Genomic DNA, 140712 nt, shown 5'->3' on the forward strand with positions numbered 1-140712 from the left:
TGGCTGCTGGCCACTGAGACCCAGGGTTAGAAACTTCGGGAGCCCAGGCCAAGGCCTTAGGAGTCATTACTCTCTACTACATTTTTAATTGTATTAATTCATGTGATTTCTCTTTAATAGTTTCCCCTCTTCACTGTCTTTGGGGTTATTTTACAATTCATTGCTAATATTTTCAGTTAAAGTATTAGTTTCATTTATTTTCACCCCTTCTTCCCTGTAACATAAGCTTTTGGGATCACAAATTTCCTGCTAAATTTCTTTTACTGAGCCCTATAAATTTTTAGATGTAATATTTTATTACCATTGTTTTTCCTATTTTAATTTCAGTGATTTCTTCTTTGATTTATAATTATTTATAGGTATAACTTAAAATAATCATTTTTTTTTAAATCGCTGACTTCCAAGCTACATGGTGATAGGAGAACATGGTTGATAGGGATTTTATTTTTGAGGGGTTGGGGTATAGCTCACTGGCAGAGCACTTGTCTGACCACGTTGGGTTTCCAGCATTGGCAAAAATATTTTTAAAAAGTAACAATATTCCTTTGGGGTTTATTGTGATTTGTTCTAATGCATGATTTGAGGGATAATTGTTTACAAGCCCATTCAACCAACTTTAGTAATTAAGTTGTCATTGAATCTAAATTTTTAGAAGAATTTTAGCTACTTGACACACACATGTAATTTCTTGATGTAATAGAGAATGTAGCCATTCCTCCTTGCAGTTAACTGCTTTCATTAGGAGCATGCCTCTCTAGAATTTTGCTTTGTGAGAATGAAGCCTTATCACTAAGAACTTAATCTTTACCCCTGGGAGCATGCTCCTACATGGTGACACCAGCTTTCTTTTGGTGGCTCAACATCCTTGCTATAGCACCCCCGCTCTTTTCTGTTAACTTTTTCACACCTATATGTTAAGTGCATCTTTTAAAAAGAGCATTTAGCTGGCTTTTTTGTTTAACTGACAAACTCTTTTACCTGGTAAGTTAGGCCCCTTTGCAACGTGGGCACCATTGAGAACTGGGGTGCTCTCTGGGTATCCACCCCCATGCCCACACTCCACCAACACACTCCCACCAGACAATGCCCTCCTAGGCTGCTTCTGGCATGGCTGATCCTAGCAGGACCTCCAACCCCTAAACTGTCAGCTCCTTTTTAGTCCTTTCACTGACAGCCTATAGTGGCCCCCTTGGATTTTGCATGTCTGGAAATATCTTCACTGTCACTCCTGAAAAGCAGTGCAGTGAGACACAAAACTGCAAACAGACACATTATTTTCGAGGCACCACCAAGACACCACATGCTTGTGTTCAGGAGAACTCTATTGTTGGTTTCACTGTTACTTCTTTCTGAGTCATCTGTGTTTTGGGCTTGGTGACTTTTACAGTTTCTCTGTCCTTGCCTGAAATCCCAGCCCTCTAGGGGGAAGCTGAGGTAGGAGGATCACAAGTCCCAGTCCAACCTGGGCAAGTTAGTAATTTAGCAAGGCTCTGTCTCAAAATAAAAAAATACAAGAAAGGGCTGGGAATGTAGGTCAGTGTGAGAGCCCAGGGTTTGATCCCTAGTATAGAAGTAAATAAATAAATGACATTTCTCTGACCTTGATGTTTTCAATGTCACTGTGCCCTGTGTGAGCATGCACACCTGGCATTAGATGGCCATCAGTGGGTTGTCTTCCAAAAAAGAAAAGTTCTGTTTGTGACTGCTCCCCCTACCTCAGGTTTGATGGAAGTCTGAATGTAGCTTCCCCTCCCCGGACTTAATTTTGTCTTTTATTGCCTTATTTTTGTAACCAACCCCTCAAAACCTTGGGAGAAGTTCTTATCTTCGTTGCAGTATCTCTGTGCACCATCCTCCCATCGGATCATTTATTATGGGGACGGATGATCAAATAGACAAGCGGAGGTATGGTCGGAGGGTAGGATGAATGGATGCCTGGATGGACAAAAGGACGGATTGACATGAAAGGAGAGGCTGGGAACCCAGGATGGTTTCCTTTCAGGTCCTCAAGTACTCTCCCCATTCAGAGGCTCACACACGGGGCCACAGCACTGGCTGTTCCTGGAACCTACCCGGTTTCCACTCGTCCTACGACAGGGAAACTGGAGTCACTCAAGCCCTGGCGCATGGGCCTCACTCACAGCCATTCCCTCCAGTGCGCATCACTCCAGGGGATGGTCGCAAGTCCTCTACACTTCCAGATTCTGGGTCACGGACCTGGCCACAGTTGGGCACAGTGCTGCCATTGGGGGAGAGAAGCAGGACCGCCGAGGAAGAGCCAGGACGCTGTTCAGGGCGGTGTCCACCCGCCCGCAGCGTCGCTGTTGCCTAGGGTTAGGGCGCACAGGGCGAGAGGGCAGCGGCCCGCACGAGGGTCGCCCCCAAACCTGGAGCCGCCCAGCTGTCCCGCGGACGCCGGATCTCCGCGTCACCAGCGAGGGGCTGGGGAAGCAAGGGCGCTTCCCGGGTCGCGTCTCCAGCTCACCGTGCCTTCCCGCCAGGCCCCGCCCTCCCGAGGCCCGCCAGAGGGCCGCCCGAGGGCCTGGGGGCGGGGACCCTGGGGTGGGGACACCGAGGTCCCACCTCGGAGGCGGGAGCAGCCCGGAAGGCGGGGCCTGACTCCAGGGCTCCCGGGGGCGTTCGGAGCTGCTGCTCGCACCCTGCACCTTTCCCCGACGCCGCGGAGCAGGTGAGACGCTTGCCCCTGTCCCGCGCCGCGCCGCAGCCCGGCCTTTCCCGGGGCGGAGTCCCGAGTCCTGTGGGCTCTGCCCTTCCCTGTCTCCAGCCTCCCCCGCGCTCTCCAGGGCCCTCCTCCGCTCTCCTCTCTTCCAGGTGTCTCTTCTCTCCCGCTTTTTGCCTGTCTCGTCCCTCTTCCCGGTTCCCCCTGCCCTCCTGCTCGCTTTTCTCATCCCTCCCCCTCTCTCCCCATTTCTTTTCTGCGCAGGAAAATTCTGTCTTGATTTTTCCCCTAGGCTGAATTTTTGCACTCCCCCCCCCCCGCCCCGTATGTCTCTCCGCGCCTCCACGCCTCGCTCCGTCCATCCTTGCCCTCATCCCTCTGTCCCTTCATCTCCAATCCTCCGTGTGCTCAGCCGGTCTCGACCAGGGCCCTGCTAGGCACTGGGGTAAAAGCCACGCATCAGCCCCAGATCCTTCCTTCAACAGATTATTTCCAAAGATCTGCACGTGTAACGTGTTCAGTGCCCGTTGTGGGGAAAATGCTTAAAGGATCAAATGATATATCTCTGTAACACAAGGAAAATACCTGGTTTTGGAGGCAAGGCATTCATGGGATCCTTCTCTTGACGTGTTTCCTCACTAATAGGCAGGACAGCACACCAGGAAGCGAATCCTTGCAGCTGCCTGTCGGGGAGCGTGCCACCCACTCCAGCCCAGGCTGTGCAGTGCCAGGTTGGGGGACCCGGGGGTGGGGTGGGGCGGGGATGAGAGCTGGGTTGGGGAAGACAATGGGAGGCCAGGGCTGAGCACTTGATGCCTCTGGGTGTGAGTGGGAACAAGAAAGAAACGGTAAATTTCTAAAATAAATGCTTGTCAATGTCACTAATGGACAGACGGTGACACAAATCATTGTTGGGTGAAACAGACATTTTAGGATGATGATTGTGGGAATTTGAAATTAATGTTTGTGTGCACGTTAGGTAAGAGGGCCAGTGTGAAAATATTTTATGTTAATAAGGAGATTATCTTAGACCCTTACTGAGTTAAAAATTTAGGAAAGCAAGTGTCATTAAATTTTGAGGAATAAAGTATATTGAGGTGGTTTTTTTGTTTCCATTTAAAAGTTAATCATGTCAGAGAGACATAATGTCATTTTAAGTGATGCTTTCATGGTTTGTATACCTATATATCAGAAATGCACATAAAATATGTAAGCTAAGTTTTTTTATTTTTAAAGATGTTCATTACCAACTTAAAACTTTGGTTGTATGGAAATAATTTAACCTGATCTTGTAGTTTACTGTGATCTCGATAATTCAGCCAATTTAACTTTTCATTTGATGCAGAATAGGAAATTTGGCACTAGGTAAATCTCACAGAAGTGAAGAGAAATGAAATATGTTGGAGGAGGATGGCCATGTGTTTAATGAAAGAATTTCCCCACGTTAGGTTAAGGACTGTTGGACAAACCCAGAAGTGTGTGTGTGTTCATGGAAGTTAGGTTTGGGAGACTTTTCTAGATGTGGAGTTCAGGTCTCTTTTGAATCAGGTAAGCACTGACCTCTAATAGATTAGAATTTGGAAGGTAAGTGGTGAAAGGGATGCTTTTCAAGCGGTTTAGATTCATATATCTGCTTTACTTAGCAGATTTCTTTCTCAGAAATCCAAGAGGTGGCAACTAGTGTTTAAAACAGTTGCACTAATTAAAAAAAAAAAAAAAGGAACAAAGCTGAGTCTTCAGTGTCAGTGCTTTAACATTTATTTTCCTTCACTGCATAGCCTGTATCTCTGCAAGAATGTCCTTGTGCTCCTGTTCTTAGATGATGTTCTTGCTGGCCTGTAAGTGGGACTGACCAAGTAGTCTGGTGTATAAACCGTGGACCACTGTCTGCAGGCTGCCACAGGAGTCATGACCACTGGCTAGAGGACCTGGTTTTATTCTCTAACTGTCTAATGAATGAGAGCTGCCATTTACTGGGGTCTTGCTATTGCTCATGCACAGAGCCTTCTTTAAATCAGGCAGTGAAGATCGACAGCCCAATCTTACTTACAAGGAAACCGAGGCTAAGAGTGGTTGTGCCAAGCTGTGCAGTTAGTGAGTGGCTGGGCTTAGGTTGGACCCCACATTGTCCCTCGGACCCTAAGTACTTAGAGCTGACTCCTTCCTGTAATGTGACTGTGAGGCAGCAGCCCTGGCAAGGTTCTATTTGAAATATTGTTGTAGACAGCGTAGCTCTTTGCCAGTTGGTGCTGGTGTTGGAACTCCACTTCCTGTTCTAGTGTCCTGGCCATCCCCCGGGATGGCCAGCCTAAATCTGCATGGCAGAGCCCCTTTGAGGAGCAGGCGATGAGACAGCGTCTGCCTCCACATGAGCTCCCATGGCCAACCTCTCTGTGGACCCGGGACTGGCTGTGCCAAGAGCCCTGGACTTGGCTTTGCTTGCACAGCAGGCATCGCTGCTAGAGGGGAACAGTCGTAGCTGGCATGGAATCCTAAGTTGGCCAGGGAGCCTTCCTCTCTCCAGCTCCATAGCATCAATCAGCCAGCCTCCAGTGGAGCCTGAACTACTCTTCAGGGTTAACTTTCAGGAGAGAAGGCTGCCCAGACCTAAGCATATTCCCCTTCTTGGGAAAAGCCAGCAGCTCACACTCCCTGTGTAGAAGAAGTTAATATGTGACCATACTCTGGAATCTTCCAGAGTATCTGGGAAACCTCTGCAGGGACAAGGGGCTCCACAAAGATGGGAAGAACAAGCAATGTCTTCCACTGTTGTTTGTTTCAGCTGAAGAGAAGAAGACACAGCAAGGAACAGCCTGGCAGTGCACGTGTGTTCCTGAATAGAACCTGGTTTCAGAGCTGTGGCTCAGAGCAAGAGGGACTGGCCAGTTGCTATGGTGGACAGTGCCTTCAGACATCTCACATGAATGGCACTGTCTGGGCGTTCACCAAGAGTTCTTTTTGTCTGTAAGTGGAATAGAAAGGAGAAAGATGCCCATGTCATTTCATCATTCATTGAACACTGTTGTGTGTTGGCCTTTGAGAGCCAGCAGGAAGGTTGGCCCTTCCTTTGTGCTAATAATTTATCTCTAAAACATTTATTGAGCCATACTTCTTAGCATTATCAAGTGAGATGTGTACCCAGGTGACCCTTTTTACAGATGGGAAGACAGGTTTATAAAGAGAAGCTTGCCAAGGTCACAGGATGGGTAAGGGCAGAGTCTGATTGGCGTCTGGACCTTCTGTCCCTGGAGCCCAAGCCTCTCTGTGGATGTAGGATGGTTAGCTGGGACAACCTGGCTAAGGCATAGACTTACAGAAAGGTAATGTGGGAGAATGTAGCCAGAGCTTCCCAGCTGTTGGAATGCTTGGCTTGCAGTGAGTGCCCATGGGCGGGAAATAGGCAAAGATACATGTGCTTTCCACACCCTGGGCTGGAGAGGCTTCATCTCCTAGGACATGACATTGCCTTGTGGGTCAGTAGTGCACGCACCATGGTTGGTGGGCCAAGAGGGCTGGGAACTTTAGCAAGAATTATCCCTTATGGTAGGAAAGACCAGGTATGTTAGGTTATAAACTCTGGGAACTCCATGTCAGAATGTATCCAAGACTGTCACTTTATGATCCCATGATCATAAATGTGACCCAGGACACACTGAAAACAGTTGGAGAGTCTTGGAATTCAGTCAGCCTCTTCCAGACAGAAAGAGCATGGGCTGGTTCTGAGTGATGTCTGTGTGACTCGGGTGATGTCTTCCTGAGGCCAGAGTGAAGAGAACTGAGGGTGACAAGAAGAGTCCTTCTCAGCACACACACAGTGATGGAGCGACAAGGACCAATGGAGGGTGTCAGAGCGAGAGCCCAGGATGAACTGAGGCCACCAAGGACAGCTGAGGACAACAAAGCATCTTTTTATATTCGGTCTGGAGCAAGATGAACAAGGACAGCACAGATCCCTTGCTGCCTAGGGCAGCTGGTGTCTGGGAGGACAAAGAGGAAGGACAAGCTCCATTCTGCCCAGAGAATGTCTGGACAGAGGGTGACCATGCAGGTGTCTAGGGTGGTGGCAGTCCCCAGAGGAAGTCTCACCCCAGAGGAGTGAGACAGCACTGAGAGCTGTGTGTGTCATCAGGCTCCTGACCCAGGGACTCCCTGACCATATGATGGAATGACCTAGAGCTGAGGCTTCAGGTCGTCTGAGAGGCACCGGGGGTCATGTGTGACCCGGGGGAAGCCAGGAGATGGATGAGATATGAAGTAAGGTGTCCACCCTGGGAAAGTCTTGGGATAGAAATGATGGCTATGCAAGGAAAAAATGACCACCGAGTGGTGGCAGGCCTCCCTAGGAACATGCCATGGCAGAGCCACCTAACTTTCCACCTGAAAGAGCTTCCCTCTGGCAGCTGTCAGGGTGGGTGGGGGTTGGAGTGGGGCTGCAGATGGAGCTTAGGAGATACCTTCATACTTGCCAGAGTGACCTGTCCCAAGCAGTGATGATTCATGAGACAGAGGTGGCCCTTTGGGGACTCCCAGGTGGCAGGCAAAAGTCCCCAGCCAGGTCGTATCTTCTGCTCCTCCTTTTTTCCTCTTTCTCTTTCTTTTCATTATTATGATTGTCTTCTCCTTTTCTTCCTCCTCCTCTGTAAGATGAGGAGGGTGTCATTAATGGGGCATGAAGTTGGATGGGATCAAGCTCAGCAGTTGGTGCTGTCCAGACCCACCGTGGTCTCAGAAAGCTGGAAAGCAGTGCCGAGCTTAGCAAGATGGCTTGCAGCACATCGGGGGTCAATGCGCTTGGCCTAAGACACATAGTCTCCCTCGGGTGCTGGTTGTGAAAATTAAATGAAATCAAGCGCATTAAACCATAGAGTGAAATTAAGTGCAAGCAGACAGTATGGAGTTGATGAAGGGTTCCCTTTTATTTTTCCATCAGGAAGCATCCTGATAGCTTGAATTCTTTCTGCTGTAAACCACGTTTCCATTTTTGTGTGAGAAGATGGGGTTCACGTCCCTGGCCCAAGCACCCTGTACAGTTTGGGCACCAATTACCAAAGGCCACCTGAGCCCCCAGGGCAGCTTCTTGGCCTGTCTACAAAGGTGGAGGTGGGAACAGAGGGTGCTGTGGGGCCGGGGGACAAGGAAATGGGCTCCTGTGTGGGCTTAGGGCCAACACTGTGTGGAAAGGCAAGGAGGGAGAGACTGAAAGAGGGACCAGAAATGGAGAGAGATTAAAAGAGTAAAAGAGAAAGAGGCTTAGGAGGTTGTGAGGTTTGTCAAGATGTGTATTTGTGTATGAGTGTGTGTGCACACGTGCATGTGCATGTGCAAGTGTGCGCTTGTACTTGCACTAAATCTTCTAGCAAAAGAGGGAATGTTGAGGTCTGTTTGCTGTGCAACTTCACTGGTTCCCTCTGTCTAAGAGCTGATTTGTGTCTCCTCCTTGGAGCCCCAGAGGAAAAGCAGGCCTGGATGCTGCGCTCTGTTTTCTTCAGGGCTGGAGGATGAGCCAGGGAGAGGACAGAAAGATGGAGCCCAAGTGATGTTTGTGCATTTTGTCCCTGTAGGTCACCCAGGGTGAGAGCTCAGTCACTCTTTCCAAGACTCACCTCAGGCTTTGGGGAAATGTTTCTAATGGTGAAGACTTTGGAATGCTCCAGGGCAGTGATGGAGAACCTTTGAGAGCTTTCAATGATACAAACAGCTGGCTGCAGCATAAGTTCCCACCAGGGCTCCATGGAGTCTGGTTGCACCTCTACTGCTCACCAGCTGAAAGGGACACTGGGGGATAGGTTTCCAGGACAGTACGGTGGCCAGACGGCAGGGCAGCTAGAGCCACCGCAGCAGGGCTGAGGCACACCCCTCCTGGGTGCCTTCATTGATGGTCATGGAGTGCCATCTCCACCAAACTGTGACACTTCCAGGACACAGGTGCAGGCTAGTTCTCCTGTGGGTGCCCAGCAGCATGGCACAAGCAGGCCCTGACAGAGGTTTGCCCAGTGAACAGAGAAGCTAGTAGATCCTTGCTTGAGGGATCAAGAGTGAGTGCTTCTGGCCTGTAGAGACTGGCCAACCTGGGTGTGTCCCCCTCCAGTCTCACCGCTGGCCACCTGTCTCTGCAGAAGACCCTGTCCCCAGGTCCCTGCTGTAGCCTGGCACTCCTGAGGGGCCAGAGAATTAGCATGCCAACCAGCAAGGAAAGGGGATAGACGTGACATAACTGTCAGCCAAGCCGAGCTGACAGGTGAGGCCTGTGGGCTGTTACATGGCAGCTGTGGCCTGGGTGTGGACAGGTGCTGGCCAACGAGGACTCACTGGCCCCTGGTGGGTGTGTGTGGGTGTGTGTGTTTGTATGCGTGTGTGCATGTGACATTCATTCCGCTCCAATGGAATCCTGGCAGCCTTGGGTCCCCAGTAGGGATGAGTTGTCTCGTCAAGGACCAATCAGAGTTCTTTGGACAAATGGAGCAGAGACCTGCTCTGGCCAACTCAGCCTAGAAGGAATGAGTTAGAAGGTTATGGCAGTGGTTGGGTGGGATGGGAATGATCACGGCATTGGGGTCGACTGGAGAATTGAGCTGGAAAGAATAGGGCATGGGCTGCATCTGAGAGCCCCAGTGGCAGGAACAAAAGGTGGGTTTGGTTAGGAGGGATGCAGCGTAGCATCAAACCAAGCCAGACCCTCCGGTGGCTGCTTTACATCATGAGGAGCAAGATCCTTCCCTTCCCTTTGGCTGGTTTGAGAACCTGGGGCAGGAGGGAGCCTTTTAGATTGGCCAGCAGGTCCTGAGGGTTTTGTACACCATACTTGGATGCCATGGGGGGGGGCACAGACCTAGACCAGACACCAGTTGGGGTCTCCATCCAGGGTCCAGTGCTGACATTGAGCATGATCAGGGCTGCCCGTGCCTTGAGCTGGTCTGTGGTGGGCAGGTTGCAGATGAAGGCCATTCCTTGGGTTTGTGGGCAGCCTCAGAAGGTCACCCAGAAGTCCAGCCAGAAAGAGAGAGTCACACGCTCTGGCAGAACATGCACTTGGTTATGATTTCCACTGGGAGGAAAACATAGTCTTTGAGCATGATTTGTTCCCTGGCCCCCAAATGTGTGGGTGGAACTTCTGTGAGTGTCTGCCCTGGGTCCTTCAGGACCCTCAGGCTTGAGTCCCTGTTCCCCTGGGTCTGGCTTTCCAGAAGGCCAGGCATAGCATGATGGGCTCAGCCTCTCCATGTTTACCACGGCTGGGGTAAGACAAGGAAGGGAAGTGGGTTCCTATGCCAACCTCACAGGGCACCCAGAGGAGTTAATGGCTGTCAAGGAGTACAAGGGTCTTCAGAGAAAGGATTCCTGGATCTCCCTCCTCTGTCTCCCTGGATTTCACAGTGGGTCTGGCCTGGCCAAGTGTGAATAGAAAGTCATCTTTAGGGTGCATGGGGCCCTTTGTCCTGTGGGCACATGGGCCTGTGAAGGACACTTAGGACCCAAACCGTGACAGTCTTTCCCATGGTGCTTAGTGTTTCATCCTGGGCATGCAACCTGACTTCCTTACTGTGTCTCTGAATTAAGCATTTACCTGTAGTTTTTTGCCACTGTAAACAATACTGTGATGAACATGTTTGTCTTTTTTCATTAGGGAGCTCTGACCCTCACTCTGCTTCCTTCAGCCTCCATCAGATTGAGCCCAGTCCAGCCCTGAGGGAAGAGTGCTTTTAGAGTCCACGTGTGACCCCCTCACTCCCATGGTGACTCTCAGCACCCTGGGCCATTCTTGCATTCTCCCCAGGCAGCACAAAGGACTGAAGCTGGAAGCTGCTATGGCCCTAAGGAGAAATGGGGCTGGTTCCCAGTGGAGCAGGAGAACCAGGGCAAGTGGGCATGAGGGATGTGAGGAGCCCAGCCCACTTCGTCGGGCCTCTCCTTTGATCTTAGGTTGGAGCTGGACAGCAGTGGCTGTCATTCGCTGCTGATGGGCCTCCCAGTCACCGGGGATGTGGGCTGGGCAGAGATGAAGGACCCCAAGGAGCGCAGACCCCCAGCTTTCTCATGATGGAGCTCTCTCCTCCCTTGGGGTTGCATGAACATGGCCCACGCACATTCTCCTGGATGGGCCACACCCTTGGGAGGACAAAGTGGACTTCTGACAATTAGTTGCTTGGCCCACATCCTGCTGCCTTGTTATTCATCCACAAAGGTTTCCTGGGTGTCTGTCCTGTTGTGGGCACAGTGAAATGCTGCAAACTTGCAGGGAAATTGACATGTTCAGGGTTTTAGAGAGTGCCTTCCCATAAGCACAAGTAGGTACAGAGGTGGTATGCCCCAAATATGCAGTGAATTTTTAAATTAAAAACTATTACAGTCAAGTGAAAGACACATTGCCATGAATCCCCCTCAACATATTCCCCCATCCTTCAGACACACTTATCTCATTATTCTTCCCAGTTTTGAAAGCAGTCCTGGAAGTCCTCCTTCATGAGGGTCTAGTTGTGCAGTCATGTGCCTCAGTGTCCCAAATGGATTAAAAATGCTTTCCTTTCATGGTCATTCTGACTTTGAGGAAGAGCCAGAGGTCACATGGTGCCAGATATGGTGAGTAAGGTGGGGAAGGACACTGTGTAATGCTTTTACAAGCTCCATTGTGTGGCACTCAGTAACAGCATTTTTTTTACCACCCCTTATAAAGACACTCACAAAAGCGCACTTCCAGAACTGCTTCTGTCTCAGTTTCTGCCTGGCGTCTCTGCCTTGCCCTGCCAGGGTGTCTTCCTCTGCTGGCTTCTGCTCCTTGAATGTTTCCCTCTGCTGCCACCCAGCTGTGCACTCTGGGTGCAAAGCCCTCTGAGCTCCTCCAATCCTCTTCTCTCTTCTCCCCAGAGGCAGCGTGGCCACGCCTCCCACTTCACAGACAGCAGAGGAAGCCTGCAGATCTGGGGTTTGTCTGACTTCAGCCTGCAGGATGGTTCCTGGGTGGCTGGTGCTGTCATCTCACTCCCTGTTGCTTCCTCTCTTCAGACTGTGGTGGCCCTGCAGCGTCACAGGCAGCTCTCTGATCGCACGGCTCCCCTGGGGCGAGCCAGGCCTTTGGAGCCCGTACCCTGCAGACAGATGGCTGCCGCACTAGGCCCTTTGCTCCGCCCACCTGGACCCTGCTGATGGCCATGGCTGCTGGGAAGGGGGCTCCCTTGAGCCCTTCAGCTGAAAACAGATGGCAGCTGAGTGAACCCGAGCAGGGTCAGGGCCGAAAGCCCATGCTGCTGGAGAAAACGAACTGCCTGGGCTCTGAGGCTGCCCCCGGCAGGGGTGCCCGGGATGTGTCCTGTGCTGAGCTGGCTGTGTCAGTATCACCTGGTGAGCCCAGACCAGGCGAGCCGCTGCCCCGGAAGGTGTGCAGTGGGGAGAGGCCGAGGGCCTTTATGGAGCTGCCAAGGCTACAGGAGAGGGTAGGGGGCGGCCAGACCCAGGAAAAGGAGTGCGAGGTTCCCACGGGCCACCCTGGCCCCCAGCAGCTGACCCCAGACATCCCCAGGGCCCCAGCCTGCTGTGTGTTGCCTGGTGCAGCCCGTGGGGAGCAGAGAAGCGCCTTTAGCAAACCCATCAAGTGCCCCGTAGAGAGGCCTGTCTTCCAGAATGCCCTGGGTGGGCTGTCTGGTCTCCTTCGAGCTGTGGATGTCCCTAGTTGGAGTCGACTGTCAGCTTCTAAGCTGGTGGTGGGGGACCTCTGGAACTTGCAAATGCTGTCGCAGAACACTCTGCCCTACAGAGCTTTCCAGGGTGCCCCCACACTGTGGCTAGAGCCTGGCCAGGCTCTGGGGGACCACATATCCTTGGCATCCCTCTCACTGGCCTCTCGGACCCTCCTGCCACCCACACTTGCATCCCTGGGCTTGTCCACCCAGAACTGGTGTGCCCGGTGTAGCTGCTCCTTCCGCCTGACCTCCGACCTGGTCTTCCACATGCGCTCCCACCATAAGAAGGAGCCTGTGGGGCCAGATCCCCATCCTAAGACACGCAGGCAAGAGGCCCTCACCTGCCCCGTCTGCCACGAGCACTTCCGGGAGCGCCACCACCTCTCTAGGCACATGGCTTCGCACAGTTAGCAGTGTGGAGGGGCAGAGCCCTGGGGACAGTGTCCAGTGGTGGCAGAGGTGGCTCCTGGCCTGCATGGAGTATGTCCCAGGTCTGAGAACCCTGTGCTCTTTGGTATCTATGGATGAACAACTCAGTCCTGACTGGGAGAAGACAGTGAGCCCTTGTGAGAGGCTTTCCAGGAAATGAAGTTCTAAAATGAAGGGATGCGCTGCTTTGCTCATCCAGGCTAGTAAAGCCATGGGCCCTAGGAGCAGGACTGCTCCTGGCTTTGTTCCCTGTGCTCTGCATGGAAATGTATTTGGGGCACAGCATGGGCTGTGTAGGCAGGCAAGCCTACATTCATGCTGGAGCCACAAACTTGAACCTGCCAAGGCTCAGTTTCCTCATCTGTAAAGTGGGATTGATCATGTCTGAGTGATAGGGCAGGTGTGTGAACAGTGACCTGCTTGCTGCCTGGCACACCATGGGCATGGAGGACAGGTCTGTGGTCACTGTCTGGACTCCTTAGACTTGTCATCAAGGAAATCTCAGGGGCAAATGAGCACAGGCAGGTGTTTCTTGGCCGTGGGTCTGTGGCAAGGCCAGGTAAGCAGCCTTCGCTGGGTGTGGCTCCAGCGGCAGAGTGAATCAAATCTGGGCTCTGCCTGTGTTGGGACTGATGTGTAGAGCAAGCCTCAATGACGGTGACACCAAGAGTGTGCAAGGAACACAGGCCAGTAATCCAACCTGCCCCCTGCTCTGGGGTCTGCAAAAAGACAAGAGTACATAGCATATGCACAGGAGGTGGCTGCTGACACTGCTGTCCTGAGCAGGGTGGGAAAGTCCAGCTCAGCTCAGGTACTCCCTGTGCACTTGACGTTCTTCTCTCACCCCTTCACACAACAGCGCCTGGTGCTAATGCCTAATTCTCACCTTGCCTCATGGAAACTAAGCTCAGAGAGCTTCACAGCTTCCTCAGACCATTGCTCAGGAGCAGGGATGACAGAACAAGACCCCAGGCCCGTGATTCTGAGCTCCTGTCCTTGCCAGCCTGCCACATGTGTGCATAGCTCCACGTGGACAAGGGGCTTCCTGAGTGACTCAAGAACCGGAACACAGGGCCAAGGCTGCCTCAAACTCCACCTGAATCTTACTGCTCATACACACACACACACACACACACACACACATGCGTGCGCACACACACACACACACACACACTCTTACTGCCCTTCTCCGGAGCACTTTTCTCTTTGTCAGATACTAAGTATTGTACTGATTTATCTCATGTATGATGGCTCCTGCCACTACAACAAAAGCATTGAGGAAAATTTTCTGTTTTGTTCACCTGCTGTGTCTCCATTGTCTAGAGCAGTGCAGGCACACAGAAGGCATTTGCATGAGTGAATGAATGAGAAGCATGGCTCTGGCCTTGCTCCCGCCAGGTCTCCAGTCCGCTTCTCAGGAGGGTCTCAGTACCTGCAAAATGATGTGCGTGCTTGTCCCTTCCTGCCTGATTGCACCAAGCATGGTTTCTGTAAAGTCCGTTTAGATGGAGTCCTCTATTAAGACACAGTGGACACTTGGGATGGAAAAGGACTTTGGATTTCTAGTGCACCCTCACTTTATACCAGTGGCCTTTGAAGCCCACAACCCGCTGATGTCCTCAGCATGGAAGGGCATGTGGAGGTGAGGTAAGGGTAGGACTCCCGAGGGGTCTGCACCAGGAGTCACTCCTGCCCCACTCACACCCTCCAGAACCACAGCTGGACTGGGTGCTGACTCGCAGGAATAGAATGGCCTCAGGTGTCGTTATTGCTCCTAAAAACCCAGTTCTGCCATTCACAAGTGGTATGGGCGTTTTGAGAAAGCTTGATGCTATGAAGACACAATTAAACAACTTTTAACTCTACTTTTAAAGATGGGTGGATATAATTTTATTAAAAGTCAACTTTTAAAATGGAGTTAATCTTGGTAAAAAATTGATGTAAGTTCAAGTTGCTTGGCAGCCATTCAAAGCAACAAACTAATGTGGGTGTCTCTTAGTATCACAGAAGCCACTGAGTTCATGAACAGAAAGACTCAGCTAACTTCTTGGAACCCAGGAGAGAAAATTCCTATTCGGAGGTAGAAAATGGTAAATTATATCCTAATAAGTCATCTCCCAGACCCAGCCATTCAATTAAGGTTTGTAAAAAGTCATTGAAATGTGCAGAGGAGGCTAAAATAAGATATTCTGAATTCAGATTCAATTTAGTTCTCAATTTTAACCAAAATTGAGGCTTCTTTTGTTATTATCTTGGAGAGAAGTAAAACCATCAGAAGGCTGGGATCCTAGATTTCAATTTGTTGCCAATTCCTGAATCTTTGGATCAGGGATCTTAGACCTAAATGCCCATGTGATTAGATTAACAAACGTGGATGAGACCCTGGACTCGGGAGGGCCATGGTGGGGGCGGGCTTTGGTACATGGACCTTCAACGTCTTCGGTGAAGACTGCTCAGAGCCAGGCCTCAAGACAGGACAGAGATCTGATTGTTGTTTGAACAGCAAAGTGCTTGGACTCACAGAAGCACATCAGAGGTGATAGTTATGGGGACAGCCAGTGACCCCAATTCTGTTTTGCTCCCAGCTGTTGAACAGGCCAAGTACTGAGTCTGGCCCTTCTAAGCTCACTCATCTTCCCATTTCTGGGAGGATAAGAAGAGAACCCTCAGGGTGAAAGTTCACAAGAGAAACCCAAGGCCAGCCCTGTCTCTGTGGGGGTGTGTCATCACCTGGAGGCAGTGGATGTTCTGGACAGCCACTTAGAATTCACACAGGTTTCTCACAGCCTAGTCAGTTGCATAGTTTTGTTTGTTGAGAGGTCATGTGGAAGGTCTAAAGATCATACAGCACATAAGATATGAATTTCATAGGATAACCCTTTCACTGATAAAAGAGGTTTTCACCAGTGGGCTTTGGCTTGGGACACTTGCTAGGAAAAGTTTTGGAAAACAATTTCAAATGGGTTTGGGAAGGGGACTTGTGCAGCAGGGGTGGGTGGGGGGTTAGATTTAGCTTCCCCTCTCCTGTCTAGCTATGTGCTGGAGGCAGGAGGCTCCTGTCATCTGGTTCCTTCGCCATCCTAAGCTGCTTAAATAAGGAGGCTATTTTTGTTGCTGGGCACCCTGCTCAGCAAAGAACAGGAAGGTCCTTACTCTAGGTCACAGCTAAATCCCCAAGGACCAGCAGAAAGAGCTGGTGCCCTGCAGTGGGGACCTGGAAGCAGGATTTCTGGCCCACAAGTGGCTTCAGGCTGCATGGTTTCCTTTGTTGCATTCCTACTATGGGTTAGTCAATGCACTTGCTGACATGGAATTCTACTCTCAGAGTCCCCTCTAGAAACCAGGAGCTATTTTGCTTATTTTTTTCCAATAAACACTCTCCTAACTTCATCCTTTGATCCATGATTTCATTCTTCCACTTAGGCAACAAGGTCTGGTTTGTGCACTTCGTAGAGTTAATTGTCTCACCAGGACTCTGGGTAGGCCCTGGAGGGGCCTTGTGTCTGACTCCTGATCATCCTTCAAGCAGGATGCAGAGCACCAGCCAGGGACCCTGTTTCCCCATGTTGCCCCTGAGCGCCCCAGCCCCTCCCCAGCTCACTCAGTTCAGGTGTCTAAAGGATGCATTTGGAGGGACGACATGGACTTGCTTCCCACATCCTGACCTTCATGTGAGGTCACAGGCATCCCACACCTGTGCCAGGTAGCCAGTGTCAGGTAGCAGGAGGCTAGGATGGTGCTGCCTCTGAGTGGTGCACAGCAGGATGGGGACAAAGATGACCACAGCCAGTGTGAGAGTGCCCGAGAGACCAAAGTATAAGAGGAGCAGAGCTCCTGACTGTTCGTCTGTGAAATTCTACACGGAACCCCAGGCTGCAGGTGGCCCCTGAGCACTGGAAACATGGACTTGTGCTGTGAGCCCAAACTACACATCACACCTCAGAGACTGCAGTAACATCTCAAACCATGGCTGTACTGATTACATGGTGAAATGATAATGCTGTAGATAGAGTGGTTAAATCAGTTCTGCACATGGTTGCAACTTACAGTGGCTCAGCTTCTGCACTTTCACCTTTATAACAGATTTATCAGAGCATCGGCTGCATTTTTTACTTGCTGCATTTTTGACTTTACAAAATGAGTTCATCACTGTAAGTCAAGAAGAGTCTGGAGTATTAGAATAGGCTACTGAAACTAATCACCTCACTAGGACTGGAAGTCCCATTTGACCCAGCTATCCCTCTGCTGGGTATCTTCCCAAAAGAATTAAAAGATCATACCACAGTGATATGGGCCTGGTGACACATCCCTGTAACCCCAGTACTGGGGAGGCTGAGGCAGGAAGATCACCGTGAGATGGAGGCCAGCCTGGACTACATTAGTGAGACCCTATCTCAAAAAAAAAACAGATTGGAAAAGTGCAAGGGTGTTGGGAAATACAAGGAGAGACCAAAATAACACTGTGTTAGGAGGAGGGGGTGGATGACAGGATGATGGAGAGGTTGACGGCGCCAACATGCACGGGTCATGATGCAGCTTAGCTTGGGCCCTACTGGGGATTATGGAAAGCCATGGACGACTGGTACGCAGGTCCCCAGATGGTCAGATTCATTTTCAGGGATGGATTGGAAGAGTGGGCAAAAGAGAAGCAAAATGGAGAGTGTACGCAGGCAGGGTTCTGGGACTGGAGAGAGAAGACAGGCTCAGCGTTGGTCGTGGAAGGTCATTTGGCAACCTGTGTAATTACTAGTTGTCAGAAAGAGGATGGGCACAAGATGATTCCCCCATTTCCAGTTTCGATGTCAGGGCAGGGCCTTCAGGTGGAAGAAGGAAGGACCACATAAGGGAAGGGGAGAGTTCAGCCCAGTGCAGTCCTGAGGACGGCGCAGCACTGTGGGATGGGTCTGGGGCTGGGTCTTTGGTCGAAGCGCTGGGTTTGGTTTGCTTTCTTGCTTTGCTTTTGGTTTGCAGCACTGGGGGTGGAACCGGGGCCTTGTGCACACCTGGCAAGAGCTCCACCCTCAAGCCACATCCCCAGCCCCTTTTTAAAGTTCTCTTGTTTGTCTGGGTTTTAGAGGGTTTTTTTCTTTTTTCCTATTTTGAGGCAGGAACTCACCAGAGCATCCTGCTTTTCTTGTACTGTATGTTTAGATCCACACAACGTCTAGGGGAAGCTTGGTGACAGGTTCTGGGGGCTTCTGCTTCCCCCACCACCCTGAATTCAGCTCAGAATATATTAGTGGAATCTCCCCATCGCAAGGGCCAGAAAAGCCTCAAGTAGTTCTTTTTTTTTTTTTTTTTTCTGGTACCAGGGACCAACAAACTCAAGACCTTGTGCTTGCAAGGCAGGCATGGTGTTGCTGAGCTAAATCCTGAACCCTCTCTGTATTTCTTTATTTTGGCCCTGCTGGGGATCAGACCTAGAGCCTCGAGCACCAGGCAACGGCCCAGCCAATCCCCAGTTGAAAAAGTTCAGGGGTGAAGGAAAGCGATTCGGCTAAGGGAAAGACAGGTGGGCCAACCTCTTTCCAGGTGCAGGACAGGGACAAACTTGTGAGTGACATGAGGCCCTCTGCAGTGCACTGTGGTGCTGAGCTGTGAGTGTGGTGGGTGAGGTGGGCTCCATGGGCTTCAGACTCATAATATTTGCAACTTAAAATGGGCTTATTGGAAATAACCCATAGTGAGTTGAGGAGCAGCTATACTGCCCAGGGTGCCTTTGGTGTATGTGAGGGGCACACTGGAAAGGAGAACTGGATGTCAGAGTGTTCTGGGAAAGCCAATGATGAGGAAGCCGAGTCTGACCCTTCAGGGTGAGGCCCCGCAGCTGCCTGGAGTTGCACATGCCAAGAACCAAGTGCCGCTGGCCCAGGCTCATCGATCCAGCATCATTCCTCAGGCCATGATCTTATTATGTAGGCCTCGAACTCCAGCTTTAAGTCAGGGGTACCCGAAAGGACAACCTCAAACTGTCAGGGTAGCTGTCAGTCACTTGCTTGGCTGATGCTGACCCCTGGAAGTAAGTTCTGTGAGAGAGGAGTTTTTTATCTGTTGAGTGAGCTGGCACATCTTCAGTGTCTGCAGGACCTGGCTCAATAACTATGGGTTGAAAGAATAATGAATGAGCTTGGTTTGGTGGTGCACACCTGTAACCCCAGCACCCAGGAGGCTGAGGCAGGAGGATTGCTGAAAGTTTGAGGCCAGCCCAGGCTACATAGTGAGTTCAAGGCCAGCCTGGACTACACAGAGTGACCCAGTTGGAGGAAGAGAAGTGAGGGGGAGAGGAAGGAGGAGGAAGAGGGAGAGAGGGAAGGGAAAGGAATGAGCAAATGAACCAACAATTTTTATTCCACAACTCTCAGGTGAAGAGGACAGAAATTTTGATTCAAGTTAATGATGGCAAATTTGGATAGATGTGGTTCACATTTCTGGGCTATTTGGGTTTTTGGTTTTTTGTTTGTTTGTTCGTGATAGAGTCTCACTATGTAGCACAGGCTGGCCTCGAACTCACAGCAATCCTCTTGCCTTGGCTCCTGAGTGCTGGGATGACAGGGCTGCACCACCACACCTACCTGTTTCCTTCATTTTCAGGGGGACACACAGGTTTGGAGAGACTTCCAGGATCCCCCGGGGGCAGTGTGAATTAGCTTCCATCTCCACGCTGGCCTGGCTGTGTCAAAGTCCATGTTTATGCCACAGCACCTGCCTTCCTCCCTGGCTGATGTACAAATGAGGAAGCCACTTCCCTCTGTGGGCCGACTCCTCGGGTCTAGGAAAGACCTAGACAATTGCTTAGATTTCTGCCGCCTTTCAATTCTATCATTCTGGGAGCCATTTATTGTTTTCTCTAGCCTCTATTTAAAAAAAATTACTATAGCTATAGAAAGTTCTAAAATACTGAGATTTAATTTCTATTTGTAATTGCACAGCTGTTTCAAAATCTGATTCAGGTGCTAAAAATCCAATATATGATGGCAATTTTTTTTTCTTTTTCTTTTTCCTTTTTTCTTTTTGAAGTGGTGCTGGGGATGGAACCCTGGGCCTCCCACAGGTAGCCTCCCACTGAGCTGCATTCCCAGCCCATCCCTTTACTTTTAATAATGGCTAGAAACAAAATATCTTGAAAAAAATGGATTGATTTTGTTAAGCATAGAACTGCAAAAGAGTCCTTCTTATTTTTTATTGTTTTTGAGACAGAGTCTCCCCAAATCTCTGAGTTGCCCAGGCTGGGCTACTTGAATTTGTGATCCCCCTGCCTCAGCCTCCCCAAGTGCTGGGATTATAGGTATACACCCCAAACCTAGCTTGTTACTTTGGGGGGGGGGGACCGGGGATCAAACTCAGGTCCTTGTGCTTGTGGGGCAGGCAGTGAAACCACTGAGCTAAATTCCTGGCACACTTTTTTTATTTTTTTTTAAATGCCAGAGCCAGGGATTTAGCTCAGTGGTTCCACTGCCTTTTGTATGCAAAATGTTTGTATTATTCACACATCTTTGTTTAAACGGTGATTAAACTGCTGTCAAGCAACAGAGCAAGTGAACCATGTTTCTTCTTCCTAAGACATTTAGTTTTGTCTCGAACTTTTATTTGTGGCCATCTAGAAGTAAGCTACCTTTGCTGTCACATGAAAAACCTTTACACAGAAAGTATTTGTGCATTCTTTTTGAGTTTTATTTTACTAAAAAGTAGAATTCACACGGGTCAAAGAGGGGAAAACATGCAAAACACCTTTGTGCATACCTCTAACACACTACATTCCACTTCTGAAATCTCAGCCCCACAAAAATCCCAAGGCAAGAATACAGTGGACCCTCAAGTTACGACCGGCCTGACATATGAACAACCTGGGTTAATTAGGTTAATGGAAGATTCATCTGCCTCTTGTTATCTACAGTGTGTACCCAGGTAAACATCCAGATCTCAGCTGTGTTGACTTACAACCAACTTGAGATGCAACCAGCCCTTGGGAACCGATCAAGTTTGTAAGTCAAGGACCCACTGTACCTGAGTTGAAAAGGGAACATTATAAAAGCTAGGTCCCTAACACGAACACCACAGATACAAGTCACTCCGTGGGAAAAAGCTAGCATTTATCAGTGTTCCTGCCAGCAAGGAGACACAGAGCTACAGATCCAATGTGTGCCCCTCACCATGAACTGTTAAAAACTGGGGGTCGCAGGACCCCACAATGGTAGCTGGGACTCCATCCAGCCTCAATCCCAACACCATGCCAGACACATGGGAACCACGGGGACCACACTTGAGACTTCCTCCTTTTCCTGCTACCTTTAAACTGGTTGTTTTTCTTTTTCTTTTGCAGGGCTGAGGCTCAAACTCAGGGTCTTGCACATGCTGAGAAAGTGCTCTACCACTGGACTAACACCCCCAGTCCCTAAAATGTTTCTTGATAAATAAAAGTCCCTCAGGGTCTACCCAGACTCTGAGAGGTGAAAGAACCCATTCAACAGAGGATTATGGTGACGCTTTCCTTTTTTTGAAACAGGGTCTGACTATGCTTTCCAGGCTGTCCTCAAACTCACAGCAATCTTCCTGCCTCAGCCTCCCAAGTGCTGGGATTACAGGCATGGGCCACCATGCCTGGCTTCATGAAGCTTTCCTTTAAGGTATTTCCTTTTTCTTCTCACGATGATAAATACACTGTTGAATGATCACATGTGTGTGCAAGTGCATAAACCCCTCAAGGAAACTTTCTTCTTTCCCTCAAGACCAGTCCCTGATCACTTAATAGATTGTTTTTGGAAAAATCCCTGTGTAGAGCCTTTCTGTGTCTTCAGCAGGCTCCTTGTCCCTGTGCATTTTTTTTTTTTTTTGGGGGGTATTTTTTTTTGGTACTGGGGATGGAACTTGGGTCCTTGCACTTGCACAGCAGGCGGCGAAACCACTGAGCTAAATCCCTGGCCCTTCGCCGTGTATTTGAACTTTCCAAAAGTAACAGGCCCAGCAAGGGGCTCCTCGGGGGTCCTGAAGACCTCCCTCCAGGCCATCCCTACAGGATCTGCCAGAGGCTTCATCTCACTGTGTCAAAAGGAGGAGGGAGCACTTGTGCGTCCCCTGGGGGAGGCTGGTGGCTTCACACTGGGACAGAAACTCAGGGGCCAGGAACCATGGCCAGCTGCCTCCTTGTCCCTCAGCGAGAAGGGACACACTCAGACAGGGTGGCAGTGCCCTTCGAGTCCGCAGCAGGAAGAGTTCTAAGGAATTCCTGGAAAACATTTCCAGAGTGCAGAGGAAATCCAAAGCAGAAGTGGAGAGTTGGAGGGTGCCTAAATACTGTGCTGCAGTGGCCAGCTTTCCTACAGGCCGCCCAACGCAGGGCTGTTTTCTTTTTCTTTCATTTTTCTTTTTGCAGTACCCAGGGCCTCATACATGCTAGGCAAGTGCTCCACCACAGAGTCACAGCCTCAGTCCTAATGCCATTTTCTTCTTCCTTTTTTTTTTCTGAGGCAGGGTCTCACTATGTAGTTTGGACTGGCCTTGAACTCATGGTGATCCTCCTGCCTCAGCCTTCCCAGTGCTGGGATTAAAGGCATGTACCACCACACCTGGCTCCCAATGCCATTTTCAGTGAGCATTGTAACAGCGCTTCCTAAAATGGAAAGTTACCATGTCTCCAACCTCGGAAACAAGGCTTCTTGCTTTATTACCAAACTATCACCCATATGGTACAAAAGGCTGAAGGCCCATGTCTATTTCAGTAAATATGTAAGTAGCTGCTATACCAAGTCAGCTTGTAGATTTTCAAAAATCCTGGCCCAAACAGCTGCCACCTCCCTTTTCCTTCCAGTAGTGAACACAACTGCATAAGACAGGTGTGCAGCCCTGAAAGGGCTCTTTGGAAGGGATGGGAAGGTATGGAGGGGAGGTCCTGCCAGCCCCTCGTGAGGTTGGCAGTGAGGCCTGGGAGTATTGGCCAGCTCTGCCATCCTGTGTCACTCGCTGTCCCCTTTCGCAGGCCACCAAGCCCTTTTGGGGGAGGGGAGGAAGAAGACAAAAGTGATCAGTGGGGGGCAGGGTGACACATGCAGGAGACAGTCATGCTCTCAAAGCAAAACGAAGGCCAAACATCATCAGAGTCATAGAGGGGATGAGCAGCCTTCCGGGGACCTGGATGCTTCAACGTGAAAGAGGGGCCCAGCGGGACCCTTGGCAGCAAGCTAGGCCCAGCAGCTCCCAGAGACTTTCCTGAGGACGCCGGCCCCAGGGACAGCTGAGGTTGTTCTCATCCGCCTGCAGTCTGCAAGCAGAGGTGGCTACACAACACTCGGAGCAGAATACCACTTCCTTTTTTGGTGAGGAAAGCCTGATGAGTCTCGGCTAACCAGCTCTCAGCTGCAGCTCTAAAAATACCCACAGCAAGCACTGTTTGGCACCGCGCTTTGTTTGCCAGAGGAGCTCAGAGAGCCCTGCACTAGTCATGAGGCTGCCCGAGTGCTCTAAGCTCTGTTCCTACGAGACGACGTGGCCCGAGCAGCCCCAGGAAAGCTGCTGTGGCTCGGGACTTCTTGCAGTCCTGCCCTCAGTAACTGAAGCGCAGGTCCAGGTGTGGGTGAATTGCTAGTGGGGTTTAGAAGCTGCACTTGGCTTCTAGTCTGAACTAGGCAAATACACGACCTGTGGACCGAGGAGAGGCTAAAACGATACTCAACAGGGCCCGTTTGCCTCTTCACTGCCCCCTTGCCCCCCAAAAGAAACATCTGCCTCTTGACCCCAGGTTGCCAGCAGCGGAGCGGCCGGGCCACACTGAGGCCCCCACGCCTGGGCCTACACATTGATGGCGTGTGCATGCTTCTTGCATAAGGGCTTGTCCTTCTTGGAGTAGAACGGCTGTCCTTCCAGATTCACGTGGCAGACCTGCGACACAACATAGTGGGTGAGACAGGAGCAGGAAATGCCAGGGATCCCGTGAGAAAAAGCACTGCGGAGCTGGGCGTGGTGGTGCACACTTGTGGTCCCAGTACTGGGGAGGCTGAGGCAAGAGGATCACTGTGAGTTCAAGGCTAGCCTGAACTACATAGTGAGACCCTGTCTCAAAAAAATAAAACAATATAATAAATAATGTTTATAATCAGGTACTATTTTTATATCAAACCGATAGTGTAATAAGCTTAAAAAAAAACCAAGAAGAAAAAGCACGGTCATGGGCAGCCGAAAGAATATGCAACAGCCTTTCTCTCCACTATGAATTCTTTTTTATTTTCCCCCAGAACTAGGATCTAACCCAGGGCCTCCTGCATACTAGCCAAGCACTTTCCCACCGAACTACTCCACCCCCAGCCCTTTTGAGACAGGATCTTGCTAAGTTGCCCAGTCTGGTCTCAGACCCTCCTGAGTAGCTCAGATTACAAGAATGTATATGGCACCATGTCTGGCCCCGTGAGGAATTTTTTTTTTTTTTTTTTTTTTTGGTACCAGGGCTTGAAATCTGGACCGCAAGGCTTGCAAGGCAGGCACTGGAACCACTGAGCTAAATCCCCAGCCCTCCATCAGGAATTCTTAACAACTGAAGCAAAGTACAGAGGTTGAACTATCTACATATGAAGATTTCTAGTGAAGAACATGGAATAAAACGAAAATGAAATTAATCGAATGGAACAGAATAGAGAACATACAAGATGAAGGAGTCCTAGTTCATCATGTCCAAGGTGTGTAGGGAACAAATACAAGTTCACAAGTCGGTGCTCGTGAGAGGGCTAACATCTGAACAAATGCTAAACAATAGACATCAGAAAAGAGCATCTGCACTAATCAGAAAGGATACATCATGAGCCCCCAAGATGCGCTGGACACCCATCCATGTAGCAGAGTAAATAAGACAAAAGGCCTTGATGGCTTCTCACCCTAACCTCATCTGATCCTGAGCCAAAAAGTGGGGGAAAGTCAGCATTCCCCAAAGGGGACAAGACTTACTTTTGAATCAGCTCCAGGTTTGGTAGGAGATGTGGCAACTGGCAGCAAAAGCCATCAGATGTGCTGCCCTGTGGCCCAGAAATGCCATCCTGGAGAGTTTTATCTTGCAGAAGCAGCGCCACAAAACAAGTGATCAGTGTGTGTTCAAGCAGGAACTGAACGCCACTAAAATTTCTCTCAATATGGAGATGACTAAATACTTGTTCTGGGGTACTGAGGACTGAACTCACAGGTGCTGTATCACTAAGCTACAACCCTCAGCCCTTTGTATGTATGTATGTATGTATTTATGTAGAAACATGGTCTTGCTAAATTGTCCAGGTTGTCCTTGAATTTTTGATGCTCCTGCCTCAGCATCCTGAGTAGTTGGGATTACAGCTCAGAATGGTGTGCCCCACCATGCCTGGATTTAAATAAATTGTTTTAAATTTATTTATTTTTGAGACAAGGTCTTGCTGTGTAGTTCAGGCTGGCCTTGAACTCACTTTGTAGCCCTGGATAGCCTTGAACTTTCGATGATCCTCCTGCCTCAGCCTCCTGAGTGCTGGGCTTACAGGTGTGAGCTACCACACCCAGCTAAAGCAAATTTTTATTTTATTTATTTATTTTTTGGTATTGGGGAAATCGAACTCAGGACCTTGTGCTTGTGAGGCAGGCGGTGGAACCACTGAGCTAAGTCCCCAGCCCTTAAATAAATTTTTAGAGTGTATCTTTTCATTGGAATGCCACTATGAAAATACATAAGTCAAATATAGAGGTGTATATAGACAGAAGCAAATAAAAAAAGCAAAACTTATGTATTCCTGTGATGACAATATATTTTTGCCGTGTGAGGCTGCAGATGGTCCGGAAAAAAGGGAATGAATGGATCTTTGTTGAGGCTACCACAGGTCAAGCAGGATGGCTGACACTCTACACATGTGAGCTCATTTAATTCTCACAACCTCATGGGATAGCTATGCCTCTCCTCTGTTTCCTCATCAAAAAGTGGGGCTCCGAGAGTCCCAGTTCTTGCTGAGGTCACAGACCTGTAGTCTGTAGAGCTGGAGACCTTGTTTGGGGCCATGGCAACCAACTCCATGCTAATTTCTCTCATATCCCGGGGAGCAGGGCTGCGCTGGGATCACAGGTTTGCAGAGGCGGTCCCCGGAGTCTGCTGTGTATCAGAGCAGGCTGAGAAGCTGCATTGGTCAGGAGGGGCCCAGCTTCAGAGAGGATGCCAAGCATCCCTGGGGAGCACAGCGAGGCCCACATCCAGGATACGACCCCAGAAGGGAAGTGCAGGAGGCCCCAAAGGCAGTGGTCACCCATGGAGAAATCACCCTCCTGGCTGGGCCGCATCAGCGACGGCAAGTCTGCTCCACAAGGTAACATGACAGCCACCCAGCTTGGGGGTCATTCCTGGAACCCAACACAACTGGCCATGGGCCATGGACGCCAAGCAGCTGAGAATAACCATTCCTGACAACACCTCAGGTGGGTGCAGCCATGCTGAGGTAACCAGGGGCAATGGTTTGATGTGGTTTCCTAATGGAAGCTTGGTTTCCAACATGGTGTCATTGGGAGGAGCTTGAAAGGGATTAAAGTATTTCTCTCGGAACTCTGAATGTTTTTCTTTGTTTGTATTTTTGTTTGTTTGTGTGTATCTTTGAGACAGGGTCTTGCTGTGTAGTGAGGGTCACCTTGAACTCACTGTGTAGCCCAGGTTGGCCTTGAACTCAAAGGGATCCTCCTGCCTCAGCCTCCCAAGGGCTGGAATTACAGGTGTGTGCCAACATGCCCAGCATGGATAGTTCTTTTAAGAAGATTGTTATAAAAGCCTGAGCCTGGTCATACTCAGTCTCTCTCTTGCTTCCTGTATGGTGATGGGATCCTGTGTGTGTACACACACGCACACACACACACACACACACACACACACAATCTGCCGTGATGGGACACAGCTTGGGGGACCCTCACCAGACCCAGGCTAGGGCCAGCACCTGCCCTTGAACTTCAAAGTTGTGCTAAGCAAGCCTCTTTACAAAGTTAGTCTGTCCTGAGTCTTTTGTTATAAGCAGTGAAAAGCTGATTGCTCCACTAGGCTCTTGCAGATGCCTGCACCTGCCAGTGACAAGCAGGAGATGAATCCAAGAAGGGAGACATCCAAGACCAGACTGGTGGCCATGGACATTGGGGAGACAGAGCGCAGCTCCAGATGAGCTGGCCAGAGCTGCCCTTCCACACCCACAGTACGGGCGCACTCTGGGACAGTGTTGGTGGCCCGGAGACCTTCAGGATGTGTCAGGCGGGGACTAAAGGCTGAGGAAGTGGGGGCACCAGGCCTCCAGGGGTGGTGTGTGAGTAAGAAGGGGCTAAAGGCAAGAGCAAGAATAGGAAGTGGTGCTCAGTGTCCCCCTGGTACAAGGGGGATGGCAAAGACAGTCCACCTCACCCCAGGCTATGGCCAGGCCATCAGGCCTGGCTGCACAGGCATGGTGGCCTGGGACAAGGCTGAACTCAGAGTGAAGGCAGTGAGGCAGGCCAGCTGTGATGCCCCCAGGGCTCCTGGCAAAAGATATCCTGCCCAGCCCCACCTGGTATCCACACTACTGCCAAGGCCCTGTGCCAATGAGACTGAGTGGAAAGGAGAAAGCAGCAGGGCCCAGAGCTCTTCCACAGGGACACAAGGGCCAAAGCCAGACAGGAGCCAAGCATCGTGGTGCACACCTGTGATCCCAACCCTCATGAGGCTGAGGCAGGAGGATCATCACAAGTTCCAGGCCAGCCTAGGCTACATAGTGAGTTCAAGTTCACTCTGAACTACACAGTAAGACCCTGTCTCAACAAAACAAAACAAAACACCCCATCAACAACAAACAAGTGATTTGAAAATATGAAGTGACAGAATTTAGGCTAGGGGTGCAGCTCAGAGGCAGAGTACCTGCCCAGTATGCACAAGTCTTGAGTTTGATCCCCAGCACTGCTAACAAGAAAAAATAACCCCAAATGCAAAGTTTTCCAATAAAAGGATTTTTTTCTCCTAAGATTAAAACCATGTTCTGCTTCGCAATACCTCAGTGGGCCAGTGACTGCTGCACAGAGCTGCTTGGAGGAAAACTGAATAATTGCCATACTTATTCTCCAAGGGATGGGATCTGCCCAGTTTTTAATTTTTATTTTTAAAATTTATGTATGTATTTATTTTTGAGACAGTCTCATTATGTAGCCCAGGTGGCCTTGCACTCATGGTGATCCTCTTGCCTCAGGCTTCTAAGCGCTGGGATTACTGGTGTGTACCACCATGCCTGCTTTTTTGTTTTATTTTGTGTGTGTGTGTGTGTGTGTGTGTGCAAATCCACTGGGCTGTGCTATGGGCCTCTCACACCAAACTGGGCACAGCAAATTCTTTGAAACTCCTTTGCAACCCCAGGGGAACTGCCCCAACTTACCTCTTCCTATCCCTTTTCTAGCCTTGCACCACTGTGATATCACCTGAACATGACAGCCACAGGCAGGGACCTTCACTCACCTTGGCCACGCTTCCCTTCCCTCGACACACTGAACTCTCCTAAGCTCCCTGGAGACCTGGCCCCCAGCACTGTCTGACTGGACCTCCTCCAAGTCTCACAGATCCTTCTAGAAGTTGGGTAACCAGACTTGCAAGTACTGCCTCAGGCTTGGACAAGCCACAGCTTGAAAGCATGGGCTACAGAGCCCTGTGCTGTGCCTGACTGAGTCCCGGCCCTACAGAACACTCCCACCACCTTCCTAGCTGGAAGACTCCTGCCATTGTCCCTTTCTGGAGCAGGGCCCAGTGTACTTAACAGACGCTAAAAGGCAACTTGAGACTCTGTTCAAAATCAATGTTATGGGGTTGAATTGTGTCCCTCAGAATTCATATGTTGGAGCTGGACACAGAGGTGTGCACCTGTAAGCCAGGCATGGTGGCAGCACACCTGTAATCCCAGCACTTGGGAGGCTAAGGCAGGAGGATTGCTCTGAGTTCAAGGCCAGCCCAGGCTGCACAGTGAATTCAAGGCCAGCCTGAACATCATAGTGAGACCCTGTCTCAAAATAACAACAGCAAAAAGTAAAATTAAAAGAGAAGGGTGCACCTATAAAGAAAGGATGATTGAGCACAGTAATTTGAGGCCAGCATGGGCAACGGGGTAAGACCCATCTCACATGCATAGATTGAGGTCCTGAGCCCCAGTATCTCCAGCTCCCCAGTGCATAGACATGGTGGTGACTTATTAGAAACAGAATCTTTGAAGATGGAATAAGATACATGCAAGGATGAGGTCACAGCGGAGTAATGGCTCCCACCCAGTATGACCTGTGTCTTTCTAAGAAGAGGACATGCACAGGACAGACACACAGAAAGACAACAACAGAGCAGAGACCAAAGTGACTGTTGCCCTGAGACACAAGGAGTGCTGGCCACCCTTGAGGTGAGAAGAGAGCATGGCCACTGCCCGGGCCTTGGTCTTGGACTTCAGGCCCCTGTATCATGCGAAAGTCCATTTCTGTCACTTGAGCCTTCGTGAGTCTTAGCAGACTTCAAACCTGCAGCGCCCTCCTCATAGTGGGGTGAAGTATGGGACCAAAAGCACACGGCAGGGAACCTGGCTACTCAGTTGTCCCTTACCATAAATCTCTAAAAGGTTATTTAAGTTGAAACTGCACATATATTTCATATGTTGATCTTGACTGGCTCTGGCTATTAAAAAAAATACAAACTGGGCATGGTGGGACAAGCCTGTAACCCCAACACTGGGGAGCTGAGGCAGGAGGATCACTGCGAGTTTGAGGCCAGCCTGTGCAACGTAGTGAGCTCAAGACCAGCCTAAACTGCACAGCGAGGCTCTGTCTAAAAAAAAAAATTAAAAACAAACGGTGCATTAATTTTCCCAAATAGAGTTAGGTTATTTCCTATCTATGACTTGGGTTCTAAATGTTGGCAGTGTCATGTCCCCACCCCAACCCGCAGCTCTCGGACTGAAAATGCCAGTCTCACTGAAGAATGAGCGGGTTGTTCCGCAGAGGTAAATGGCAGTTAATAGTTAACCTAAGGGTTATCTCTTGGCAGCTGTGAATCAAGAACAGGCCTACTTAGGAAAATAAAATGATACTCAGGTCTGCTTTCCAAAAGTTCCAGCTAGGAAAGCCTTATCTCAGCATTTCATATGGGATTAGCTCCAAACCCGTGTTCCTGGTGGAATTCTGGGTGGTAGGACCCTCAGCTCACTTCATTATTTATTTATTTATTTATTTATTTATTTATTTATTTATAGGCAGGATCTTGCTATGTAGCTCAGGTGAACTCATTATGTAGCCCTGGCTGAGACCTCAAACTAATGGTGATCCTCCTGCCTCAGCTTCCTGAGTGCTGGGGTGACAAGTGTGTGTCACCACGCCCAGAAACTTTGTTATATCTGAAGCAGCTTCCAGCTTCAGGAGGCCACCTGCCTGTGCTGTTTAAATCCAAGCATCATTCGCTGTCCCTTCAGAGGGACGCCCCCCCCCCGGGGCTTCAGGAAACGGATGTAAGCAAGCCACGGTTGATGATAAATAACCATCAGTCATAAAGCTGCATTTCCTGTGACACACCAGGGCCCTGTGGTATTTGCCCTCTGTACACAGCAACCACCACATCACAAGGCCCCCTGCCCTGATACCCCCGTGCTCCTCTCTGGATCACTGTACACATACCGCACAAATGAAGCAGGTGTCATGCCAGGTGTGCCCCAGGGCTTCGATGAACTTGTCCCCAGCCTCCACAGGGAAATCGCAGCCATGACACTTGGTGCTGAACAGGTTGACGTAGTCTGGAATAAAGGGGGTAGTGAGGACCAGGCAGACAGGCGGGACCCAAGGCCAGGGTAAGCTCTTTGTCAGTGAGCTGGGGCAAGCGCAGGACACTGAGCTGCCAGCTTGCCACCTCACCTGAGACAAAAGCTCCGCTCCTTAACTGGTTCCTTTTCCCAAACTTTTTTGTAATTTGTGCCAATGTCTGTAAACTCAGGCTGAGTTGCCACCTTAGCTGGTCGTGACTGTAAACACTTTCCATCTAGAGGGTCACCAACTTTTTTTTTCTGGTACCAAGGATTGAACTTGGGACCTTGTGCTTGTGAGGCCAACACAGTGCCACTGAGCTAAATCCCCAGCCCAAAGTTCACCAACTTTTAGCAAGGTGACTGTTCCCTCTGCTTCTGTCACTTCTGAGAACCCAGACACATCACTCCCCAAACAGGAACGGAAACAAGCTGCGGAAACAAGCTGGGTGTAGTGGTACCTACCTGTAATCCCAGTACTCAGGAGGCTGAGGCAGGAGGATCACTGCAGGTTTGAGGCCAGCCTGGGTAACATAGTGCGTTCAAGCCCAGCCTGGGCTACAGAGTTTGACCCTGTCTCAAAAAAACACCCCAAGAAAAAGAAAGAAAAGAAAGCAATCCCCATTTCCCAACAGCTCTGGTTATATTGGGAGGATGAGGGTCCTTAGGTTTAAGAGTTCTAGAAAGTTCTTTGCTGACCATTCTTCCATCATTAGGTCATTAGGTGTTCATGTTGACAACAGCTTTTCCCCTCTGCAGACAGCATTTACTCTCCTTTTCTTGGCCCACCCTCCTCCAACAAAGGAGACGATACTACTAAACACTGTAGTGCGCTTCACAGTTTACTGGACGTCTCCGGATGGATGGTGCTGGGCATTGAATGTGCCCAGGTTCAGGTGTTGGAAAGTCAATTCTCAAGGCAACAGTGCTGAGAGGCACCTAATTGGAGGTGTTCATTCAGCTCTGCCCTCATGATTAGATTCCAGTCATTATTGAGGCCATGGGCTCTTCATGGTAGGAGTGTGTTTCTTTTTTTCTTTTTGGTTTGGTTTTTTAAAACAGGGTCTCACTATGTAGTTCAGACTGGCCTTGAACTTGCAGCAACCTTCCTGCCTCAGCCTCCCAAGTGCTGGGATTACAGGTGTGCACCACCACACCCAGCTAAGAGTGGATTTCTTATAAAAGTGACTTTGGCCTCTCTTGGATTTTCTGACTTCCATGGGGATGATGCAGTAAGAACGCCTTGACTAGATGCAGCCCTTGACCTTGGACTTCTCAGTAGAGCCCTGAGCCAATTAAGGCTGTTCACTGTAAGGTTGTAAGTCACCGGGTCTCTGTATCCTGACGCAGCAGCTCCACACAGAATAAGACAAGTGGTATCTTTTACGAGTATCTCATGCCAAGGACCTGTTTCCTTTGTGTAGCACAAAGCCTGGCAGAGTCAATACCCCACACGTAGTAGTGAATGAATGGAGCAGTGAACGAGGAGAATGAGCTGTGCTTCTGTTTAATCCTCACGGCAGCTCTGTGACAAGGCACTATTCCCACTTCAAGGTCGACAAGGAAATGGTCTGGACCAGCTCCATCATGCAAGTCCCACCGAGGGCTCCAGGTTTGATGGACACAGGCGTTACCCTCCCTCCCTGACTCTGTCTTCAGATCCTTATCTATCACCATTGAACTTTTGTTTATCTTTTGCATATTTTTCAAACCTTGGCTTTCTTTCCCTTTTGTGCTTAAGAATATTTTTTCATGCAAATGATCTTGTATATCCCAACCCATCTTGTCCCTGACAGAAGACTGAATTTCCCCAATAGACAGAAATGTATCACCTTGCCAGAGCTAAGAAAGTGTCACACTGCTGTCTTTAAAAAGTTACAGAATATTTAGGCTTCACTCTGGACTATTACCTAACCCATCTCCACGTGAGGCCAATCCCTGAATCCCACTTCTGATTACTCTCTCATCATTCCCAGTCTCCAAATCCTCTGGGCTCTCTTACACCTCCATGGTTCTGTGTTAACTAGGTCCTGGGTTTGGAAATCCCTCCCCACATTATCTTCCTGCATTCTGTACTCCGTAGGGTCAAGCCTTCCTACTGGGAAATCCTAATGCTGCCCCCTCCAACCAAGAGAGATGAGATGGCCTTACTGGGGGCTTTTCCTAGGCTCCTCTCATCCATCCATCCATCCATCACATGTTCATCCATCCATCCATCCATCACACATTCATCTTTCCATTCATCCAACTATCCATTCATAATCAATCTATCATCTATCCATCAATCACCCATCTAGCCTTCCTTCTATCCATTCATCCATGTATCCATCCACCACCAATTCATCCTTCCATCACCCATCATCACTTCATCTTCTATCCATCCATATTTTTATCCATCCATCATCAACCCGTTGCTCACCCATCCATTCATATTTCCATCCATCCATCCATCCCCTGAATGCCAATGTACATGCCAGTGTACCCCATGATAATGGGTTTGTGTGAGGGTTTTGAGGGCAGAGACTGCCATGCCTACCTCTATGCTCAGTGCTTCCCGTGGGAACCAGCATGGAGCGCATATTCAATACACATTTGATGTATAAATGATGAACAGAAAACGAAGAAATGGCTCAGCCAATCTTCCTAAATACTGATGCCTTCTCATGTCAGGTTTGCATAGATACAGCTTTTACAGTGGCTTCAATCTATTTTTGAGATATCTGTACCTGTTTATTCATTGATTTTTCTATTTGAAACTTGATTTTGTAGTAATCTGGAGAACTGCCACTTTGTTTTGAAATTTGGTAGCATAAATCTGACCATAGCACATTTTATAAGAGTTGGTATCTGTCTTCATTTATCTCTAGAAGAAGGCCGTGGGCCCTGAATTAAGTCTGCACGTGCAAGGGCCTTTCCCAACAAGAGCATAATTCAGCCCTTCATTTATTTATTTCTTCATCTGTTCCTCCTTTAGGCCTTCATAATTTTCTTCTTACGTCCCAGGTGGAGTTAGTACCCTTGCATTTAATGGATTTTATTGCTATTGTAAAAGGATTTCCATCCATCAAATCACAGACTCTCTGTGTTGAAAAAGTGCTTACTTAGTGCAATGCTTCTCAAACATGGGAATCACATGAGGGGTTTGTTGAAACAGGGCTCACCAAGCTCCATGCCCCGAGTTTCTGATTCACAGAGCTGGGATAGGGCCCAAAGGGGTGCTTTTCTAACAGGTTTTCAGGCTATGTTGCTGCTGCCAGTCACTTTAAGAACCAACTCTAATTCTCAGACCCAAGTATCAAAATCATGGGGCTAGGGCAACACCCATGAGATTCTTCTGCTTCTGTGGTCTGGAAATTTCTCTTCTCTCTAGTTTTAAAGCTCCCCAGGGGACTGTGACACTGGCCAGGTGTGGCAGCTGCTCAAATGCAGATCAGAAACTTTGGGGGTGACCTTTCTATCTGGCTTACTCATGTCTTAGATAAAAGTGGCCACAGATTCTTGCAGTCAGCTGAAGTCTTTTTGAGTCTAGACTCCATGATTTTGGCTCAAAGTGCAGATTTGACAGGATTCTCTTCTGTATCTTCCTCCAATTTGGAGATTAAAAAGGCACCACAGTGAGATATCACTTCACACTGATTAGGACGGCTGCTGTCTAGAGCCCAGAAGGTGATGCGTGTTGCTGAGGATGTTGAGTATCTGGACTACTTATGCCCTGTTGGTTGGGATTGTCCTGGGGGCAACTGCTATGGAAAGCTGTCAGAGGCTTCTCAAAAATCAACATGCAATTTCCACATAGTCCAGGAATCCCACTTGTGTACATAGTCCCAAATAATTGAAAGGAAGGTCTTAAAGGGTACCCACATTTGTAGAAGCACTATTCACAATAGGCAAGGGGTAGAGCCCAAGTGTCCATGCATACAGACAAATGAATGAACTAAATGGAGTAGATTCTTACAAACTAGTATTGCTTGGCCTTAAAGAGGAGAGAAATTCTGACATCTATGCTATGGTGTGGATGAATCTTGAGGACATTAGGCTGCGTGAAACACGTCAATCACAAAAAGATAAATGCTATATGATCACGTGAGGTCCAGGTGTAGCCACATTCATAGAAACAGAACATAGAATGTGGTTGCCAGAAGGTGAGGAGAGAGGGAAATAGGGAATTATTTAACAGATACAGAGCCTCAGATTTACTAGAGGAAATACTTCTGGACATTGGTTTCACAGCAATGCAAAAATACTTAACACTACTAAGCTGTATACTTAAAATGGTTAATATGGTAAATTTTACATTATGCATTTGTGTGTGTAGTTTTTGTTGTTATTGTTATTGTTGTTGTTGTTTGAGGCAGGGTCTCTCTATGTAATTCAGGATGGCCTTGAACTCACTGTGTAGCCTAGGGTGACCAAACTTGCAGTGATCCTCCTACCTCAGCCTCCCATGTGCTGGGACTACAGGCATGCACTGCTGCACCTAACAGGGCTCAACTTCCATGTCTACACACTTCCCGCTGGACCCTGCCTCAACTCCCTCCTGATATGCGCAGGCTGTGGGTGAGCAAGGGAGTGAACGGCCTTTGAACCAGGACTCCAACTGTCTTATAAAGCGTGGCGTCTCCCGAACCCACAGTGACTTACTGCACAGTTTAGGACAATGCATAGCACTGTGCACAGAGAAACTGAACTCAGCCGATGAGGGACAGCAAAGTCTGAGAAGCATCGTAGACATGGGGAGCACACGAATCACCCTCTCTGGCTCACCTCCACCACAACGCCAGAAGACATGTTTACAGATGTTTACAGATGGGGAAAGCAGGGTTTGGAGCAATCTGGTCACTCACTTGAGGCTCCTGAGCCAGCCCGAAGTGGTACCAGGCTGGCACCTGGGTTGAAATCAGAGCCCAGTTGTGTGCAGAGCAGCCCCAGTCTCCTGAAGAACCTGGCAGGTCTCCCAAGTGGCTCCTCGACCAGCTCGTGGCCCACATATTCAAGTCAGAAGAGAGCAGAGAAGGGGTGTGTACCATGAGCTGTACACTCTGCCTCCTTGCTCTGGAATACTGCAGCCAACAAGGGGGACAGTTCAGTCACCTTCCTTGTGCCATAGCAGCACCACTCTGCCATTAAAACCAAGCCAGAAGCAAGAGCTGGTGTGCAGTTCAGTTGTAGAGAGCTTGCCCAGCATGGATGAGGCCTTGGGTTCAATTCCCAGCACCCCAGCTAAAATAAAACTCAAAAAACCCTTCTTAGCCTGGCATGATGGTGCATGCCTGCAATTACAGCACTTTGGGAGACTGAAGCAGGAGTATCGAAAGTTAGAGCCCAGCCTAGGCAACTGAGCAGCTTAGAGAGGCCCTGTATCAAAAACTAAAAAATACAAAGGGCTGAGGATGTAGCCCAGGGCACCCCTGGTTCCATTCCCAGTACTGCAAAAGAAAACCACTTCGACCAGGTGTAGAGGGGTCCGGAGTGAAGGGCTGCAGACAGCAGGGAGTGTCCCCCTGAAGTGGGAGCCTCCCCAGCCCATGGGTGCTGAACCTTGTCCTGGTCCCACCTTTCTCACAGTAGGGCTCCCCGTCCTCCATGTGGAAGAGGCTGTTCCCAAAAGGCTTCTTGCAGGCTGCGCACACGAAGCAGGTGGTGTGCCACGTCTGTCTCAGGGCGTGCATCACTTCCTGGGGACACAGGGTGCACTCAGGGGACACAGGGCCCCACACAAAGTGAACCCCAGGCAGGGACAGGGCAGAAGGGTCCTGGAAGCGTCCTCTCTGGGGTAGAAAGGGAGTCCCTTCCTCCTTCTGTTAGCAGCAGCAGCTTCCTGGCTCCTCATGGGACTCCACAGCCTGGGGGACAAGGGGCGAAGGTGGGCAGAGGAAAGGGCGCTGCCGCTCACCCCCATGATCTTGGTGTTGCACTTGGCGCACATCGGGGCAAAGAACTGCTTGTAACACCTCTCACAGTACACGTTGTTCTGCTCCTCCACAAAGCACATGTCTGCCAGCGAGGTCTTGCAGTAGGCACAGTTAAACTCTTCTGGGTGCCAGGAGCGGCCCATGGCCACCAGGAAAGGGCCCCTAGGGAGGTAGAGAACAGCAGCTGATCAGAGACTCCCAACTCAGAGCCAGACATTCTAAGAACCCCAGCAATGCTCTTACTTCTACCCAGTAACTCTCGCTTGGTGGCTGATCTAACGGAATAATAAAACATCAGAGAAGGCACCATGTTGAAAGGTGTTCTAGTCTGATCACTTTCAGTGGAGAGAACCTGGAACTTGCTGGGTGTGGTGGTGCATGCCTGAAATCCCAGCACTCAGGAGGCTGAGGCAGGAGGATCACCATAAACTCAAGGCCAACCTGGTCTACATAGTGAGATCCTGCCTAAAAAACCAAATAAACAAACAATGGAAGCAACTTAATCAGTCACTGTGTGGGACCTGGTAAGCACGTGACAGAATCCAAGTGACCACTGCTAATGACAAGGACAGGGATGCTGAGGTGGATGCTAACATTCATGAAGTGCTTCCTCCAGCCCCGGCACAATTCAAGAACAAGTTTGCATCTATTAACTTTGTTTAATCCTTTCAACGATCCTATGGGGTAGGAACTATGATGCCCATGTTCAGGAAAAGAAATGAGGCACCAAATGATTAGGTTACTCATGGAAAACTACAGGGCCAGCAAAAGGTAGACCCAGGATCCAAAACCCAAGTCTAGCTCCAGATTAGAATCCTGGGACCATGAGGGAGGATTTTTGGTTTTGTTTAATTTTTTAACTTTTTTTTTGTTGCAGTGCTAGGGATTGAACCCAGGGCTTTCCCTCCAAGGTATATCCCCAGCCCTTTTTATTCTTAATTTTGTTTTTGTTTTTGTTTTTTGACACAAGGTCTCCCTATATAGTTCAGGCTGGCCTTGAACTCACTTTGTAGCCCAGGCTGGCCTGGAACTTGCAGCAATTCTCTTGCCTCAGCCTCCCAAGTACTGGGACTACAGCCGTGTGCCACTGTGCCTGGCTTTTTTTCAGTTTTGAGATGGGTCTCCCTGAGTTACTAAGTTGCCCAGCCTGGGCCAGAACTTGCAATCCTCCTGCCTCAGCCTCCCAGAGTTCTTGGTTTACAAATCTGCACCACCTCCACCAGGAAGTTTATTGTGTTTTAATTTTTACTTTTCCATATTTTCTAATTCTTCTCTAACAAAGATTCATTACTTTATTCTTAAATAAGAGTGTATCTGTCATATACATAAACTTGTCACATGCACACGCACACACTTTTGTATTCAAACCAGCACCATCCAGAGCCCTGCTTCTCAGTGTGAAGTGACTTGTTCCCATGCCAGGGCAGTGCCCACCCCAGGCCTGGGCGGCACAGGCCTGTCTGCAGAAAGCAACCCTGAAGCAATGCCAGGTCAAAAGCAGCACAGTCAGCCACTTTGCAACAGCCCAGTAAACCCACTGTGACAACCTGGCAATTCCCAGAGCCCGGCCCTGGCCCATGGGAGCTCCTGGTGCTGCACCCACTTACCTCATGGCACCCTCCCACCCCTGGGGACACAGGTGTCACACAGGGACAGGGCTGCTGCTCAGAGAGGGTCGTATCCAACCTGATGGCGGCCCGCACCCTCCTACCCTCCTGACCCCACCTCGGGGCTGAACTGGGAACACACAGTGCCTGCCCTTCTGGCGCCCAGGGAACCCTACCGGATGACACTGTTGCAGTGGCCGCACAGTGGAGTCCTGCTGCTGGCTGGGAAGCGCTCGGCTCTCTGCACAGTGCCCCTGGCCAGGGTGGGGACCGAGGGAGCCCCTGGGGTGTAGCCTGGGGCTCCCCGTGGCAGGTTCTGCTTGCTGATGGAAGTGGTGCTTTTGTTGGGAGCAAACTTCTGAGAAAAGCCGTCATCTGTCACCCACGGGGGGAGGCTGGCAGACTCCGCTGGGCCACCACTATAGGCTGTCGAGGGTGTGGGGTTGTAGCTGGGAGCAGGTGAAGAAGGGGTGTAGGTGGGAGCAGGTGAAGGGGTGTAGGTGGGAGCGGGGGAAGGGGTGTAGGTGGGAGCAGGGGAGGGGGTGTAGGGAGCTGGACTGTAATTGGCCCCCAGGGCTGGGCTGTAGGTAGATGTAGGCACTGCAAGGCAAAAACACCCAAGTAAAAACACATTAGGTATTTGGTTCCCCTCCCACCGCCACCCAGAGGGCTGCAAAAGGCAGCTTTAATATTAGAGCAGCGCAAGCCTAGTTTCTATGGGATGTGAGTTCCTGAGCTACTCTTGACTGGGAGCCCTGGGAGCCTTCGCAGGGCTGGGCAGGACGCAGCTCTAAATTCTTGCAGCCTTGCAGAAGATGGGGAGAGGGGCTGGGGGTGCCAGCTCAGCCTGGACCCAAGGATGCTGACTGGATGTGGATCTGGTCCAGCCTTGGGGACAAAGCAGATGGCCTTGCTGCTGGGTGCAGGTTTCTTTTCTTTCTTTCCCTTTTGTTTTTTTGGTTTTGGGGGGGTTTTTGTTTGTTTGAGACAGGGTCTCAATTTGTAGTTCAAGCTGGCCCTGAACTCACTATGCATCCCAGACTGGGCTTGAACTCACAGTAATCCTGCTGCCTCAGCCTCCTGAGTGCTGGGATCACAGGCATGCACCACCATGCCCAGCAGAAATATTGCGTAGCATAATCAATTTTGCATATTTGTGTCTTCAGTCTGAAAATCCTTTTAGGATATAAATGCATTAGAGTTTCTTCATTTGCATAATGGAATCCCCAACCCCCAGTGCTGTCACATAAACAGTTTACTAAACTTTAAAAAAAAACCCCAAGTTGCTGCTGCCTCCCGCTGGGCAGCCTAAGGGTCCAGCGCCCCTATGCCACTTCGGGCAGCTCTGGCTGGGGTTGCCTGGGTCTCTGGTCTCTCCCCTCCCTCCCAGCCCCTCTGTCTCTCTCTCACCTGGTGCCCAGGCCATTGTGGCCCACAGCCCCAGCCCTGAACCACCTGTCCCTGCTGAGCCAGGGCTGGGACAGGCACACAGCTCTCGGGGTGGTGGGGACCCTGCCTGTGCTGAGCCAGCTCCGGCCCTGCCCTGGGGGTCGCTGGCTCACAGATGCCCCTTCTCCCCATGGCCTCTTCCTCCCATTCAGGGAGGGCTGGACACACCTAGCAGGTCCTGGGCATCTGTCCTCACATTGTACCCCGTGACACTCGAGGTCACCAGGGCCCAGAGTGAGACTCCACCCTTTCACTCCACACCCTGAGCCACCTCTGCAAAGAACAGGAGTCCAGTTTCCAGACAATCCTGGTGTTCCAGCTCATCGAGGAGTTGCAGTCTACCTGGAAGAGGCCTCAATGGTGTGTGGCCCAGGCACCAGACCTGGAGTCGGGCTGGGGTGTGGCTCAGTGGCAGGGCATCTGGCTGGCATGTGTGGCTCTGGTTCAACCCCCAGAACCACGAAAATAAAGAAGTCCTTGCTTCACATCCCAGCTCTACTTCCTGGCTGTGTGTCCTGGGCAGGTCCCTTAGCCTCTCTGGGCCTCAGTTTCTTCATCTAAAATGCTAATAACAAGGTCAGGTGTGGTGGCACACAGCTGTGACCCCAGCACCCATGTGTCACTGAGTTTGAACCAGAATGTAAAGAGGCTGGCAGCTGGGGTCAAGGTTGGCCTGCGCTGTCAGCCAATCTCAGGGTGGGGGTCACAGGTGACTACTTTGGGGTGGGGGAGGGAGGGGGTGTGACGCTCTGAAGTCAGAGGACCTGCAGCGGCACAGCCTCATCAGGGTGGTGGAGCAAACATGTGACACCCGTGTGCCTGGGACACTGGGCTGGCGGGGTCCTGCGGAAAGTTGAGGTGGTGTCTTCCCAACAACCTTGCCTTGCTCCCTGCTACTCAGAACAGGTGGTCTCAAAATGGGAGGGGCAAAGGTGACTTGAGGGCAACTGGGTCAATTCCTGTCACCTGTCACTGGCTTCTGTGTGAGGGTTCTGTTTTGGTTTTGCTCCTACAGCTCTGCTAAGAGGCAGGAAGGAGAAAAGCCCTGGGAGCTCCAGAAATGTGGTCGGTCTAACCCAAGAAGTGCTCTTCAGTGCCAACACACACCAGATTATGAAGACTCAATTAAAGATAGGAATATAAAATATCTCATGAATAGCAGTGTTATATTAATTACATGTTGAAGTGATTTTTTTTTTTTTAAATCTTGACTTGGCCTAGAACTCCTGGGCTCCAGTGAGCCTCCTGCCCTACCCTTCTGAAGAGCTGGAACTATAGACATGTGCCACCTCGACCAGCTCTGAAATATTTTGAATATACTGGGTTAAATAAAATGTATTAAGTCAGGTGTGGTGGTGCACACCTGTAATCAGAGCATTTTGGGAGGCTGAGGTAGGAGGATTTCAAGTTCAGGACCAGGATGGACAATTTAGTGACTTATGGACAGCCTGTCTCAAAATCAAAAACAAATAAAGGGGGGTGTGTTGGAGATGTGCCTAAGTGCAAAGGCCCCAGGTTCAATCCTTCGAGCCACACATGTATACGTATATGTATATGTATATAAATTTTGCCTGCTTTCTTTCACGCTTCTTTTTTTTTTCTTTCACTCTTTAAAAATGGGGCTATGGGAAACATTTCCTTTTGGATGACGCTGCCCTAATCAAAATCGAGGCTACCAAGTGTTGACGGAGGCCCCAACCCTGAGGGCACCGAGGCAGATACATCTCAAGTCCATGCAGTGGGGCTTGGGGAGCACGCCACCCCACCCCCGTCCCGCACTGGGAGCTGTGCAGTGAAGGCTGCAGCTCAGGGTGTGACCTCCTCCAACCCCGTCCAAGGCCCAGGTGGCACGGGGACCCCATTTTGGACTGGGGCTGCGCCCCCGGGAGAAGGGTCCCTGGGCGCCCTCCATCCAGACTCCCACTCCCTTGGAGGGGCCGGGGGGGCGCTGCTTCGTCCCTCTGAGCCCCGAGACCTGGGTGGAGACGGCCGCCCATCTGGGCCCTGCGGGGGTGGCTCTTCCTGACTGACGGCACCGAGGCTGTCCATATTAGAAGGTGACATTTCGTGGAGTTCAAAAGGCCCCTATCACGCCCTGTGGCCCGGGACTGTGTCACTAACAAGGTGACCTGTGACTCACGCCGACCGGGCCAACGTGGCCGTCGGGTCCCATCTCCGACCCCGCCTGCGCCCGAGGTGTTCCGGGCTCCTCACCGTCCGCAGCAGCCGGGCCTCTCGATCCTTCGGCAGCTGCTTCCCAGGAAGGGACGCGGAGGTGGCCCTGCCCCGCTCCTCTCCGGGCTTAATTTGGGAGCCGGCTGGCTCGGGAAGGCCCCTGGCGCCCCCTGGTGGGCACACGGGGTGGCGGAACCCGGACTGGGGGTGCGGGGTGCGGGTGCAGGGCCGCCCGGAAGACGCTCAGGGCCCGCCCTGCCCTGGGTCGGAAAGGCGCCCCTAGCGGTCCGCTGTCGGCCCGGAGCAAGCGTCTCAGCGCCTCCTCGTCCGGTGCAGTGGGGACCGCGGAGCTCTGTCTCTGCTCCCTAAGGGACACCGAGGGTGCCTCCGGGGTGCCAAGCACCGGTCCGGGGGTCACGAGGTGCACGTGGTGTCGCCCCGTTTTACTCTGGGGTGGGCTCTCAGGCCCGGCCTTACGCTTTGTGTTCCAGGCATGGACAAACCTGTCCTTAACTGGTCACATGCCCCGGTCTAGACTGGATGTGCCCTACCCTCAACCCCGACTGGGATTGAACCCAGGGACGCTCCACTGCAGAGCTACAGCCCGGCCCTTTTGATTTTACATTTTGAGACAGGGTCCCAGTTACTCTAGCGAGACTCGAACTTTGGATCCTCCTGACTCAGCCTCCCTCAATGCTGGGATTACAGGTGTGCACCACTACGCCAGGCTTTGTATGTGCCCTTCTTCACCCCTGTGACTGCTTGGCCAACTTGAAATCTTGCATGACCCAGAGAAAACTTTCCTTGTCCCCTGCCCTGTCCCTTAGAATGACCTTTCCCAAGCAAGTCCTCAACTTTCTCCCTTGGTCAGTTTGTCACAGGCAAAATTGGTGTGGGGGGGGGTAGGGTATGTTGATAAACAAGGAGGCTGTGCAAGGGGGGGATGTATATGGGAAAACGCTGTACCTTCCACTCCATTTTGCTGTAAAACTAAAACTATTATATATAATATATATTATATATTTGAGAGAGAGAGAGAGGAGAGAGAGAGAGAAAGAGAGAGGAGATTCGCTGTGTAGCCCAGTCTGGCCTTGAACTCATAGCGATCCTCCTGACTCAGTCACAGGTGTATACCACCACACCTAACTAAAACTGCTCTTTTTTTTTAAATCTATCGAAATCTTCCATGTATAAAAATTTTGAGGGGAGATGTTTAGATCACTAACTGTAGATGCAAAATCATTATTGTTTTTCATAATTCAAGGTGACCATAAAGAGAAATATGTTGAAAGTACAATGCTTGAAGTGGAAAGCATGTGGCACCTTACCCACCCCGGGAACTGTACCAGGGGCCACACTGGGCACACCTGGGACCCATCTCCCGGTGCACACAGCTGCCAGCGTGCAGAAGCAAGTCCTGCTTTGTCCTGCCCGCTCCCCACTGCCTGAGTTGCTCCTGGCCCTGCATCCATCTCTCCCTGCATTTCCTGTGCCCTCACTGAATGTCCCTCATGCCAGGCCCCAGTCAGATGTGCACAGGGTGAAGAGCCATCCTGCCCAGCCCTCCTGACTTCAGTTGGAACCTGTAGGGAAGGAGAGGATGTTTCCTAGCCTTGGCCTGCATGCCCAGAGCCCTTATAGGCAACTCTGTGTACCAGGGCACACGTGACCTCCCCCGCCTGGGCACACACTGGCTGGAGAGCCCTGGGGTCCTTCAGCAGGCACTTGCAGAGGAAAGGAGCTGCCTAGCAGCTGGTATCACCCTCAGGCCCTGGGGATCAGGCTCAACTTTCCCAGCAGAGCAGAGCAGAGGGCATGGCTGAACCTGTGCCCCATGAGGAGCCCTTGGGCACTGACGAGACAGGAGCTGTAGTCCCGTCTCGGTGAGGAAACCACAGACCAGACAGGTTGAACAACTTGAATGAGGTCCCACTGTGATGCAACAGGTAGGCCCAAAGCCTGCAGGACCTTTGTTATTTTTTGTGCCAGCTTGAGCTGGGCCCAGATTCATGGAGGATCAGCTCCCAGCCTTGTCCTGCAGGCCCTCTTCTCCCAGCTTGAGCCTGGATGTCTCCTGCCTGTGCTCCAGCAGCAGGGGCCCAGCTGACCTGCATCCTCAGCCCTCCCACCCCGTTGCTCACCTGGCTGGTAGACGGAAGGCCGGATGCTGGCTGTAGTGACAACCCGGGGCTTAGGTGCAGGGGCGGCTGGACCTTCGCTGTAGCTGGTGTGGGCGGCTGGGGCTGGAGAGGTGGCTGCTGCGGGCTGTAGGCAGAGGTCTGGGGCCTGGATTAGAGGGGAAGGGTTACAGTGAGGATGGTCCTGGGGGTCCTGGGCCCTGCAGCTGTGGCCTTCAGGAGGAGGAACCTGGAGATGCCCTTGGGGAGTGGGGTGGGGTCGGGGGGCTCAGAGAGGAGAAAGCTGCTCCTTTGGTGAGAGGGCGGAAGCGATCACCAGATGAGGACACATGGAAAAGTCACCTCTGCCAGCGGGGAGAGACTGTCTCCAGGGACAGCAGGCTGAGGCAGAGGGTGATGGAGTCTGTCACAGCTGGGCTCCCCCTGGGCGTTCCTAGTGTTATGGGGGGCAGGCAGATGATAATGGGGAGCCCCGTGCAGCAAACATCATGCTTCCTTACAGAGTTCCCGTTCCCTCCTGGGCTGGTCATGAGCCTCTTGCCACGTGTGGCCCAGGGACCAGGGGACCAAAGAGATGGAGAAAAGAAGACACCATTTCCTACTTCACGACCCCAGGAAACACTGTGCTCGGCCCGTGCCCTGGCCCAGCAGCTTGTATAACCTCGTCTTTTCCAGGGTTCTCTGAACCCCCTTATCTTCACTTATAACCAAGGAAGTTATAAGTGCCTTAGAGGAAATGTGGGTTCCCTGTGTCTTTTACATCCACAAGGAGACATATGACTGCACCCAGAACAGATGGGTCTTTGACGGGGAGCTGGAGAAGGGGACCCCAGGACACACCCGTCTCAGCTACAGCTTCCTGCGTTCCTTCCACCTGCTTGCCAGTGTCTCAGGCTGCCCATCCCTGCTGGTCAGAGCTGCAGAATGAGGCAGTGCCCTCCTCTCTTGGGGTCCAGGAGGGGGCCCTGGGATAGGAGCCCTAAGGGACAGTGACAGACCAAAACGCAGAAGGGTCTCAGGAAGCCAGCGTCCCAGGCATTTGCCTCCTGTGAGCTCCCAGTAGCCCAGTACCTTCCCAGCCCACGTGCAAGGAGAGGAGGTTGCTGGGCTCAGGATGCATACCCTCAACCCCTGCTGCTCCAGCTGGTGCCCTGTGGGGCTGCCCTCTGGGCTCTCCCCAGGTTCTCCCCAGACTCTGTTGCTCTTATTCCTCCCCAGTACTGGGGATGAACCCAGGGCCTTGTGCGTGGTAGGCATGTGCTCCCCCACTGAGCTGCACCCCAGTGCCTGTCACTCTCAGCGAGGTGGAGGGAAGAAGGGCCCCCATAGAGGGTGTACCCCTGGACAAGAGGCTGCCCTCAGCAGGGCTGAGGGAGGCCACATGGCCCATAGGCATCAGCATCTAGGGCTGCCCAATCCAAATAGGGAGGCTTCTGCCTGCTGCACAACATCTCTTACCCTCCTCTAAGTGTTGTTGGTGTGCAAGTAGCAAGGCCCACATGTTAAGATTCTGCAGTGAAGAAGGGAAGCAGTTTGCTTATCCTCCACCAAGAAATCTGATTTGTTTGTGGGACTGGGAGTTGGACCCAGAGTCTTCTAACTGAGCTTCATGCCCAGTCTTTTTTTTTAAACTTTTTATTTTGAAGCAGGGGCTCACTGAGTTATTAAATTACCCCCAGGCTGGGTTTGAATTTGTGATCCTCATACCTCAGCCTCCCAGGTGCTGGGGTTCCAAGTGCGCACCACCACACCTGGCTTTACCCCTGTGGCTTGAGATGGGCTGGGAAAGGCTGGGCTTGGTGATGGGGCCCCATTGTGAAGTCTGCATAGGGCCACCTGGCCTCAGCCTGCACCCCACACCTCTGCACCCTGACCTGGGGGGATGGGAGGGGGAAGCTGAGCTATACTCCAAACACCAACTGGACAGCTCCAGGAAGCCCAGGGAGGGAAAGTGGGGCCAGGCTGCCTCCAAGTGACCTGTCCAGCCTGTCCTCTCCCCCTCCTGCACACCCTGCCCTGGGTCAGCCTCCAGGAACTCAAAGACTTGTGTCTTTTGTGTGTGTTTTATATACATTTTGCCCATTACCATCCTATAAATCCATGTGTCATTTTAAACATCTTAATGGAAGAGGACACTGAGGTTCAGAGAGGTCAAGGCACTGTCCAAGGTTACAGACTGGAAGTCATAGAGCAGAAGTTCAATGCCAGGTGTACCAGATGTCCCTGGAGATGCCAAGCTCTCCATCAGGAGAGGGGAGGGAGGTGGGCAAGTTATGATCCACATGTCTGACCCAATCTTATCCCCTTCCCTGCCCAGCGCAATGTCCCCAGGCCATGGGGATGACTTTTCTCCTCTCTTAGCTGACTTCTGGCAACGAAGACTCCATCCAGTGCCCCTTTGTTACCTAACTCTGTGTGCATGTGTGACTTTTACCTGTGTCACTAGAGATGTGTCCCTGGGAGGCAGGCAATGTCCCCTGGACCCAGTCCCCTGGGCCGTTACCTTGGGCTGTCCGAGGGGCTCGAGGTGGGGGCTGCAGCGGAGGCGGTGGCAGCATGGGCAGCAGCTGTGGCTGGGGGTGGCGAGGCTGCGCTGGGAGAGGCGGCAGCAGGCAGCTGGGCAGAAGCGGGCAGCAGCGGGGAGGCGGCCTGGCTGGTGCACACCGGAGCATGCTCAATGGGGGTGCTGACGGGGCAGGAACAAGAAAGACAACAGGTCAAGGGGGCCAGGCCTTCGGGGACCGCTGCGTGGGGCAGGTGTGTAGACAGTGCTGTGGCTCTGCAGACCCAGCAGGCTCCCCCGGGGGGCGCATCCTCTGGAGACAGGGACAGAACTCCTCTGGGGTCTCAGAGGAAGCTCAGAAACTGTTCATTCTGGGGAATGTTTTCACCCCAGTTTTTCTGTACTTCCGATTTTTCTTTCTCAGCAAAACACAGCAGAGTGGAAATGTAGATTTAATTAGCAATCAGGTTCCTCTCCCATTCTGTTCTTTCCCTTTCATCTTTCCCCATCCGGTTAGGGGCAAGTGTTGCCTTTGGGGAGGGACAATACGCAGAAAAGCGAGGGAGGGCCCTTGAGTATCGGGGTCTTAGGCGCTGGAGTTGTGAGAAACTGGCCTTAAACTCCAAGGACACAGGACTGACGCCACCTCTGCATGCCGCACAGAAGCCGTCTGCCAGGGAGACCAGAAGGGGGCGATGTGGCAGGGAGATTCCAGGATGGAAGCACCTGTGCCCGGGGGAGGCCAGCACTTGAGGCAGGGACTGGGCTGGGTGGCCTGGGTGCCAGAGGGTCTCCCACACACCCGAGTGTTGTGGACATGGCACTAACTGGGAAGAGCAGAGATGGCCGATGGGGAGGGGACATCCTGAAGTTGCCAGTGTAGCTGGTCCAGAAACCTTTGTGCTCCTCCCCTGCCTGGTGTCCTGTGAGCTCCTTCTCCCCAGATCCCTTCTGGGAAGACAGAGGAGCTACAGCCTGGGCCGAAGGGATTAGATTTTTTGAAGCAGAGAATAAAATTTAAATTATAGGGTCAGGGATTTAGTTTAGTGGCATCACGCTTGCCTTGCAAGTATTATAAGGTCCTGAGTTCAAGCCTCAGTACCAAAAAAAATTAAATTATAGGAAAACCAAGAAATCCACTTTCTTTGCTTTTCTTTTTCTCTGTGTCCTTCCCTTCCTCCCTCCCTCCTTCCTTCCTTCCTCCCTCCTTCCTTCCTTCTGTTCTTCCCTCCTTTCCTTTCTTTTCTTTTCTTTTGGTACCGGGGATCAAACTCAGAATCTTGTGCTTTCGAGGCAGGCAGCGGAACCACTGAGCTAAAACCCCAGCCCTCTCCTTTTTTTTCTTTTGAGCAAGATCTCTCTGTGTTTCCCAAGCTGGTCTTGAATTTGTGGGCTCAAGTGATTCTCTTGCCTCAGCCTCCCAGATAACTGGAACTTACATGTGTACACCACCACTCCCTGTCATTCTTTGCGCTTTTAATTGGCATTGGTATTTATATTTGCAACACAGTGACAGAATAAGTCAACTCCTATAACTAGGAATAACTTTCCCCCTATAGTGTGTGATTCACTTATTGCCCTTGTTCTACGCACTCAGAATTATGTCTGGAATCCCTCACAATCACCCTCTGATGTGGGTATTATCGACTGTTTAACAGAGAAAGAGATGGAAGCAGAGAATTCCCTAGGCTAAGGTTCTCCAATTCACCCAAAGATGCACATTACCAGCCCCAGGGCTGGTGCCCGTTTTGACCACTGCCAGGAAGCACCTAGGATGGGGCAGGGCCTCCGCTGCAACCTGCCCAGGCCTCCCGGCTTATTGGTCAGAGAGGACCTTGGGCAACCCAGCCTGCAGGCCCGTGGCAATGCCTAGCCTTGGCTTTTCCATGAGACACTGGCCGCCTTCTATGGAAAGCCTGTGACGCTGTAGCACTGGGCTGGCCCCTTGGGCCCTGCTCCCACTATGGCAGGCATGGGAAGGCCCAGGCTGACGCAGGACACAGGTCTCTGGTTGGCCTGCCCCTGGTGCCATCCCATATTTGCAGTGGGCCTCTGAGAGCTACATGGGACAAGAGTGATAAAAATGTCTAGGCTGGGTAAGTGGGAAGCTGGCTTTGGCCAGAGCAACTTACCTGCAGCTCTCCCAACCATTGATCCAAATGAACCCCAATTTCAGGGCTCTAGGGAAGGGCCTCAGGGCCGGAACAAAGGTCAGCACCGAGGGCGCATGAATACCCATGTGAGGCTGCTGCTTGGGTTCTTGCTGGGTCGCATCCTATCTGGGACCAGGGTCTTCAGGGCCCAGGCACCCAGAGCCCAGGGAAGGGAGGGGAGGCAGTGAAGGGCACCCTGACAGAGCTTGAGTTCTCATGCCAGGTCAGTTCCTGAACAAAGTTCTGAAAGTCTCCAGAGACCCTCCAAAAAGGGCCATCAGAGAGTAAGCCATGCAGACAAGCTTGAAGGCTTCAGTCCTAATACAGTGCTCACAGCTCACCCAGACTGGCCTAGGATTCTACCACTGCCTCCTGCCTTAGCCAGAATTCACTTTCTTTATTTTTGGTGTTGGAGATTGAACCCAGGATCTCAAACCTGCTACCATGTTCTGCCACAAAGCCCCACCCCCACCCCATGATCACATCTAAGCAAAAATCAAAACAGAGCCAGACTCTACGTTCACAGCTGGATGGGGGAAGGTGTGGCGGGAGACAGCACATCTGGCTATGGTCCCTTTCAGAGCTCGCTGCTGCCCTCTGCCAGAATGGCATCAAGAGAGAGTATGCCCATCCTGTGCCCTTGCTCTGGGGTGGTGGGCTTTGGTGGTGGCAATGGTGGGGTTCAGTGGATGCTGTCACTGAAGACAGTGATGTTTGGAGAGGACAGGCTGGTAATAGGGAAGGAGCTAGGTTGTGGGGTTTGTGGTCACTTGTCCAGGTTGGGAACCATGGGTGATGGCGGGCATGTGTGGTTGGCATTGATGATGTGGAAGGGGTGGTCAGTGCTCCTTGTGTGGGCTAAAATAATCCCTGTTGATCAGATGATGATGGAATACCAGTTGGGTGGCTCGTTGTGAAACGGTTCTCACTGCCACCCACATGGTCTGCATTCCATCTGGCAGCCATGTCCCCTTGCAGGGGAGCCAGGGCTATGTTGACACTGTGGTCCTCATGAATGACAGCCCAACAGCACCAAAGTCTTTGCTTGTTTGCAATTTGACCTCAGAATACACCCAAACCCCCCTAACCTGAGACTCTAGATGCAAACACTTCTGAGTGTCTCCTCCTCTACATCCCTCTATTCCAGCCCAACTGGTGAGCCTGAGGCTGGGACACTCCCTTCCCATCAGCATCTCTGTCCCTCGCTCAGACTGCTTCCCAGCCTTCCCTGCCTGGGATGCCCCTGTCCCACCATGCCTGAAGATCAAACACATGGACCTCTCCTGGAACCCCAGATCCTCCAGTCCAACGGACCCCAGGCAATCCAGCTTACATTATGGTCCCACTTGCATGGTCCCTTTCTGGTTTCTTACTGTGTGCAAAACACCCACACTTCTATTCACAGGGAGGGCTCTGCATGCATCCCTGCCCGGGGCCACACAGGGAACTGCACATAGCGGTCCTGGGTAGCTGAGGGCACCAGAGAGGCGAAAAGCAAACCAGAGCCTTCCAGAGCTTTAACAGAGCAGCTCCAAGAAGGCTCCTGAGGGCTGGGGATGAGTCCTAAAGCTGGCCAACTCTGAGACTGGCTCTGGTCCCCTGCCAGCCTCCAGGTGCCAACCGCTTGGGACTTCTCTCCCACCCCACCCTTGGGACTTGCAAGTCCTCACTAAAAAGTCAGTCAAATATGGCGTATTCCGGGCTACCTAGAGGAAGGCAGGTTTCCCTTTCCTCCTGATGTGAATGCCCAGCCAGGCAGATGCCCACTTGGCCCTGGCATCTGACTGTCAGAGGCAGGAAAGGGGGAGGCTGAGGAGGGGCAGGCTGGCAGGAGTTTTGGGAAGGGGAGGTGGGCAGGAGCAACAGCTTCCCCTGCCACCCTTCCAGGGAAGAGTGTTAAGGTGCCCAGAGGTGGGACAAAGGCTATGTCCACACAGGGGCAGTGGGAACAGACTGGGAGCAGGGAGCAACAACAGAGGAGCAGGGAGCCCTGAGGCTTGGGCCCTGGCATCTGCCTTCCTTTGCCAAGTGCTGTTGTCTTCATGGCCTCAGTCTGGGATTCACTCCATGGGGAACTGGGCTGCTGGGTAGACAGGCAGGCAGGGTGCTGGCTCTCCAGGGACAGAACCTCGGACCTGTTGCTGCCCTGACCACCCTCACCAGGTGCTCTGGGCAAGCACAGGGACAGGTGGGGCCTTCCCTGCCCTCCTCCTGCCACCAGGACTTCCAGACCCCTTCCCTCTCCTCCACACAGAGCCCCACTGGCCCCTCCGGTTTCCCTGTGCACTGCCCGGCATGCCCCAAACCTGCTTTTGCCTCCTGGACCCGGGCTGAGCCTGACTGTGGCCTGCTGGGGAGAAGGCGCCTGCAGGCTCCTCTAATGGGGCCAGGGAGGGTGGCTGAGCTTTCTGGTTGCAGCTGGTGGGTGACGGGGGCGTGGGGGGGTCCTGCAGCATTCCCACAGGAGACCCAGGCTGCCCACAGACCCACAGTATGATCTCCACGCCGTCCCCCCTGCCCTGGGTGCTTTAGGCCAGGCACAGGCCTGTGGGTAGGACAGCAGCCCTGAGCTGATCTGCCCAGGTCCCCACTAGCAGTCCCTGTGCTCCTTCTTCCATTACACAGCCCTCACAGCCCGTCTCGGGGCCAAGCACAGGCACAGCATGATGGGGCGGGGTTTGGTTCATGTCAGATCCTCTTTATTCAGAACAAGCATGTTTGTCTGTACAGGGAGGGTGAGGCAGCATGTGGCACAGAGGGCGGGACACCCGCCTGCCTCACTGCAGCCCAGAGGGATGGTCTCTGGCCATCTGTCCAGCCTTTCACTTCCTCTGCCCTGGGCTCCAGAAGGTGGCGAGGGGGCTGCAGGGCCTGGAGCCCTGCTCTGGGGTGACTTGCTTGGGGAGAGCATGAGCCAGCAGTGGAGGGAGGTGGCGCATTCTGGCTCCCTTGGTTCTGCAGGAGCAGTGGGAAGCCCGCCCCGTCTTCTCTGATCTATGGCTAAGGGCCTGTGCAGGGAGCAGGGGCTTGGCTGTGGGGTGATGAGGGTGCACTGAGGGTGGGGTGGGCAGAGCGTGCAGTTGGCGACCAGAGGTGCCCCCAGCACGTCACACATCGGCAAGCATCACTGTGGGGCTCACATGCCAGACCGGTGTCGGGGAGAAAGGGTCCACCTGTGGGGCGGGGGCTCCACGCAGCCTTTTAACTTTTAACATTAAGGATTTGGGCCGAGAGGCCATGGTGCCAGTTGCGCAATTTGGCAAAACGTGGGCTGTTACGTTCCGTTTCAAACCTTTCCCTGTGGCACAGAGAGAGAGACAGAGACAGAGGAGACAGAGGGAGACAAGAAGAGAAAAGAGGAGGGGAAGAAAGACAGGGGTTAGGGGACGTGTCCACCGTTCCCCTGGCGGAAGCTGGGGCAGGTGGGAGGGGAGTCAACCTGAAGAAGCCTGATCACCCATGGGGTCCATCTAGGAGGTCAGGCCCGGGTGGGAAGGGGCAAGGCCTGGGAACAGGAGGCAGGGACTCAAGTCAAGTCCCTGTGGGGAGGGGACGTGGAGAAGGCCTGGCTGCAGCCCCAAGGGCAATCTGGGCCCGTGGCCAGGGCTGGGCAGGGCTGCTTTGGCTGTGGGCTCTTGGGACAGACCCGGGCAGGTGGGCCTAGCATGGTGTCTGTCCCCTAGCTGGGCACCATGAAGGAAGACACCTGTCCCTGTGCTGCCTGGCCTAGCCCTGCCTTCACTGTCCCCAGAGAGAAGCCTTCACGCACATCCCCGGGCCTGGCCCAGGTACATGGTTGCACGCACACACATGTATCCACAAGGCCACTGTAATGACACAGAGGGGCGGGACTTCCTGCTGGTTCCTGGGGGGCTCAGCCTGCAGCCTGCTCAGACGAGGAGCAGCCGAGCAGTGGCCAGAGATGGGATGGAGGCAGAGGCGGCTGCTAGGCCCCAGTCCCAGCTCCTCTCATCCTCCAGGCTGAGCTGTCCCCAGGGGCCGAGGGCCACACCTAGTCAGAAATTCAGTGTGTCTGACCTGCACAGAATCTCAGGACCTAGCTCAGTGGTAGCACCTGCTTAGCATGTGTAAGTCCCACCACCAACAAACAGTAAAATTAAAAATTCTTTGCCATATCCATACCGTGAGGTGCTACTGAGCAATAAAAGGGAACAAATGAATTGAAAGTTGCCCGTTCCTTCTCCAAATGCGTGGCACCAGAAGTGTTTCAGATGTTTTTGGATTTTGGAATATTTGCATATACATAATGAGATATTTTGGGGACCCAACTATTTACACCTCTCCCCTTTCTTTCTCTCTTTCTTCCTTTCTCTTTATTTTTCTTCCCTTCTTTCTTTTCTTTCTTTCTTCCTTCCTTCTTTCCTTCCTTCCTTCCTTCCTTCCTTTCTTCCTTTCTTTCCTGTGATTGAGCCCAGGCCCTTAGCCCTGAGCTACATCTCCAGCCCAGCTCCCTCTTCTTGTCTATTTTTCAGGCAAGGTCTCACCATGTCATTAAGTTGCCAGAATAAAGAGGCTGGGCTCACAATGGGAATCCTCCTGCCTCAGCCTTCCATGTAGCTGGGATTATAGGAGTGTATCACTTTGTCTGACTTGTACCTCTATTTTGCCTGCAACCCATCACTTGAGGTTGGGTGTGAAATTTTCCACTTCTGGTATTTCAGAGTTTGGATTTTGGATTAGGGAGGCTCAAGCTGTATAGGTGCATTCACAACTCGGTCAGATCCCCAGGGAACTGCACCAATTTTTAAAAAATCCTAAAATGGTCATATGCTCTATGATTCCATTTAGGTGACATTATTTTTAAATGACAGAATGACAAAAATGCAGAAGAGACAAGAGCTAAGGGTAGGAGGGGGTGGGCATGGCTGTCCAAGGGCCACAGGCAACCTGGGGTGTCGAAGGCTCTGTCTCAATGCAGCAAGGTCAGCAGGGTCATTGCAATATTGAAGGACAGTTCTACAAGATGCTAACCCAGTGGCAACAGGGTAAAGGCTGCGCGAGATCTCCCTGCGTTCTTATGATACAACTGCCCATAAATTAGTTACGGTCTCAGAATAAAGTTTAACTTAGAAAATAAATTGCCTGTGTATAAGAATGGAGAGGATCAACTTTCGGTATTTAAGGAGCAGAAGCTGTAGCAGTACTGTCTGATTTCTCCGCGTCCTACCAGGTGGGTGCCGGTTCAGGGGTTCGCTTTCCCATACCACATCACCTTGCACACGCCCTCAAGTCTGGCATATTTGGGTCTCTGTGTAAGACTCTTTGACAAAAGGGCTCACCGACAACATAGACAAAAACTGTTGCTCTAGCCCAACCTTTCCTTAGCTAGGCAGAAACAGGCTCAGAGATTCCCAAGTGAATTATTACAGCCACACAGAAACTCAGCAGTGAAGCCTCAGTCTAAATGCAGGGAACTTCTTCCCTTGCCACCTACCGGCTTCTCTGAGCTCATGGTGAAGGGGCAATGACAGCATGAGTAAAGGCCCCGTGGTAGGGCCCAAACAGCCCTGCTGACATCACTACAATCATGATGGTCCCATAGAGACTACCTAGGACTTGGGGGTGAAAATTGGATGCAGACAGTTGCGTATAAATTGTTCGTTTTTGCAAAGACCTACAGAGGCTGGGTGAGTTTGCTATCAGCGCTTAGTGACAGGGCCAGAGACAGTCCTAGTGCCTGCTCCACATGGTGCTGTTTGGAAAGTCTCAGCTGGCCAAAGGAAAGAGTAGGGAGAGGAAGGTGTGAGTAGAGGAGCAGAGGGGAGGAAAGCAAGAGAGAGGAAGAGAGGCCCCACTAGGGCTGCTTGGCTTCAACCCTAGGCGGTGTCCTGGTCTCTTTCAACTGCCAGGGAGGCAGAATACTGGGGGCCAGAGACCCACCAGCTGCAGGTCACTTGGGCTACTGCCTCCCGTGAGGGGCCATCTTGGGGGACAGAGGCAGCCAGGAGAATTTGGAGTGAACCTGGTGGCTGGAGAGGGGTCAGAGCTGAGTGACCGGCTGCACGGGGGAGAAATGGGGGGCTTTGGGGTTCCAGGGGGTGCAGGAGGAGAACCAGAGTTCTGCATTCTGCAGGAAGGGGGGGGTGGAGAAGGAGTTGGGGAGGATTTTTAGGCCCTGAAGGAGGGGTGTGTGGAGGGATCATCATCCTCCACTCTTCTTGTCACTAAGTCTTGCTCCTAAGATGGGAGATGGGCAGAGTGCTAGGGTGCTAGAGACCACACTTGCATGGGGAGGGGGTGTCTGGGTTATAACTGGGGTCTCTGGGCCGACCACATTTCTGCAGAGGGGTCCAGTCTCACCAGGATGGAGCCAGGCCTGCCCTACCTCCAAGCAGCACTACTGCCCACCAGGGCCTCCAAATGCCTTCCTGAAGTCAGGGGAAGCTGTGTGGACCCGGGCAGCTGAGGGCTCAGCACTCTCAGTGCTCAGCTACCACTCTCAGAAGCTGGGAGCCACCATGTCACCTACACCAACTGGAGGAGCTCCCAGGTGAGCCAGTAGCCTGGGCAGTTTCCAAAGGTGCAGAGAGCTCTGCCAGAGGCTGGTACCTGGCCACTCAGGGCCCCTCTGTGGCTCCCCAGACTGGAGGCTCCGTCTTGGGCTGCCCTGGGGCACCTAGAGGCTCAGAGGGGAACTGCTTGCCACCAGCACAGGCACACCTCTGGGACATGGCTTCGTGGGGAGGAGGGTACGAGGTAGTGCAGGGGCAGGGATGGTGAGGGCTTGCAAGGGTCCCACTGCACAGGACACCTGCTGCAACACACTCAGCACAGAGCAGGGAGATGGTACCTTTGCCCAGGTGTGAGACCCACAGGTATCACCAACACAGGCTTGGCACACTGACACTCAATGCCCCTGGGCAACCCAGCCTTCACCAGAGACCCTCAAAACTGTGTTAGTTTGGGAGCAGAAAGAGAAGGTGGTGGTGACTCCCCTTAGATGGGTCTAGGGTGTGGCTGCCAACGCATAGTGGCGACTGACTCAGAACAGGACCCCCCCCTCATGGGACAAGCAGGCTCCCTTCAGCTCAATGACCATGGAGGCCCAGCCATGACAGGACCACAGACATCACCTGGGTTCCCACACACAGGATGGAGCTGCTGCCCCCTGCATCCTGTCCTGCCCAGGTCCCTGGGCTGCACGGGACTGGACAACACAGGGGCTCCACTTGGAGGACAACTTCCAGGAGCTAAAATTAGAAACAGGGCAGGGAATAGCAGCTGGCTGGGTGCCCAGCACCTTGGCTACTGGCCTGAGATTTGGGGAGGAGCTGATGGAGTAGAAGCTGCCCTTCCAGGTCTCCTGATGATGAAACCCTAGGGTAGCTGGGGGGCAGGAGGCTCCAAAGCTGAAGCAAAATTCCCCAAAGCCTGGAGACCATGCCCTGGAGGAAGGCCTGACTCAGCCTCACCCTCAGATAAGACCAGGCAGGCAGATACTTCTGGAGGAAGGGAAGGGGAGGCCCAAGGCCCACCCTCCATCCCACCTGTGTGTTTTCAATAATCTGACCATGCCTGTGAATAGCTTGGGAAACAGAAACAACAGTTGGTTATCACCCCCTCTGCCAGGGAGCGGTTCCGTGCTAAGGACAGTTAGCTAGTGAGGCCAACTTATGGCCTGACCACTGTGACTATTGAGCAGAAGAGGAATATCAAGCCACCAGAAGGAGGTGGCAGGGCTCTGGGTTTTGTGGGAGGGAGGGCAAAGCCACTCAGAAAACAGCCAGAGCATCACTCTGGAGCCAAATCGGACATCTCGCTTGGCATGCTGTGTAGATGCATTGCAGGCACTAACGGTTCCAAAACATTTCTGGGACCATATGCCATCCTTTGCTGGTCTAGGAGGACCACATTTTGGCTTGGATGCCCAGCCAGAAAGCAGAAGCAACTTGGGTCAGCGGCAAAAAGACAGGTTCAACAGTAAACTACATCAAGTCCCATCAGCCCCAGAGTCCTCCTCTTCCAGAGCCTATGCTGCCACACGCCGCCAGTTAGGGACAGAAAGCTCAGCACATGGCAGGAGCAGGGTTCTGAGCCCCAGCCCTGCCCAGGGATGCTGATACCACAGGATGTTATGGCCCAAGGCCAACTGTCCCTGGAAGACCATGCTGATGACATACTTGCTACCAGAAGTGACATAATCACACCAGGCTCCATGCCTCACCATGGAAGACCCTAGCAGGTTCCAGTGGTTTCCAGAACAGCAGCTCCCCTCATGCCCAGGGCTACAGCTCCCTCCAGGCCATGATGGCTGAGGCCTTGAGCTGCCACCAATGATGACATTGGGGGACCTGAGCCCCTGGCCCTATGTGCCCCTCCTCCTTCAGGGCTCATCTTTCCTGAAGCTGCTGTTATGCTCTGAGTGATTTACAGAACTGGTGTATCAATGGGTCCAGGGTTAGGGCCTGTGCCCAGCGTGGCCCCCTGTATCAATGTCCCCAGTGTCCAGCCTTCAGATCACAGGGGACAGGCCTGGAAATGAGAGAACAGGCAAGGCGCTGCCCTGTGCCCTCACAGAAAGATGCCTTCTTCCTCAACAGCCCAGTGAAGGCCAAAGCAGCCCTGCCCCTTCCCAGGACAGAGCCAGGAGAGCCCAGAGTCTTTGCTCCTGCAGCCTGGCCAGGGGATGGAGCCTCCCCCCAGACTCCTACCTTGCTGACCAGGACAGCACCTGGGCCAGTGATGGCTGGAGCCTTGTGCAGGCTGGGTGTGGCACATGTATGAACTTGAGAGATCCCTTTGTGAGTCTGTGACCAGGGGCTGCCGGGGAGGGATGGGGAAAGAACGAGCCATGGAGCCCGAGTCCAAGCACCTACCTTGACCTTCGCAGAGCCTCTTCGTCAGGGTCTTGCACTGTGGGAAAAAAGTAGGCAGTCAGAGGGATGCAGGGAGCATAAGGAAGAAAAGTCACCAGAGCTAGGGGACAGTGGATTGCCAGGATTGAGACAGCCCCTGAACACTGCCTGGGTCCAGCCTGTCAGCCGTGGAAGGGAAGTTTGCATGCTGGGCAGAGGCTGGAGGTGGAGAGGGCACGATGACATTCAAAGGGAGCCCTCAGAGCCTGCAAGGTGCTCTCATCCCAGCCCTGGGCAGTCACATTGCCTGGAGGGTGCATGACAAGCCTGCTCCTGGTGATGGGGACCAGGACCTGGATCAGAAGGTTGCCATCCTGGGGCAATTTGCTGGGGGACCCAGAAGGAGGCCCACCGGCAGCTAAGGATCCCAAGCTCTGGCCACCCTCAGGGTGGTGGCTGGATCCCATGAAACCCTTGCCCTTGTGGCCCCAGCCCAATGCCTCACTCACTGTATTCCGTCCCCGTCATCTGGGCCAGGATGCGGAAGGAGCGAGACTGCAGGTTGGAGGAGCGGCGGGCCCACTCGTCAGCCTCATCCTCGGGCTTGCTCTGGTTCTTGATCACGGCCTGGTACACCGGGGAGGCACTGTCCACCGCCAGGTCTTTCATGGGAAGGCTCCTGGGAGCAGAGAGAGGTGAGGGTGGGGCTCCTGTGGGCCTCCCCCTCCCCCTGCTGTTCCGCACCCACCACTATCTGAGATCCTGGGACACGTACAGTGTGGCTGGGATCCTTGGTGCTCAGCATGCTCCTAGTGAGGCAGTGACCCCTCTATCCATGGGGACAGGAAGCTCAGATCCCCCTGTCAGCCTCTCCTCTGCTAACTCCAGGCCTGACAACACTCCCACCTAGGGAGGGATCCCCTCTGAGGAAGGCAGGGAGGCCTTTGTGAAGCTGTTTCACCTCCCTGTGCAGGCCCTGGTTTGGGGGCAGCCAGACCCACATGGTGCTGGCATGGCCAGCAGGACAATGGGGCTCACAGCTTGGGGCCAGGAGGCTGGAGTGCATGCTGCCTGCAGGCCTTGGGCCCTCTTCCCTAGAGCGGCAAAGCTTTTGTGGGGGGTCCTAGACTCCTTGGGGGTCCTAGACATTCCGGGGTCTGGCACATCATTAGTGCCCCTAATTCTTAACTGAATGAATGAATCCTGTGTCAGATCCAGAAGGGACTGCAGGGCCTCCCAGCCTAGATGCATTGCAGGGCAGGCACGGATGCAAAGCTTTATAGCTGCCCATCACTCTGCCAGAGCGCCAGGGAATCCAGGCCCCTAGCCACCCTCTCAGAGCTCAGGGTGGCCCAGGCAAAAGCCAGTGCAGTAACAGCTTCCTGGCCCCACCTTCTGCTCTTCCAGAGGCCTGAACTGAGGTCCAGAGGAGTCAGCCGGCCAGCTCCAGGTCACAGCTGGCAGGGCTCCCACTGAGGTGAGACATAGGCTTCCTGGATCCCCGCCCTGGGTCTTTTTAGGCCCTCACAGTCCCAGAGGCTCAGGAAAGCCACTTCTGCCCAGAACCCTCTGCCTCCAGGTCTCCGGAGGCCACCTGGTTGGGAGAGGATCCCCATTCTTCTAAGTCTTCTGCTCTCTCTGCAAGGACCTGGGCAGAGAATTGGCCTCCTGTCCCAGGGCAGTCACTTAAGCTTGTCACACAGCCCTTTGCCTTCAAGAGAGCAGATTTGAGGCATTTGCTTTCCCAGGCACAAGCCCAGGAGGAAGTTGTCCTGTATCTTCCTGGCTCCAAGCTCAAGAAAGCTACCTGGAGGGAGCCCCTCAGCACCCCCAGCCTCACTGGCTTCCTTCCCACCCTGCTGCAGACTCAGAATTTGTTTCACTGCTGCAACAGAGATTGGGCATCAAATGATGGAACCACCGTCCCCTTCAAGACTCCGAGGCTCTGGGAAACACACAGAGAGGACAGGATTTGCCCTGGAGTTCTGCACCCCAGGGTCGCTCCTGGCTTGTGCACCTTGCCCAGGGTAGACAAGGTCACCACAATGTCAGGTGCCCTGTGGTGTTTACCCCACTGTGCACCTTTACCAAATTGGAGGCATCTTTCACCTCCCATGGGCGGGCAGTCCTGGCATGCACTGTCTCCTAGAGACCTATCCTCATGAGAGCACTGCAGAGTCACCCAAATGCACATCTGGTCTATATGGTCCCAGTGCACTTAAGAAAGGTGATCTTCCTGCCTCCTAAGTGCTGGCATGCACTACCACACCTGGCTTACTCTGATTTCTGCAGCTACACAGAATGGTATGGGGCTGATCCCCAAAGCCAAGCACTCGCCTGGAGTGACATTTGGCTGGGTATGAGGATGAACGTGAGCAGAGCATGTGGATGGATCCCACCAAACCCAAACCCACACACATTCCACAGTCAGACAGACAGACAATGATGGGATCGACGCTGTGGGATCTACTTACGCCAGCGGTGATGCCCTGCCAAGCAGAGGGGACCCCAGCCGGGAGTGTGCGTCCATCATGAGTGGTGCACACAGAGCGGGTTGGGGTGGAAACAAGTTAGGGGTGTGAGATGGGTGAAGGAGGAAGAGAGAGAGAAAAAAAAACGGTCAGTAAGGAAGGAATTGTGAACATTGACAGGAGAAATGGGAGCACGTTATGGCTGGGAAGGGTCCCCGTTGGCCCCACAGCAGCAAGGAAGGGGAGGACAGTCCCTCCCAGGCATGGATGGAAGAGACAGGTGGGGAGGGAAGGAGACAGGAGGGAGATGGAAAGATCTTTCAGGAAGCTTAATCAACAGAGCATCATTCCCATGATCAAAGGTATCCTAGTAGCAAAACCAAATGATAGCAGTCTCCTAAGGTGCAGAAACATTAGCAACAAGCAGTTCTTCTGTGGTTTCCCATCATCTGTGTCTCTGGCAGCTGCTACCAGTATTTTTCTTTTCTTTTTTTTTTTTTTTTCAGTACTGGGGATCAAATTCAGGACTTTGCGTTTGCCAGGCAGTCGCAGTGGTATTGAGCTACATTCCTAGTCCAGCTGCTACCACTTTTAAGAGTGTGTGGAGCACCATGAGGCAAAGTCAGTTAACAGGAAATTGCTGGAATTAACAGGAATTGCTCTTGAGTTTAGGGTGTAGCCTTGCTTTGCAGGGTAGGAGTGAGCTAATGGGTGCCTTTAAATTTGCATGGTTGTATTTGGTGCTTTGAATGATGGATTTAAATAAATCAACACCAAAGAGCCACAGCCCTGGGCTGGCAGGTTTGAGTCCTGTGGAACCTGTCCCTTGGGAACTAACTGCAAGCTGGGGACAGCCACAGCCACCAGGCTGGGCTCTGGAAGGACCGAGCCCTGCAGGAGCGCTCTGGGACATTTCCACCCTCCATTCTCTCACAGTGTGTGCTCCCAGCTTCAGAAAAGTTTAACTACCTCTCAAGACTTTTGTCCCATATTGCTAGGGATCCCCACCTGGAGATTGCCTAAGGAGACAATCAGCCAGGACTGTAAGTCACACTCTGTAAGTCACACTGTACCATCCCCAGACAGAAGATGGTGAGGGACGACAACAGAGAGAGAGAGAGAGAGAGAGAGAGAGAGAGAGAGAGAGCAGACAAACCAAGAGGGATACACAGAGCCAGAGATAGACACAAAGAAGGCAAGAGAAAGAGGAAAGAGACAGGAAAGACACACAAAGAAAGAGATGCAGAGACAAGAAAGAGGAGGACAGAAAGAGAAACACACAGAGACAGAAAGAGACAGAAACAGAGGAAGACCTCAAGTCAGAGACAGACAGACAGACAGACAGACAGGAAGGGTAGCTCTCATTTCCCTGGTAGTACTATAAGCTGTCTCACCCTGACTTTGAGTCCCACTGTCCCTAGTCCACCCCCAAAGTCCCCACCCAAAGCTAACAGGCAACATCTGGGAACCAAGGACATGTGATGCCCATCAGCAGGACTGAGTGCCAACAGAACCCCAGGCTGTTGGTCCCAGGGCCCTTCCCAGCAAGAAACCAGCCCTGCCAGTTGGGGCTGGAGAATCTGCCTGGAGGTTGAGACAGGAGACTCTCCATGTGTTTGAGGCCAGCCTGGGCTATACAACTCGACCTTATCTCAAAAAAAGAAAAAGAAAAAGAAAGAAAGAAAGAAACCAGCTGTGTACTGGGATGGACTCAGGCCTAGAAGGATGCAGCCACCAAGTATCCTCCCCACGAGCAGCAGAATGATGAGACACCTGGGGTCTCAAGAGCTCCTTTGAGTTTTTAGTTTGTTTTCTTGAGACAGGGTCTCGCTATGTAGTTCAGGCTGCCTTAAGCTCACTATGTAGCCCAAGCTGGCCTGGAACTCACGATGATCCTCCTGCCTCAGCCTCCCCTGTGCTGGGCTCACAGGTGTGCGCCACCACGCCCGGCTTCTAGAGCTCCTTTGAGAGGTTTGCAGAAGTCTCCTGCTGCTCCCATCTCCACGGGGAGCCTGGGGACGTGCTCCGGGAGACCTCGACACTGTGTGTCTATAGGCGATGCTGCTTCCACAGTGGCCTCCACGGCGCTTACCCACTGAAGTCACTGCCCTGGGCCTGGGCCTGGCCAGCGATGGCGTCCATGATGGCGTCCTGCGAGTACATGCTGATGGGCGTGTTGTACTGTGCATGGATGATGGTGGCCTTGCCACCCAGCCCCTTCACCTCGATGGGCTTGTGGGTAGACAGGGCGGAGTCCTTCAGTGCACTGGGGTTGAAGCGCTCCTGGTAGTCAGCACTGGGAAGGGCAAGGAGGGGCCAGGTGGGGAGGGCAGGGAGGGAGAGAAGAAGGTGCAGGTGTGGTTATGGGAGGTCAGGGGCTGGGGAGGTAGGGGTATGCAGATCTCCTGCAGCAGAGGCCTGACCCAAGGAGGATCCCTGAGCTCCCTGCTGTGGGTGGCCAGATCTGATCAGGAAAATCCTCGGCACCTCAGAGCCCAGGATAGGAGGTGTTTGTTTGTTGTTTTTCAGTACTAAGGATTGAACCCAGAGCCTTCACACTGAGCTACATCCCTAGCTCTTTAAAAAAATTTTTTTTAAATTTTGAGACAGAGTCTGTCTCACTAAGTGGATAAGTTGTCCAAGTTGGATTCAAACTTGCTATCCTCCTGCCTCAGCCTCCCAGAGTGCTGGGATCACAGGTGTGCACCATCAATTCTTGTCTTTCCAGGCCCCCAGATCCCTGCAGGCTCTGGCTCAGCGGGGACTGCCTCCTGGGGTCCACAGGGCACCTCGCTGGAGAGATCTCCCACTACACCCTGAGAGATGCAGAGACAAAGGGGACAGGGAGCATGGGCCGGGGCCAGGGCACAGGAGTCAGGCCATCTGACAGGCAGCGCTGCAAGCTGAGTCCAGAATGTCTCCTCTAACATGAAAAGCAGCAGTGGCTCCGGGCGCCCGCAGGGTGCTGAGCAGTGTTCCTTCACAAAGGGTCCTCCAGCAGCCGCCCTTCCAGGGCTGGGCTTGTCCTCCAGGCCTCTGTCTGAGGCTTCACACTCCAGTCCAGTTCACCGTGTGGCTCCAGCCTCCACCCATCCAGCTCTTCCACCCGAAGACCAGTCCATAGTCCCTTTGAGGGGGTTCCTCTGGGACACAGAGGTCTTCAGGCTCACACAGGCCCCAGCAGCGACAGACAGCATGGCACCACCCCTCCCCCCAGCCAGCCTGCACTGAAGCAGCTGGAGCAGGAAACTGAGATGGAAACTGAGGCTGCAGACAGATACCGCTCTCCGCAATGCTTAGCAGCTGAGACCAGCTCACGCCCGTGCAGCCTCATCCAGGGTACCAATGCAGCCCCACTCACACGTGCACACACGCATGTGTGTACACATGGACACATGCCCCAAGTGCACACTGCTCATGCCACACACACATACACACACACACACACACACACACGTACGCACACATGCAAGGGTACCCGGTGCACACCATGCTCGGTACTAACTTGGCTGGAGAGTTGACTATCACCTGGGTGGAGAGAAGGGCAGAGAAGACAGCAGTCAGAGTGGGGCTCGGGGATCAGAGTGCCAGGACCATCAGAATGGCCGAAGCAGAGGTGGCACTGGCCCAGACTGCACTGGGTGAGGAGAAGAGGGATGGAGTGCATTGGAGGCAAGAATCCTGGCCTCCTGGACCCCATGGGGTCCCCTCTGAGCTGGCCCTGGTGCCCTCAGCTTCGCCAGAGAGACAAGGTTTGTGCGTCCACCAACCGGGCACCCATGCCCCCCAGACAGCCTAACTTAGACCCTCAAGAGGAAGCTGAGGGTGGAGATGGGAGCACGGCAGCTGCATGGGAAGAGCCAAGATCCCAGTGCCTCCTGGCCACACCCAGCTCTGGACTTAGTCCTGCTCACAGGCACAATCTTGGCCACTCTTCGTGGATGCAGGGGTCAGGGGTCAGGCGCATTCCCCAGCAAGCACTGCTCAGAGTTCTGTGGACAGCCACAAAGTCAGAGCACCATATGAGCAGGCTCTGGAGGGGTGGGGTCCAAGGCCTATGGCTGGAAAGGGCCCAACAGGGGCAACCAGTTTGGACACTGAGTGAGACCTTGCCCCTGACACAGACCTGGGGCGAACTTCTTGGAGCACAGGGTCTCATGGTCTAAATCACAGTTGTTTAAAGGCAAATTCCCTGCCAGGTGTGGAAGCACATGCCTATAATCCCAGCACTCAGGACGCTGAGGCGGGAGGATCCCTACAAGTTTGAAGCCAGCCAGAGCTACATAGTGAGTTCGAGACCAGACTGGACTACAGAGTGAGATCCTGTCCCCTGCCCCCATGCAAATCTCCTGTAGCACAGACCCTGGCCACATCTGGAAAACAAGAGGGAGAGCACAGCAGGCAGCGGGCTGTGTCCCCAAACTCCACCGCCTTCCCAGATCTGCCCACCATGGGCTTTTTCTGGGGAGAGCTGACCCCCAACTGGTCTGGCCTTGGTCACCCTACAGCCAGGTCCCTGGGAAGCCAATGACACCAGAGTCCAGGCCCCCCTCAGTCTCAAGGCTGATAAAATTCCCTCTGTCCACCCAGCTCAAAATAGCTGTAGCAGAGTTATATTAGGAAAGGGCCAGAGCACTCAACCTTCTCCATGTTTGGCCGCTGCTAACAGCTGCAGGGTCAGTGCCATCCCGAGCAGCCGTGTTCCCTGCAGGGGTCAGTGTTTGCCTCTGGCACGGATTCCTGTCTCCTGCTGAGGACCCCGGGCTGGGCCACCACAGGCAGCAGAAGCAGCTCAGAGGAGCTGAAGAGGCATGGAAGCTGCGCTTCAGTGTGGGGTGGGTGGGTGGGGGGCACCCTGGCCTCCCAAAGCTTCCTCTCCATGCCTCTCGCCAGACACAGCTGCCAGAAGCCAGGGGAGCGAGGGAAGGGGCTTCCTTGGAGCAGACAGACAATGTTCAACCCTGAGCCCTCCTCTTCCCATTGAGCTACCCGTGGGTCTCTACTCATCTCCTTATTCCTGACATTCCCATGGTGGTGCCCACCACATGGATGGGCTATGCAGAGAGTGATACTGAGTTCAGAGCCCTAAGCACAGAGCAAGGGTGCCAGGAATGGATGCAGAAACCAGAGCGTGCCGAAAAGGCAAGGCCCAATCTGGCCCAGGACCCAGCCCCTCCCACTGAGCTGCCCCACTGCCTCAGCTTTTCCTGTGGCTGAACCACTGACTCTCTCCCTCCTCGGACCCATCTTCCCTTGCAGGACAGCACTGATGCTGCCTCTCAGGTTGTCAAGAAATACTGGACTCTCAAGCTGGGCACAGTGGTGCACACCTGTGATCCCAGCACTCAGGAAGCTAAGGCAGGAGGATCGCTGAGAGTTTGAGGCCAGCCCGGGCTCCATAGTGAGTTCAAGGCCACCTTGGGCTACACAGTGAGAACATGTCTCAAAAAAACAAAAGAAAGAAAGAAGGAAGGAGCTGCCAGTCCTGTCTAGCAGTTATCAGCTGTGTGCTCTTAGACAGCGAGGGTGGAAGTCAGCCTCATCACCAGACGTGCTGTGGATGCTCCCGTGGCCCCTCCTCCACGTAGCCCTCACCATCTGCTTCCAGGCCTAGAGAACTCGCCCTTCCCCTCTTGCCTTTCCTGTTCCTCCTCAGGGCTCTCAGAGATGTGGGGACCAGCTTGTCCCTGTACCCCTCGTGGAGGAGACATGGGCTGGCCTGGCCACTGAGTTGCTGGACCACCTCTGAGACTTGACCTCCTCTGAGCCTCAGTTTCCTCCTCTGTACAGAGCTGACAAGTCATTCCAGGGTAGATGTGGGAAGCAAGGGGGTCCTGGCACCCTGACCTGCTCTGACCTGTTCAGGGCCCAGCTGAGCACCAAGCCCGAAGTGGCCTGGCTGGAGGACAAGTGCCGGTACCTACCCTCCTGGGAGTCCGGCACCCGAGGGCTGCCCTCGGAGGTTCAGCCGGTAGCTCTGAGCCATCTCCCGCAGGCTCTCTGCTGAGTACAGGCCAATGGGGGTGTTATATTGCCTTGGCTGGCCTGGGCCCCCCAGGAGTCTCAGGCCCCGAGGGTCGTGCTTCCCCTCTGGGCTGGCTGTGGCCCCCGGGCTGGCCCACAGAGGGCTGGGGTCCGAGGCCTCCATGTGTGTGGAGCAGACGGAAGTCTGAGAGAAGGAGGCGCTAAGGGTGCCCCTGAGCTCCAGGGTGCCTGGGGTGCCTGGGCTGGCCCTCGCCTCGGGGCTGGGTGCCACCAGGCTGCTGTTGGTGTCCAGAGCGGGGTCCTGGCCCATGACAGTGCCATGCAGGGAGAGAGAAGACAGTGGTTAGAGCCACCCGTGCCCAGTGCTTCTGCACAGACTCGAACCCCATGTTAGTGCAGCTGGCAGCCTGCCACCTACCACCTGCAGCCCCCAGGACCCAGCTGGGGCATGGAAGGAAGGGCTTTGTGGGGAGGGAGGAGTTAGGTCTCAACAGAAGCTGGTGTCCACTTGGACAGAATGCAAATCCTTGAGCGCAGAGCCAAGCCAAGGCTAACTCACACCCTGGGGCCAAGGGTGGGCGTGGGACGCAGGGCACAGTAGGAGCCCTGCCATCCTGCGTATACAGTGACCCCATGCTAAGAAGCCCCCGTGGCTGGGGCCAGCCCCCTGGCTGGCTATGGGTAGTGGGGCAGGGGGAAGCTGAGGGTGGGTCTGTGGTCCCCTCTGCTGTCTCCCAGTCTGTAACCCACCAGGGACCAGTGCAGGGTGAGATGGGGCAGGCTGGAGGAGGAGGGCTCTTAGGCCTCTGTGGCTGCAAGTCAAGGTGCTTAGAGGGCCTTTGGAAGGGCCTCCAGGGGAGGTCTCTGGGGTCAGGGCTCTGTGCTCCCCCATGCCCGACTCTAAGGTGCTTCTGAGGGGTGGTGGGTGTGCAGCTGGGAGGAGAGATGGGAAATGGAGCCCTAGCCCCCCTCTGCCAGGAAGTGGCTCCTTGCTGGCCGGCTCAAGCTGGGCCTCTGCCAGTCACTCCAGCCTCTGTGTCCATAGGCAGATGAGCGTCGAGGCTGTCTAGAACCCTGTTCCCGGACTGGCCATAAAGGAACAGGGAGAACACGGCCACCCTGGCCAGTTTCCTAGCAGCCTGGTGGCAGGCAGGAAGGCCCATAGCTCGGGGTAGTGACATTCAGCACCTACCTTCTGGTGGGGGATCACCGGCAGCGGGGACTGGGTTGGAGGTGCCGCCGTGGAGATGGTGATGGGACGCTTTGACCTAGAGAAACCGGAAATGGGGCCCAGTGAGGACAGTCAGGCCCAGGGTGGGAGATTCCACCTGGAAAAGGCTCGCATGGGGAGGGCAAGAGAGCTGGGCAGCGGGGCCAGAGGACACATGTGCTGGGTCTCCCCAGGACGGGCACTGGGCCCTGGGCACTTTGGTCAGGACCATGGGCCTCTGCTCTGCCCTTGGGGGCTGCTTGGCAAACAGAAAGCAGGGAAGCCCCTGGCTTCTGGGCCCAGTTGCCTAAACACTGGTGGCACCGAGGTCACCCTCACTGGGCCACATCTGTCATGTGAGCAGGAGCCTGTGGATGCCTGGGCCCGGTTCTTTGCTGCAGGGCAGGGTCAACACCTGCCTAGGTCCCCCCTCCCATGTCCCCTCCCTGTTCTGGCACCCAAGCCCCTGCCCTCATTCTGCAGGGTGGCCACCTACTTCTGCAGGGTGAGGCTCAGGTTGTAGCTGGCGGACTTGATCTTGTTCTGGGCCTCCAGGTGGGTCATGGTGTCTGTGTTGACGCCTTCAATGGCCACCACCAGGTCCCCCTGGCTGAGCTGGGACTGGGCTGCCTTGCTGCCTGGGGTGATCTGATTGGACAGAGGAAGGGAGTGAGCCTGAGGTCCTGGCCCTGAGGATGTGCTGGTCCTCAGGGAAGAGTCCCCTGGGGCTCTAGTCACCTCCACCCCCCCCCTTGTAGCACCTTTCATTCCCTTTGGCCAGTTTCCTTGAACTTTGGCCCTGGCTGTGGCCATGGGCCTGGTTCTGGCGGGTTTAAAAATGTGGAAGAAATGCACTCCCATGTCAGCCCTTGGTGATGTCCTTGGGACCCTGCACTCGGCTGGCTGGCTGGCTGATGCTGAGGACAGAGGGCGATAGCTAAGCTGCTGACTGCAGGGGCCAGAACCTGAATCACTGTCTGGAGGAGAGCTAAGGAGCACCGCATGGCACAGGGCACGAGCAACAAACTTCTACTGTGAGGAGCCGATGAGGTTTGGGGCTGTTTGTTACACAGCTTAGCCCACTGTGGCCCTGTACCCTGCAGATCCACAGAATGCTTTGTGGCCCAGGAGGGAAGGAGATGTAGGAACCAAGACCCAGCACCCCAGAGGTGCTGCTGGGCCAGCACATAGGACAATGCACCCATACAAAGGCATCTGTGCCAGCTGCTTTGTGCTACAATGGCAGCACCAGCCTGGGGGAGCAAGGCTGGCATGGAAATGGGGAGAGGCCAGGCTCCCATCAGTTTTCTGTCTCCCGAAGGGAAAGCACCAGTGTGGTCGAGAGCTCACAAACCCTGCACCCTGGGTCATCACCGAGTCCGATGTGACCACACAGAGGCCACTGAGATTTCATCCAGGGACACCCACAGGTATCAGAAAGGCCACCAGCCCTGGGAAATTACTTGGGAAGCCACAGTTGTTCAGGTGGGACTGCCAAGGGCATCATACACAATGCTATACTTGGAACAACTGGCCCCCAGCAATAGCTGGTTGAAGGTTGTGGCTCGTTGTGACAGTCCCTAGAGGGTTAGCCCCATCCCTAGAGATACCTCATAGGACATCATGGAGACTCCAGCTCCACCCATGAGCTGATGTCACACAGAATGACTTTAGGACCCGACTCCCACAGTACCATGTTGGAAGTCCCTGGCATCATGTGGGGGACATGCAGGTTACAGGAGAGGAAGCTCTGCAGGCCCCTACCCAGCTAGGGCTGGGGGGTGACCTTGGCTCTGCCTCCCCAACACACCCACAGTCACTTCTGACTTCACGGGGACATCCCAGTCACCTTCCTGGCTGGGGACAAGGCCAGCTCCTCAAGCTGGCAGAAGCCAAATTCTGGCTATGATCTGGCGACGATCCTAGAAGGTACCCAGAGAGGACCTGGGGACCGTCCCACACCCCACGTGCCATGTCTGGGAAGGCCTCCAGCCAGGCCTGGGCTTTTGGACGTGGATGGAAGCCTCCCACCAGGCCCCTCTCGGAAAGTGCCCACCAGGCCAAGGCAGCCTGCAGTCCCCAAGCCCCAGCCTGCCCCAGAGATAGCCTGCCCCTGCATGACTCGAGTGGTGACAGAAGGGTGCTCTCTGGCCAGAACAGAGGGAAAAAACCAATAACAAAGAAAAACAAAGTGCTTGCTAGGCCAAGGGGTCCTGCCCTCTGGCTTCCCTGTGGCACTATTCTGTTCCCAACAAACTGGTAGAGATGTCTGTGAGTACAGAAAAGGCGGAGACAACTCTACATGAAACCCCCAGGTACCCACTACCTGGCTTTCTCATGACACGCATGGGTCTGGCTGTCCACTCATTAACCCATTGCTTTATTTGATTTGTTTTTTTGAGACATGGTCACTACACCGTAGTCCAGGCTCGCCTTGAATTCACTACGTAGCCCAGGCTGACCTCAAATTCCTGGTGATTCTCCTGCTCCAGCCTCCTAAGTGCTCAGGTCATAGGCGTGGACCACCATGCCCGGCTCACCAATCCATTTGTAGAGCCATTTCAAAGCATGTTGTGACAAGTGTGTGGTACTCTTGGGGCTAGATTTTCCAATGCCTGTGCCATCCTAGGGTCTGCCCTCCCAACAGGACACTCCATCACAGGCCATCCCCACAGAAGGGTGTCCCCTGAAGCAGAAAGCCCGGCAGGGGAGGGAGCAGCTGCAGGTCTCACACAGAAGATGGTGCCTGCAACGGCAGAAGGGACTTAACAGGATCACACTGACAGTGAGTGAGGGCACCTGAATGACATCCAGAGGGCCTGGGCGCAATCGGCTGGGCCAGTCAGGCCCTCCGGGCACCCCCTTCAGGCTGCCCGGGACACTTTCTCTGGTAGCAGGGCCAGCTTGCCTGCCACCCCCTACCCTCCACCTCCTGCCCCGCACCTCATCCCTTGGGAGGACTCAGCCTCCTGGGCCTGGGCAGTGGCCAGACACCCCAGAGGGGAGCCGCCGAGCTCCCACAGCCCCGGCGCCGCTCTCCCTGCACCTGTGCCTGCTTGTCAGGGCACAGCTGGCCTGGCCTTTGGCTGCCCCGGTGTCCCCGGGTGGGGGTGGGGTAGTAGTCCTCTTCTGGAGAGCTGCTCTTCTGTCCTGCCAGGGCCCTTGGAGAAGAGTGGGTGGGAGGCAGGGACCTAGGAGCAGCCCAGAGCCATCCTATCTCCAGCAGACTGCCAGGCTTGGGGCTGGGGTGGCGCCTTTGGCACTGGCCACAGGCTCCTGTATCTTTCATCCGACTCTCCTCCCCTCTCTCTGTTGACATTATTCCAGAAAAGACTCAACACACCCATATCCTTGCAGGGTTTTTGTTTCTTAAAGAAAACAGTCTTTCTGCTGAGCATGGTACCACTTGCCTGTATTCCCAGCAGTCTGGGAGGCTGAGGCAGGAGGATGGAGAAAGTTCAAGCCTGGCCTGGACAATTTAGAGATTTAGGAAGATCCTGTCTCAAAAAATAAAAAAGGGCTGGGGTGCAAAGGCCCTGGGTTCAAACCAAACAAACGAATCATCTTTCTATCCCCCTTGGAGCATTTAAAATGCTCTTTGGAAAGCGTGTCTGGCTCCCACTTTGTTTTCCAGCTTTCTCTTCAATCTTGGCCTGGGCAGAGGCTGGAAAAGCCCCAGAGCGAGGCGCTGAGGCAGACTCTGGTTTTCAGATGCCAGGGATCCACCTGCCTCACTGGGCCACAGTCCTGGGGTACCTCCGGTGGTAGCAGGGCCACCTGGGCGTGCCCAGGAGGGATTTTGGAATGAGCCAATCCAGGCTGCTGTGGTGGAGGCCCAGGAAGCCTCTCCTGGGATTGTACTCGGATTACAGCGTGAAACAGGGCACCACTAAGGACAGGGCAAGGCTGAGAAGTTTACGGAGCCTCTCAACCGAGGATACTCAAATGTCAGCTTGTCCCTCCCTCTAGATGTGCCAGAGGATGTACCCCAGGCTCCGTGGGGGAGAGGGTGGGATGCAAGGGGTCAGTCCATGATAACCAGTTCAGTCCAAGCCAGCCTGCTGTCCCTACAGGGGCCAGGGATAGACAAGGTCTGTCCAGGTCCTGAGGGAACAAGGTGCCAAAGGGGTCCACAGCACACTCAGCCCTTTTTGGCAGGCAGGCAAGCCAGGTGTGGTGGTGCACACCTGTCACCCCAGCACTCGGGAGGCTGAGGCAGGGGGATCACTATGAGTTCGAGGTCAGCCTGGGCTACATTAGTGAGTTCAAGCCCAGCCTGGATTACACAGATGGATCCTGTCTCAAAAAAACAAAACAAACAACAAAAGCAGACAGCCCCCTGTCTCCTCCTCTGCTGAGTTTGCCAGGTATGGCAGGGCCCTTATAGGGCAGGTAGCTCGAGCAAGGAGAGGGGCCTTCTGTCACTCCCCGTCCCGGCCCTCTGGGGGTGAACAGCAAGTGATTAAATTACTAGTGGGCCAAGCCTGCTCCTTTCCCATCTGGCCTCCCCTGAGGCCGCGCCCTGCCCCCACCTTCTCCCTGCAACCTTCTGTCCCTCCAGGCTCCAGTTCCACCCTGGCCCAGGAATAAGCCAGAGTTCCTTCCGACTCTGCTCCAACTGGTGCCGGTGTCTTTTCTCTCCCTTCTTCACCTCCAGACTCCCTGAGAAGTGGCCCATAGGTCCTGGAGCCACTGCGGCCTCACTCTCCAGTCACCCCTCTTTGTCCAAAGCCTGGGTCACCGCTGTGTCTGTGCACAGCCTCCCTTCCTTTCCAGGGCTGGCCGCTGTCCCTCTCCGGTCCTCCTCCCAACCCGGCCACCATTCCATCGGGGTCCTGGGTGTGGACAGTAAGATGTTCCCTGTGCATCTGCCCCTGCCTTTTGGGGCCCCAGAAAAGCTGGATCACGCCTCCCAGGACATCCCTGAGGGTAGAGGTAGTTCCCAGTTCTGACAGGATGGAGAAGCTGCACTGGGGAACAGGAGGGCTGGAGTGCCCCGTGGGACTCTGCTCTCCACCCCTAGGACCTGATGTCCACTCCACACTCTAAGCAACAGGGTGGGCCTGGCCAGAGGACTCAGCAGTTCGGCTGCACCTTATCTCCCTGCTGCTAGAGGTCTGGGGGCTGGAGCCAAGCTTGCCACTCTTTGGCTATAAACAGCACACCTGTCAGCACCTAGGGGTGCTGCCCAAGGAGCAGCATGATGGCAGGAGAGCTCCCATGGCCTAGAAATTCCAGGAATTGCCAGCATGGCCACCCAGAATAGTCTAGCCTGTCCTCCTCACTCTCCTGAGGATCCTTTGTTCTCAGCACCTTAGCAGAGAGAGTCCCATAAATACTGAAACTGAAACCAACAGAAGGGCAGAGGCTGCCAGGTAGGGTGGATGAGGTCAGGGATTTAGGCTCAGCCCAGCAGCCTGGCTGCATGTCTGCTCTCCCACATGCATGGAAGGCACTGCCCCCCTTTTACAGGTGAGAAAACTGAGGCCGGTAGGCGCCACTGGCTGAGGGTAGCAGCACTGAGCACACGTGCATGCCCCTTCTCTAAGGTGTGGGGTAACCCAGACCCTGCCTGCAGGGTGGGGGCTGGGCCTTTGAGCAGCTCCCTGCTCCCCACCCCCTCATGGATCCCTGCCTCATGGAGGAGAGAGGGCAGCTCAGGTTGTAGCCAGTGCACCTGTCCAGGATAAATAAAGGCATTTCCCCACACCCTCCCTAGCCCCGATACAGAGCAGTCTGCAGGGGCTTCTACCACCCTAGGGTGGCTTGGAGACGGCTACCACTCAGCCTGCAGGGGACAGCTACAGGCAGAGCAGCTGCTGCACCTGCAGCTGAGATAGGTCAGCTTCTTCCAGTCTTCTGGCTGTGGACCAGGCCACCAGGCACCAGGACACTGCCACCTCTGTCCCACACATCACACAAGCCCCATCTGGCTAGGTTAGGCGACATGGGAATGTTCCCAGGGCTTAGGTCCCAGGACCTGCAACAGAGGTTCAGGCTGGGATGTTGAATGCCATCCGATAGCCACTGTGAGGACCAGTTCCTGGCTGAGGTGGCAGTGTGCTCCTCCAGGGTGCCTGGCTTGGCACCCCCTTGTGGGGGCATTCCTGGTTCAGAGGGCTTTGTGATCCCAGGCAAGAAATGCCACCGTGCAAGGTGTCTCCAGAGCTGCCCAAGGCCATGCTATCCATGGCCCACCACTGGCTTCTTCCAAGGGACTTCAAGTTCTGGGGAGGATTCCAGCATCCAGGCCACCCTGCTTCCTGGCCCAGGTGATTCAGGGCATGTCCCAGGGGAAGCCCTGCCCATGCCCTGCTGGGTTTTATTTCTGAAAGTCCCCCTGTCTCTGGCTGTGGCACATCTCGACACAGCCCGTCTCCAATGGAGGACATTCTTCTGCCATCTTGCTTAAGGCCTCTGTGCTGCCATTTAAGCCCCTGGCCATCCAGGGCCAGGTGGCACATAGGTCCTGGGTGAGGTCACTGGCTATCCTGGGTGCCACTGAGCTGGGATGGGGCCAAGCAACGGCAGCAAGCCTCGAGGACAGTGGGGCCGGGGGACAAGGCACAGTCCCTGGTGTGGCAGTGAGGGCCCATGAGACTCCACCTCATGCAAGGAGGAGACCCAGTTGGTGACAGGGACTCTGCAAGGTCTGGGTGGGGGTGAGCACCAGGCTCAAATGCCCATATGTCACCACGTCAAGGAGGGGACACAGGCTGCGGTGTCCTTTCCTCAGGGACCCTGTGGTCGCCAGGGCACTAGGCCCGGAGGGAGGGGAGATGCCAGGTTCTTGTTGAAGGATGGAGAGCAAGGCCACCACCCGGCTGGGGACTCTGTGGCCATTCCCAGGCTGCCTGGGCCCTCAGGGGTCTTCTCTTCTCACCTGCTCCAGTGCCCATGACAGTTTCCAAAGCCAAGATCACCCTCCTCTGGGGACATTGGCCAGCATCTCCTGAGCCTTCCCCACTGCTCAACGCAGTGCCGTCCCCGGCCACACAAGTCTCTGCTGCTGGGGGGAAGAAACTGTCCTTTTGCCTCCGGGGGGCAAGCAACCTAGGCACCTGCCCTCCCACACCCTCCAGCAACAGTGTGGGTCTCACCTGCCACTGTCTGCCCCATCAGCACTGTCCAGGGCTCAGACACCAGGCAGGGGGTGCCCCTCCACCTTGGGGCCTTCATCTGACTAGTACTGACTGGGCACCCACTGCATTCTAGGTGGTGCCCAGGTGCTGGGACTGTAGCAATATTGAACCCCAGCCCCTCCTCCTTTGTCTCAGGAAAGGCTGGCTCTGGCCCCTCTGGGTCTCAGTGCAACAGCAGCAGCCCTCGAAACCCCTGATGACCTGTGTCGCCCACCAGGCTCTTCCACCAGACACCGCAGGATCCAGGGGTTGCTTCCCCAGGCTGATGTGGGGGAAAAGACCTCGGACAGATTGGGGACCCAGGATCCCAAGCCAGAGAAGGTGGGAAGCCCAGTGAGCTGGCCAGCGTGGGACCCCCATGAGCCCAGGGCTCTAGGGAGAGAAAGGGCAGGTGGGGGAGCCCAGTCACCAGTCCAGCCAGGCCCCACCAGGACAGCAGGGCTGCAGTCTGTTTGTCCATCCATCCGTTGACCATCACCTGCCCTGACCAGACCAGGAATGATACTTTCCCAAAGCACCTACCCGTGTCAGAGGAGGGGCTCTAACTTTCAGCAGCCTGAGCCCGTCCTGCCAGGAGCAGGCTTAGGAGGGTGCTGCCCTGTCTGTCTACCTGCCCATCTGCTCTGCAAGCTCAGTGATTCCCACTCAGCTCAAAACACCTATCCTGGGCTGGGGATTTAGCTCAGTGGTTCCACCGTCTGCCTCGCAAGTATAAGGTCCCGAGTTCGATCCCCAGTATCAAAAAAAAAAAACAAACCACCCGTCCCCTGCCCCCATGCCTTGCCCCTGTGAGTCAACCCCAGCACATGGGCCTAGGCGGGCAAACTCCAGCCATGGACAAGATCAGGATACCAGTCCAGTCCCACCCCTCAGACTGGTGTGTGTGTGTGTGTGTGTGTGTGTGTGTGTGTGTGTGTGTATGTATATCTGCTCTCCAGGAGCCCCAGCAGGACAGAGGGACAGACACGCACACGTCCTCTTCGAGTAGCCCTGCCCCCAGGGGTGCCAGGCTCTGGGTGTAGTGCACTCACCCGAGAGATGGTGAGGGGCATGTTGAAGTCCTTGCCCCCTTGTAGACGGAAACCCCAGGGCCCAGGCCCAGTCAGGGTCACGCTGTAAGACATGCTGGTGCTGACAGCAGCTGCCTCTGGGGACAGAGGGTTGGGAGAGTCAGGATGCACACATATCCACCACCCCAGCCCGCTCCTGCCACTGCCCCCAGGCCCCGGCCCCCAGCCTTGCCTGCTGTGTCCCTCGCTCCCTGCCTGGGCTGTGCAGAGCTGCTGGGAGGCTCCTAAGAATAGCGGGACCGAATGCCATCGACACAGATATCTGCCCTTGCTGCGCCCATAAATGGACTGTAACCCTACACTGTGCCCGCCTGGCCAGCCACCGTGACTCACTCGGCTAATATAGCCCCTGGGGAGGGGTGTCCAGCACCAGGCAGGAAGGGAGGCCTCGCCAGGTAAGGATAATGCCCTGGCCTCCCTCTGCTCTCTGCAGAGCCCCTACACCCCAACACCCTACTCTAAGCTCCCTCGGGCAGGGTCTTGCTGCACCCTGGCCAGGACCCTAAGCTGAGCTGAGTTGTCCAGTGTGGGACCCTTGCAGTGGGTGCTTCAGATTGAGCTCAGCCTCCAGCAGGTCTGGAAAAAAACTTCAGCTCAGGAGACTGGCAATCAAACCCTGGTTGTCCAGCCATAAAAATGATCATATACATTCTGGAAGGCTGAGGCAGGAGGAACACAAGTTCAAGCCCAGCCTGGGCAATGTAGTGAGAGCCTGTCTCAAAATAAAAAAATAATACGGGCCAGGCATGGTGGTTCATTAATCCCAGCACTCGGGATGCTGAGACAGGAGGATTGCCAAGAGTTCAAGGCCAGCCTGGGGTACATATAGTGAGTTCAAGGTCAGCCTGAACTGCACAATGAGACCTGCCTCAAAACACACACACACACACACACACACACACACACACACTTGGGCTAGGGATGTGGCTCAGTGTTAGAGCATTTGCCTAGCATGCAGGAGGCCTGGATTCAATCTCCAATGCTAAATAAATAAATGGACTGGGGGTGTAATTCATGTGAATGTCCTGGGTTCAAACCCCCATATGGACAAAAACCCCACATCACGGAAGTACCTCTGGGCATGGTTTAGCTCATCACGGGAGCTTTTACACTACAATCCCTGGGTCCAGAGAGGCTGCCACTTTGGCCTGTAGGAGTCAAGGCTCATAGAGATTAAATGGCTCCTCCACACAGGGAGTGGACCCTGGCCACCCTGGAGCCTGGGTCATTCCAGTGGGACTCCTGACAAAGGATGGAGTTCCAGTGGCTGCAGAGCCTCATGGAGCTCTGGCTCAGGGTGTAGGGCCACCATGTGCCTGGGCACAGAGTCTGAAGGCAGGTCTGGGGCACCCCCAACCCCGACCCTCTGGGGCCAGGCTGGTTATTCCTGGTTCTCCTGTCTCATTTGTGCCCTGGAAAACTTGACAGTAGCATGGAAAGCTGCAGCTGCCAGCACACACACCAGGCCCTGTGCCCTTTGCACAGTAATAGCAGGGCAAGGGGAGGGAGGAATGGCTACTTGCTTGCTGCCGGGGCACAGCACAGAGAGAAAGTTGGTGAGGCATGCTCAGCCCACTGCCCCTCAGGACTCCTGCCAGTGTGGGCTGTGGATCAAGGTGGCCCATGAGAGACCATGGGCCCATGGGGTCTGGACTGACTGAGATCAAGACACAGGCTGTCTCCTGGGCTGGGGAAACTGAGACTCAGGGAAGCTGAGTGGGCTCTGGCCAGACCCCAGCCTCATGGAGGGCCTGGCACACACAACGTGCATGTAGGATGTCTGTGCTACTGGGCTGCTTGATCATTTGCCCAAGGTCACAAAAATAGCAAATGGATGAAGCCAGGCAGGGACCTATGTTCTTTCCCCCAGGCCATGTCACCGCCTCCTCTGCTCTGTGTCACGCAGCCCCACCTGTCCTAGCCAGGAGGCCAGTACCCCATCCTTCTTTCATCCCTTGCCCTGTGCCCCCCGAAGCCCTACGCCATCTGTCCCTAACTCTAGGCATCTCCACTCTGCCCAGCTGGGGAGCAGGGGGTGACCACTGCTGGGACAGCCAGCTCACTGAGGAGCTGATAAAGGCTGTCACTGTCACTGGAGCCCCAAGTCACAGGCTCATCTTTGGCCTCTAGGGAAAGGCGGAGGTGGCCCAGATGCTCTTAAAGGCAGAGGCCAGCCTCCCTCCATCTGCCTCCCCTAGAGGAAGCCCAAGCCAGCTGGAGAGCAGCTGGTGTCCTCAGGCTGAGTGGGGCTCAGAATTCCCTGGGGAGCGGGGCTGGGCCATCTCTAGTCTTGACCCCCAACACTACTCTGCACCCTCAAAGCTGGCAATGGGCCTTCAGGAGTGCAAGTCCCAAGGCGGGAACCCGGGAGAGGAGGACAGATGATATTGCAGGCACTGAGGCTGGGTGGGCGGGCTCCCTCCCCTTGCCAGCCCCACAGGTCCATACCAAATATGGCAGAGAGCGTCTCTACTTTTTATTTCCTACCCCTGTCACAGCCCCCCAGTTCAGGGTGAACCTGGACCACTGATGTGACACAGACCACAGGACTTGGTGTGCATGCAAATTGGTACCTATAGCACTCTGTGCATGCAAGTGTGGGCCACCAGGGGATGGCTCAGGTGGGGGTCGGGTGGGGAAGTATACACAGGGAGGCTGTATCTGGTGGGAGGGGTAGTGCTGCCCCCGCCCTAGGCCACTGAAGTGCCCAGCCTGGCCAGATGCATGGCTCATAAACAGCAGTGTGTTCCTGTATGTTTGCAGAGGTGGCAGCTGCTGGCGGCAGAGGGCTGCAGAGCTGGGACACAAGGACGCAGGCCACACAGGCAGGACTTCTGTGGTGTGAAGCGGGACGCAAGGCTGGGGCTGTGACTCCAGCGCAGCATGGGTGACAAAGCCTGCGGGCTGGTGGGGCTGGATGTGTCCGACAGGAGGGAGGGCCAGCCAGCATCCTACATCTGGGGATCCAGGCTGGGGAGCCGGCCCTTGGTCTGAAAACAAACAACACACATCTGTTCATCCAGAAGTGCAGAGTCCCCTGAGACCCTTGGCGTTTGGGTCACAGAGACACGAGCAGAGGCTGCATGGTAGGGGCAGGCTGCTGCAGGTTGGGAAGGGCCTTCTCGGGGACTGCCTTTCAAAGGAGTCTGAGCCTGATGTCCCCAGGCTCCTGCTCATGGCCACCCTCCAGCCATCTCTCCTCTTGCTCCTCCTATACTGTGTGGGCTCCACTGTCCTCTGTCAGCCTTGCTGCCCTGCCGAGCTTCTCCTTCCCCTCTGTGCCATCAACTTCCTCTGGCAGCTTCTCCCTGCAGTCTCACTCTGCTCAACAACCCCTGCCCGGACACCATGGAAGGCCCCAGGCGTGCCACAAGCTGACCTGGCCCCAGGATGGACACCATGACATCTATCATTGTCTGCTGGGGTTCACAGCTTGGGGTCACTGCCGGGCTTCTGCCCTGGCCCCCATGGCTGTGCATACAGCCCAGGCCCCAGATCGGGAGTGGTGCTGGGGCCAGGAATGCTGGGGGTGACAGGGGCTCCCCCAGTACAGAAAGCAGCCCTGGGCTCCCCCTTAGTGGACAACCGTGAAGCAGACCAGGGCTGGAAGGCAGGATGCAGCTGTGGCTCTGGCTGGCTGGGGAAGCCCCAGGGTGCCCAAGTGGCAGCCTGGTGTGTTGTGTGGGGGTGAGCAGAGGGCAAGGGGGAGCTGTCAGCAGGGTGGGAGTCCAGGCCCTAAGCACATGGCATTTCCAGCATTCCAGAATCGGCTTCTCTAATCACCATCCACATTCCGTTCCATAGGCACTTGGGCCGACAGCTGGCCTTCTTTTAATAGCCACAAGTGTTCTGGCGACATCCTGCTCTCAGGGTGTCCAAAGCCCGCAGCCCCGCCCCCAGAGTCGTCAGCCCTGGGGTCACACAGAGAGGGGCACGTCGTCAAAACACCGGCACAGGTTCAGCCTACAGCAGACCCCTGGGGCACAATCTGTCCTGTCACACACATGCACAAGTTATGCTCTGTGGCTTTAGATCACAAATCTTCATGAACACACACTCGTATACACACGCTGTGCATCTGTCCTGGCACACAGCCCCAGCACACTTGGTCGCACGTGGACACACCCAAGAACGGTCCCAGCCACCCCTAAGCAGGAGAGGGGAAAACTGGGAGGTGCAGGGACCCAGTGATTTCCAGAAACCCTCAGGCCCGCCCACCACAACAAGCCCCTACTGGCCCCCATTCCCTCCCCTTTACAAATTGGCAGGTGTCTAGCCCAATCACCTTTCCGGGAGTCTCAGCTTCCCATTCCTGGGCCTTGGGATGGGCCCTGGCTTCCCAGCCTTCCAGGCCCATGCCACAAGGGGGCCGTTCACTTGCTTGCTGGGCAGACCCCCATGCCTCAGTGTCTGTCCAGCCCTGGGGGAGGCAGGAGAGCTCCTGTGAGGTGAGAGCCAGCCTGTGGTACACCCCTGCACCCTCAGCCCCCATGACAGGCCCTTCTCTGGCCTCCCATAGCTTTCAGGTAAGGAGGCTCAGGACACCTTGCTCAAGGTTGTGGTCACCAAATCCCAGCAAGAGATGCCTGCTGGGGTCTGGCTCTGTGTGTGAGTGTGTGTGTGTGTGTGTGTGTGTGTGTGTGTGTGTGTCCAGGTGTCCACATAGTTGTTTAGGTTTGGGGTAGAGGAGTGGTCTTCTACAGAGTCTAGGTTCTATTAGCAGATGAGAGGGTTGGGGTGTAGCTCAGTGGTAGAGTGCTTGCCTAGCAGTTAGAAGGCCCTGGGTTCCATCCCCAGCACTACAAAACAAACAAACAAACAAACAAAAAACAATGTATATTAGCTGGGCATGGTGGCACACACTTTAATTCCAGCCCTTGGGAGGCTTAGGCAGGTGGATCTTCAAGCTCACAGCCAACATGAGCTACCTAGGGAGAACTTATCTCAAAAAACAAAACAAAACAAAGCAGATGAGAAAGCAGATGAGGTTTACTTCTCAGTTTTCACTAAAATGGTTCAGGGAAGGGAACCTGCCCATTCCCCCCACAGCCCTCAGCAGGGACCCTAGGGTGGGAGCAGAGGAAGGAGACCACTGTCTAGTCTGTCTACGGAGGCTTTTGTTGAGGGCCACAGAAGGCCCTACAGGCAGAAGGAGCGGGAGCCCTACTGTGGCCAGGACAGGAGCCAGAGTGCAGAGGCTGCTCCTGGAGACATTTGGGGGCCAAAGCTCCAGGCCATGGGATGCTGGGGGTTTCCAGGGCTAACACCAACTCTGGGGGCCACAGAGGCCCAGGCTCAGGAGCTGACACTGGATAAGCTGAGGCTGGAAACTTCCTCCCCTGCAGCCTGCTCTCCATGGCTCCTAGAGGCCAGGGGTTGAATGCTGAGGCCCACAGGGCCTGTGCTGGCTCCTCATCTCTGGATGACCATCTGGGGCTAGAAACACTAAGCTTTTTCATCTGTGCCTCTGAGGACTGTGTTGGCGCAGAGAAAGGTGACCTGGAGCTGGAAGACCCAAGCTCAGATTGGACCCACCGAAAGTTGGAGGAGGACACAGGAAGTTGAAGGGGCCAAGAGGCCTACAGTCCCAGGGTCAGCTCCACCAGGGCCTGGGGCAGGTTAAGGAAGGAGTGGCCAGGGCCACTGGCATGTACCCAGTGTTCTTACCACCTCGCTCTCAGACCCCAGGGACTCCTGGCGCCTGCGTCCTGAGATCCAGCTGAGGTCAGAGGCCTGGCTGCTCAGCCTAGAGCGGTGTGTGGAGCGGTAGCTGAGGGAGGGGAGGCTGCGCTGGCCCGACAGACCCAGAAGCAGTCCCAGGCAGGGCAGGTGCTGCACAATGGCCATCCTGCAGGGCCACACACTGATCAGGGCCAAGGGACAGGCAGCCATACACTGGGGGAAGCAGCCTAGTGGACTTACAGGGCTGCTGGAATAGAGATAAAGCCCAGTAGCGGGAGTGGGCAGAGAGCCTTGGGGTGGCAGGGTTGGGGATGTGAAAGGGGACCAGGGACACCCCTGAGTGCTCTGAGCCAGACTGGCTGAGCCTGTCAGCTGGCTTTGAGAGGGTGGTGAGTGACAGACACCATCAGGCCAAAGAGTCCCCAAGGGAGAGGCGCCTGCTGGGATTCTTATCAGCCAAGCATGCATTAGGCACAGAGGCCCTGGACCTGCCAGGGCCCTCAAGGCCAGGTCCTGTGTCCCTGCTGGGTCTCTCCAGGACATCACGGTCTGAGCGTTTGTCTTTGCAGGGAGGAATGGCTGATCAGAGACCTTGGCTGCCTTGTGACTCACCTCGAAGACTCTGTAGTTAGGGTCAGACTCTGCTGGATGCCCTGGTGCCCCTTCAAATGAGCCACGCCCACCCCAGACCCCACTGCAGGGTGTCTCTACTCCCCACCGACCAACCCAGGAGACAGCCAGATGCTGGCGGTGGCCGCACCTGTACTTGGGGTGGGCGATGGCATAGATGATGGGGTTGTGGATGGCAGAGGCCTTGGCGATGACGGCTGGCACTGAGCTCATGGAGGGCGTCAGGACGTGCGCATGCCTAGAACAAAGGAGGGGCAGGGCTCCCACCCTTCCCAGTATCCAGACCCTAGCCCAGCCTGGCCCAACAGTCCGGTGAGTCTCTGGCCTGCTGCGGGCCTGGCAGTGCCAGGGAGGATTCTGGGCTGAGGTTGGGGGAGGGAAGCTGGGGGTGGTTGAGGGTGGGGCTCTGGGATGAAGACTACAAGTTTAGGCAGGGTCTCCCGGTCCCACCGTAGCTCTGGGTGTCCCCCATTGGCCTCGGACCCTCTGTGTAGCTCTTCCCAAGCCCCACCCTGCCCAAATGCCCACCATTCCCTGGCTGCCTTAGAGAAACCTGGCTCACTCCTAGATAAGAAAGTCAATGCCCAAACACTGGCAAGGTTTTATGGTTCTTGCAAAGTGCTTCTGAAGTCTAGCCTGTGCCCACACTGCTGCAGATGACAAAGTCCGCAGGTCTTGCCACAGAGGGCACCTCTTCGGGTCTCATTCCTAGGTGAGCAGCGCCCCTCCTGTATGCCACAGCCTAGGCAAGGACAGGACTGGAACCTCAGGGACAACTGCATGTCCCCAAGGAGCCCGGATTTGGGGTGGCCCAGAGCATCCCTAGCACGTGTCCTGGACCCTCCATGAGTCAGCTCCCACCCCAGCCCCATGCCACTTGCTCACCCAGCAAAGGCCACCAGGGCCACAGTGGAGTAGGGCGCCCAGGAGAGAACAAAGAGGAGGATGACCAGCAGTGCGATCTTGGCCATCTTCCACTCACTGCGCAGCCGCTGCCACTGCCGCCGCCGACTTGGGGACTCCCCACAGCTCTCGAAGGCTCTAGGACAGTGAAATCTGGATCAGACCCCTCTCGTGTTGCAGTGAGAGCCTCGAGGACTGTCTCTGGGGACACTTAGAAGGAGGCATCCTTTCTGGAACAGAGTCTTGCTGTGGCTTTACCTGGGTGCCTTTCTGTCCCCTCACCACACCTAAGAGGTGCTCAGTGCATCCTGGAGCCCTGAGCGCCCTGTGGGTGGCAGCCCTCTCCCGCCACAGAACACTCACCGGCCTGTCTCCCGAATGGCCCTGAAGATGAAGACATAGCAGTAGATGATGATGAGAAGCGGCAGGAAGAACACGAAGCAGAAGAGCAGCATGGTGTAGGAGCGCACAGAGGGTGTGAAGGTCATGTAGTCCCAGGAGCAGGACGTCAGCAGCCCCTCCGGCACATAGGCACCTGGATCAAGAAGGGCACTTAGCCTTCACACTAGCTCTTCCCAGGGCTCCTGGTCTAGCGGGGGCTTTGTGTGGGGTTTGGGGCTCCCAGATACGGTACTGGCCCAGCCCCCGCCAAGCTTGACCCATGTAAGCTGGTCATGCTGCGTACCTGTCACCTCAGCCCACCTCGGCACCCCTGCATTGGGGAACAGCCTGCCCAGGTGACCCTGGTCCCTAATGGAGCACCTTGTTTCTCCTGCTGCTAGCGGTGCTCCTGTAAATGTCCACCTGAGGCTCAGGTGCCCCCTGGCCCTTGGCCCTGCCAACTGGCCCAACACAAGTTCACCTACCATTCCTCTCCCAATGGCACTTACTCCAGCCAAAGAAGGGTGGGAGGCTCCAGGCCAGAGCATAGAGCCAGATGCCCAGCAGGACAAGCGCTGCCTGCCTCTTGGATGCCAACCCAATGGTGGCCAGTGGGCGTGTGATCACCAGGTAGCGGTCCAGGGTGATGGCTGTCAGGGTAATCATGGAGGTGATGCCAAAGAGAGCCCCGCAGAAGGCATAGAACTCGCAGCCTGTGGGGAGAGCCCTACCTGAGCCCTTGGAGGAGAGCCCATAAAGGACCCAAGGGCAAGCAGGGTCTGGGTTGGGATGGGGGCACCTCCTTCCCTGACTCTTGGGAGACCAGGCCTGAGCCCTCCCCACCCCATCTACTCCACATCTGGGTGAGGCTGCAGAGGCCTCAGCACCAAACCCAGTCTTCCCTCCTCCCTCACTCATGCATGGAGGGTGGCAACACTCGCTCTGTGCCCAGGAAGAGCAGTGGCCTCATCTGGGCCATCCTATGATGGGGGCATCCCTGCCAAGCCCATCCTCCTCTCTCCAGGAGGAGGGACCCTGGGCTCCCACCTGCCTCCCCAAACAGCCATCGCTTGTAGAGGCTGCTGGTGAAGAAGACGGGGGCCTGGGTGAAGGACATGAGGAAGTCGCTGACCGCAAGGTTGATAACGAACATATTGGCCGGGGTCCGCAGGCCTCTGCTCCTGTGAGGGTCCAAGAGCAGTCAGGGGTGCTTCCTGACACCTCAATACACATGCATCCACACAGACAAGCCACGCATCTGCACATGCATGCACATAGGCTTTGCACACACCACACACCTGCACGTGGATGAACATACACACATGTGCACGTGGACAGGAAGGGGGCTGCTGGGCCACCTGTGTCTCTGTCCAGCAGGTGCTCCCTGGACAGCAGCTAGCCCCAGCAGTGCCGGCTCAGGGGCACCCCAAGGTGGTTCCCCCAGGACAAAGCAGGCAGTAGTGTCTCTCCAAACACCACCCCTTCTTGCTCTCTCTCCTTGGACAGACCTCTCCAGCCATAGCCCCCCAGGGATTCCCCTGTCTCCCTTCTACTCATCCATCCTGGTCTCCTCCTTCCAGGCTCCCACCTGGCCCCGCCCCTCCCAGCACAGCTTCCTCTGTGGCCCTCATCCTGGTGGTGACAAAGGGTGGAGGAGCTGAGGTCTGTGACCACAAGCAGCCACCTTCACAAAGCTCGTCTCTTGTCCCCATTCCTCCTGGGTCTCCCCTGAGAGAGGCATAGCTATTCACATTTTCCAGATGAGGATACTGAGGCCCTTGCTCATGAAATGACTTACTCTGGTCATAAAGGCCAGTGAGTGGCTTAGCCAGGATCCAAACCCTCCCCTGCAGGGCAAGGCACACACAGAACATCAGGAAATGCCATTCAACTCATTGAGGAGAGCACAGTTGCAGGTGAGCAGCATGAAAATCGAAGAGGATAGGGCTGCTAGGTGGTGGTGGAGCCAGGGAATGGGGGGGGGGTCCCCCTTGGGCTGGGCTCACAGCACCACCTGCCTGTCTTAGCCATCAGCCACCAACTGGGCAGGGTGGGGCTGGGAGGCCATGGAGAGGCTGAGGGACTCATGACCCAGGAGCCCAGCGCTGCTCTTCAATGTGGAGGGAGGATGCTTGTTGGGGCAGAGACCCGAGGGTCCCCATGAACCCTGGCTTCCAGAGAGCCTGTGCCATCCGAGCTTCCCAGGATCACTCTTTGCCCTTTCCTGCACTCGAGGGTGGAGGCCAGGCCTGAGACCACAGCAGGCTTGGCCCTGCCTCCCCACTCAGCCCCGACAGCCCCGTGCCCCACCCACACTGTCTCTGCACCCTCAGCACCTGAAGAAGGTATAGATGACTGTCAGGTTGCCCAGCATCCCGGTGAGCCCCACCAGCAGGATCACTGCGCCCAGGGTGTAGTGCACATGCGCTGGAACATCAGCTGTGGAGAAGGGGACCCGGACCGCAGCCTGAGTCCCGGCTGCCTGAGGAGAGAGAGAAGCGGGGCAGTTTATCACCCCCTTGTCACCTTCCAGTGTCCCTGAAAAGGGAGGTTTAGGGCTCCCAAGGGGGCAGATCGGGAGACTGAGGCATGAATGGTAAAGCCACTTGTCCACCCAGCTAGCTGGTGACTGAGTGGGATGAAAATGTAGGTCTTCCAAAAGTCAAAGTGTCTTTACAAGATATGGTTAAAAAAAAAATATATATATATATATATACACATATATACACATATATATATAGTGAATGCCACTGCTATGTGCCATCTAACAGAAAGACAGATTTGTAAAACCATGATGGCGTGTCCTCATCCACCTTATTTGCTGAATCTGGCACTGTACAACTTTGGCTCTTCCCCAGAGTCAAAATGACCATGAAAAAGTCAATGTTTTGAATAGATTCAGGACATCGAGGCAGCTGAAACTGTGCAACTAAAGACAATCAAGAAAGAGTACTTCCAGACCTGCTTCAGAAAGTGGCCAGAACAGGGCTGGGGTTTTAGCTCAGTGGTTCCGGCGCCTGCCTCGCAAGTGCGAGGTCCCGAGTTCGATCCCCGGTATAAAAAAAAAAAAGTGGCCAGAACAATGGGATGAGTGTGTTCAAAGCCAGGGAGAGGATTTTGAGAGGGACTCGTGGCAGTGTGTCTTTTACTGTAATAATTTTTTCTAGTACCAAGGATCAAACTCAGGCCCTTACACTTGCGAGGCAGGTGCAGTGCCACTGAGCTAAATCCTTGCCTCCTATTGCAATAATTTTAAATTTAATTGCACTCTGTAGTTTTTGGTCGTATCTCGTGGCCTTCCATGGACAGCACAGGGAAAGCATTGCCCTGTGAATTTAGTGCCGAGGGATTAAAGACCTCTCCCACCCAGGCCCTTGCCTTGGAAGGGTGTGGTCTGGTCTCTGTCCTGCCCAGCAACCCACTCTGACCTGAACAAACCCAGAGCCCTGGGCACACTACCCAGATGGCATCAAGGCCAGGGCAGGCTAGGTGTCTACACCTCCTTCCCTGCAGGGCTGCTTCTGTTTCCCCAGTGTGTTCTGGGGATGGTCCGAGATCCTACCACAGAGCTCAGGCCTTTTCTGTCACCTGTCAGAGTAGCAGGGACAGAAAGTGGAAAGGTGGAGTCCGTACCACACTTCCCCAGTCTTACCGTGGGATTGCCCGGTGGAAGCTGGCCCGGCGTGGAGAGGCTGCTTGGGGTGCCATCCCCCCTGCCAGGTGCTGACAGGGTGGCCAAGAAGCTGGGCTCCTGGGCTGGGTCTGGTGAGACTCGTGGCCCTGAAGGAGTGTCCATTCTGAAGCAGGTGGTTCTTCCTCACACATACAGGGACGTCAAGGGTGTGGAAGGCTCAGGACTTCAGCTTTCTAGCCCCCCAGCTCTCTTTCCTCCAGCCTCAGCACAGACTGCCAGCTCCTGCATCCTGCGCAGTCCCAGCTGCAGCGGTACTTGGGGCCAATGTCCACTCAGTGTCTGACCAAGCGCGAAGGGATACATGTCACAGTCAGGGCCCCTCTTGGCCTGATGCCTCCCACCTTTAAATAGCAGTGCTGAGGGCTGCACACGCGCAGTTGAGCCTTGCTTCTGGCTCCACAGACACCGGTCCCTGGGGGTCCACGGATAGCAACAGGACTGTGTGTACATGAGAGAGTGAGAGGGTGAGTGTGCACTGTGTGTGTGCGCGTGTGTGTGTGTGTTGCAGGGATGTGGCTGGGCCCAGGTCCTAGACATCAGACAGAGGGTTTTGTCCTCCTTCTGACAAAATTGCCAAGGCTGGGCCCTGGCTTCCCTGGGCTCATCAAGAGCAGTCTCTGCTACCCAGGAGCCCCCATGCTGGGACGGAGGATTGCTGCGAGTTCAAGGTCAGCCAGGGTGACACAGGGCACTGTAGGTCCCAAAGCAGCACCTCTAAGAGAGGCTGAAGGAAGGGGTGCTCCATGCCTGGCCTTTGGAGCCCTCAGCTCCCTTGATGGCACACTTTCACGAGTGACAGGGATAAACTCCCTGCCATGCTTCAACCCCCTGGGGAGGTCACTCATGAGCCCGTGCACCCCATACCCACGTGGCCATCCCACTGGGACAGAAATGCTATGTGGCAGCCTCGGCCTCCAGCTGTCCCTGATGCCCACGCCCTCCAGGCTGTCCTGGCTATGAGCCACATCTGAGTCCAAGGAGGGCTGAAGCCTGCATTAGAGATGTTTGCTTTCATTTCCGTGAGCTTGGCGGCCAACGAGGGGCCCCAGGAAGGAGTGGTCTTTGTTCTTGAGAATCACAGAATAGAAAAGTATCTGGTGACTGGGGATTAGCACCAGGTGTGTGTGACCAGGCCCACCTGCTAGTCTGGGAACTCCTACATACCAGGCCTCCCTTTTCTTCTTGAGCTGTTTTGTTTTTTACCCCCAGCCCTGGGGATGGAACCCAGGAGTGCTTTACTACTGAGCTACATTCCCAGCCCTTTAAAAAATTTTTTTGAGTCAAGGTCTCCCTAAGTTGCTAAGGCTGGGTGCTGGAACTTGTGATCCTCCTGCCTGAGCCTCCCAGACTGCTGGGGTTGCAGGCATGCACCACAGTGCCAGGCCAACCGCTCCCCCTCTAACGATGCTCAGCACAGCCTTGGTTGGGGATGCTGAGCACCAAGTACGGGCTGCAGGCTGTCCAGGTGTAGCTGCCAGCAGAGCGAGGAGGTGTCTAACAGCAGCAGCAGACAGCCCCTGAAGACTGAATGACATGCTATCAGAGCCATGGGGGAGCAGAAGGGGACAGATCACTCAGCCTGGGCTCACACGGTGCTCCCAAAACCTCCCCATCCCCAGCTCAGCCTCAGCTCCAGTGCTCAAGGTCATCAAGGGCGCCATCCCAGGCCCTGTCACATCCTTCTCCCACCTCTAGGAGTGCACGCCAGTGGTGTCACTGGTGGTGATCTCCCATGATTATGCCCATCCCCTCTCTGGCCACAGATGGGTCTGTCTGGTCGCCTGTGTGAACCCTGTCTGGCAGAGTGCCTGGCACATTGGCATGGGGAAAATCAACACCTCTGCCAGATGTGGTAGTGCACGCCTATAATCCCAGCACTTGGGAGGCTGAGGCAGGAGGATGGCTGAGAGTTTGAGACCAGCTTGGGCTACACAGTGAGTGCAATCCCTTCCTAGTGAGACACTATCTAAAGAAAAAAAAATTTTTTTTTAAATCAACCCCTCCCTGGTCCCTGCTTTTCCAAGTGTGGTCTAAGGAGCTTCCACTTTCGTTTCAGTTGCAGCTTATTGGAAATGCAACCTCCTCCCTACTCAGGTTGCTGATCTCCACAGTTGGGACACTTGCCAGGACCTTGGGGGCTGATGACAATGGTAGAAGGGGACACTGAGGCTGCCTAGAGATCAGTGACAGCAGGATGGACTGCGGCACCAGAAACTGGAAGGGCTACAGGAGGAAGGAGGCTCCGGGTGCCTGTTGGGAGCAATGCTACATAATTCTAGGGATAAATCATTTGGTTAGCTAGTTCTCTCGCCTACAGCCCAGCTACAGAATAACTCCAGTTTGGCCTCCGGTCCCAACTGAAACTTCAGTGATCCAGTGATGCTGTGATTCTCCAGGACAAGAAACATCCTGGGAGAACAAACATCTGCTCAGTTCCTCATTGTTCTTGGACTGATTAACATCTTGTTTGCTGGAGATGTACTGAACTCTCTGCAAGCCTTCCGTTACACCTTGTTTATCCCAATGTGAACTATTGAACTCTCTGCAAGTCATTTGTTACATTTGTTTCTCCCGATGTACTGAATACAAGGTGTGGTAAACTGAGGGCTTTGTCTTTGCTGCCCAGAGCAGCACTGATCAGACCCAAAGCTCAGCTTCTTCTCAGTCTCATTTTTCTACCCTTCCTGTAATTCGCCGTGTGCTGCCGTGGCTCGCAGGAGACCAGGACTCATTGCAGAGGTTCTGGTAACGTCCCCTTCCCCTGTCCCCTACAGGTGCCAGGGGCTGGGGCTATGCAGCAGGAGGGACACTGGTGAACAGGGGTGCAGACTTCTCTCCCCTAGGCCTCCTGTGTTATGCAGGAGCCAGGTGAGGCTGGAGAGGCATGGCTCCCCATGGCAAGGAGCAGAATCCGGCTTCCGTAGCCAGTACACCATGGACACCTCCCAGGGGTGCTCTCATCCCTTGACCACCCTGCCCCAGCCTTGGGCACCTCTCGAAGGGGTGCAGCTCCCTGCTTGGCTAAGCTGTGTGGTGCCCCTGGATCAGCTCAGCCATGGCATCAAGAGTGACCACACTTATCCCCATCTCCACCCGCAGCTGCCACACCATGGAAACCAGGGCTGAGTATGCACAGTGATGCCGAGCCGGCCAGGGCCACAGCTCAGTGCTCTTCACACTTCAGAGGCACAGCTGGAGGTGGCAAAAGCTTTCCAGGCCCCTCACCCTCAGGGACACAGGCAGCCTGTGCATCACTTGCACCATTTAGTGCTAGACCAGGCAGGAGTTAGGGACAGTCCAGCAGTGGCCTTGCTTCAGAGGAATGAAGTGAAGCAGCCACCCTGGACACTGCCAACAGGGCCCCCCAATGTTGATTTCACTCATGGCCCTTCTAAGCCCCAGAATTCCCACAGGTAAGGCCTGAAAGTCCTTGAAAAAAGTCAGCAGGTAGCTGGGTGTGGTGGCACATGCCTATAATCCCAGCATTGGGAGGGTATGGCAGGAAGATTGCTTGGAGTCTGAGGTCAACCTGGGCTACATAGTGACTTCTAGATCAGTCTAAACTACATAGCAAGACCCTGTCTCAAAATAAATAAACAAATAATCAGTCAGGGGGGTAGGAGGATCCTGGCTCCTTAAAATCTGTATTTCTGGCCGTGGTGCCCAGCATCCCACTAGCAACCCCCCAGTCCAGCCAAGGGTACAGTAGTGCCAGTCTCATGCCACCCTGTTCTCTATTGCCATCTCCTTTCTTGTCCTAGGGCTGACAGAGCTCTCTGATCCCCAGAGGTCCCTGAGAAACTCCCAGGAGCTATAGCCAGGGGGATTAAATGTCCTAAGGGACCCTCAGCCAGCAGGCACCTGTAGCCTCGCTTACCTGGGCTCTGACAAAGCCTGCAGGATGGGGCCTTCCTGCCCATGATAGAAACAGAAGATCCTGTGGCCACCTTTGCCCATCTTTACTGTGCCCTGCCCTGGCCCAGGACACCTCTTCCAACCCCACCTGTAGTCAGCCTGCCATCAGGAGCCAGCTGAGCACCCCAGGAGTCTCTGGTGCTCCAGGACATCAGAGTCCTTTTCCTTCTCCCTGTGGCCCCTACCCTTACTCCCCACTGGGTCCCCTCCTGAGTCAGCCAAAGGGAGCAGGTGGGGAATAGTGATGGCTCCCAGGAGGTGTGGAGAATGTCAGAGTCTGTTTCCTGTCCCCTCCTGAGGGTGTTCACATTCTTGGCCTAGGTATTGTTCCTGGCTGCTCATGTCTGGCCCCAGTGCCGGCCCTGCCCAGTCTGCCTGTTATTTTAGGAATCCAGTCTGGGGGACTCCTGTGTTATCCCCTGTGAGGGCCACACACTCATTGAATTCCTGCAGTCAGGTGCCACACCCCAGGCTGGTGTCAGACACAGTGGCCACGAACCACGAGCTAGTTTGATGGACAATGAAGCGGGGTGACCTCAGAGTCCTGTCCTGGGAAGTAGTCTGTCCCTTAGTGGGAGGCTTCTGAGGGGGACGTCAGGTGACAGAAGTAAAAAAAGGAACCAGGAAACAAAGTCAAGGGAAAGCATAAGTAACACCTGAAGAACAGACTTCATTTGAAAACTGACCACACAGCCAAGAGAAGTGTGTGGGTGTCGAAAACCAGGCACACCCAACCAGCCACCCACCCAAAGTCCGGCTTGCTGCCGGAGAGAAGTTCATTCTTTAGGGCTGACATGTCCTTTCTTTCTTTCTTTTTTTGGGGGTACTGGGGATCGAACTCAGGTCCTTGCGCTTGCACAGCAGGCGACGAAATCACTGAGCTAAATCCCCGGCCCGACACGTCCTTCCTTGCACGGAGCACTCCGGGGTATGCAGAAAGCCTGCTATGTGGGGGGGTGTTATGGTTTCTATCTAGATGTCCCCCAAAGCCTCATGCACTCAGAGGTGGGCCTTGCGGACGTAACTGGATTATGGGGGCTGATAGTGTAGCTGGCTTGCTAAGGGGCCCGGTTAGGTTGGAAGTGGGTCGCCGAGGGCGTGGCCTGGTTACTGGGGGTGTGGCCTGGCCAGTGGGGATGTGGCCTGGACAGTTTATTTCTCTCCCTTCTCTCTAGGCTTCATGCCCGCCATGACTGTGAGCAGCTCTTCTGCCCTGTCCCTCTGCCAGCTGTTCTGTCTTGAAGCCAGCTGACTATGGACCGAAACCTGAGCCAGAATAAACCTCTCCTCCTCTTCAAGTTCTGGGTGTCGAATATTTGTCTGCGCGACAAGAAAAGTGACTAAGTGGTTTGTGTCTAGATGTCCCCCAAAGCCTCGTGCGGTCTTTTCAGAGGGCTTTTTCAGAGGTGGCTGAAAGGAGAGTGTGTGATGCCGGGATTAAATGTAGTGGTTACTGAACCACTACATTGATTGGGTTGGCACCGCCCTATCCCCAGCAGTCTGGATGAGATAAAAGGGGCAGAAAGACGATGTTAAGCTTCCCTTGTTGCTTTTGCTACCCTGTGGGCACCACAAACTCACAAGCCGTTTCTCCTCTTCGACTCCCCTCTGCCATGTGCCACCCTGCCTTGGGGCCAGCCGATTACGGATTGAAACCTCTACCAACTGTGAGCTAAATTAACCTTTCCCCTTTTAACTTTGGGTGTTGGGATACTTTGTCTCACAACAGAGAGAAAAGTCACTAAGACACGGGGCTTATCTAATTTCGTGGTTCCACACTGGAACAGTAGAAACAATTTTCCTCCTCAGTATATTCTAGCTGGTCATAAGCAAGTGCCCACGCTGTTCCCTACAAAGTGGGGCATTCATCTGAGGGAGGAAGGGAAAAAGTCATCCACGTTGATGGGTGATCGCCCAGAGCAATTTCTGCCAGCTCAGAGAACAGAGATTTTGAAGACAAATGGAACAGGATGGTAATCTGCAGAGAGCCCAGGATGCTCCCAGTGAAGAGCAATTCCCAAAACTCAAAACCAGAGCCTGTGTCTGCTCTCTGGCCACCATGCAGGCCCTAATGGATCACAGCTTGGCATGAGTGTCACAGAAGGGTTCTGAATGAACACTACATACAGCTGGTTTTGTCCTTCCATGTGAAGGCACAAGGTCAGCTTTGCTTACAAAATTGCAAAGCTGCCACAGTGTAAATTCCCTCTCGCCTCAGGTCCAGCACATTGAGGTTATCTCAGCTGACTTCTGGCTTTGACCTCTGTGTCTGCTGCAAGGAGCTGGGAAGTCACGAGGAACCATGCAGCTCTGAGTCTCAGGTTCTTTACTCACAGAATGAAGATATTTTGGTCAACAAGGGATTGACAGAAGATGGAGGTCCGAGCTGGGTGTGGTGTTGCATGCCTGTAATCCCAAAACTCAGGAGGCTGAGGCAGGAGGATCACAATGTGATCAAGGCCAGTTTGAACCACATAGTAGGGGGCTGCGGATTTAGCTCAGTGGTTCTGCCACCTGCCTTGCAAGCACAAGGACCCGAGTTTGATCCCCGGTGCCAAGAAAAAAAAAAAAACTGCATGAACCACATAGTGGGACCCTGTCCCACAGAGCCTCCCCTGATAGGTGGCCACTAAACAAATGAGCAGTTCCCATGCTCTGCTTATCCATAGGAAGTCCTGGACCATGTGGCCATGTGGCAACCCACTTGGGACCCCATCCTGGAAACCCTGGAGCTGTTTTTCTTCTCCTTACTTTCAATAAACATGCTCCTAATGTTAACAGGTACTGGGGTGCCCAGGGATTCCTTCCAGGCTCTTGTCCTGCTCAAAGAATTGGTCAAGACAAGTGAAAAGCATAGATGTTTTACATCTATTAAAGATATTAGCTGGGCGTGGTGGTACACACCTGTAATCCCAACACTCAGGAGGCTGAGGCCGAGAGTTCGAGGCCAGTCTGGGCTCCATAATGAGACCCTGCCTCAAAAAACCAAAAAACCAACCAACAAAAAATATATTAAAGGTAGTAACAGAAGGGAAAAGAAGTATGCGCTGTACAGTGCAGGGTGGGCTAGTAAAAAGGCTCAGAGTGACCATGAGCTCAGTAGCCACCATCTTTTTTACCATCCTTCTGACATCAGATCTAGGTCATCCCACCAAATGCCAGCTTGATCTCCCAGAACTGAAGACATCACTCTCTGATTGGTGTCAGGTGCAGGGCTCAGCAGCTCTTCTGTGCACGTGTCCTGCATCTCTGTGATTGACAGGTCTCTGTGATACACAGGTCATGCCCAGTTGCCCATCCGCTTTGCCATGCCCTTGTCTCCTGCCTCTCTAACTTCCTCCTTTTGCCCACAAGTTCATTTTTTTACTTTGTGAGACAACAAGTTTGGTTTGTACAGAATTAACTATGTCAGTGGCACTTGGAATCCATTCTCAGAGGCTCCCAGGTACTGGTACTTAAGAAACTGCAGCAAACATCAAGTCCTTTGCATCTGACCTGCATGTCTATGCTAGTGCTAGACACCACACACCTGCACCCACAGGTGAGCCTTACCTTGCCCTCTCAGGCACTCAGTTCTGGGAGCAAACTCCCCCTCCAACCTGCATCTGCTTGGGGCTAAGAATGGATTCAGACCCTCCTAGGCCTGTTTGAGCCCCTAAAGAGGGAGTATGGGGCAGTGATGGTGTCCCAGGGCAGGGACCCAGGAGATTCCTAAACCTACCCTACCTGTGGAATTCAATTCTGCAGAACTAGATATATTTATGGGACCTGGAGTGTATTTAAAATGGGTGATCTAAGATGTGTGTTTCTGCTGTCTGTCAAATCACCCATCTGGTGGCTGTGTCAGAATGCAATCCCTAACTTTAACCCTAAAGATAATATCTAACCCCTAACCCCTAACCCCTAACCTGTGTTTGAAGCTGAGATCTGCTCCCTGTTCATATTGCTGCTTTCTTGAGGGTGGAGTCTGTGACAGGAAGTGTAATTTACAAGTGGAAAGCCGAGTCCCAGAGCCCAATTCACAGGCTCATTGTGTCATTAAGACCCTTAGGAATTTTTTTGAGTTTCCTGGAAGGAATAAAGGCTGAAGTAACTTTTGTGGCCTGAAGCAGCATTTTTTCTTCAAAGTATAATTTTGAAAATCAGATCTTCCTCAGTTCCTTTCCACATATCTTTATTTCTCCTGTTCTATCTCAATGGGGCAGCCTGGCATTTGGGGCTCTGGGCAGAGGGGCACAAGAAGGGAGCCCGATGATGGGGGCTCTGATGGGTGGCAGAAGCCCTGGCAGAGGGGGCAGGGTTCTCAGCCTGGGATGGACAGGGACAGTCAAGGCAACCAGGAACTTGGACGAGAGGAAATTGACGTCCCTGTCCCCGTCTAGCTGGGAGTGAGCTTCTCTCTCCAGGAGTCTACATATGACCTGTGGCTCAGTGACAGGCAGGGTCACTGCTCTTCCAGCAGTAGAATTGTCTCAGGTGACTCAGGATTGGTTTTGCTCATCACTACTTCAAATGTGGTCCTGCTTTTCTTTCTTTCTTTCTTTTTTTTAGACAGGGTCTCACTATGTAGCTCATGGTAGCCTCAAACTCACAATGATCCTCCTGCCTCAGCCTCCCAAGAGCTGAGATTATAGTCATGTGTCACCATGCCCAGTGGTCCTGCTCTTTGGAGCTCAGCCTGGGCAATTTACTGATTTAGCAAGACCCTGTCTCAAGATAAAAGAATAAACAAATAAATAAGGCCTGAGAAAAGCCCTGGGTTAAATTCCCAGCACCAAACCAGCAAAAAACAAAACAAAAAAACGTGTCCTCCTCAGACCTGCTGCCAGTCCTGCAGGTGACCCACTGAGAAGCACACAGGTCACCCCATCATGTATTTACTATTTAATATTTTGATAACAATACGTCCCTGTCACTGGCTTCCCCTGTAATACTATGTGTTTTATGATGTGCATTAAAAACCTCTCGGCAGAAGGGTCCCGGCATGAGGAAGGCTAAGAATGGTGGAGCAGCAAAGAGGCAGGTGTCTGAGCCTGGACTGCAGCTGCCCCACAGCCGCACGGGGTTCTCACAGTCCTCTCCTGTTGGGAGACACCCGTACCTGCCCCGGGTGCACCCCGACAAGCTGGGTGTCACACGACCTCCTTGGTCCTCAAGGCCTTCCATCCTGACCCTGCATCCCAGCACCAAGTGCAGACCCTGCCTTCCCGATTCCTGGCCTAACTACCAGCACATCGGACAGCACCTTGTGTGAGGGGGACTCTTTAGGAGGCCTGGGCTACCCCAAGACCAGGGGACCCCAAAGTGTCCCCAAAGCAGAGTGCAAGGCTGAGCTGGGCTTGGGGTGGGGCCATCCCAAGAGGGCCAGGCAGAGCAAGGCGCTGGGGACAGAGGCCAAGAGCTGCCTGAGGGTGTGGGTGACTTCTACCCCATGTGACACAGAGGGGGCAGAGGCCATGTCCTGGCCCGCATCTCCTCCTCTGCCTCCCACTCAGAGAAGCAGGTCCCTCCCACAGGGACCCTGGTTTTTACCACATCTTCAGATTCTCAGAATCCTAGTTCTGCTAGCAAAAACCTCACAGCTTCTCCCCCAGGACTGGAAGCCAAGATTTCACAGCAGCACAGACAGCAGCCAGGCCTATGAGTCTCCAGGGGCTCTCCATCCCCAGCAGAGGCTGGGCCATTGAAGGTGTGAATGCTCTGGTCAGGGGAGCGAATTCCGGGTTTGCTTGCAGCTTTTATTTATGTGGTCTGATGGATTCCTGCACGTCCTTGGGAATGAAGTACCCCTGAAAGGTATCTAAAAGCCAGATCATCCTCCCATGCTGGGCTCCAGCTTCCAATCCTCCTGCCTCAGCCTCCCTACTAGCTGGGATTACAGGTGTGCCCCAATTTGCAGGGCTGCTGGCTGAGGTACTTGTTGGGGACCACTCACAGCAGTGTTCCCAGAGAGGAGCCAAGTGTGGGGGAGTCAGGGAGCCACACCCCAGCATTCCCTTACTCTCTGTCTCCTTTCAGGGTCCCCTGCCCTCCTTTGCCTGAGTATGGAGGACCCCCCTAACCTTCGGCAGTGATGGAGCACAGTGTGCAGAGTGGGAAGGCACTAAAAGGCCTCCTGCTTCTTAAACAGCACATAACCAGGCATGGTGGTGCATGACCGAGATCTGAGCAATAGGGTGGCTGAGGCAGGAGAATCTCTGTGAGTTTGAGGCCAGCCTGGACTACATAGTGAGACTGCCTCAAAACAAAATGAACAAAAATAAAGCTGGACCTTCTGGAAGTTTCTTTCCCCAGTGACTGGAGTGGAGTCTGGGGTGTGGGCCTTCCAGGCTCCTCCTTGCCCCAAGTCCTGGAACCAAAATAATTGTGATTCACAGGACCTGAGTGTAAACTGAAATGCTCTGGAGCTGGCGCTCCATGGTGCAGCCCTTGCTGAGCTGCCCTGGGTTTGATGACTGGCACCAAAAAACTAAACCTTTATTTTTCTTTCAGTACTGGGGATTGAGCCCAGGGCCTTCACACTGAGCTACAAACCCAGCCCTTTATTTTATTTTGAGGCTGAGTCTCGCAAAGTCACTAAATTGCCCTGACTGCACTCCAACTTACAGTCCTCTTGCCTCAGCCTCCCAGAGCGCTAGGATTGTAAGCCTGCGCCCCTCACCAGGGACCTATACATTTTTTCTCTTCTTTTTTTTTTCCATTAAGTTCATTGGTACATTTTAGGTATACAATATTCATCATTGGGAACTTGTACCTTTACGTGATGTATCTTGGTTCTTATCTCTTCCCCATCCCCCTGCCCTCCCTTCACCCCCTCCATCCCTCCTTATTTACAGAGAGTTTGTTTCCATTTTTTCCTTGGGGAACTACAGATTTTTTTAGGCACACTGTTCCAGGCCCCTGTGCTAGCAGCCCATCCCTGAACCGGGCTTCCTGGGCTCAGTTTTCAACCCCATGGACTCCGGCAGAGGTCACCATTGCAGGCCTGGGTCCCTGGTTCTGTCCCAACCCCGCTGGGTCAGGGTTTCATGGCCCAACCTTGTCAGTGAGGCAGAGGCTGGAATCCGGGGCTGCATGTGTTTCCCTCACAGCAGGGTCCCGCGCCTGACAGTCTATAGGAGCTGAGACTTTTGAAGAGGATGCTGGCGCCCCCTGCAGGACGGGCCTCAGGCTCCCCAAAGGGGCTGAGGAGCTCTTAGCTCTGCGACTGAAGGCTGAGTCAGGAGGAGTTCTCTGGGAGCTTCCTGGAGAGATGGCCTTCCTCCTTGCCTTCTGCCCACCCTGCAACCAGCTGCCTGCACTCAGAGAGGCCCTGCCCCCGCAGTGCCTGGGGGAGAAACCAGAAGGAGGAGGCCCAAGCGTCCTGCAGAGCTTTCCAGGCAAGGGTCTACAGCTGGCACCACTGGGGACCTCCCTGTGCCCGCCAGAGCCCGGAACAGGGCTGGTCTTCAACAGCTGGGTGAGTGCCACTACTCCTGCCATTGGGGTTCACAGTTACTGGAACTTCAAAGCAAAATCACTTCGCTGGGTGTGGTGGTGCACACCTGTAATCCCAGCATGCCGGAGGCTGAGGCAGGAGGATCACCTTGAGTGCAAGGCCAGCCTGGACTACATAGTGAGACATTGTCGCAGAAAGACAAAAACAAAAACAAAAAAGAAATTAAAAATCCATCAAGCTTCTTTTTGGGTAAAGTACAAGGCCAGAGGGAAGAAGCTGTACTGTTAAAAAAAACTGGCCATCTCCCAAACCCACAGGCTGGTGTAGCCCGGCATCCTGCCCTTGTCGTTTAAATGTATCTTCTTGGACTTCCAGACCTCCAACAGGGTTGTGGTGAGCCTGGCTGTTGACATTGAATTTAGATCAACTAAAATCCAGAGGCCCAGTGGGCAGGGGGCCTGGTAAAGTAGGGGCCCATGTCTGTTAACTGAACTGCTTAGCAAGAAGTTTAAATGTATCTTCTTGGACTTCCAGACCTCCAGCAGGGTTGTGGTGAGCCTGGCTGTTGACACTGAATTTAGATCAACTAAAATCCAGAGGGCCAGTGGGCAGGGGGCCTGGTAAGGTAGGGGCCCATGTCTGTTAACTGAACTGCTTAGCAAGAAAGCAAAGTAGTGAAGCTTCCAGAAAAAACAACAGCAACAACAACCTGAAATCAGTCAAGGCCTGGGGGTGCAGCTGAGCAGCACTTGTCTGGCACCCATGAGCCCTAGGGTCAATCCCCAGCCCCACGAAGCAAGCAACTAACAGCAAAAATTAGCAAAATACATTAAATGAAAATTAGGTGAAAAGGCAGAAATTGGGAAGCTGGATAGCAGAATAAAAACACAACTCTATGCTGTGTATAGGAGAGATGGGCAGAAACCACAATGAGCAAAGCTGTACCTTAAAAGTGCTAATCATTGAAAAATCGCAAAGAAATTTTAAATGTATATAGACATTAAACAACATGCTCTCTAATAACAAATGGGTCAAAGTAGAAACCCCAAGGGAAATTAGAAATACCTTGAGACAAATGAAAAAAGCTCAGCAGACTAAATAAAACTTATGGAATGCAGTGAAAATAGTATCAAGAGGGAAACCTACAATCCTAGGTGAGGGAGCACAACCCTGTAATTCCAGAACTCGGGAGGCTGAGGCAGGAGGATCGCTGTAAGTTTGAGGCCAAGCTAGGCTACACAGTTCAAGGACAGCCTAAACTATATAGCAAGACCTGTCTCAGGAAAAAAGAGAGAGAAAAACCTACTACTGTAAATGCTGGGCATGGTGGGATACATCTGTATTTCCAGCTACTCAGGAGGCTGAGGCAGGAAAATCACAAATTTAAACCCAGCTGGCCATGTGTAATGGTGCACACCTGTAATCCCAGGACTAGGAAGGCTGAGGCAGGAAGATCACTGTGAGTGCAAGGCCAGCTTGGACTACATAGTGAGAACCTATCTCAAAAAAACCCAACAAACTATTACTAAGAAGAAGGTCTTAGAAAAAAATAAAGACAATAAACTAAAAACATTTTAAGTCTTATCCAAGCTGTTTACTTCCTTGACAAAACAATTATTTTAGAAACATCTAACCTCTGAACTATCTCATTCTAGTCAGCTTCATTTGAACTCATTATGTAGGCCAGGCTGGCCTTGAACTCATGGTGATTCTCCTGCCTCAGCTTCCTGAGTGCTGGGCTTACAGGTGTGCACTGCCACGCCCAGCATGACTGGCATTCTAACAGGAGGAGATTAGGACAGACACACAAAGGAAGGACAATGCGAAGACATGCAAGAAGGTGGCCACTTCAGGCCTCAGGAGAAATAAACCCTGCCCAAACCTCTATCTTTTATTTCCAGTCCAAAACTGAGAAAACAGGTGTCCATTACTCAAGCTGCCCAGCCTGTGGCCCTTGTGATAGCAGTAAACTAATAGCAAGACCAGTACCTTGATTGTCTTCTTGCTGAGCTATTTCACCCAGCTAGAAAGATTTACCAAGCAACACCTAAATCCATGTGGAGATGCTAATGGTGGATATAATAGAAAAAGTCTGGATTGGACCCTTGCCTCAAGCTCCTGTTATATATTATTGTTGTTGGGTGGGGATTGAAGCCAGGGCTTTGCACGGAGATACATCTCCAGCCCTTTTTCTTACTTTGAGACAAGGTCTCACTAAATTGCCCAGGCTGAGCTTGAAATTGTTATTCTCCTGCCTCAGCTTCCCAGAGTTTGAGGACTATAGGTGTGCTCTGCCACATCCAGCCTAATAATCTTTTTTATTTTTTATTATTATTAATTTTTTTTGATACAGGGATCGAACTCAGGACCTTGCACTTGTGAGACAGATGGCGGCACCACTGAGCTAAATTCCTGGCCCTTCTTTTGTATTTTTTATTTGTTTGTTTTTTTGTTTGGAGACAGGGTTTCCACTATGTATTTCAGGCTGCCATGTAGCCCAGGCTGGCCTCAAATGCATGGCAATCCTCCTGCCTCAGCCTCCTGAGTGTAGGGATTATAGACGTGCACCATTGCACCAGACTCATCTGTTTTGCTTAAAATCCTCAATTTCATTCTGTCAGCTGGGGGTGAGATGTGTTTGCCACTCTCAATCTGGAGAATTCCTAAATCTCTATACTCTCTCAATTCCCTGCCATGTCTGCTTAGGAATGAATCCATTATTTCCTGATAACTTCTCTTTTCTGAAGTCTCTCTTCATAAGCAGCCCACGTGAGCCAACACACGATGGCTATCTTGTTTCTTATTGTCTTCTCTTGGAGCTACAAGCTTACTCAGTTTATTATCCAGCTTCTGAGTCATTGCAGGTGATGGTTTTGCCAAATGCACCAATATAACATGGGTCCGCAAATCAACTTCCCTACCCCTACTGCCTGGTCCCTGAGCCAGTGGCACAGAACTCAGGTTTTTCAGGACACCCTCTGGGCATCAATTTCTGGGTCAATAAAGAGATTCTAGGTTATGGTAACATCCAAATGACACAAAATAACAAATACTTCTTACTTCTGCTGTGTCTATGGCAGCTTCCAGGGCCACTTCTGGTTATATCTTCTCACTCTAGGATCTGGGTGGATGCAGTGCAGCTAGAGTGATGTCACTGCTCAAAGCTGATTGGCCAGGGGCCACCTGGTCCCACCCAAATCAGAAGGACCAGGAAATACAACCACCTGCATGCCCCAGAGGTGGTTCACAGTATCATCAGCTGCAGGGGAACTGTGAAAGCAGATGTGCACACGGGCTGGTCCCCCAGGATACAGCTTCACCAGCTGTGCAGCCCCTCACCTGTTGCTAGACTTTCGAGACCACTAAAAGCTTCAATCGCACAAATGCAGTGTCCTCAGTCTTCAAAGCAGCCTGGGGTGTTCTGCTGGGTAATGGTGTCAGTGGAAGACCACTGACCAATTTTCAGTTACAATCCACTGTGCCTCAGAAATAAATCAATCCCTTGATCCACCAAGTGGACCCATCAATCAGGCCTTAGTGCTCAGGTTTGCATCACTGCAAGAAAACACCAGAGGCAGCTGGCATTATAGAAAGCAAAGGTTTATTGAGTCCACCATTTGGGAAGTTCAAGGGCATGGGGCCTGTACTGACCCAGTGTTACCCAAGGCCCTCTCAGCTGCAGCCTCATTGTGGTGGAGAGCTGTGTGTGCGTGTGTGTGTGTGTGTGCATGCACGCGTGTATGTTTGTATGCTTGTGTGAGAGTGTGTGTGTGTGTGTGTGCATGTGTGGTAGCTTATATCCCCAAGCAGGAATTCAGACAGAGAGAGGCTGGGGTCCCAAACTTTCTTCTAAGAGGATTGATCATGACCTAAGGTTACCCTGCCTCTCAAAGGCTCCAGCAGCTCCAAATACCACCACCCTGTGTGCCAAGACGTCCATCACAGTGGACCCTTGGGCCCTTGGGGACCATGTGATTAAGTCACGACCAGCCCACAACACAAGCCTTAATAAGGCATCAGCAGAATCCACAACAGGCCCCGCGGTGGAGCAGTCACCTGGGTCATTTACCTGGGTTCTGACTGAGAAGATGGAGTATATAGGCAACCTCACAGACACCAAATTGGCCCCAATTTACAGAGTCTATTTTAAGCCAAGCCCTGCTGACCAAGGGAGGAAGCAAGACACAAGTTAACTCTTTGGCTACTAAGGTTTTGCTTTGTCCCCTCACTTGAGTTTTTTCCTTTGCTTCTCTCTCTCTCTCTCTCTCTCTCTCTCTCTCTCTCTCTCTCTCTCTCTCTCTCTCTCTCTCTCTCTCTCCCTCTCTCTCTTTCTTTCCTTCCTTTCAGTACTGAAGATTGAACCCAGGGCCTTTCCACTGCATCATATCCCCAGTCCTTTTTATTATTTTATTTTGAGACAGGTTCTCACTAAGTCACCAAATTGCCCAGGCTGGGCTTGAACTTGTATTCCTCCTGCCTCAGCCTCCCAGAGTGCTAGGATCACAGGCATGTGCCACCACACCTGGTTTGAATTTTCATACTAGCAATTGCTCCTTGCAGCATGAAGGGCAAGTACCCCTAGGGAAAGCAAGTCAGAGAGAAGCCAGAAGAGCCTCAGATGAAAAGGGACAGAATTGGTGGTACCCAGGGACAGCCAGTAACCAGAGGCCACATCCAAGCACATTCAGGAAGGTTTATATTCCCTGTGGTGACCTGGCCAAGGGCAGAGGGAAGAAGAGGACTTCACAAAGCCAAGGACAAGGGGAGGCAGGGTCTAAAGGAGCCCATTCTATAAACAGAAAAGCACCTTATATAGCCCAACATCAGCGTCCTATTCAAATGTCCACATTTCCCAACCTTTGTTCATTGTGACTATGCAGAACTTATAAGATGTAGAAGAATTATTATGACAACATATACCAAATTGATTGTGTTAGCTTTTGGCCTCTGTGACCAAATACCTGAGAAAAATAACATCAAGGAAGAAAGATTGATTTGGGCTCATGGTTTCAGAGGTTCAGTCCATGGTTGACTGATTCCCTTGCTTCTGGCCAAGATGGAAGGGTGTGGCAGGGCAAAGCCACTCACCTCATGGAGCCCAGGAAGCAGGGAGATAGGAAAGAGCCAGAGAGCAAGAGTGGGGACCAGCTGAAGCCCCCAAAGTCATTTAAACCATTAATTTATTTGTTCCCAATTCATTTATTTACTTCCCATCAGCCGGTGATTTACTTACACACATTTAAAATCACACATTACACAAGGCACAGTTTCCTTTATACATGCTATTTTTTCCCGTTCCACATTTCCTGAAGCAATTTTGTTCCTGCGTGATCTGCATGGGCCATGGAGCCCAGAGGCTTTGTCACCCCACAGTCCACTGCTGAGTCACCCAACAAGTTTCCTAAAAACCTCATTTCTTGAGAACCATAGGATCCAAAGCCTTGGGAAATCCAGGGCCCCCTCATCCCTAGCATCACAAAGGTCTCTAGGAAATAAGTTTGCACCTCCTGTAGGTGGAAATGGGAAACACATGGCCCTCACAAAAGTGTGAGCCTGGTGTGGCCCTGAGGGGACATCTGAGGACTGTTGAGGAAAGGATGGGAAAAGCTAATGACCCTGACATTTGCAACATGGTCACAGCAGATTAGGTTATGGACAGAAGGCCTACAAGAATTGCTTATGTATAAAAAAAGAAAGAGAAGGGGCCGGGGATTTAGCTCAGTGGTTCTGCTGCCTGCCTAGCAAGCGCAAGGACCCAAGTTCGATCCCCGGTACCAAAAAAAAAAGAAAGAAAAATAAGGAGGGGAACTCTGATAGATGAACAGAGATTTAAGAGTCCTATCAACTGAAGGAAGTGTGTGACTCAAACCAACAACTGGGGACAATCAGGGAAATTTGACCACTGACTAGAGATTAGCTGTGTTTAAGGAATTTTTTTCTTTTACTCTATTTCTGCGAAGTATGCTATTAGAATTTTGATTGGGATTCCATTAAATCTGTATAACGATTTTGGAAGTATGGCCATTTTCACTTTATTGGCTCTTCCTATCCAAGAAGAAGGGATGCTTGGGGCTGGGGATTTAGCTCAGTGGTTTCGCCGCCTGCTGCTTAAGTGCAAGGACCCAAGTTCGATCCCCAGTACCAAAAAAAAAAAAAAAAGAAAAAGGGATGCTTTTCCATTTTCTGATATCCTCTCCAATCTCCTTTTTCAGAGTACTGTAGTTTTGTTTTTTGTTTTTTGTTTTTTTGGTACCGGGGATCGAACTCGGGTCCTTGCACTTGTGAGGCAGGTGCCAGAACCACTGAGCTAAATACCCGGCCCTCTATAGGGTTTTTAAAAAAATAAATTTTATTTTATTTTATCCCATCTCCCCAAGGGTTTTTTAAAAATCATTAATGAGTTTTGGACTTTGGCAAATGCTTTTTTCTGCATCTATTAAGATGATTAAACCAGGCGTGGTGGCACAGGCCTGTAATCCCAGCATTCAGGAGGCTGAGGCAGGAGGATCACTGTGAGTTCCAGGTTAGCCTGGGGTACATAGTGAGTTCAGGGCCAGCCTGACTACAAAGGGAGACCGTGCCTCAAAAAAAACCAAAAAAAAAAAAAAAAGATGATCATATGTTTTTATCCTTGGCTCTGTTAATATAGTGCATTACATTTATTGATTTGCAACATTGAACCGTCCCTGCATCCCTGAGATGAATACTACTTTGTCATGGTGCATAATCTTCTGTTTGCCAGTATCTTACTGAGGATTTTTGCATCTATGTTCATGATGTAGATTGGCCCGCAGTTTTCTTTTTTGCCTGAATCATTCTTTGGTTTTGGAATCAGGGTAATACTTGCTTCCAGAAATGAATTTGGGAGTATTTTTTCCCTTTCAATTTTATTAAAGACTGAAAAGTAGCAGCATTAAGTCTTCTTTAAATTTCTTGTAGAATTTAGCAGTGAATCAATCAGGGCCTGGGATTTTCTTTATTGATAGGTTTTTAATTACATCTTCAATTTCATTTACTGATATTGGTTTATTTAGAATTTGTATATCTTCTTCATTCAGCTTTGGTAATTCATATGTATCTAGGAATCTGTCCATTTCTTCTGTATTTTCCATCTTATTAGAATATAGTTTCTCGAAGTAGGTATTGATGATCTTCTGGATTTCTGCAGGATCTGTCACCCTCTTCATTCCTAATTTCATGGATTTGAGTCTTTTCTTTCCTTTTTCAATAAAGTTAGCTAAGGGTTTGTCATTTTTATTTAAATCTTTCAAAGAACCAACTCTTCAATTCATTAATTCTTTATATTATTTTCTTAGTCTCCATTGCATTAATTTCTGCTCTGATGTTTATATTTCTTCCATCACATGAGCTTTGAACTTGACTTGTTCTTCTTTTTCTAGAAGCTTGAGGTTCAATATTAGATTGTTTATTTGAGCCTGCTCTGTTTTCCTGATATGGGAATTCACTGCTACAAATTTCCCTTGTAGGATTGCTTTTCATTGCATCCCATAAGTTCCAGTATGTTATATTACCATTATCATTAAATTGTAGAAACTGTCTAATTTACTCTTTAATTTCCTTTGTGACTCATTAGTTGTTCAGGAGGGTGTTATTTAATTTCCATGTGTTTATGTTGTTCTTGTGGTTTCTTTTGCCATTGATTTCCAATTTCATTGCACTATGGTCAGATAATATGCATGGTATAATTTCAGTTCCTTTGCATTTACCTAAGCATGTTCTATGAGGTAGTATGTGGCCTATTTTGGAGAAAGGCCCATGTGCAGCTAAGAAGAATGTGTATTCTGATGTTGTGGGGTGGAACACTCTGTAGACATTTACTAAGTCCATTTGTTCAAAAGTTTGGTTCAGTTCTGGTATTTCTTTGTAGGATTTCTGTCTAGTTGATCTATCTATTTGTGACAGTTGGGTATTAAGCTCCCCCCATTACAATTGTATCAATGCTTATATGATTTTTCATGTCTGTTAATATTTGTTTTATATGGTTGGGTGTGTTGCTATTCGGTACATATATATTTATGATTGTTATCTCTTCCTTTTGGATTGTTCCCTTTAAAAGGATGCAGTGGGGTGACTTCTGAGAAGATGGCAGAGTGGTAGCAGCAGAGAAAGAGCCTCTCCAAGATTTGGTGTCCTGACCCTGGACTATAGCAGTGTGAGGAGGAGGAGGAGGAGGAGGAGGAGGAGGAGGAGGAGGAGGAGGAGGGAAGTGGGTCCCTGGGACCTGGGAAGGATCTATGGTGAGAATTGAAGTCTACAGGGAGAGTGAAGAAAGAGACTTTAACGAAGAGGAGGGAGGTACCAAGCAGTGCTCTCTCCCAGAGCCAGAACTCTCCGAGGGAATGGTGGGCCAAACCTGCACATGCACAGTGACTACTGACAACCCCAGAGGCCTCCACAGAGAAATGTACTGGTGGAATAGAGCAGTGGACAAGCCAGACTGTAGCAGCTGGTGAGTTTCCCAGGTTCAGACCTCACCCAGGAGAAGGTGATTGGCTGGTAGCCATCTTGGAGAGGGGCCAACTGAGCTTGGAACTCAGAACAGTTGCAGCCCCCGGCTCCATCTAGTGGCTCCCGGTGCCACGGTGTCAGGGAGCTGAGTTCAAACCAGTCGGAGACACATACACTGTTGTAGGCTCAAGGAATCTGGTTCCAGCCTCATAGCCAAAAACCGGCCTGAACTTCAGAGGAACTAAAGGAACAGTCTGGCTGGGATTCTCCACTAGCCCACCATGAACCTGCAGCTAGGTTGCTGGGATGGATCAGTTTGGCTCTGGACTCTGCCCACATTCCCAGCAGTGACAGCAGAGACACATCTTGAATTGGACGTTTTGGGGTCTTTAAAATCTTTTTTCTTTTTTTCTTGCTTTTTTTCCCTCCTTTCTAGTTCTCGTTTTGTTTTGTTTTGTTTTTGTCTCAATTGTTTGAACACAATTTCTAGTTTTTTGTTGTCGGTGGTCTGTACTGTTCTTGTTTCTGTTTTTTCCTTTTCTCTTTCGCACCTGTCTGCTTCACCAGTTTCCTAAAGTCTGTCCTCCACCCTTGCTTCTGATCTCTTTCCTCTCCTTCTATTTCTGTTTTTTACCCACTAGCTCCTTTTAAATCTTCTCCCGTAAGGGTAAAAATGCCATAATAGGGTAACTCATTTGAGACCCCCTCCTGTCTCTCAGGAACTATTCCTATTGCCCATTCCTATTCCCCAATAAACTATCCTACTCTTAAAAAAATGCCATAATAGGGTCGGGGATTTAGCTCAGTGGTTCCGCCATCTGCCTTGAAAGTGCAAGGTCCTGAGTTCGATCCCCAGTACAAAAAAAAAAAAAAAATGCCATAATAAGGGCCACAAGTTGTCACTTTCTAGGCTGTATTTGATGCCATTGTTATTGTTGATTGTACTACTTTAGCCAAGATGACGTAATTGTGTTAATCAGTTGTTCCTCCTGGTATTTCAAGACTGGGATTGTGTAAGGGTCTTAAAACAAAACAAAACCTACAGGCCAGTGCCAATGAACTGGGAGCTGGGCCAAGAAGGCAGAAACTTCTCATTCCCAATAAATTGAAGAGGTAGGGTCCTGCAACAGACTCAAAACCTAAAAATAAGCTCCACCTGGAAGATGCTTCTGAGAAGTAGCCCTTTCCTAAGGATTCTGAATACTGGAAATAAAGCTACTCACCATAAGCAATGTACAGGCTTCAACTCGGGAATCAAAGTTAAAAAAAAAAAAAGAAAGAAAGAAAATGAGAAGACACTTAAACAAAATGCAACCCCCACAGACTTAGTTCACCAAAGGGAAACCCCAGGGGCAATGAAGTGGAGCAATCCAAAAGCCACCCACCTGGACTCCCTGAAGTGGTTACAGCAAAAGTAACAAAGCAGATGAATGAGGCACCAGAAAAAATCAAAGCAGAAATAATTTCTCAGATAACTACAGAGATGGTGACCAGAATGAAAGATGCAGATAAAAGAATAGAAGAGCTCAGGAATATGATGGAATTCATGAGCGGCCAGCATAGGAAAGAAATAGAATCCATGAAACAGATTCAAACAGATATCCAGGAGATTAAAAACTCCATTGAAAGTATACACGGCAGAATGAGCCAATGTGAGGAGAGAATATCAGATATAGAAGACAGGATTGCAGTTAGCAATCATGAAAAGAGAGATTTCTTAAAAATAGCAAGGGACCATGAGAAATTAATCCAGCAGCTGCTAGATGATGCAAAAAAGAATAGCATAAGATTGATTGGAGTCACCACACCTGCCTCACAAGCACAAGATCCTGAGTTCGATCTCCAGTACCAGGAAAAAAAATTGATTGGAGTCAATGAAAAAGCAGGAGATAGTGCAAATGGCATTTTAAAAAACAGTTCTCCAAAGTAATGGTAGAAAACTTCCCAGAGAAAAAGAATTTGACATACAGATAAGTGAGGCATACAAGACTTCAATTAGCCATTATAAAAAAAAATCTACACCAAAGCATATAGTAGTCAAGATTCCAGAAATTCAACACAAGGATAGAATATTAAAAACTGTTAGAGAAAAGAAATAGATCACCTATAAAGGAAAGGCCATCAGAATCACAGCAGACTTTTCAACACAAACTCTCAAGTCAAGGAGAGCTTGGAGTGTATTTCAAGCCCTAAAGGAAAACAAACTCCAACCCAGATTGATGTACCCTGCAAAACTACCCTTCAAAATTGATGGAGAAATAATATACTTCCATGACAAAGAACACCTGAAGAAATTCATAACCTCCAAACCAGCACTCCAAAGCATTCTGAAGGATATTCTAGAAAGAGACAATAAGGATAACAACTCCATGAACCCCAACAGAATGAATCCACCAGGCAAGGCAAGAAATTAAACAGAAAAGGAAAGAAGGAAGCCAACAGCAGGAAAATAACATGACAGAGATATGACAATACATATCAGTTGTAACCATCAATGTTAATGGTTTCAATTCACCAATCAAAAGAAAACATGGATGAAGAAGCAAGATCTAACAATATGCTGCATACAAGAAACATATTTAATTGAAAAACAAATTCATGGTCTGAGAAGTCAAGGGATGGAAAACAATATTCCATGTGACAGGAACCTGGAAAAAAGTAGGGATAACTATTCTATTTGAAGATGAAGTGGATTTCAAGATAAGACTGATTAAGACAGACAAAGAAGGTCACTAACACTGGTAAAGGGAACAATCCAAGAGGAAGATATAATCAAAAATATATATGCACCAAATAGCAGTATACCAAACTATACAAAACAAGTATTAATAGACATGAACAAACATATAAGTACTAATACAGTTGTAATGGGGGGGCCTCAATACCCAACTCTCACAAATAGATAAACTAGACAAAAACCAAAAACCAAAATCTTAGAATTGAACCAAACTTTTGAACAAATGGACTTAGTAGATATCTATAGAGTGTTCCACCCACAACATCAGAATATACATTCTTCTTAGCTGCACATGGGACTTGCTCCAAAATAGGTCACATACTAGCTCATAGAACATGCTTAAGTAAATGCAAAGGAACTGAATTTACACCATGCATATTATCTGACCACAGTGCAATGAAATTGGAAATCAATGGCAAAAGAAACCACAAGAATAACATAAACACAAGGAAATTAAACACCACCCTGAACACCCAATGAGTCACAGATGAAATTAATGAAGAAATCAGACAATTTCTACAATTAAACAATAATGATAATGCAGTGGACCAGAACTTATGGGACACAATTGAAGCAGACCTATGAGGGAAATTTATAAAAGTGAATTCCCATATCAGGAAAACAGAGCAGGCTCAACTAAACAACCTAATATTGAACCTCAAGCTTCTAGAAAAAGAAAAACAAGTCAAGCTCAAAGCTCTTATGAGAGAAAATTATAAAAATCAGAGCAGAAATTAATGCAATGGAGACTAAGAAAACAATACAAAGAATCAATGAATTGAAGAGTTGGTTCTTTGAAAGATTTTTTAAAAATTGACAAACTCGGGCCGGGGATTTAGCTCAGTGGTTTCGCCACCTGCTGCGCAAGCGCAATGACCTGAGTTTGATTCCTGGTACAAAAAAAAAAAAAAAAAAATTGACAAACCCTTAGCCAACCTTATTGAAAAAAGGAAAGAAAAGACTCAAATCCATGGAATTAGGAATGAAGAGGGTGAAATCATAATGGATCCTGCCAAAATCCAGAAGGTCATCAATACCTACTCTGAGAACCTGTATTCTTTTTTTTTTTTTTATTGGTACCAGGGATCGAACTTGGGTCCTTGCACTTGCAGAGCAGGTGGTGGAACCACTGAGCTAAATCCCCGGCCCATCTGTTTTCTAATAAGATGGAAAATACAGAAGAATTGGACAGATTCCTAGATACATATGAATTACCAAAGCTGAATGAAGAAGATACACAAATTCTAAATAGACCAATATCAGTCAATGAAAGTGCATGTGTAATTTAAAAACTTCCAACAAAGAAAAGCCCTGGCCCTGATGGATTCATTGCTAAATTCTACAAGAAATTTAGAGAAGCCCTAATGCTGCTACTCCTCAAACTCTTTAATGAAATTGAAAGGGAAATAATACTCCCAAGTTAATTTCTGGAAGCAAATATTACCCTGATTCCAAAACCAGAGAAGGATCCAACCAAAAAGGAGAATTATAGGCCAATCTACATCATGAACATGGATGCAAAAATCCTCAGCAAGTTTCTGGCAAACAATGCAGCAAATCATCAAGGAGGTTATACACCATGACAAAGTAGGATTCATCCCAGGGATGCAGGGATGCTTCAATGTATGCAAATCAATAAATCACTACATTAACAGAGCCAAGGACAAAAACTATATGATCCTTTCAATAGATGCAGAAAAGGTGTTTGACAAGGTCCAATACCCATTCACGATAAAAACCCTGAAGAAAATTGGTATAGATGATCTTAATCTCAATCTGATAAAAGCCATCTGTGACGAACCAACAGCCAACATCATATTAAATGGACAAAAACTGAAAGCTTTCACTCTAAAATCAGGAACAAGACAAGGATGTCCACTGTCACCACTCTTGTTCAATATAGTTCTTGAAATAATAGCCAGAGCAACTTAGACAAGAAAAAGAAATAAAAAGAATAAGAATATGAAAGGAAGATGTTAAATTATCATTATTTGCAAATGACATGATATTCTACATAGAAGACCCCAAAAACTCCACCAGAAGACTTTTAGATTTGATAACCAAATTTAGTGGTGTATCTGGATACAGTCAACACTCAAAAGTCAATAGCTTTCCTGTACACAAATAACAGACTCACAGAGGGAGAAATTAAGGAAACAATCCCTTTCACAATAGCATCCAAAAAATGAAAACCTTGGAATCAATCTAAAGAAGGAATTGAAAACTATAGTACTCTGAAAAAGGAGATTGAGGAGGACATCAGAAAATGGAAAGATATCCCTTGTTCTTGGTCAGGAAGAACCAATATAGTGAAAATGGCCATAATCCCAAAATTGTTATACAGATTCAATGCAATCCTAATCAAAACCCCAACAGAATATCTCACAGAATTAGAAAACATAATCCTAAGTGGTTCCGGCGCCTGCCTCGAAAGCGCAAGGTCCTGAGTTTGATCCCCGGTACCAAAAAAAACAAACAAACAAGAAAACACAATCCTAAAATTCATTTGGAACCAGAAGAGACCTAGAATAAAAATGGAAAAAAAATTGAGACAGGGTCTCATTATGGCCAGGCTACATAGTGAGACCCTGTTTCAAAAACACTTTTTATTTTATTAGTGTATTTTAGATGTACATACTGATAACATTCATCATAGGGAATTTGTTCCTGTACCTGATATATTTTGCTTATTTCTTTACTATTCCCTTCCCCTTCCTTCCACCCTCTTCCCCTCCATATTTACAAAAACTGTATCCATTTTTTCCATCAATTTTGAAAGGTAGTTTTGCGGGGTGTATCAATCTGGATTGAAGGTTGTTTTCTTTTAGGGCTTGAAATCACTCCAAGCTCTCCTTGACTTGAGGGTTTGTGTTGAAAAGTCTGCTGTGATTCTCATGGCCTTTCCTTTATAGGTGATTTGTTTCTATTCTCTAACAGCTTTTAATATTCTGTTCTTGTGCTGAATTTCTGGAATCTTGACTATATATGCCTTGTAGATTTTTTCTGATCAAGGATAATTGCAGTTCTATTTACCTCATTTATCTGTATGTCAAATTTTCCCCCATGCTTGGGAAGTTTCCTCCCATTAGTTCTGTGAACTGGTTTTTTTATGTCGCTTTCACTATCTCCTGCGTTTTCATCTTCTCTGATCAATCTTATGCTGTTCCTCTTTGCATCATCTAGCAGCTATTTTGTGCCCTCTTGCTATTTTTAAGAAATCTTTCTTTTTTATGGTTGCTAAACATAATCCTGTCTTCCAGAGCTGATATTCTGTCCTCACATTGGCTTATTCTGCTTCATATACTTTTGGTTTTTATTCCATTAAGTTTAATGGTACATTTTAAGTATAGATTATGATCACATTCATCATTGGGAATTTGTACCTGTACATGATATATCTTGGTTCTTGTTTTTTGCAGTACCAGGGATTGAACTCCTGACCTTGTGCTTGTGAGGCAGGTCCAGTGCCACTGAGCTAAATCCCCCTCCCTTCAATGGAATTTTAAATCTCTTGGATATCTGTTTGAATCTGTTTCATGAATTCCATTTCTTTCCTATGTTGGAAGTTCATGGTTTCCATCATTTTCCTAAGTTCTTCTATTTTTTATCTGTATCTGCTCTAGAGTCACTCACCATGTCTTTCATTATAGTCACCAATTCTGTAGTTATCTGAGAAATTATTTCTGATTTGATTCATTCTAGTCCCTCATTCATCTGCTTTGTTACTTCCACTGTTACCACTTCAGAGAGTCCAGGTGGGTGGCTTTCAAATTGTTCTACCTCATTGTCCCCTGGGTTTGCCTTTCGGGAGCTGGAAGTCTGGGATTGCATTGTGCTTAAGTGTCTTCTCATCTTTTTTTTTAGTTTAATTCCTGGGTTGATGTTTGTAAATTGCTTATGGCAGGTAGCTTTATTGCTAGTATTTAGGACCCTTAGGAAATGACTACTTCTCAGAGATGTCTTCCAGGTATAGCTGGCTTTTAGGTTTTTGTATTTTTATTGGCTTTTGGGTTTTGAGTCTGTCGAAAGACCCTCCTTTTTCAATTTATTAGGGATGAGAAATTGCTGCCTATTTAGCCTAGTCCCTGATTCTTTGGCACTGGCCTATAATTGTTTATGACCCTTAGGCAATCTCAGTCTTGGAATACCAGGAAGAACAATTGATTAGAGAAATCAGCAATATTAATAACATCAAACATAGCCTAGGACATGACAAACTATGGTAAGTATTAATTTGCCACCTTTAACCATATGAACTGTATTTGTGGTTATATAACAAAATGTAAAACAAACCAGAAAATTGTACACAGTAAATATGCCCTTAATATGGTGATTTTATTGCCACGGGAGAAATTCTAAAAGGGGTTGGGGGAAAACAGATAAATAGAAGAAGAGGAAGGATTAGAAGCAAGGCTGGGATACAAAGGAAGATTATGAAAACTTTGGGAAACTGCTGAAGAAGACAGGAGGGAAAGAGAGAAGGAAGAAATAAAAGCATAGAACAACAACAACAACAACAACAAAAAAATAGAATAACAACAAGAAAACTAGAAACAATAAAAACAAGAACAATCAAGGAAAAGGAAAAGAAAACAAGAAAAGAAAAAAATGTCCACTTCAAGTTGTCTCTCTGCTCTCACTGGTAGACACAGTGGGCAGATGGAGCACAGATCTGTGTCAATTAATCCCAGCAAACCAGCCATAGATTTATGGCAGGGTAGTGGATAATCGCAGCAAGCCTGCACCTTTAGTCCAACTGAAGTTCAGGCTGATTTCTGGCTGTGAGGCTGCAACCCAGTTTTTCAGTCTGCAGCACTCCATGTGCCTCCTGCCAGCTTGAACTCTTTCCCTTGACCTCCTGCTGACTTGACTTCAGTTCTGCCTCACCCTAACACTGGGAGCCACTGGATGGAGCCAGCCTCCAGTTGGTCTGAGCTCAGTTGGCCCCTGTCCAAGGTGGCTACTGGCCAATTGCCCTCTTCTGTGGGACGTCTGAACCTGAATAACTCACTAGCCACTGCAGTCTGCTCTGTTCACTGCTCTGCTCCACTGGTCTGTTTCTCCCTGGAGGCCTCTGGGTTCACCAGTAGTCACTTAGTATCTTCAGGTTTGAACTGCCCCTCTCATGCAGCGAGTCAGGGCTCAGGGAGAAAGTGCCTCTTGCCACTTTCTTCTTCCGCATTGAGGTCTCTCTCTTCACTCTCCCCATGGGCTTCAATTCTCCATTTAGGTCCTTGCTGGATCCCTGGGACCCACTTCCTTCCCTCTCTTCCTCCTGTTGCTATATTCTAGTGTCTGAACACCAAATCTCAGAGAGGCTGTTTTTCTGCTCTTCACCATTCTGCCATTTCCCCAGAAGTTCTCAGGAATTTTTTCTGTTTGAGACAGAATCTCACTTATGTTGTTCAGGCTGGCCTTGAACTCATAGCAGTCCTCCTGCTGCAGCTTCCCAAGTGCTGGGATTACAGGTGTATGCCACCAATTCTGACAAAATTGTCACTTTGAAATAAGAGAATGGTAAGATGGTTATGTCAGCAGAGTTCTCTAACATATGCATAATGTCTAGGCTGTTCTTTAAAAGAAAGTGCAAGGATTGGGGTGTAGACAAAAGGGAAGAGTGTGTGTGTGTGTGTGTGTGTGTGTGTGTGTGTGTGTGTGTGTTTTTGGGGGAGTATGTGAAGAGGAAACTAGATTAGCCAGTTGGTAATTACTGAGGCAGTGGTGAGAAGTCTGAGATGATTACACCCTTCTTCCTAATTATAAACATGCCATCCTCCATAATAAAAGTAAGTCACAAACAATAAAATATTTACCAAAGTTTGCTGGGTTTTTTTTTAGTTTATTTTTGGGGGTACCAGGGATCGAACTCGGGTCCTTGAGCTTGCACAGCAGGCAGTGAAACCACTGAGCTATCGCTTCTCAGCCTTTTGGCTAAGATCAAGTGAAACCACTGAGCTAAATCCCCAGCCCAAAGTTTGCTGTTTTAATTGAGGTGATTTAGAGAGCATTCTCAAAAGAGGCATTGAACAGAATGAATCTATTTTCTCTGAATTAATAATTCTCAAGCTCAATGCTTGTGCATTTAGCACAATAATTTAGCTATAGTCCTGGAGCTACTAAACAGCAAAACTGGGATTTGGTCTTTGGCAGCTTCATTTCTTTTTTTGAGACAGGGTCTCACTCTGTATTTCAGGCTGGCCTTGAACTCAGCCATCCTCCTGACGCAGCCTTCTGGGTGCTGGGATTACAGACGTGGACTACCACTTCTGGTAGCAGCTTCACTCTTGATAAATGTATTATATTGAGCCAGAGCCCACCACTTCTGAACCTCAAACTACTTCCTCCCACAGCCCTCAGATCTCTCTGAAACTGGACTAGAACTCATGGTTGGTTACTAATCAGGCAGTCCTGGATAACCATCTTTACTGGACAGTGGCTGGACAGCTTTAGAGGGTAAGTGAGCCATGGATATTGTCAAGGGCATGAAGAAAGAATAGTGACCGGTAGGCTGGAGTTCAGTTTGACTGGGTTGGGAGCACCCAGCAGATTAGCACAGCACATATCTGGGTGTGTCTGGGTGGTCATAGAGAGTGACCTTGGGGTCTATGTCTGGTCCCTGACCCTTCCCCTCTGGTACTGTTCCCCTGCTCTGCTTCCCACCAACCACGACACGAACAGCTTTGCTCTACCATGTCCTCCCACTGTGATGTTCCTGCCTCAGAGCCAGCTGACCATGGACTAAATTCTCTGAAACTGTGAGCTAAATTAAACCTCTCCTCCTTTACTTTGTGGGTGTTGAGTTTTTTCCAGTAACAGGAAAGCTGACCAACTCATGTGTCCATTTGGAGAATCACCAAAGTGGAGTTCAGGGGAGAGAGCTGCTCCTCTATTTTTGTGGAAACAGTGTATCCGTCTGCTCTGCCTGGTAACAAGTGGAACTACGATCTCAGTGTGCAGAGCAACAGATGTGTATGCCGGTATCTCCAAGTCAGTGACGGTGGCTGTGGGTCATGTATCTTGTCATTGCAGGTCTGGCCTGAAGGAACGGCCCTTTTCAGGACAATTTTTTTTTTTTGGTACCAGGAATTGAATGCGGGGGAGGAGGGGCTCGAACTTGGGAACTTGCACTCACCAGGCAGCAGCGGAAGCACTGAGCTGAATCCCGGCCCAGGACGAGTCTGACAGTGAAGGAAAGCAAGAGATGGAGCTGAGCCATTTAACGTTTCTTCACATTTCCGCTTGGCTGCAACATAGTTTATACCTGGCCATGTTGCCTTGACACAAGCAGGTCACACGGTCTTTGGGAGACACTGCAGCTCACTTTTAATCCTCTTACCAGGGGAGGAAGCATATGGCTGGGTCAATAACCCAGTTGCCTGCGTAGCCCAAGATGTTAACTACTGTGAATAGTGCTATTATGTTAATAGGACTATTGCTGCTGTGTTTTCTAGCATCTTATTTCTCATTTCAGTATTTATATAATTACTATAAGTCACCACTCTTCCTACTAGGATGAACCACAGTGTCTGGAGAAGCTCTCCTCGTCCATTCCCAGCTTTGAGCATCCTGGGGAGATCAGGGGACCAGGAAAAGTGCACTCTTGGCTGTGGCCGATCAATCTGCTCACAAGACTTCTTTTCAGACAGAGCCCAGGTTGCTTTGTTCCTCTACCACAGGGCTACTGAGCCCTGAGCACTAAGGAAAGTGTTTGTGTAAGAGGAGCTATTGTCACTGGGAGTGGTGGTGCACGCCTGTGATCCCAACCCTCAGGGGGAGACTGAGGCAGGATGATTGCTATGAGTTTGAGGCCAGCCTGCACTACATAGTGAGACCTGTCTCAAAAAAAAGAAATTTCAGGGCCGGGAATTTGGCTCAGTGGTTCTGCCACCTGCCTCGAAAGCACAAGGTATCAAAAAAAAAAAAAAAAAAAAAAAGAAAGAAAGAAAGAAAAGAAAAGGGAAAAAGGTTCTATATGTCCTTAAGTATTATCCTTTATTAGTAATGGCTGCAAAATATCCCATTCTGTGGGAGCAGCATATTTTATTTAACTGGTCTCCTAGTAATTATCAACTCTATCATAAATTTATTTTTAAAATGAATAATTTAAAACATCCACAATTAATTATTTCCACAGAGCAGCTTTCTAAAATCAGAAATTCTGGAGTAAATGATTACATATAATTTTAAGGGTCATAGAATTGAAATATTAGAAAAACTCTCAGCCAGGCATGGTGGCACATGGCTGTAATCTCAGCACTCAGGAGGCTGAGGCAGGAGGATTACCCTCAGTTCAATGCCAGCATGGACTATACAGCCTGAATTACGTAGTGAGATCCTGTCTCAAAAAAAAGAAAAATTATCAGAGCTAGTGTTCGATCAAAGCATTTTGGACCCTAATACATGATTGCAGATGACCTGCCACCATCTTCCTATTGGTCCCTAGAGAAGCAAGCGCCAAGGTATTCCTCAATTCTAAACCAAATAGGGAATTTTCACATTAGAAAGTGGTGAATTAGATAATTCTGAACTAACCTCTCACCCAAGAAAGCTAAAAGAAACCATCTGGAATATAAAAAGCTTCTTTCTAAAAACAGCAAAAAGCTAGCAAGGATCAGATCACTTCGCCAATTCTTGGCAAAGATCAACATCCCAGAAAAAGTAGAAATCCAGAGAGGAGGGCGCAGAAACCAGTTAGCTTCTGTCTAGCAGAGGACCAGGCTGCAACGCAGAGGGCCCCGGGCGCATGCGCTGAGATCTAGGGCTCCCCCTGCCAGCGACTCTGGAAACCTCTCCGTCCCACACCCTATGCGCTCTGCAGGGCAGCAGCAGCCTAGACCAGTGTCTCTGCCCCAATCTCAACATCACGCCTGTCAGCCAAAGGACTTCTGGTAATTGCTGGCCTTAGCTGAGGCTTCAGAAGGCACCCGGGAAGGTGGCCCAGTGGTGACCCTCGTCCTGTAGGGAGGATCCCTAGCAAGGGGCCTGACATGGGCAGCCGCAGTGCAACCAGTAGCCACTGGGTGGCGCTGTGGGCCCTCGGGAGGGGACACTCGCCCCTGAGCTGCAGAGTCCCAGCCCCGCTGAGTGTCAGAGGGCACAGGAAACAGCGGCTGCAGACCAGGCATAGTGGCACACTCCTGTAAGCCAGCATTTGGGAAGCTGAGGCAGGAGGATCGCTGCTAGTTTGAGGCCAGCGTGGGCTACATAGTGAGACCCTGTCTGAAGAAACTAAAACCAAAACAAGAAAACTTCTTTATTTGAAGATAATAACCATGTGTATACAATTCAAAGCAATCTACAAAGAAGCCACTAGAATGAAAAAGCGAATCAAAGCAAGCCACAAGATATAAGGTCAAAAAGAAAAAAAAATTGCATTTTTCGTTTTCTTTTCTTTTCATTTTTGTTTTTTGTTGTGGTGGTTGTTATGTACTTTGAGACAAGGTTCAGGCTGGCCTTAAACTTACTATGTAGCCCAGGCTGGCCTCAAACTCATAGCGATCTGCCTGCCTCAGCCTCCTAACTGCTGAGATCATAGGAATATGCTACTGGGCCAAGCTAAAAATTGAAGTTTTAAAAATATGATTTAGCCAGGCATGGTGCCACATGCCTGTAATCCCATCATACTGGAAGCTGAGGCAGGAAGATCACATGAGTTCAAGCTCAGCCTGAACTACACAGTGAGATCTTGTCTCAAAAAAACCCCAAGCCAAAACAAATATAGATATAGTTGTTATCAAATGTATGAAATTCTTAGAGAAAAATTTCTAATAGACTTGTCCCTCAAAAACTACAAAATCAAAACAACAACAACAAAGACTGCAAAATCAAAGGTTTGAGAAAAGTTACAAAAGACATTAGTCTACAAAGAGATGTGCCGTATCCATGGATTCAGTGATTAGTACTAGGATAATCTTTCTCTTAGGGCCGGGGATTTAGCTCAGTGGTTTCACTGTCTGCTTCACAAGCTCAAGGACCTGAGTTCGATCCCTGGTACCAAAAAACAAACAAAAAAATGGTTTAATCTTTCTCCTCAAATGGTCTATATAGCCATCTATATAAGCCATCCAAAATAATTCTGAAAAACAACAAAGTGAAAAAATTTATACCTCTTGGGGCCAGGGATTTAGCTCAGTGGTGCCACTGCCTGCCCTGCAAGCACAAGGTCCTGAGTTTGATCCCCAGTACCACCAAAAAAAAAAAATTTATACCACTTGATGCCAAGATTCACTATAAAGCTACAATAAAGAAGGCAGGCAGTTCGCTGTGACCAGACCTTCAATCCTCAACCTTGGAAAAATACATACACAAAGAGAAAATGGAGAGTACCGAAGTGTGTGTGTGTGTATACATGGTGTGCTGGTCAGTGCTCTCTCACTGTGACAAAATGCCTAAGTTAATCAACTTTTAAAGAGGAAAGGTTTTGTTGCTTGGCAAGATCTTGCTATGTAGCCCAGGTGACAATCCCCCTGCCTCAGGCTTCTTAGGGTTGGGGTTAAAGGCCTGCACCACTGCACCCAGCAGGAGGAAAGGTTTCTTTTGGCTCAGAGCTTTAGAGGCCTCAGTCCATGGTCACCTAGCCCTGTCCTTTGGGCTATGATGCCACCATCACATCAGGTGGGGATGGGGAAGAGGCTACTGACCATGACCACCAGCAAGTGTGGGGGGTCTGGGGCCCAGGATCCCCTCAAGGCCACGACCCTGGGGATCCCAATGTGAAAGAACAAGATAAAAATCCCCTGTTCTTCAAAACAGGCCTGAGCAGACTCCTTCAGAACACATCTTGGGACTAGAGCGTGGCCCCCGCCACAGGGCCATCTGCTGCACACCAGGGCTGGCCACCACCCAGGCTTGCTGGATGTAACAGCGCCTGGGCCTGGAGTGGGTCTGCAGCCACACAGGAGCTTGTGGTCCCTCAAGCCTCTGCGGTCTCCTCTCTGGCGCAGTCCGCTCTCCTGACTACCCAAGGGCCTCCTGTGTGTGGTCTGTAATCTCCCCGCTGCAGGGCTTTTGCTGTAGGCAAATTTCTTCACCTCCTACCCCAGCCCTCTGTGAGGCACCGACTTCCTGCTCACACAGGGGCTGGGGACCAGGCCTTTGACCCAAGGCACTTCGGGGACGTTTGGGATCCAAACTCCAGCACGAGGCAGATAGATTTTTATCAGCTCTGCCAACTGGCTTCAACAGGGAGGTGATCACCTCCTTCAAAGGCCAGAGACAGAGCTACTTGATATTCAGACAGGAACAGAATGAAGCTCCTGCAATCTCAGAGCCATCTGCAAGAGCCGGGCAAAGTGGACCAGAGGAGGGGCGCTCTGGGAACCGAAGAGGAAGTCGATCTTGGAAAATGTGCTTGTCCATAAAAACAAGAATAGTCAAAACCATTCTTTTAAAACTTTGGAAATTAACCAACAGTTTAATATAATCTGAAGAATTTGTTTTGTTTTGGTTTTTTGAGACAAGGTCTCTCTTTGTAGATCAGGCTAGCCTTGAGCGCACTATGTAGCCCAGGCTGGCTTCAAACTCATGGTGATCCTCTTGCCTCAGCCTCTTGAGTGTTCGGATTATAGGTGTTTGCCATCATGCCTAGCTCATAGGGTACATTCTGTTCACACAAAATTTTGAAGATAGATTGTATTTGTTCTTTCAAAATTTTGTGTGAATAGAATCTATATCTAGAAAAAGAAGACATGATTTTCTGGGTCTGAGAGTGTTTGTAGTGGTTAGGGAGGTGTGGCTCCCAATTGGCTTAGGGATCTGCCCTGGAATTGGTGCATACTTGTGGGTGTGTCTGGGTGAGTCATACAAGTGTGGCCTTGGGGGTCTCCATCTTGTCCTGCCCATACCATTTCCCCACACCCTTCCACCCCATGCTTCTGCCTTGGACCCAGTGACCATGGACTGAATCCCCTGAAACCACGAGTCATGTTAAATCTCTCCTCCTTTACATTGTGAGGGTTGGTGTCATGTCTCAGCCATGGGAAAGCTGACTAAAATAGTGGTGGGTGGAATTTACCTGGGACCACGCCAAAGAAACCTTCAGAGGTGAGGAAAATGGTCTGTGTTCAGCCAGGCACAATGCCTCACACCTGTAATCCCAGCACTCAGAAGCCTACGGCAGGAGTTCAAGGCCAGCCTAGGCTACATAGCAAGACACTGTCTCACACACACACAAAAAAACTATTTGCGATTCCTATCCCATAGCCCGTGCTAGTGATGATGAAGACCCTCAGGAGTCAGTAAGTCCAAAGCCAGGCTCTAACAGGAAAATGCAGAGTTTTCAGAATGCACAACACACAGTGCCCCGAGCATAGGAGACAACCAGCTTCATTTGTCAGAAAAGAAATGCAGACCCAAAGCACATTGAAATCCCATTCTTCACCTATCAGTTTGGCAAAATCTCAAGAGCCTATTGATGCTGTGTGTGGACCCATGGGAGGCAAGGCCAGTCTGAACTACATAGCAAGAGCCTGTCTCGAAAATGAGAGCGAGAGAGAGAGAGAGAGAGAGAGAGAGAGAGAGAAGGAAGGAAAGAAAAAAGTGAAGGACAAAGGTCAGACTCTTCACCGAGATCAGCTAATGGGTGGCAACCAAGCATCAATTTCCTTTTGTACCTGGCAGTGATTTTTTTTTTTTTTTCTGCAACTAGGGGTTGAACCAGGGCCTTCACACTGAGCTACATTCCCAGCCCCTTTAAAAAAAGTGTTGTTTTTTTTTGTACTGGGGATCGAGTTTAGGACCTTGCGCTTTCGAGGCAGGGGGCAGAACAACTGAGCTAAATCCCCAGCTCCCTTTTTAAAAATTTTAATTTCAAGACAGGGTCTCAATAAATCTCTAAGTTGCACAGGCTAGGTTTGAACTTTCAATCCTCCTGCCTCAGCCTCCCTGAGTGCTGGGATGGGGCCAGGGATTTAGCTCAGTGGTTCTGACGCCTGCCTTGCAAGTGCAAGGTCCTGAGTTAGCTCTCCAGTGCCAAAAAAAAAAAAAAAAATACAGAGTGCTGGGATGACAGGTATGCACCACCCTGCCCAGACCTGACCAGACCTGGTTTAGAAATGTATTCCAGGTCCTGGGCTGCTAATTATTGGCTGGCTCCACCCCAGGAGGTGTGAGATGGTAAAATGTACCTCTGACCATTGTGCTTCTGTCCCCACATCCAGCCCCCAAACCTGGGATCCTCAGCGCTGGAAGTGCCCTTTGCCTGTTAATGACCTGACCAGGGCCCACAGCCCATGGGGAGCCTCAGGCACCGAAAGCCTGGGCAGGGTTAGAGGGTCGGGACTGCCACCACCATCCTACACCCAGGGCTGGGAGAGGGGCTGAGGGTCCAGGGGTCACCAATGGCCCATGATGCAACGTCAGCCATGGAGGCAGCTTGTGTAAAGCCCCTGGAAGGCGTTTCAGAGCCAGCTTACGGGTAGTTGAGTGGGGGCAGGCCCCAGAAGGTGGAGCACCCTGTCCCTGTCCCCTGCTCTGGGCACCTGTCCTTCTACCTGGTGTTCACCATGTCCCCTGTGGTGTCCTTTATAATAAGCCAGGCAGCTCTTGTGGGAGCAGAGGCAGTGGTGCACAGGTTCAAGGCCAGCCCTGGCCATTTAGCAGTGCCTCTTCTTGAAAGGAAACTCAGCTGGGCATAGTGACACACGCCTGTAATTCCAGCACTCTGGGAGGCTGAGGCAGGAGGATTGCCACTTGTTTCAGGCCAGTTTGGGCTATATAGTGAGTTTAAGGCCAGCTACAAAGTGAGACTCTGACTCAGAAAAAAAAAAAAAAGAAAAAGAAAAAGAAAAGAACCATGGGGATGCATCCAGGAATCCTAGACAACCCTGTCAAACTTGGGTAGAAGCCAATCCTTACTGTGGGGGTTGGAGAATCCTGAACCCCCATGTCCTTCTGGTAGCTGCTAGATGCTGCTGTAGGCCGTAATGAGCCTCCTGCATTGAGTTCTTTCTGTGGCCCACGACAAACATTCCTTGCAAGGTTTCCTGTAGCCACACGTGGGCCCTCTGCCTGTCCCCTCCCCTCATTTCCCTTCTGTGCTCCTGGGGGTTGAACCCAAGGCCTTCTGAGCTACATCCTTCGCTCGTCCGTTTTAGTCCCTAAATTACCAAATCTGGGCTCCTATCTGCAATGCTCCTGCCTCAGCCTCTCAGAGTGCTGGGATTACAGGCGAGCGCGGTTTGGGCGCCCTTCGCAGCGCAGTACAGATTTGAGCGGGAGTCGGCTGAGATCTGGACCAAGGTCCCCGTGGGCCGGCGCTGTCCCTGCATTGTTCCCATTTCCTCTCTGGGCCAGGGTCCCCACTGGTCGCCCCTCCCCGCCCTCCGAGTGTTCCCCTCCCCCGGGGCTTGACCCGTGGGGACCTCAGAGGGGTGACAGATGGTGCACAGCCCTTGTCCCCAGCCTCTTTGCGGAGCCTCCGCCTTGGGGCTGTGGCGCCACCACATGTCCGCTGCTGAGTCCTGCAGGCCCAGGGCGGGGCGGCCCGGGCGGCCGGGTCCCCAGGTCCTGGAGTCCTGCGCGGTCCCCTGCGGTCCTCTCCACCACCCTTTAGGAAGCACTCCTCTGTGCCAACTGCGTGTCCTCGGTCTCCCGGTCCCATCCCTGGGGACAGGAGGGCCGGCCCCCAGCTCCAGCACCGGCAGTGGTTGCCGGGGTGGGAACACGTCTGTCTGGTTCAAGCTCGCTACCCGAGCGTCCTGCCCAGGAGGAGTCCCCAGGGGCCGGGGGCGTGGGTGGCACCCAGTGCTGCGGGTCCCTGCACCACTTATGCCAGGGGCCATTCTCTCCTCTGGTCTCTCCCAAGGCGGAGGTGTGCCTCCTCACCCGCGTGCCTGGGAGACAGGGCAGTTGGGCCCTGGTCACTGCAGTAAAGTAAACATAGCACTAAAGAAGGTCACACAAATCATCCGGTTTCCTGGTGTACATAAAAGTTGCATTTAGCTGGACGTGGTGGCACATGCCTGTAATCTCAGATACTTGGGAGGCTGAGGTAGGAGGATCTCAAGTTCCAGGCCAGCCTGGGCAAAATCAGAAGGGCGGGGGGTATAACTCAGTACTCCCTGGGGGTCAGTACCCAGTACCATGGGTAGAAGTTATGTGTAACCTATTCTGCAGCGTATCAAGTATCCGATAGCAGTATTATTTTTGCTTTGGTTTGGGTTTTGAGCCAGGATCTCACTATGTAGCCCAGGCTAGCCTCCAACTCATGGCGAGCCTCCTGCCTCAGACTCCTGAGTGCCAGGATTACAAGGGTGCACCACCATGCCCCACAGTGTCATTAGATGACTGCCCCATGCATCCCAAGGCTTCCTGGGCAAATGCAGCGGCAGCTGCACATGGTGTCCTTCATTTTATTAAGCTTTATTTTATCAAATTTTGCAAATAATGTGCTATTTGCAAAGGAAAGGTTTGGTGCCACTTGGCACTGAACGAGTCTACAGACACCATTTTTCTGGCAGCTCAGATAATGGGTAATGTCTTTTTGCAATAAAGTCTTTTTAAATTAAAAAGTGTACATTTTGGGCTGGGGATTTAGCTCAGTGGTTCTACCGCCTGCCTCGCAAGCGCAAGGACCAGAGTTTGATCCTCGGTACCAAAAAAGAAAAAAAAAGTGTACATTTTTTTTTTAGCTATAATGCTATTACAGTCAGGCATGGTGGCACATGCCTGTAAACCCACACACACACACTCAGGAGGCTGAGGCAGGAGGATCACTATGATTTGAAGGCCAGCTTGAACAACCTGGTGAGACTCTATCTCAAAAACAAAACAAAGGCCAGGGATTTAGCTCAGTGGTTCCGCTGCCTGCCTTGCAAGTGCAAGGTCCAGAGTTCAATCCCCGGTATTAAAAAAACAAAAACCAAAACAAAACAAAATTTAAGTCAAAACAGCAACACTCCTTTCCACCTCATGGCTCTTCTGGATCAGGAATTCAGACCTGGCAGGCGTGGCTTCTCCCTGTTGTGGGTGGTGGCCACAGACTCCCCGCAGGGCTGAGGTTCTTTAAAGTCTTCTTAGGGCTGTGGCTGTGCTTCCAGGGGACTGTGGTCACCTGAGCTGGGGAGCTGGTGCCCGGATGGCTGTCTTTGCATGTGGCCCTCATGGGAGGAGACGCCAAGTGTCCACACTAGGAGGCCTGGCCTCCACACTGAGGGACCTGAGAGTAGGCTGTCCCTCCTCACAGTTTCCGCCTTATTTTACTCAGTCACTAAACCCAGCCTGCATGCAGTAGTTAGGTTGGGGTCTTTTTTGTGTGTGTAGTCCCAGGGATTGAACCCCTGGCCTTGGCACTGAGCTACATCCCCAGCCCTTTTTTGAGATGCATCTGTTGTTCTTTATTCTTTTTCTTTTAATTAGTCTATGTTGCAGTACCTGATGTTTACATTCATTTGAGGGAATAGGTATGTACCTAATGTATCCTGATTCTTTTTATTCCTTCCCCCTCTCTGCTTCCCTCCCCCTACTTCCTTCCTTTGTTCCTTCGTTCCTTCCTTTCTTTTTTGTGTGTGTGCGTTTTTTGTTTTTTGAGACAGGGTCTCACCATGTAGTTGAGGTTGGCCTTAAACTCTCTATGTAGCCCAGGCTGGCCTGGAACTCATGGCGATCCTCCTACCTCAGCCTCCCAAGTGCTGGGATTACATGCGTATTCCTCCATGCAAGGCTTTTTTTTTAGTTCATCTGTGTGACACACATTGATTACATTCATGGTGAGCAGTGAATACAAGTTCATGACACATCTTAAATCTTTTTACCCCAGCCTCTTGGTCCTCTTCCCATTTGCAAAATATCTATCTCCCTGTTTCCTTTTTATCAATGTTTTAATTAGCTCTTTACTATATTTGTACTCTGGGTTTCTTATATGAGAGAAATCATGTGATATTTAAGTGTCTGCATTGAATTTATTTCACTTAACATTATGGTCCCTGGCCGGGGATTTAGTTCAGTGTTGCTGAGCCCGCCTGGCAAGCACAAGGTCCTGAGTTCGATCTCTGGAACAATAAATAAATAAATAAATAATAAAATACTAAACAAAAAAAGTATTTGGAATTCTCTGTGTGAAAGACTGACTCTAATTCCTCACTTATTTATTTAAGCACGTATTAACATCAGTATGAACCTGTGCATATTTACTTCATCCTGGGGTTATACACAAAACTACTTTAGTTGCTCAAATTGTTCTAGCTTCAGGCATTGGGAGCAATTTTTCAGTGGGCTCTGTCTTCTTTGACATATCCCTAGCATTCATTGTGGGTTTTTTGGTTTGTTTTGTTTGTACTGGGAATCGAACTCCGGCCCTCACACTTGCCAGGCAGGCAGATGGTGGAAACACTGAGCTAAATCCCCGGCCCCATTGTGAATTTTGAAAGAAGTTCTTTCTCTTGTTTTGCTTTTTTTTTTTTCCATCAGACGAGGTTTCTGTATGTAGTTCAGGCTGGCTTCGAACTCACCCAAGTCCTCCAGCCGAGGCCTCCCAAGTGCCAGGATTATAGGCGTGCGCTACACGCCTTACTTTATTTTTAAAAATTTTTTCTTTGAAACAGGATCTCCTTTTGAGACAACGTCTACCAGAGCTAGACGTTTCTCAAAGGTAGAGGCTGCCTCGGCTTTTGGGCAGCAGGAGATAAATTTATCAACTCAACCCAGCTGACCCCCACTGGGCTCACTGTGGTTCTGGGGAGGGGAAGGGCGGGTCACAGTCCCGGTGTCCCGGTCGGAGCCCAGAACCTATCCCACCGCTCTGGCCACCCGGGGGATCTGCGCGCTTGCGCAGTAAGGGGCACCCGGCTCCGGCGTGGTGAGCGAGACCGAAGTGCAGACGGTTATTCAGTCACTCAACTAACATTTCTTGGGAATTGGGATCCCGTGCGCTGTCCCGAGAGAGTTCCAGGACGGAAAGTGGAGGTGGCAGACGGTGGCACAGGTAACTGCGTGTCTGCGGTAACACGTTTGCCTCCAAGGCCTGGGGGGGAAGAGGGGAGGAGAGACCTCGGGCGGCTGGCACAGGTGCATGATGTGGACCAGGCTCAGCTGGGGCGGGGGGCGGGGAGCTATGCGGACTGGAAGTCGGGACAAAGCAGGGCAAGGTGGAGTGGCGCGGAACGGTGCTGAGGACACGTTTCCCGCGCGTCCTGCCTCGGCCTAACGGGCCTAACGCGTGGGGACGACAGCGAGGTGACCAGGCGCAGCGCCGTCTTGACTCAGGTCCGGACAGGGTTGGCCGGGCGTGGTGGTGCACGCGTGTAATCCCAGCACTGAGGAGGCCGAGGTAGGAGGATCGCTGAGAAACCAGCGTGGATAGTGAGTTCAAGGCTAGCCTGAAGTGCAAAGCGATACTTTGTCTCAAAAAACAAAAGCCAGGAAGAAATGTGCTGAGATCCGGTGCCGGGGGCGGGGAGGGGGGCGGCAAACCCACCCGCAGGCCCCAAGGCCTGGTCAGCCCTGTGAGCCTTGTGGCCCAGTCAGGAAGCGCCCGAGGTCATCGGCACTACCAAAGCCTGGCTGCCCCTTCGGGCTTGTAGAACACCGGGTGTAGACCCGGGCGCCTAGCCGGGCCAGGAGGAGCCGCCTCAGGCCCGGCCGGATCTTCAGGCCGGATCCTCACCCTGCGGTCGTGTTTGAAATGTTAATGTTTTCTAATTCCGTCCGGGCCAGATCCGCCTCCTAGAAAGTGGGCGACAGCCTCTGTGACCGCCTTTGATGGCGTGAGAGCAGGGCGAACGGCTTTTCCATTTCCTTTCTTTATTATTGAAACTGGGTCTTGCTAAATCAGTAAACTGCCCAGGCTGGATCCTCCTGCCTCAGCCTTCCAGAATGCTGCGGTTACAGGCGTGCACCACTAGCGTTTGTTGATGGCAGCAGAGGCAGGTGCAGTAGACGCGGCGAATTATCACAGCCTGATCGCGCTTTCCCCTCACCACTGAACACGGAGTTGGAGTTGAAAGTTCGCCGGACGGCAGACCTTCCCTCCCCTCCAGCCCTTTGGAGTCTGGGTCGCAGCTGAAGGGCGTGGGCTGGTTGGTGGCAACGCCCCTCGAGGTGTCCTGCTGGGCCGAAGCCGCCGCACCCCGACCTGACACGGTCCCCAGACTCCAGTGGGCTGGGGCTGGCCCTGACCGCGGTGGGGGTGGGTGGAGGGCACACTGCCTTGTAGGACACATTATGTAGTCCAGGCTGTCCTTGAACTCACTGATTTGTCCCAGTCTAGCCTTAAATTTAGTGCTGGGATTACAGACACGCGCCAAAACACCTGGCTTCTGGGAGCTCTTTTTTTTTTTTTTTTGAGACAAGGTCTCACTGTGTAGCCCTGGCTGGCCTCCTATTCGCAGGGATCCTCCTGCCTCAGCCTCCCACGTACTGGGATGACAGACTTGGGAGCTCATGAAAAGCCTGGGCTCAATTTCTCAGTCGTCATTAGATAGTGTGTCAGCGGTTGCCAACATCAAGTTGGAGCCCTCACCCTGCCCAGCTGCGGGCCACAGGAACTGGACCTGGAAGCCGTGAGGCGGGCCCCTTTCAGAGCCCCGGGCCGGCCAGCCCGCTGGGAGGTGACGCGGGTCTTTCTTGAAGCGCAGTTCCCGGCTGGACAAGGGGCTCCCGTTTGGGAGCCGTGCTTGCCAAGGCCCTGGGTTCCCCCGGCGCTAGCGCTCTCGGCTCCCCCGCTTGTCCCCAGCCTGCGCCTCCAGCCGGGCGAACCCAAAGGGAGCGAGTTGGCTTTCAGCCCTCGCTGGCCCTCGCCCTCGTGCATAATGAATAAGCCGGCAGGGCAGGGGTCCTTCCCTCCCAGGGGAGGCCCCGCCGAGGCTACTCAGAGGAGGGGCTCCCGGAGGAGCCTCCCTCTGCGGAGAAACTCTAGCTCAGCTTACTTGGAAGCCGATTTATTTCATTTTATTTTTGTTTTGATTTTTTGAGACAGTCTCCTCGTGTACTTCAGGCTGACCAACTTGCAGCAATCCTCCTGCCCCAGACTCCCCTGTGCTGGGATTTACAAGCATGTGCCACCACATCGGGTTTATCCTCAACCTTTGTCATTCATTCATTTATTTATTTATTGGTACTGGTGATTGAACGCTGGTCCTTAGGCTTACAAGGCAGGCGGGGGAACCAGAGCTAAATCCCTGGCCCTCCTCAGCCTTTTTAAAAAGTCGCAGTTCCTTGTTTCCTCTGCCCCAAGGGATATGCGTGGAACTCCTGGCCCAGCCAGGGACCTGATTGGCACATGTGTGAGGGGCTCCCATCTGGGCCTAGCAACACCGGCAGGTGCTGTTGCAGGACTCAGTGGACAGGGGAGAGACTGCATACTCACTTGTTTAGGGCAAGGCCTATGGCCAGGTGTGGTGGCACTGCCTGTGATCCCAGCACTTAAGAGGCTGAGGCAGGAGGACCTTTGAGAGTTGAAGGCCAGCCTGGGCTACAGAGGCAGACCCTGTCTCAAAAAACAAAAACACAAGGGCTTATGGCCTGGATGCCAAAGCCTGGCCTTGGAGACTAACTCCCCATATCCTTGCCCCCTACAGATGATGACCCCTCCCAGGCCAGGGCTCCATCCACAGTCCCTCACTTCCTCTCAATCCCTGGGCAACACAGCTGGGTTCCTCTAACCTGGCTGGATCCGCAGGGCCAGGCTGCATGTGCCTTTCCCCTGTGACTTCTGGAGAAAGACTTCAAACCCTGATCCTGTCATCTGCTTGCTAGCTTGTTGGGTGACCTTGGGGAAGTCCTTTATCTTTGTATCTGCTCAGCACAACGGTAGGTAAGCTCCCTCCCTCCATCCTGGCCTGGTGTGGTGGCACACACCAGTCATCCCAGCACCCCAGGAGCCTGAGGCAGGAGAATCGAAAGTTCTAGCTCAGCTTAGGCAGCTCAGTAATTTAGCAATCCCTTGTTTCAAAATAAAAAATAAAGGGCTATGGGGCCGGGGATTTGGCTCAGTGGTTCCGCCGCCTGCCTCACAAGCGCAAGGACCAGAGTTCAATCGCCAGTACCAATAAATAAATAAATAAATGAATGAATGAATGAATGAATGAATGACAAAGGTTGAGGATAAACCCGATGTGGTGGCACATGCTTGTAAATCTGGTCCCCGGTACCAAAAAAAAAAAACAAAAACAAAAACGGGCTGAGGATGCAGCTCAGTCCAAAGGCCTTGGATTCAGCCTGAGTACTGAAACAAAAAAGTCGGGAGTGGAGGAAGCCAGTGACCATGTGACAGCCCTCCCTGGGTGAGAGGGGAGGGGCTCCCAAGGCTACACCCGTGACAGTGAAGACAGCAGCTTCTCAGCCACTGACACCCACCCCAGGTCCTGTCCCCAAAGTTAAACACTGGAAACCTGCCAGCCCAGCACCCTGCCAGTGAGCAGCAGCGAGGCAGACTGGCCTACACAGCAGGTGACACCAGAGGCCCTGCCTGTTGTCACTGTGGGCACTTGGTGAGCACATTGCCTGAGGCTGGGGTCCCCGTCTCTCCTTCGTTCCTCTTGGGCAAACCGGAGCAGATCTTTGACACATTCAACAGCCAGCCATGCTCCTGCCCTTTCAACTTTGTTAATCCTTAGCCCAGCATGGTAGTGCAAGTCTGTGATCCCAGCACTTGGGAAGCTCAAGCAGGAGGATCCCTGAGAGTTCGAGGCCAGCCTCAATGGATGACATAGCAAGACCTTGTCATCAAGAAAAGATGGCAGTGGACTAGAGCTTATTTCTGGTAGACTAGAGATAGCCTTTGGAATTTTCGTAGGAGAGGCAAGTGAATAATCAAATGTATTTGTTTTTAAACTATTTTGGGAGCTATTCATAAGGGTAAATTCATCTTTTTCTTTTGGCTTTTTGAGACAGTCTTACTATACAGTCCAGCCCTTGAACTCACAGCAATTCTCCTGCCTCAGCCTCCCCAACCCTTGGCAAGTTTTTTTTTTTTTTTTTTGTACCAGGGATCGAACTCGGGTCCTTGAGCTTGCAGGGCAGACAGCAGAACCACTGAGCTAAATCCCGGGCCCCCCAACCCTTGATTCTTTAGCTGTCTATAATTTTGCCTTTTCTGGGTGCCATCTTGCCGAACTCCAAAGTATGTGGCATTTTCAGGCCACCATCTTCTCAGGGAACTCTGCATTGATGGTTCTGCCTGATCTTGAAGCAGAATTTACAAAAAAAAAAAAAAAGAAAGGAAAAAAAGTTTTTCCAACCTAAGCAAATTCCCTTTTAGACTTTCCTCTCCCTACATCTGCTGTTTTTTTGTTCTATTACAAATAAAATTAGTAACTCTGACCCTGTAAGGTTCCACAATCTCCTGTTCACATACAATTTTGTTTTTACCTGACCAATGCCACCAAGATATGCTGTTACAAAACTGTCACAAGCTCCACTCCCTGCCTTTGTTCTGCTTCTGTGACAACATGTATAAAACTAGAGTCTTCCTTTGTGCTGGGCTCAGCCTTTGGACATGAATCCACTGAGCTGGTTCGAAATGAAATAAACCCTCCTGTTTCACCTGTTGGTCTCTCTGATCTCTTAAGTTCTGCAACAGTCTCTTCGTGGGTTGATTACTCTTTTCTTTTGGTGAACTGATTTTTTTATATTTTCCTTTACCAAATATTTACCTTTACCTGAGCCTTTACCTGAGTGCTGCCAATATAAATATGTGAGCTGCAGATGTGGCTTAGAGTTTTCCAGGAGCCACATTTAGAAAGGTCAAAAGAGCAAGGCATGGTAGTGCTTGCTTGTAATGCCAGCACTCACGAGGCTGAGGCAGGATGATTGTCATGAGGTTGAGGACAGCCTGGGCTACACAGTGAGTTCAAGGCCAGCCTGAACTACATAGTGAGATCCTTTCTCAAAAAAACAAAAACAACAACAAAAAGGTCAAAAGAAATAGGCAAAATTAACTTTGCTACATACCCCATTATACATATAAAAATATTACCATTTTAGCATTTAATCAGTGTGAAAATTATCAATAGACTTTTTTTTTTTGGTACTGGGGATCCAAATCAATACTTTATATTCTTTTTCTGAGCTAAGCCTCTAAAATCCAATGTGTATTTTACATTTTTAAGTTTTTGTTTGGTTTTTTGGATAGGGTCTCTCTATGTAGTTCAGGATGGTCTTGAACTTGCTGAAATCCTCCTGCCTCAGCCTCCCATGTGCTGGGATTACAGGCATGTGCCGCCACGCCTGGCACATTTTACATTTTCAGCACACATTTCAAGGGCTAAGTAGACACACAGCTGTGGCTATAACCTTGGACTGTGGAGCTGAGGCTATAGCAGGGGTCACAACACACTAGGTTGTTGGCCTCATATAGTTGACATTCTAGTGTGGGGAGAGATAATAAAAAAAAGCAAATTTGCAGTTATTAATATAAGTAGGGGCTGGTGACACATGCCTGAAATCCAGCACTGGGGAGGCTGAAACAGGAGGATCTTGCATTTGAAGACAGTCTGGGCTACCTAGTGAGACCTTGTATAATCCCCCCACCCCAAAAGAAAAACTGACTGGAGAGGGGCTTTCCATAGGTTGTGGTCCCCAAGGGGGCATTAACCACAGGAAACCCACTGCTCTATCATCATGCATCGCCATGATGAACACCCATAATCCCACGGTGACACAATGCCTAGTTACTCCTGCTGAACTACAGCTGGGGCAGGCAGTGCTTTGGTTTCAGATCAACCCACCTCGAATCTGTGGTGGCTGCAGGGCAGGTGAGCGGCTTTGCAGTTGACATCTGGGGCTGCTGACTGCTGACTGGGCTGGGTGACCTTGGGCTTTTAAACTGTGTGGCTTCTCCTCCCCCAGGCCAGCCCAGGCCCACTCTCTGGGCCAAGGTAGGGATCCAAAAGATGATGTGGATCCTTAAGGTTGCTCAAGGCTCAGGCTCAGAACTGACGTCACATCTGCCACCTGCTCTTGGCTGGGGCAATTTATAGGGTCAATCTGTATTCTGGGAGGTGTTCCAAAGTCATCTTGTAACGATACAGCTAGAGAAAGAAGTGGAAGATAGAGGCAGGTTTTTTTTTTTTGAGATAGGTTTCACACTATGTAGTTCAGGATGACTTTGAATTCACTATGTAGCCCAGGCTGGCCTCAGAGATCCTCCTGCCTCAGCCTCCCCAGAGCTGGGATCATAGATGTGCGCCACCATGCCTAGCTCCCGGAAGGGTTTTAATCAGGGTTTTCATCCAGCATGGGATGGAGGACCCTGGGGAGGAGAAGGTTGTTTTCAGGACAAGGTCTGAAGAGGCTGTCTTCCCCAGGGATACACCCTTTTCAGAGGAGATTCCAATTATCCTGGAAAACAAAGTAATTGCCATTCATCTTCTTCTCAGAATTAAAACCTCAGCTGCTTTGTAGGAGCAAAAGGTACCTCTTGAAGCACCTCCTCCTCACTCAGAAACGCTAACAATGCAGGGAGCCCTCAGGTAATTCCCAGCTGTTGTTAAGTTCAAGTCATTTTTTTTTTTTCCTAGTTTTTTGAGACAGGATCTCACTGTGTAGTTCAGACTGGCCTCAAACTCACAGTGATCTTCCTGGCTCAGCTTCAGAAGTGCTGGGATTACAGGTGTGTGCCACCACACCTGGCCTCAAATCATTTTCTATGCAAGATACGGATTTTTTTGCTATGTTGTTCAGGCTGGCCTTGAACTATGTAGTCCAGGCAATCCTCTTGTCTCAGCCGCCTGGGCACCAGGACTACAGGTGTGCACCACACGCCCAGTTTCAACAAATATTTATTGAATACCTACTATGTGCCAAGCATTCTTGTAGATGCTAAGGCTATAGGAGAAAATGAGGCAAAGCTCCCAGCCTTCACAGGGCAGACGAGTATGTAGGTGAGCATGAAAATTTGACATGCTGCATGGCCCAGCGTGTGCCCTAGAAGGAAAGGCATTTGAGACAGTGAGCTTTGGGCAGGGGAGATGCTTTGACTTTTGAAGTAGGCAGAGTCCTTGGTAACGAAAACCTAAAAGAAGTAAAGAATCTGCCAGAGCTGGAGTCTAGGTAAAGCCAGGTCAGGGCCGGGGTGGTGGCAGAGGCCCTCGTGAGGGAGAGTGGGGACCCAGAGACTGGTGACAGACAGGGGAGGATCTGCCCAGTCCTTATTTGTTTGACCATAACTGCACTGTGCAGATAGATGTGCAGTTTATAATTCTCTTGCACATCTGAGGACAAAGAGAAATGGTTCGCTGCTAACATGGTAATTCCTGCATTCTATTCCCTATGCATTGTTAGAAGTCTCAAAGGGCTGAGATAGTATCTCCTGTTGAGGTGGGCACAGCCACAGCAAAACAGACCCTGGCGGGGGGGGGGGTGTTCTTTGACACAGTCTCTGCCTTTGTAGTGCAGAGATCCTCTTGCCTCAGCCTCCTGAGTGCACTACCATGCCCAGCTGGGTTTCCTCTTCAGTTAAAGCAATACTGGACTCTGCCCTCCCCCAGGGAGCGCAAGAAGAGCAGCCTGGTGCATCCAAGGGTACGAATTAGGCCCAATCTGTCATTGAGTTTCTGGCATGAACATGACACTTATTGAAGAAACCAGACAGCTGCTTGAAGGAGCCATAGCGGAGGGAACCAAGAAAACACAAGCAATGACAAAAAGCTGCTGGTCATGTGTCCTTACTGCAGTCCAGCTGGCACATTCTGGTGTTGGCGGTGGGGACCTTGGGGGCATGTGCCTGCCTTGGCCTTAGTGGACAGGACTGAGTTAAGGTGGGATGCAGCCTGTGGGGCCAGCCAGTCTGAATCCCCTCCCTGGCGAGCAGGACAGGCAAGAGCCTAGCACAGCCCTGCTGAATGCTCACATGCTGAGCTTCCACAGCCTAAATACACACTCATGGAATGCTCGACCCCAGGGAGGCTGAAGCAGGAGGATGGGGGTGACTTTGAGGCCAGCCTGCGATACACAGTGATATGTTCAAGGCCAGCCTGGATTATACAGTGAGACCTGTCTCAAAAAACCAAAAGCAAACCAAGAAAGAAATTTTCAATTCTCAAATCATGTACCTCTCTGCCAGATTCAAGAATGTCCATGAGTACTGATAATTAAGAAAAAGTTGGACTTCTCTTTAGTTGCAGCCTTGAGCAAGTGCCAGTCTTTCCCTTCCTTTCTGGTAAGGTAGAGGGGACAGGACGCTGGGACACAAAAAAGGCCCTGAAGAGCCTAATGTACAGACGGATATTAGGTTTTTTGAGACAATTTCGCTATGTAGCCCAGGGTGGCCTCAAACTCATGGCGACCCTTCTGTGTCAGTCTCCCTAAATGCTGAGACTACACAGGTGCACTACCACACCTGGCTTTGTTCTTTTTTTTCAGAGCTGGGGGTGGAACTCAGGGCTTCATGCATGCTAGGCCACTAATCTTCATTAGGTTCTTTCTTTCATGGTACTGGGGAATGAACCCAGGGCTATTACCCTGAGTGACATCCCCAACTCTAACTTTATATTTATTTATGTTTTTGAGACAGGGACTCACTGCATATTCCAGGTTAGCCTTTTACTTTTTTGATATTGGTGATCGAACTCAGTACCTTGTGCTTTCGAGGGAGGCAATGGCACCACTGAGCTAAATTCCCAGCCCTGGCCTTTTATTTTTCGAGTCAGAGTCTTGGTAAATTGCTAAGTTGCCCAAGCTGTGCTCAAACTTGATCTCCTCCTGCCTCAGCCTCCCAGCTTCTCCTCAGCTGGAATTAGTCTTGTGCCATCGAACACAGCTCTTATCAGGTTTTTAATGTTCTCCTTTCCTCTACCTCATCCAAACAAAAAATATTAAATTCTTGCCAAATCCTGCCGGCATATTTTAAATCATTGCTTGTTCCAACTTTAATGTGACCAGCTGGGGGTGGGGAGCTGTTCAAGGGCAGGTTCTGGTTTGTGCAGTTGGGGTGGGAAAAAAATTCTGTTCCCAACAAGCTTCTGGGTTGGGCTTACCTGCTAATGAGGGGGTAGTGGTAGTGGTCATTTTCTGAATAGCAGGAATATGACGTAATTCTACTACTTAACACAACCATCCAACAGAAGTCCTCATGAGGGGTTGGAAGACAATTTTTTTTTTTTTTGAGACAGGGTCTATCTATGTAGTCCAGGCTGGTCTTGAACTCATTATGTAGCCCAGGCTAGCCTTGAACTCACAGTGACCCTCCTGCCTCAGCCTCCTGAGTGCTGAGATTACAGGTGGGTGCCACCAAATCCAGCAAGACATTTCCTTTTATTTATTTATTTTTTTGGTTTTTGGACAGAGGATCTCACTATGTAGTTCAGGCTGGCCTTGAACTTGCAACAATCCTCAGCCTCCCCAGTGCTGGGATCACAGGCGTGCACCCCCAGGCCCTGTCCAAAGATACCTTTCAATTCACCCTTCCACCTAGTTTCACGGTCCTGAGCCTGCAGGCATCCAGCACCGTGATCCTTAGGTCTTTGAAGGTTCACAGCATCTTCCCGGAGGAAAACCTTGCAATTCTCTCTCCACCTCTTTTGCCTTTTTGATCTTACCTTTTGCCTGTGATGATAATTACCCTTTAATTAGTACCCACCACCAAGTCATCTAAATAATTATAGTAAGTGAAGTCCTTGCCTTTGCCAGAGATCTTTGAACAAAAGATAAACGAGATCTTAAGCTGATTTGTAAAAAATAAAAACAAACTGATTCAAATAAACCAGCGGGAGGCAGATTTGTTCTAATTTTCATTCCCGTAAGGAAAAATTGATTTATTTTGGAACAATTAAGAGAAAATACTAATGTAACATTAAGGAAAATGTAAATGTCAAAATATAAATTTTGCAATCAGTCATGTAAAAGCAACTCAAGCATGCTAAAATCCACCTTAAATACTTAATAGGAAGGCCTCAGGGTTTGTGTTTCTTGTATTTATTTGTGGTGCTGGGGATCCCAGGACCTCTTGTTTCACCACTACACTATACCCTCAACCTGAACAATTTTTTTCTTTATTCGGAGTTTCTCCCACTATTCTGGGGGTAGCTTGAACTTTCTAGGTGTATGCAAAACAAATTATCCAGTTGTGGAAGAAGAGGTGGGTTTTTCACTGAGAGCAATTAGTTGTTTTCTAATTTCCCAGGTGGGTCTCCATTAACTGCCTACCAAACATTAAGGCTGTGGGAGCCCCAAGAATCGCGCACCTCTCCTAGGGGTAACTGTCCTCCTCTTCACAGCGCTGTTTTCCCACGGTGGCCTTAGGAAAACTCCAACCAACCTAACAGAAAAAGTTTACTTTTCTCAATTAGGTGGTGTATATTGACGAAGACGGTGGGGAGAGCTGGACAGGACTCTACAGCGAAATCAATCAATCCTTCCTTCCAACATCCATCACCTCCCTGTGCTCCAAAGAGGCAATCGCTAGTTTATTTATTTGGTACCGGGGATCGAATTCGGGACCTTGCGCTTGCGAGGCAGGCGGCGGAACCACTGAGCTAAATCCCCGGCCCCCTAGTTTATTTCTTTAGACTTTATTATTATGGAAAATTTCAGAAGCAGAGAGACTGTAACGATCCCACCGCACGCATCCCAGTGTCATCAATGAAAACCATCCCAAAGTTTAGTGTAATCCCCCCACCTGGTTTCCCTAGGCATGTTTTAAGTAAATCGCAGACATTAGAACATTTTTACCTGCACACGCTTTAGTATATCTTTTAAAAACACTTCGCCTCACATTACCGCACCCAAGCCTGCGACGTGCGGGGTCCTGGGTCGCTGTTGCCCGGCTGCGGGGGCGAACGCTGGGCCCCACGCCTCGGGATCCTTCCCCGAAGCTCCTGGCCCCGGCCCGCAGGCTTCTGCTCCCGCCGGCGGCCCCAGAGGCCCTGCGCAGCTGCACCAGCCACCTTCCCCAGACGCCGCCGGGTCCCTGGAGGGGAAACGATTGACACAGCTGCGTGCACTGCGCCTCCGGGCACCCCAGTGGCACCTGCGTCTCCCGGTGGTGCCGAGGCGCGGAAACCGGCTCCGGACATAGAGTAGGCCCTGCTCGCAGTCCCTGCGGCTCCAGCCTCCCGCTTGTTCTCTCGCGCGCGGGACTCCCGGCCCCGCGACCTCGAGCGCCGCGACTACAACTCCCGTCTTGCCCCGCGGCCTGGCCAATGGCGGGCGGCGGCGCGTGCGGGGTGCGGCGCGTGCGCGGCGGTTTTAGTAAGGGGCCCCGCGATTGGCTGCGGGGTCGGGCGCTGCGCGGGGCCTGTGGGAAGCGGAGTGACGGAGCGAGCGGCTGTTGGAGGAAGGAGGTGGGGGCCGGGAGCGCAAATGGCGTTGAGATGGTTCAGGGCCCTGTTCAAACTCCAGCGCTGACCATTCACCGGCGGAAGCGGCGGCGCAGGAGGCGGCGGCGGCCCAGCAGGGGCACGTAGCGGGCTCGCCGGGTCCGGCGGGCAGGGAGGCCTAGGCCCGGCCCGGCCGGCGGTGCTCGCGGCGGGGAGGGAAGTTGCGGGGCCGCCGCTCCTCCCCCTCGGCTGGGCTTCATATTTACCGGAGCGGAGTCGCGGGCCGTGACGGTGGCGGAGCCCCTGGCCGGCCCTGTGCTCCTGCGCCCGCGGGCCGAGGCCAGCGCTCCCGCCGGCGCCCAGGGTGAGTGAGGCGGGCGGCCGCCTAGGCCCGGGCGGCGGGCGGGCTGGGAGGCCAAGGCGGCGGAGGTGCCAGGGAAGTTGGGCCGGCCAGCGACCCGAGGAGTCTTCCCCTCTTCCGTTCTCCTTCCTCTGAGTTTCTCAGAGGGCGCCTGCCCGCTTCCCAACTTCCCTCCTGACCCTGGTCCGAGGCAGCGATTCCCTTCCTGAGCCCTCTCCCCATCGTCTCCTCCTTTCCTAGTCGCCTCTGAGGCCTCGCCATGCCCCAGGGACTCGGCGGCAGCGGCTTCCGGGGCGTCGGGAGCGAAATCGCTGTCCTGAGCGGTGGGGGCGGGGAAGAGAAAAGTTGCGTGAGCGTCCTGCGGAGGGGGCCGGCTCGCGGGCTTCCGCGGGGATCGCTGTGCGGTTTCCACTTTCCCTGCTTCGTGGGAGCCCCCAAAGCCCCTGGGACCCGGAAGACGCTCGATCGGCAAGGGGGTTAGTGTGAGGACTTTTTTTTTTTTTTTTTTTTTTTTTTTCATCCCAGCACACTTTTCAAAATGTGACCTGACTTTGGGCTGGGGTAAAAGCCCAAAGACCGAAAACAGTTGGTCGTGAATCATTCTTTCCCTTTGACTTTGATGTTCGAAGCTTGAGCAAGATATGTGATCCAGAGAGTCTTAAAATGTAATGTCAAATATATCTGCACACATAGGGGGGGTTTTGTACTTGATGTTTCGATAACGCCTTCACAGTCGTCAGACTTTTTTTTTTTTTTTTAAGGCATTTGATTATGGGGAACGATAAAGGCAGTCAAAAGTAGGAAATAATATATATAATGAACACTTACGTTGTGCATACTGCTTGGGTCAGCGCTTATCAACCCAACCAAATTTGCCTAATTTACACTCTTTCCAGTCCTTTCATGTTGGAAAATCACTCATGTTATTTCAATTAGTATTTTCAGTGTGTGTTTTTGAAAGCCAGTTTCTCTCTCTCTCTTTTTTTTTTTTTTTTTTTTTTAAAAAAAAGACAGTTTTGTTACTCAGTAAGTAACTCCTTAGTATCAAATATTTATCTGTAGACTTTAAACTTTCAGCAGTGAGTGCTTTGTGATTTTAGGACCATTTGTTCAATGAGTTTTTCTGATGTTAGCCTAAAGGACCTTAAGTCCAGAGTTTTGGTTTGGCTTTTAGTCAGCATTTTTAGGTGATTACCATGGAAGTATATCCAAAACATTTCAGCATTTTGGTGTATATGTAAATGTAGGGCTGTAGTTCTCAGCTTTACATCATTGAAGAAATGAAATGACTTTATTTTGTTGTCTTTGGTAGCTACCCCAAATACTTAAGTTTTTTAAAAAAATTTAATGGAATACAGTAAAATAGTAGAACTTGTTAGTTTTACTTTCTGTAGTGGAAGGGGAAATCAGTCTCCCTCAGGAAAACTTTTAGTACAAATAGGTATGATGACTAATTTATTTTTTTGTCAAATTAGAATTGGCTTCTTAACAAGCCTTTGGGGATCCTCTACTGAGTATGTATTAAACTAACTTGGACAGTGATTCATTATAAGTTACATAAATATAAGTTAATAAAGGGAAAAAATGAAAAGTACATATGAAGACATTTAAAAGTATTGGTCAAAATAATTTTCATTGTTGTAAGTTTTGAAGTAATGAAAATCTATCAAGTCCCTAAGCAATTGTTCACTTCTTTCTAGTAACAGTTGATGTATTGATACTTAAATTATAGAAAGGGAAAGTGGCAGAAATGGGTAAAAATTGATTGTGCTTTAAAAAGTAGTGTAACATTAAAAAAAAAAAGTTTGACTCTTGATTTACTTCCCTGGAAAATTTTTTTGTCTTTGTGCCTGTTATTATGTAGATAAATCAATGAATTGATTTGTCATTTATAAGTCAGAGGAAAATAAAGGTGATGTATATCTGTTCCTGTAATAATTCATGGAGCAATGTAACGTGCTCAGGTTCTCCAGCTCCAGAAAATGACACTCAGCAAGTGGGCATAGTGCTACAGGGACAAAGAAGATAGAATAAGGATGGTGTCTTGCACTTGGGGAGATGGCCATCTAAGAAATTTTTTTTTTTTTAAGTCATGGCCCAAAGTGCTTTAGTCCAGCCATCAGAGTCTTCAAGGTTGGGTTAAAAGCTGTAG

General features: G+C 51.5%; 4 protein-coding genes across 15 annotated transcripts in view; 2 read left to right on the forward strand and 2 right to left on the reverse strand.

The window, feature by feature from the left end:
- Positions 1–2570: 2570 nt before the first annotated feature.
- Znf488 (zinc finger protein 488) lies at positions 2571–19295 on the forward strand. Of its 5 annotated transcripts, XM_087201112.1 has the most exons (3): positions 2571–2689; positions 3326–3411; positions 5463–19295. In XM_087201112.1, the coding sequence occupies exon 3, from the start codon at positions 11821–11823 to the stop codon at positions 12763–12765; it is 945 nt and encodes a 314-aa protein (XP_087057238.1). In that variant the 5' UTR covers positions 2571–2689; positions 3326–3411; positions 5463–11820; the 3' UTR covers positions 12766–19295. The 5 variants fall into 5 exon arrangements, with proteins under 5 accessions (XP_087057238.1, XP_087057239.1, XP_087057242.1 ...); XM_087201113.1 differs by lacking the exon at positions 3326–3411 and having other exon boundaries at positions 2612–2689; XM_087201116.1 differs by lacking the exon at positions 3326–3411 and having other exon boundaries at positions 2614–2689; positions 11543–19295.
- Positions 19296–20902: 1607 nt separating this feature from the next.
- On the reverse strand, positions 20903–75474 carry Ldb3 (LIM domain binding 3). The gene is given in 17 exon segments (XM_087201102.1): positions 20903–23655; positions 30406–30521; positions 36082–36202; positions 36421–36601; positions 38223–38646; positions 43812–43937; positions 43940–43956; positions 46312–46494; positions 57302–57338; positions 57790–57959; positions 59755–59769; positions 61844–62047; positions 63257–63279; positions 66929–67004; positions 67443–67594; positions 75120–75235; positions 75331–75474. Coding segments are annotated over 16 exon segments (2028 nt in total). The 5' UTR covers positions 75213–75235; positions 75331–75474; the 3' UTR covers positions 20903–23565.
- Positions 75475–75663: 189 nt separating this feature from the next.
- On the reverse strand, positions 75664–88509 carry Opn4 (opsin 4). 4 transcript variants are annotated; one of them, XM_004867722.3, is made up of 10 exons: positions 86407–88509; positions 85091–85236; positions 83802–83935; positions 83264–83467; positions 82737–82908; positions 82356–82511; positions 81601–81708; positions 80826–81006; positions 79444–79578; positions 77950–78148 (listed from the first exon to the last, which is right to left on the reverse strand). In XM_004867722.3, the coding sequence occupies exons 1-10, from the start codon at positions 86548–86550 to the stop codon at positions 78110–78112; spliced, it is 1419 nt and encodes a 472-aa protein (XP_004867779.2). In that variant the 5' UTR covers positions 86551–88509; the 3' UTR covers positions 77950–78109. The 4 variants fall into 4 exon arrangements, with proteins under 4 accessions (XP_021102425.2, XP_004867779.2, XP_087057229.1 ...); XM_021246766.2 differs by lacking the exon at positions 80826–81006 and having other exon boundaries at positions 75664–78148; XM_087201103.1 differs by having other exon boundaries at positions 80826–81708.
- A 49634-nt stretch (positions 88510–138143) lies between these two features.
- Wapl (WAPL cohesin release factor) overlaps positions 138144–140712 on the forward strand; it is a 78637-nt gene continuing 76068 nt past the window's right edge. For 2 of the 5 annotated variants that reach the window (XM_087201124.1, XM_087201122.1), the window contains exon 1: positions 138184–138563. The gene's annotated coding sequence lies outside the window, so the exon portion shown is untranslated. Of the gene's footprint in view, positions 138564–140712 lie in introns of all 5 variants that reach the window. The other 3 variants (XM_087201125.1, XM_087201121.1, XM_021246720.2) reach the window with 3 other exon arrangements.

The sequence above is a fragment of the Heterocephalus glaber genome, unplaced genomic scaffold, assembly GCF_053883595.1.
Source record: "Heterocephalus glaber isolate CG9 unplaced genomic scaffold, H.glaber_assembly_v1.0 deba00001755, whole genome shotgun sequence".
NCBI lineage: Eukaryota > Metazoa > Chordata > Mammalia > Rodentia > Bathyergidae > Heterocephalus > Heterocephalus glaber.

Coding starts and splice junctions, on each gene's coding strand:
- Opn4 (XM_087201103.1), bottom strand. CDS start 86,550: ATGGACACTCCTTCAGGGCCACGAGTCTCACCAGACCCAGCCCAGGAG. Junction 82,512..82,736: donor GCCATTCGGGAGACAGGCCG/GTGAGTGTTCTG, acceptor TCACTGTCCTAG/AGCCTTCGAGAGCTGTGGGG. Junction 79,579..80,825: donor TGGGGTCTGAGAGCGAGGTG/GTAAGAACACTG, acceptor TGCCTCCCCCAG/GGCTGGACAGACACTGAGGC.
- Znf488 (XM_087201112.1), top strand. CDS start 11,821: ATGGCCATGGCTGCTGGGAAGGGGGCTCCCTTGAGCCCTTCAGCTGAA.